Below are 105,704 nucleotides of genomic sequence, written 5' to 3'. Positions count from 1 at the left end.
CTAAATAGCCAGTTGTTGGGAAACAGCAGGAGGCGAGAGAGGGCTCTTGAGTTCGAATCCTGCTGGTGGGTTTTCCAGAACAAGCGTCTGGTTGGCCACTGTGAAAACAGGGGGGCACATTGGTCTGATCCAGCAGATTCTTCTTATGTTCTTATGCCCCCCCCCCGCCATGGTGAGGTCGGGTCTGGGCCCAGCGGTGCAAATTGGGACACCCCAACAGCCTCGGAGGCGATGATTGCCTTTCCTGCAGCTTCTGATATTTGCCTAAGAACTTGGCATGCTCGGCTCCGTCGCAAACAAATAAAAAGTTCCTTCCACAAACAAGAGATCAGGGCGATCCCACCCTGTCTGAACGAAGCGGAGGGCAGGTCAAGTTCCAGAACGGGGTGGGTGGGAGAAAAAATAAATGCCCCTTCTCTCCACTGCCTCTCTCCCTCTCTCTCACACACACACAGCCACCTGCAAAACTGCTTTCCTGAAAGCCAATTTGATTTAGACAGACACAAAACAGATCCCTGGAAAAAAACAAAACGCAATGCTCAGTGCAGGTCAAAAACAAACACGCATGCCAAGAACGGCCTCAAGAAGGCCGCACCAGAGTTAAAAGCATGTCCCCAACAAGAACCCTGGAGAAGGCAGTTTGTTAAGGGTGCTGGGAATTATAGTTCTGCGTGATGTAAATGTTACGAGAATTACAAGGTCTAAGATATAGAATAAATGTTCATAAATGTATCAGGCAAACACATACATAAATACAGAACCCATGTGTCTGAAACAGTACAGTGGTACCTCAGGTTACATACGCTTCAGGTTGCACACGCTTCAGGTTACAGACTCCGCTAACCCAGAAATTGTGCTTCAGGTTAAGAACTTTGCTTCAGGATGAGAACAGAAATTGTGCTCCTGCGGCGCGGAGGCAGCAGGAGGCCCCATTAGCTAAAGTGGTGCTTCAGGTTAAGAACAGTTTCAGGTTAAGTACGGACCTCCGGAAAGAATTAAGTACTTAACCCGAGGTACCACTGTACAGGAGAAAACAGTCCTAAAGCCATTTTGACTCTTTCAGTGACCTCAAATATTCCTCTGCAGTTTGGATGGAAATGGGAAAAGCCTCCCCATTGTCTCTGTGCTCACTAATCCTGTCTTAAGGGTGTATTTGTGTATGAATAGGGTGAGCCTGTGTCTTGGACTCAGGAATTACCGTATCTACCATCACAAAAGAATGCCCAGGTAATTCAATCAGTGACCATTATCAGGTATCCTGGCAGACAGGATTTCTGCTGTAGACCGCCTCCTTCTGTGATGTATGTATGATGTTTTGGGGGGTGGTCTTGGGCTACAGGGTGGGCAATTTCAAGAGTCTATACAAGGGATTGCACACCATTGTTCTGGGTTCCTCCCCTCCCTCCTGCATGTGGTGAGTGGGGACCCTGTTGCAACAGTTTAATAAAGATCATGCTTTGTAGCTGCTTTGCTTCTCAATATTCTCTGGTTGGCCTCTGTTATTTTCTCCTACCGATAGGGAACCTACATAAGGATACTATATACGGGCTCTTGGGTACCCCATAAGGGAAAAGGAGATTTTTTTCTTATAAGATAAACTACACTTCCCAAAGTTCTTTTTTGGAGGGGTGCTAGAAAAGGCTTGTTTCAGCTCAAAATGCCTTGGTTCCTCTCCTTTTGCTCCCCAACGCCAAGGCGGCCCCACACCCTGCTGCTGCGCGTAAATACCTCTGAGCATGTGTGAAGTGCATTCCCCCATACTACTACTACTACTAAAATTTTATTTATATCCCGCCCTCCCCAGCCGAAGCCGGGCTCAGAGCGGCTAACAGCAATAAAAGTAATACAGCATTCTAAATTCATTCTAAAATCAATTCAAAATCAAATGACAACCACTGGGCCAGAGTTCTACGAGGCTCACCAAAGAAGGAGGGGGTCAGACTGTGCCTTGGCTAAAGGCCTTGGTGGAACAGCTCCGTCTTGCAGGCCCTGCGGAAAGATGTCAAGTCCCGCAGGGCCCTAGTCTCTTCTTGTGACAGAGCGTTCCACCAGATCAGGGCCACAGCCGATAAAGCCCTGGCTCTGGTTGAGGCCAGCCTAACCTCCCTGTGGCCCGGGACCTCCAAGATGTTTTTGTTTGCAGACCGTAAGGTCCTCCATGGGACGTACCAGGAGAGGCGGTCCCATAGATACGAGGGTCTTAGGCCGTATAGGGCTTTAAAGGTTAAAACCAGCACCTTAAACCTGATCCTGTACTCCACCGGGAGCCAGTGCAGCTGGTATAGCACCGGGTGAATGTGATCCTGCAGCGAGGACCCCGTAAGGAGTCTCGCCGCGGCATTCTGCACCCTCTGGAGTTTCTGGGTCAGTCTCAATGGCAGCCCCATGTAGAGCGAGTTACAATAATCCAGTCTGGAGGTGACCGTCGTGTGGATCACAGTGGCTAGGTCAGGGCGAGAGAGGTAAGGAGCCAACTGCTTAGCTTGGCGGAGATGGAAAAATGCCGCCTTTGTTATAGCTGCAATCTGCGCCTCCATGGAAAGGGAGGTGACGAAGATTACACCCAAACTCTTAACGGACAGCGCTGGCACTAATTGCGCCCCCGCAAGAGATGGGAGTTGCCCCCCCAATCCCTTATCGTCCCGACCCAGCCAAAGGACCTCTGTCTTCGAAGGATTTAACTTCAACCTGCTCCCACGTAACCATCCACCCGCCTGCTTTCTTTGTACATCTAAAACAAAGAAGTTCTTCCTTGAAGGCCGGAGGGCAGGTGGTTCAATTGACCACTGGGCACTTCCTCTTGCAAGAAGTTAAAAACATAATCATCCACACACAGGAAGGCTAAAAGAACAGGTTGAGAAGGAAGTCACCTCTCACGGAGCTGCTCATCTGCAAACTGGATTGCTATCTTTACAGCCTCGGAATTCCTGGTTTCAAGGGGTGGGGAATACATTGAGACAGAAAGAAAAGGTGTTTCTGCAATGTCAGTATTCAAGCACATGCGCCAGAAATGTAGGCTAAACTGGATTAACAAAGTGCAGCAAAGCCACTTTAAAAAGAAACACACACCATTCTGGATTTTTTGCAGTTAGGAAAGTGACTAGGAAATGCATCAAAAAGCGTTGGATGAACGGATTGCTAATAGAAAGCCATCTGGTGGGAGGGCGTCCCACAGGGCAGGTGCCACCACCGAGAAGGCCCTCTGCCTGGTTCCCTGTAACTTTGCTTCTTGCAGTGCTGGAAGGGCCAGAAGGCCCTCGGAGCTGGACCTCAGTGTCCAGGCAGAACGATGGGGGGGGGAGACGCTCTTTGGGGTGTACTGGGCCTTTGAGGTCAGCACCAACACTTTGAATCGTACCCGGAAAAGTACTGGGAGCCAATGTATGTCTTTCCGGACCAGTGTTATATGGTCCCGGCTAAACATCAGGAAGAACGTTCCGGCAATAAGAGCTGTTCAACGGTGGAACAGACTCCCTTGGAAGGTTTTGGGCTCCCCTTCCTTGTTTGTTTTTAAAGAGATCTGTCCTGGATGCAGAGGGTTTGGCTGGATCAGGGCCAGATTTAGGTCTGATGAGGCCCTAAGCTACTGAAGGTAATGGGGCCCTTTCTATGTCCAGCTGTCCTTTGTCAACAACAAATTGTTGCTGTTTTTTGTGTTGAATATATGCTAGATGGTAACTGATGGACCTCATAGGTATCTCAAGCCATTTGCACATGTTGCCGTGCAACCAGTCCATGCAGAATGTTGGCAACCTATATATAGAAATGAGCAAAACAGGGATATTTTAGGGAGCAGGCTAGCAGGCGGGGCCCGTGACTTACATCCTAGGAGCCTACACAACACAAAACACGGTTGCTGGATGCAGGTTTTGTTTCATTTGTTTTTTATCTTATACAGTCATATCTCATGTTGCGTTTGCTTCGGGTGGAGCGTTTTCAGGTTGCGTCCTGCGACGACCTGGAAGTACCTGAAAGGGTTACTTTCAGGTTTCGCCGCTCGCGCATGCGCAGATACTCAAAATGACGTCATGCGCATGCGCAGAAGCAGCGAATCGCGACCCGCGCATGCGCAGATGCGGGTTGTGTTCTGCTCAGGTTATGAACGAGGCTCCAGAATTTGCAACCAGAGGTGCCACTGTATTTTGGAAATGTACATCCAGTTTGTTTTTTGGGGGCCCCCAAGAGAGTGGGGCCCTAAGCTAGAGCTTGTTTAGCTTATACGTAAATCCGACACTGGATTTACAGTTCTATGATTCAGCAAAGATGGAGGACGCCTGTGAAGGAGGCATCTCGCCTGAAGGAAACTGACACACCCCCCCCCTTGAGCAGTTGCCCATTTTTACTTTGCTTTAAAATCCTAAAGTGAATCGTCCGCTTGCCAGGGAAATGCACAAACAACAACAACAACAACAACACCCCCCCCAGTGAACATCCAGGCAGGCGGGCTGCTTGCTCTCGCCATTACCTGGGAATCAATATCGAGGCATCCTGAGCGCGGTAACCACAAATGCCCCATTTTCTCCTGGAATCAATCCCTTCTAATGCAGAGAGAGAGCACAGGGAAAACAAACTCAGTGGCAACTTGCTCTCAACATCTCTGGATCCCTAACCATGTCAGCAAACAAAAGGGAGATCGCCACGGCGACGGGACTCAGCCCAGCGGCCAAATGCATGTTTGGAAAGGGAGTCACCGAAGGTTTGTTCCGCAATGGCGTTGGGAAAGACTTCTGCCTGAAGCCTCGGGAAGCAGCTGCTAGCCAGTGTGGGCAACACTAAACAGCCTCAGTCCAGTATATGTGAAGGAGCATCTCCACCTCCATCGTTCTGCCCGGACACTGAGGTCCAGCTCTGAGGGCCTTCTGGTGGTTCCCTCCCTGCAAGAAGCCAAGTTACAGGGAACCAGGCAGAGGGCCTTCTCGGTGGTTGCCCCGCCCTGTGGAACACCCTCCCATCAGATGTCAAAGAGAACAACAACTACCAGAATTTTAGATAACATCTGAAGGCAGCCCTGTTCAGGGAAGCTTTTGATGTTTGATGCATTACTGTATTTTAATATTTGTTGGAAGCTGCCCAGAGTGGCTGGGGAAACCCAGCCAGACGGGCGGGGTATAAATTATTATTATTTATTATTATTATTATTATTATTATTATTATTATTATTATTAGGCTGGGCTAGGGAAAGGCAGCTTCCTAACAGCTCATACTGATCCAATGCTTGCTGTCAAGGTACCCAAAAAGAGAAGAAGAGCCTGATGGATCATTCAGTCCAGCACCCTGATCTCACAGTGATCAGATGCCCCTAAGAATCTAGGCATCTGGATAGACTGCTCTTGGGCCTGGAGGTTCCATTAGGAACGCCTGACTCCTGGATCGCGCCAAGGGCCCATCTTGTTCTCCCAGGGAACCAGGTGCCCCAATGAGAAACCTCCAAGCGGTACCCACAAGAGCGCTATCCCTTCTTGTGGTTTCCAGCAACTGGTACCCAGAAGCACAGCCGCCTTTGGCGGTGATGGCAGAGCAGCGCCATCATGGCCAGTTGCCATCAATAGATGGTGGGCACCACCACTTCCTGCTGGAGGGAGTTCCGTTGTTTAACTACGCAATGCTGGGGTGCAGAATGAATAGGGCCGTGCACCCGATCTGGATGAAGCCCGAATCCTCAACCGAAATCAGGGTGATTTGGGTGGATCCTGGCTTCGGCCGAATCTGGTTGAGAAGAAGAAGAAGAAGAAGAAGAAGAAGAAGAAGAAGAAGAAGAAGAGTTTGGATTTGATATCCCGCCTTTCACTCCCTTTAAGGAGTCTCAAAGCGGCTAACATTCTCCTTTCCCTTCCCCCCCCCCAACAAACACTCTGTGAGGTGAGTGGGGCTGAGAGACTTCAGAGAAGTGGGACTGGCCCAAGGCCACCCAGCAGCTACATGTGGAGGAGCGGAGACACGAACCCGGTTCCCCAGATTACTAGACTACCGCTCTTAACCACTACACCACACTGGCTCTCTGACAGCGCCATTGACCTGCCCAGAGCGATCCGGGGCTCTCAAAACAACACAACAAGACGGAAGAAGTAAAAAATTGAGATCACACATGGGTGAAGGGGAGTGGGGGGTATATGGGAATTTATAATATCATTTATAATATAAATTTTCTAATCATGCTGTATTTATATACAGCAAAGGGAAGTTTAAAGTAATTAGGTATATTTTAATTCAGGTAGCTTACGTAAGTAAGTTTAAGTTAGAATATGGATTCTGAATCTGATGTTTGTAACTCTCTTTGGTTTTGGAATAATAAAGAAATCTGGGGGGGGGGGGAGGTGGGAGAGGGAGTCGCAGGTCCCCTCTGCGAAGAGCAACTCAGGGCTCTTTGCAAAAGGGCTTTGAAACAGCCCCGCACTGAGCCTTGGCTGTGCACACACCTCTTTCCCAAGCAGGGGAACAAACCTGCAAAGCCAAAGTGAGCAGGATTGAACCCTCTGCTAACCAGGGTCCAATCCTGCTAGTTGCAGGGGTCTGCTCCAGCGCAATCCCCACAGGTTCATGAAATAGCAGAACTTTTTTCCTCCCTTTTTTTTTTTTTTTGGAGAACTTGGGTTGTACCTTATCATATCACAGAATTATAGGATTCTAGACCTGGGCGGGTGTCCTCCATTTAGCCCAACACCCTGAAAAGCAAGAATCGCAACTAACGATGAGAGATGGCCACCCAACCCCTGCTTAGAAACCTCCAGTGGAGTCCACCGCCTTCCGAGGAGACCGTCCCGCTGTCAATTGGCTCTTAATACATCAGCTGCACCTGTGGGATTCCTACGCATCACAAGGATCTTCAGTTCTGACCAGTTCAGTTCCAAATGAATCCGGACTTCAAAGTCTAAAATCCCTGGTAGAGGACAAGGATCCTGAGATCACGTTAAGGGTGGCCAAATTCTGTGCGATTGCCATAAAACTTGGGGAACAAGCTGTGCTATCATAATGATTAAGGCCTTAAATGATAAATTCAGGTTATATTTTCGTGACTACCGGAAGTATTAATTTATATGTTTTTAAACTGTTGCTATACAGTAACACCTCGGGTCACAGCCGCATCAGGTTGTGTTTTTTCGGGGTACGGACCGCCAAAACCCGGAAGTACCAGAACAGGTTACTTCCAGGTTTCGGCGATCACGCATGCGCAGAAGCACTAAATCATGCTTTGCACATGCGCAGAAGCGCTGAATCGCAACCAGTGCGTTCGCAGACGCAGGTTGCGAACACTGTATCTGTATTGTCCCTGTTATATCTATTGCAAATTCAAATGTATCTCCATTGTGTTTTACAACTTCCTTGATAGTGTATGTGAGCTAGTACTGTTCTGTGACCGAAATAATAAATTCGAAAGGAAACCCTCTGTGCCACACACACACACCCGCACCCACACCCGGCCCTTACCTGATGAAGACTATGACCCCGACCCTTGCAATGTCTTTGTGCAGGATTTTCCAGGACTCTCGGATCAGGGCCTTCTGAGACTCTGAAAGGGAGAGCTGCTCAGGGTTTTCCCCCCACTCAGTCTCCTTGCTCAAGTCCAGCCCGCCTTCCACAAACGATCCTCTCTTTTCCACGTCAAAAGTTGGCTCCGGTGTGACGCCTGGTCCAGATAAGGCACACCCCATCTTTCTCCGGGGGGACAGATTCTGGCACCCTGGGTCCTCCTTTCCCTCCACGCCAGCTAAAGCAAACAGAATTTTTTTATTTCAAAGATAGCTGGAGACGGAACAAACAGGCATTAATTGAATCAGCTCTCGGGGGAGAAGGGAGAAGCGCTGCCGATGGTTTCGCGGCACACGTTGTTCCCACTGAAAATTGTACACGAGCAGAAAATGGTCCGCCAGGCCCACTTTGTTTCACAGAATTGGAAGGGACCCCAAGGGTCATTTAGTCCAACCCCTGCAATGTAGGAATCTTTCCCACAACTCTGAGATTAAGAGCTTCATGCTCTGCCCACTGAGCAATCCCACCTAAGCTAGTTTCAGTTATATTCCTATCCAGGCTCTCCCTGAAGAGCGGGGGGCAGAGTCTCCCCACCCCACCCCAGATAACCTCATCACAACCTTGCAAGGTAGGCCAGCTTGACAGACGGCAGAGACCCAGAATATTCAAGGGCTGGACAGTGATTTGAACCCAGGGCTCGGGTTAAAAACACTCATGCACACACTCAACCGAATGAAAAGGGTAGATGTCCGTGTGGAGGCTGTGAAAAGGGCAGATTCCATGCTAGGGATCGTTATGAAAGGAAATGAATATAAAACTGCTTTTATCATAATAAGGCCATTATGCAAATCTATAGCGCATCTGGAACACTATGTAGCATTCTGGTCGCCTTGCCTCAAAATGGAGTTGGAAAAGGGAACCAGAACGACCCACTTCCCTGTGAGAAAAGGTTGTTGCGTTTGGAACTTAGAATAGGGTTACCAGACATCCCTGGTTCCCGGGGACAGTCCCTGGATTTGCAAATCTGTCCCTGGACAAATTCCGTCCCCGGAATGTCCCCGGATTTGCAAATCTGTCCCCGGGAAACGTGGCAGCGGCAGCCTCAGCAGCCCGGAGCCAGCCTGGTATCACAGTTGGCTCTGGCTGGCTTCAGGAGCTGTTTGCTGCCCGCTGCCATGGCACCCACCATTTTTCCTGCACCGCGGCAGCGAGCAGCTCCTGAAGCCAGCAAGAGCCAACTGCGCTACCAGGCTGGTCCCTCCTGGGCAACGGCCGCCTGCCCATGACTCCTGAGCCTCCCCAGATCCGTCAAAACAAAAGGGGAAGGGGGCAAGAGACCGGGGAAGGCTTGGGAGTCACAGGCGCGGGGCGCACCATTGCCCAGTCTCTGCGCATTTGTTTCACAGGCTGCAAAAGAAGGGCTTTGCACCTTTATACAATATGCATGTGTGCTTGGGCCCAGGATCTTTTGTCTCACCATCCCCACTACTGACTCCCTGCTGCTACTCAGATTAAAAAATAAAAAAGGAAAAAAATGTCCCCGGATTCGTTGAAAAAAAATATCTGGTAACCATAACTTAGAATCAGAGTTGAGACCCTGAGGGTCATCTAGACCAACCCGCTGCAATGCAGGAGTCTCAACTCAAGCATCCATGACAGATGGCCATCTGACTTCTGCTTCAAAACCTCCCAGGAAGGAGAGGCCACCAACTGCGGGAGGCAGTGGAAGACAGGAGGGCCTGGCGTGCTCTGGTCCAGGGGGTCACGAAGAGGCGGACACAGCTAAACAACAACAACAACAACAACAACAACAACATGTTTTTATACTGTATTTTATGCTGCTTTTATAATTAAGTGTTTTAAATTTGTTGTTAGCCACCCTGAGTTCGGTTTTTGAACTGGGAAAGGGCGGGGTATAAATAAAATTAATAATAATAATAATAATAATAATAATAATAATAATAATAATGTGCCTATTTTAAATTGGTTTCTCTTCTCATTCTAAGCAGCCCCCAGGTTGTACACAGAGTGGCGTGGGAATGCCTCAATTCAATAAACGGAGGGTGCATGTTGCAATTAAAAGTGTTCCTTGCACTTTGACAAAGAGCTTGAGGTTTTGCAGTGGGGGGGCGGGCAGTGGATGGGAAGCGGTTGGCGCCAGCGGGGGGGCACTTCTTGCCTCCCACCCACCGGCTCTGCTGGTACACATGGCCACTTGGGAGCCGCTGCCAGGCTGTGAACGGAAGCCTCTGAGCTGCTGGAGGAAATCCATGGAGAGGCGCCGGCAAACCAGAGTGTTGGGCTGAAGCGGTGCCAGTTCCCACTCGGAGAAGTACGAGGGTGGGTGGGAGAGACCGGGGAATCTCTGAGGACCCAAAGGGAGCATGGAGATGGAGATGGGGGAATGGGGGAAAGGAAACCCCAAAGCTAGCAGGAAGCATCTCAGGCCCCGGGTTTATGGGGCACAACCTTAGGGCAGACTCTGGCGATGTTACAAGGTGGGCCCTAGAGTTGTTGTTAATCATTTAGTCGTGTCCGACTCCTCGTGACCCCCTGGACCAGAGCACGCCAGGCACTCCTGTCTTCCACTGCCTCCCGCAGTGTGGTCAAACTCATGCTGGTAGCTTTGAGAACATTGTCCCACCATCTCGTCCTCTGTCGTCCCCTTCTCCTTGTGCCCTCCATCTTTCCCAACATCAGGGTCTTCTCCAGGGAGTCTTCTCTTCTCCTGAGGTGGCCAAAGTCTTCGAGCCTCAGCTGCAGGATCTGTCCTTCCAGTGAGCACTCAGGGCTGATTTCCTTCAGAATGGAGAGGTTTGATCTTCTTGCAGTCCATGGGACTCTCAAGTATCTCCTCCAAGCACCAGAATTCAAAAGCATCCATTCTTCGGTGATCAGCCTTCTTGATAGTCCAGCTCTCACTTCCATACATCACGACTGGGAAAACCAGAGCTTGAACTATACAGACCTTTGTCGGCAAGGGGATGTCTCTGCTGGGCCCTGGAGACGGAGGTTAATTGGGAGGGCAGACCGGCCTTGCTCAGAGCACCTTTGCTGTGATGTGCAGCCAACTTCTTAATATTTTTGTTGAAGTTATTGCTAAGGCTGCTCTTGTTCACCTGGAGATTCAAGCCCTTCCTCCCCCTGCCCACCTGGAGGGGGCCAGGGCAACCTGGAGACTTCAGATCAGGCCTGGAGATCTGGCAGCCCTAAACCACATCCTTTCTCCCCTGGTGTGCCCCTTCTCAGCCCTCGTCTCTCTGCGCCATTCTTGCGTGCTGTTACCTGCCTGGAAGGTGTGGCTGTGCCTCTTCCCAAACTGGACTGTGAGTTGTTGTTGTTGTTTGCAATTTTTAAATTTTTATTTTATTAAAATAATTCAACATTAATACATACATATTACAAATATACAGACAAACATATATTTCATACAATTCTTAAAATATCCATACGTACCCCCACTCAATCCCACAGATACTTCCTTTTCCCACCACCATCCCTCACCCCACCCTTCCAATCTACTCAACTGCAATTTCTTTCCACTTCTATTACTTTCTTTCACACACTTTTAAACCAACTTTCTACTTCTTTTTCTGTTACACATTGTTATCCATCTTATTTAGTATTTCAGTATTTATAACGGAACTTATTTATTCTAATAGGAGTTCTGGTTTTTCACTATGATTTTGCAAATATCCTTTAAACACCTTTCAGTCCTTGTCTATATTCTCTTCTGAGATCCTTCCAATTTCTCCCATTGTTTTGGATATATTGTAATACTCCAATAATTTGGCAAGCCACTTTTGTCGGTATTATACCTCTTCTCCAATTTGGGAAAATGGAAAAGTGGACTGTGTGTCTGTGTATATCTGTAAATGTAAAAGTGGAGTTGTGTGTCTGTGTATATCTGTAGAAATTTGTGTGTGGCCCGGAATTCAGCCAACAGGACAAAGGCAAGAGTCGTGCCACCAACTCCCATTAGAATGCAGCCGTCGAGGGGTTTGCACAAACAGGAATGTGTCCCCCGACCTTAATTTCTTGCCTTGCACTGTGACAAACCCGGGTTTGCAACTGAGCAGAAACTCAACACACACCAGGAGACTTCTGAACACCCGACTGACACCCCCGCATGCTAAATGCTTCAGGCTACACCAAAGAGACTTAATTTGCGAACAAGTTAGGTAGGAGATAGGGATGCGGGTGGTGCTGTGGTCTAAACCACAGAGCCTAGGGCTTGCCAATCAGAAGGTCGGTGGTTCAAATCCCTGTGATGGGGTGAGCTCCCGTTGCTCGGTCCCTGCTCCTGCCAACCTAGCAGTTCGAAAGCACGTCCAAGTGCAAGTAGATAAATAGGTACCAGTCCGGTGGGAAGGTAAATGGCGTTGCTGTGGTTCGCCAGAAGCGGCCTAGTCCTGCTGGCCACATGACCCGGAAGCTGCACGCCGGCTCCCTCAGCCAGTAAAGCGAGATGAGCGCCGCAACCCCAGAGTCCTCCGTGACTGGACTTAATGGTCAGGGGTCCCTTTACCTTTACCTTTAGGTAGGAGATAAAGGAGGAAATGTAGACACACAACCAGAGATCTCTAATATAATCACTTTTTTCAAATGGTCTGGGGGTTTTATTTTAACTAACAGATTAATCAACTCAGTTTTTTTGTTGATTAACAACCAGTCGAAGCCAGGAAGGCAGCAGTCTTTTGTTTCTGGTGTGTTAATGTAAGGAATAGTGAAAGAGAAATATTCTTAAAGAATGGATACCTTTTGTTGATGATTATTAACAGCCAGGACCGTTTTTTAAGCCGAGGGCTGGGGACTTCTGTCCAGTTCGTTTACATCCCGGCTCGGCGCTGCACTTAAGTAAGAGGCTCTCGGATCGCAGTCCAGGCGCCCTCCTGTGCCCTCTAAGCGCCCTGCGCCCCTTACCTGTCCCCGTCGGGGGAACTCCGCGCAACAGGAGTACCAGCAAGATCAGGTGGCTCGCCAGCTGTGCCATCCTCACTCGGCTCCGGGATCGCACTGGGCGCTTCCCTGATCCTCTGGCAGACTCCGCAGGGAGGCGGCAGGCAGCGAGGTGGCCTTGCGCCCGCCCCGATTGCGCCCTCCAGGTGCCCAGGCAGCCCCGGAGGGAGAGGACGCGAAGGGGCTTCCCTGAGCCGGACGCAGCGCGCTCCGATGGGCGGCTGAGAGGAGGGGAGCTGGGAAGGGTGCGCGCCCTGACTCTCCTTCCCAGACACTCAGCCTGTGGCGCTCTCCAAAATCTGGCGCCCCTGCGCCACTAATCTCTGTGGGTGAGACGTCCCTGTATCATAGCTGTCAACTTTTCCCTTTTCTTGCGAGAAATCCTATTCGGAATAAGGGAATTTCCCTTTTTAAAAAAGGGGAAGTTTGACAGCTATGCCCTGTATAGGAGCAACAACAATATTTAATCAAGCAAAGGAACCTATAGTGAGGCTTTTCAGGGTTATTAGAAAGTAACCGATTCATCAGTTAAGAAAGCCAAGGATCAAATTCCTAAATTGGCAAGGTTCTCAACCTGTGGGTCCCCCCCCCCAGATGTTGTTGAACTACAACTCTCATCACCCCTAGCTAGCAAGGCCAGAGGCTCAGGGATGATGGGAGTTGTAGTCCAACAACATCAGGGGACCCACAGGTTGACCAGGTCTGTGCAAAGCACGACACTGAGTGGGGCCAAATTTCCTGCATATCACTTAACAAATGTAAGAACTTGCTAGATTAGGCCAATGGCCCATCTAGTCATAGAATCATAGATCTATAGAGTTGGAAGGGACCTCCAGAGTCATCTAGTTCACACACACACACACACACACCATGTGGGAAGATGCACCTGTCCCATCTGGGGCTCGAACCTGCAATGTTGGTGTTCTCAGCGCCACTCCAGGATCCTGCTGCCACCCAGAAGGCTCTTCTGGGAAACCCACAAGCAGAATGCCAGCACAATTAGCAGCTCTCCCTTCCTGCGGTTTCCAGCAGTTGAGATTCAGAAGCCCGGCTGCCTCGACTGTGGAGGCAGAACACAGCCATCCTGGCTAGCAACCATCAATTGTTGTTGAGCCGTTTAGTTGTGTCCACCTCTTCGTGACCCCCTGGACCAGACCACGCCAGGCACTCCTGTCTTCCACTGCCTCCCGCAGTTTGGTCAAACTCATGCTGGTAGCTTCGAGAACACGGTCCCACCATCTCGTCCTCTGTCGTCCCCTTCTCCTTGTGCCCTCCATCTTTCCCAACATCAGGGTCTTTTCCAGGGAGTCTTCTCTTCTCATGAGGTGGCCAAAGTCTTGGAGCCTCAGCTTCAGGATCTGTCCTTCCAGTGAGCACTCAGGGCTGATTTCCTTCCGAATGGAGAGGTTTGATCTTCTTGCAGTCCATGGGACTCTCCAGAGTCTCCTCCAGCACCAGAATTCAAAAGCATCCATTCTCCGGCAATCAGCCTTCTTGATGGTCCAGCTCTCACTTCCATACATCACGACTGGGAAAACCAGAGCTTTAACTCTACGAACCTTTGTTGGCAAGGTGATGTCTCTGCAACCATCAAGAGCCTCCATGAACTGGTCCACTCTTCCTTCAAAGTCCCACAAGCTGTTGGATATCACTGTCTCCAGTGGGAGGGAGTTCCATAGGATAACTCTCTGCCCTAAATCTCCCAAGGTTGAGCATTTTTGGACGTCCACTTGCAAGCCACATCAGGGAGACAAGGGGGCAAGGATGGGGCTGACAGGTGGGTCTTGGGGACTGGGTGAACCCTGGAGCAGCCAACCTAGCAGTTTGATAGGTTGTATATTATATTATAATAATATAATAAATTTTCATTTATACCCCACCCTTCCTGGTTCAGAAAACCGGGCTCAGGGCGGCTAACAACAAATTTAAAACAATTGATGCAACAAAAAACAGCATAAAATACAGTATCAATAACAATAAATTCAGAATTCAAAAATCAATTTAAGGGGGAAATCCATCCAATAAACATTATATGAGCACCAGGGCTAGCTGGGTAAGTTAGTCCTATTTGGGCCAGCGAGGAGACCAGGGGAGAATTAGATGTGGGATCCCTGAGTGGGTAATCTTCATAAAAAGGGGAGGGGGAGGGAAGGAAGGGAAATAAATAAGAACTGGAGGAGAGGTCAGCCTCCGATCCACCCAGCGGCAAAGAAAACAAACTCAGACTGAGGTTGCAATCCTGTGCACACTTACCTGGGAGCAAGCCCCACCAAACTACCGTATTTTTCGCTCTATAAGACGCACCAGACCACAAGACGCACCTAGTTTTTGGAGGAGGAAAACAAGAATAAAAATACTCTGAATCTCAGAAGCCAGAACAGCAAGAGGGATCGCTGTGCAGTGAAAGCAGCAATCCCTCTTGCTGTTCTGGCTTCTGGGATAGCTGCGCAGCCTGCATTCACTCCATAAGACACACACACACACATTTCCCCTTACTTTTTAGGAGGGAAAAAGTGAGTCTTATAGAGCAAAAAATACGGTAAATGAATTTGTTTCTGGGTAGACGCACATAGGATTGTGCTGTGATGCAAGAAAGGTCAAGCTAGAATAAAATTCACAAGCAAAGGAAGATTCACTTTGCTTCCCACCCCTGTCAACACTCTGCTGGAGCACAGAGACTTTGGGGGCGTGTGTGTGTTTATCTCCAACTCCTCAAAAGATTCCATCAACCGCATCTCCAAAAATTTTCACACATCACTTGGGAAGACAGGCGAACTAATGCCAGTGGACTGGAAGAAGCAAAGATCACGAGTGTTGAAGCAATGATTCTTCAACATCAACTTCGTTGGACTGGTCATGTTGTGTGGAGGCCTGATGATCGTCTTCCAAAGCAACTACTCTAGTCCGAACTTTAAAATGGTAAGTGTAATGCTGGTGGTCAACAAAAGAGGTTTAAAGACTCTCTCAAGGCAAATCTAAAAAAATGTAGTATAAACACTGACAACTGGGAAACACTGGTCTGCGAGTGCTCCAGTTGGAGAACAGCCTTTACCAAAGGTGTCATGGGCTTTGAAGACACTCAAACTCAGGACGCAAGGGAGAAACATGCCAAGAAGAAGGCACGCTTGGCAAATCCACACCGGGATCAACTCCAGTCCGGAAACCAATGTCCCCACTGTGGAAGGATGTGTGGGTCCAGAATTGGCTCCACAGTCACTTACGGACTCACTGTTCAAACCGTGTTCATGGAAGACAATTCTACTCGGCTATTTGCCCAATAGACCACTATTTATCTTGGTGATGGCAGAGAAAGTGATACTATCTTAGAGCAGCAAGAAAGGCAGTGTGATGTAATGGTTAGAGTTTCCCACTCAGCCATGAAACTTGGGCCAGTCACTGCCTCGCAGCCTGACCTACCTCTCAGGGTTGTTGTGTGAGCATAAGATGGGGAGAAGAACAATTTATGCCCCCTTAACCTCCTTGGAGAAAAGGGTGCATTAATACAACAAAACCGCAACAAATATTGCAGGTTGCGGGCGCGGGGGGGGGATCTTATTCCCTAGCAATGCAACAGACCGAAAAACGCCCACTGTCCACATTTAGTTTGTAAGCTCTCTGGGGCAGAGACCTGTCCCCTGCTTTGTGGGGGGGGGCGCGCTATGTGGGCTTATTTTCCCGTGCCTATCTATGAAATTAATGCAATGTTAGAACTGCAGCCAGCGGGGCAGGGGGAGAGATCTCATTCTCTGGCAACGAAACAGACCCCAGAATGCCCCCTGTCCACAGTCAAGTTTGCAAGTTCTCTGGCGCAGATACTTATTTCTGCCTCGGTTTGGGGTTGCAGCCAGCACTGGGGAAGGAGAAGGGCAAAGACTCAGCCTTGATAAAAGACCAAAAAGTGCCCACTTACCCGCGCAAGTTCTTCTCCGCAAGGGCTGGAAGAAAAAAAACCCGGTTCAGCAACTCCAGGAGGAAATTCCAGAGTGGAGAAAAGCAAAAAACTGTCTTTGGAAGGAAAGTCCCTTCTGCGCTGCTGTGATTCTTGCTCACACTCTTTTCTCTCCTCTCCAGCAGGTGAATCCCATATGCAGTCTGCAGATCAAGCACCCAAGGACAGCCTCAGGATCTTAGAGCCTGCCTCGTTCAGACCCGCGCTCCCTTCTTCCTCTCCCGAGACAGCAGAACAACGCCATCACCATCACTTAACTCTCCTGCTGCTGCTCTATTTAAATACAAATGGATCATTCTCCCTTTCATCTCCACCTGAAGCAATGAAAGCAGAGGTTCAATTAAGGCGCAGAGGAGATGGAGGGGGGAATGTTTGCCGGCGCCCATCTGTGCACAACAAGCGCGTTGGAGAGGATTTCTCCCTCCCTCCTGGGGAATAAGGGCTGGCAGGCAGGAGGGCTGGGCGCCAGGAATTGGGAGAAAGGAAGGAAAAGGAGCGTTGCATTTTGGCACCCCGGTGGGCTGCATTTCCAGCACCCCACGCCCTGCGCTGAGCATTTGCCAGTGCCGGATTTATGTACAGTGGTACCTCGGGTTGCGACGTGGGTGGCGCTGTGGGTTAAACCACAGAGCCTAGGACTTGCCAATCAGAAGGTCAGCGGTTCGAATCCCCACAACGGGGTGATCTCCCGTTGCCCGGTCCCTGCTCCTGCCAACCTAGCAGTTCGAAAGCACCTCAAAGTGCAAGTAGATCAAGAGGTACCGCTCTGGCGGGAAGGCAAACAGAGTTTCCATGCGCTGCTCTGGTTCGCCAGAAGCGGCTTAGTCCTGCTGGCCACATGACCCGGAAGCTGCACGCCGGCTCCCTCAGCCAGTAAAGCGAGATGAGCGCCGCAACCCCAGAGTCGGCCACGACTGGACCTAATGGTCAGGGGTCCCTTTACCTTTACCTTTACCTCGGGTTACAGACGCTTCAAGGTTACAGACACTTCAGGTTACAGACTCCGCTAACCCAGAAATATTACCTTGGGTTAAGAACTTTGCTTCAGGATGAGAACAGAAATCGCACAGTGGCAGTGGGAGGCCCCATTACCTAAAGTGGTGCTTCAAGTTAAGAACAGTTTCAGGTTAAGAACGGACCTCCAGAACGAATTAAGTACTTAACCCGAGGTACCACTGTATAAGCTAAACAAGCTACAGCTTAGGGCCACACTCTCTTGCCCCCCCCCAATTAAACGAAAAAAAAATCTGTACATTTCCAAAATTTAAGATAAACAACTTCTTACTTGTATTTCAGTTCAACAATTACTTTTATAAAATGCATATTTTGTGATGTGCAGATGGCTTGAGATACCTATGAGGTCCATAAATTGCCATCTAGCATATATTCATCACAAAAAACAGTGGCAGTTTATTGTTGACAAAGGACAGCTGGACATATAAAGGGCCCCATTGCCTTCAGTACCTTAGGGCCTCATCTAACCTCAATCCAGCCCTGCCCACACCCGTGGCATTGTGGTCCTGATCCGGGTTCAAGAGAGTGTCCCCAGGTGCTGTGAGCTGCAACACTGTACTGTGGACTCCCCACTTGAGCGAACCTTGCTTAAAAGAAATTCCTACTTCTTGGGGAACGCTGGGAAGGAAAGGAGAGAGCGAGAGAGTGAGGGATCTCTCCTAAAGGCCCCGATTTCCCTTCCTGCAACTGGCAATGGGCAGCCCTTTTTCTTGAGTAGGTGTGTAAAGGATCCCTCAGCACGAGCGCTTGAGCCGGGAAACCCTCAATCAGTACTTCACCTCTGTCAGAACTGGCATTGCGACAGGTGCTACAGAACACATAACAGAAAGCGCTTCTTTTCACAGCGCAGAGTTAATCTGCGGAACTCCCTCCCACAGGAGTGGGATGCATGAACTCCATCTTTTAGTGTGGCAGCCCCTACACTTTGGATCTCCCTGCCGATTGACATTAGGCCTTCACCATACTATTTTGTTGCCTGCTAAAGTCCCCACAGGGATGTGGGTGGTGCTGTGGGTTAAACCACAGAGCCTAGGACTTGCCGATCAAAAGGTTGGCGGTTTGAATCCCCGTGACGGGGTGAGCTCCCGTTGCTCGGTCCCTGCTCCTGCCAACCTAGCAGTTCGAAAGCACATCAAAGTAGATAAATAGGTACCACTCTGGCGGGAAGGTAAATGGCGTTTCCGTGCGCTGCTTTGGTTCGCCAGAAGTGGCTTAGTCCTGCTGGCCACATGACGCAGAAGCTGTATGCCGGCTCCCTCGGCCAATAAAGCGAGATGAGCGCCGCAACCCCAGAGTCGGCCACGACTGGACCTAATGGTCAGGGGTCCCTTTATCTTTTTAAAGTCCCCACACCCCAGAAAGAAGGCATCCGTGTGTTATTGGTGGGGTGTATGACAATGTTCTTTTTCTTTGATATATCTATCTATCTATCTATCTATCTATCTATCTATCTATATATATATAGTGAAACCGCATGCCAATAAATTCATTGCCATCTGATTGACATTCTGAGGCTCCGGTCGGTTTTTCCATGAGCCTGACAGACCACGAAGGATTTCCAAGTGTTTTCCAGCTGCAAGCTGTCTTTTGGCCGCAACCAATAAAAGAGTTATAAGGTATTTGGGGTGCAAATCTTCCAGTTGGCCCACAGGTAGGGATGGAAGGATCTGTCAATTTCTCGTTTCTTCTGGTCTTAAATTCAGCTCCCCACATTTTGCAGCAAGTTGAGTTTTATTTATTTTGGTGTTATACACACACACACAAACACACCAAAATGCAGATACATTTTCACTGGGACAAGCACACCTTTTTTTATAAACAGCTTTGACTAATATTCTGGGAGCAATTATTCTCACCAATATAAATATTCATCTTTATCAGGGGTCAGCAAACTTTTTCAGCAGGGGGCCGGTCCGCTGTCCCTCAGACCTTGTGGGGGGCCAGACTATATTTTTTTTGGGGGGGGGAGAACGAATTCCTATGCCCCACAAATAACCCAGAGATGCATTTTAAATAAAAGGACACATTCTACTCATGTAAAAACACGCTGATTCCCGGACCATTTGCAGGCCGGATTGAGAAGGCGATTGGGCCGGATCCAGCCCCCGGGCCTTAGTTTACCTATCCATGATCTTTATGTACACTTTCCTTAACTGAACAATTTTTGGAAGCGTCGTTTGGCTGGCGAAGAGCAGTGCAAAATTCAGAGAAACACCAAATTCGGAGGAAAACTGCGTTTCAATCTCCACCTTGTTCCGGAAAGTTTGGGAAAGCTTGCATTTAAATGCAGACTGGCTCGAATTTGTCCCCCACCCCTACGTCCGCAGAGGTCCTTTCTGTCTGCACTTGCAAAAGGATTCCGGGTGCTTTTGGCTATTTTGTGTGTGTGTGTGGTGGATCAGGAAAGGAGGGGCTGCAATGGAGATCATGTTCCATGCTCAGCCAAGCACAATGTTCTGGCTTCTGTCGAATTATCAAAATGTTCTCCAAGTTTGCAGCGTCATTTAATACGGAGCGGGGGGAACCTCCACCCTCTTTGACCAGCACACGACTGCAAGCTCTCTCAAGCCTGATCTCGTCCCCCAACGGAGCAATTCATGGAGTCATGTTTCCCATCCGGCCAGCCGTTTTGCACAAATCTGAGCAGGAAACACTCAGAATGAGAAAGGGAATTTTGGCAGGATGGTCGTTTTTTAAACGCTGCCTTCTTACCCAGCCATGACACGCTGACCTTGAACCACCCTCCCAGGCCTGACTGAACCGCGGTTCAGAAGGGGGAGTGAAGTTCAGTTTTTAAATAGCCTTTTTTGGGGGTGGGGGAGGGGACACACGGGAGTGATTTCTGACGAATTCAAATTTCGCTTATGTTGGAGAGCGGTGTTTGTGCGCGAACACAGAGCACTTTGGGTTTTCTGTAACTTACCGTATTTTCCCGTGTATAACACGCCCCTCTGTATAAGACGCTCCCTCTTTTGGGGGGCTCCAAATTGAGAAAATGGGGGGATATTGTCCAGATTTGTTGAGCTTTTTTTGGGGGGGCGGTTGCTGAAAATCACTCACCTGCAGGACCGCAACAGCATGTGACGACACAGCCGCAAATCCAATGCACGATCGCCGATAGCAAGCACCAATCGCCCGCCAGCGCCATGGCCCCACCCCTATGGGCAGTTCACCCCACCCCTATGGGGGGGGGTCCGCACCAGGTGTTGGAGAGGCTTCCTCCGCCGCTTGCTGGACTAGATGAGGCCGCTGGCCTGATCTAGCAGGCTTTTTATTGTGCATGTGTCTTTATAAATTTAATTTAATTTCCCCATTTTACACTTTTTCCTATAAACATTACGTGGAACTCCCACCCCACGCCTCTTCCATGGTGCTCTATCCATGCTGTTGTTTAAATGCTGCATATATATTTTTAAATTCTTAATCTCTAAGTTTAATCATCCTAAGTATTCGTCTCAATATTTCGGAGCTGTTCATATTTCAAATCATGCTCACATTTTCATAATACTGTTCATAATACTGTTTAGCCGTTTAGTCATGTCTGCCTTTTCGTGACCCCCTGGACCAGAGCACGCCAGGCACTCCTGTCTTCCACTGCCTCCCGCAGTTTGGTCAAACTCATGCTGGTAGCTTCGAGAACACTGTCCCACCATCTCGTCCTCTGTCGTCCCCTTCTCCTTGTGCCCTCCATCTTTCCCAACATCAGGGTCTTTTCCAGGGAGTCTTCTCTTCTCAGGAGGTGGCCAAAGTCTTGGAGCCTCAGCTTCAGGATCTGTCCTTCCAGTGAGCACTCAGGGCTGATTTCCTTCAGAATGGAGAGGTTTGATCTTCTTGCAGTCCAGGGGACTCTCAAGAGTCTCCTCCAGCACCAGAATTCATAAAATATTCTACGAGATACTTCCATTTGGCTTTTTGTTCGTTACTTAGTTTGTTCTGGTTCTTAAGCAGAAAGTCCTCTGGGATTCGCTTGTAAAGGATGCCTGATGCTGTTGTCATGGCATTTTTGTGGGCACAAGGCCTCTGCCTTCTGGCTCAGCCTCCCTCTCTCTTCCTTATGCAACAGATGGACTACTGGCCCCTTCTCCCAGGTAGCACAGGAATGCAGGAACTGGTTCCCAGAGAGGCAGCTTCGCCTAAGGCAACAGAATCGCCCAGATCTTGTGTTCCAGGAAGCTACTGGGAGCTTTTGCTTGAGGATGGAAGTTTATAAATTGACACGTGGCAGGAAAAGGGCAGATACAGAAACGCCCCCCCCCCCTCCGCCCTTCTCAGAACACCAGAATTCGTGGACATCCAACGAAAATGAACGTTTGGAAGATTCAGGACAGAGAAAATAAAGTCCTTCTTCATGCAACACACAGTTAAACTGTGGGACTCCCTGTGGGTTGTAATGCACTGGGAGCAGTCAAATACAACATTCCTTGTTTTCCTAGAGTGGACATGAAAGGGGAAGTTTGGTCCAGCCAGTCAAAACTTCCTGTTCCTGCTGGCTGGAGCATCCTTCCTTGCATGGGACTAGTGGGTGTGGGTGAACTTACCTGTCTGTGATGGCCTGGGATTCGGACTTGGATGATGAATCTGAGGGATCCCAGCCTGCACAGGATTCCCCACCTCCAGAACCAGCTAGGGCATGAGCCTGAAGGGTCCTCACGTGTGCTGGATCCTCAGGAGCAGACACCAGCTGAGTCTGCTCTGGCTCCTGCGGTGATGGAGGACCCATTGCCTGCAGGTGCTCCACTCACAGCCCCGTCAGGGGAAGCTGAAGTTGCCTCTGGGTCCAGTAACCCTCCAGCCTTTCCTGAGCTGCAGAGGCTCAGGGCAGAGAGGCGGAGGGAACTAAGTTCCCACAGGAGGAGGGCTCGCCTCCAGGCCAGGAGAGGCAAATCACCAGAGGATCGGGGCTGCCCTATGCCTTGGGGCAGATAAAAGCTGGCCAGCCCCAGTCCCAGGTTGTGGGAGCAACATTGTTGGTTGCCAGTTCCTGCCCGAACCCTGTCCTGCTTTCCTGCCTGAGCTCCTGACCCGCCGTGGCTCCCTGCTTGCAAGCCTATTCCTGACTTCACCTGACTCACTGCCCTGCACCCAGCTTCAGCTACTACGGACTGCCTCCACGTTGCACCTTTGACCACGGACCGGACTTGGACCTCGCCTCTCAGGTAACCCATGGGACCAGCACACTGTCCAGGTAAAAGGACGAGTCACGCAGCACTCTCTCTCTTTTACTTCATTTGACCAGCTTCTAGCTAGGACTGCCCTGCTAGCTCCCAGCTAGCAGAAACATTGGGATTATCCCCCCATATGGAGTAGATCCACATGTACATATTGGTAACTAAGTCTGCCTCCAGGAATCCAACTGTGAACTGATGTGAGTAAACTTCTTTTATAGACTTTGAATAAGAGGGATTAGAGGGAACTTTGGGACGCGGGTGGCACTGTGGTCTAAACCACAGAGCCTAGGACTTGCCGATCAGAAGGTCGGCGGTTCGAATCCCCGCGACGGGGTGAGGTCCCGTTGCTCGGTCCCTGCTCCTGCCAACCTAGCAGTTCAAAAGCACGTCAAAGTGCAAGTAGATAAATAGGTATCACTCCAGTGGGAAGATAAACGGCGTTTCCGTGCGTTGCTCTGGTTCGCCAGAAGCGGCTTAGTCATGCTGGCCACATGACCCAGAAGCTGTCTGCGGACAAACACTGGCTCCCTTGGCCTATAGAGCGAGAGGAGCGCGCAACCCCAGAGTTGTCCGTGACTGGACTAACAGTCAGGGGTCCCTTTAGCTTTTAAAGGGAACTTACCAGGAACTTACAATTCACTCTGAGACAGACTTAACTGTACAATAATAAGAGGCTTACACGAGCCTGCAACCAGCTATCTGCTGTGCATGCAAGAAAGGGGAATATAACTCTGCTACATGAAGGAACTTGCTAGCGCAAGTTAGGAAGGATATTAATAAACAATATATCCTCTCCTGTCACCCTGCCACAGGAGGCAGGGATTGCAACCATCTTGGATGCCTTTGAAAGAGGATCCACAGAGTGTGGCTCATGCCTCAAAGTTCACCTGCAGACACCCAAACCACATCCCAGCACACTCCCCCCTTCTTTACTCTCACATTCTCTCTCACACACATTAAAAGCTTCCCTAAACAGGGCTGCCTTCAGATGTCTTCTAAATGTCAGGTAGTTGTTTATTTCCTTGACATCTGGTGGGAGGGCGTTCCACAGGGCGGGAGCTACCACCGAGAAGGCCCTCTGCCTGGTTCTCCATAACCTCACTTCTCGTAGTAAGGGAACTTCCAGAAGGCCCTCGGCACTGGAGCTCAGTGTCGGGCAGAACGATGGGGGAGGAGACACTCCTTCAGGTATACTGGGCCGAGGCTGTTTAGGGCTTTCAAGGTCAACACCAACCCTTTGAATTGTGCTCAGAAACATCCTGGGAGTCAATGTAGGTCTTTCAAGACCGGTGTTACGTGGTCCCGGCAGCCGATCCCAGTCCCCAGTCTAGCTGCCGCATTCTGGATTAGTTGTAGTTTCCGGGTCACCTTCAAAGGGAGCCCCACGTAATGTTCTTCTGTAGGAGATGGGTCATCGTGGAAGAGAAATCTCCCCCTTGGTTCCCTATGCACCTTCCCTGGGGAAAAGGCATCTGCAGCAGGAGTGTTGTGAGGGGGAACTGGGCAAATGCACAAAGGATAAAGGTACCAGTGGCTTTGACATATAAAATGTTACCTGGCTCAGGACCTCATTCCTCAAGGACTGCCTCTCCTCATACAAAGTGGCCCACACCCTGCGATTATCGCCTGAGACCACCTTCATGTGCCCCCCCCATGAGAGGTCCAGATGGTGGCAACTCAAGAACGGGGCCTTCTCTGTGTGGCTCCCCATTTATGGAACGCTCTCCTTAGGGAGGCTCACATGGCACCTTCGTTACACGTCCTTTTCTTTTTAAACCAGACCTTTGGTTTTTAAATATCTCTGGCGGTTTTGCACGGGTCCTAATGTAGCTTTGAGGGTGTTTACTTGCTGGTTTTAATATATGCCTGAGTTTGTTCTTTTGCTTAAAATACTCCAACTCTTTTTCAAGTTGCCGTAGCAAGAAAAAAGGAATGATAAATCTAATAAGCGATGGTGGTGCTGATGATTTCATTTCAGTGCCCAAGGTAAAATCACTGCAAGGGCAAGCAAAAGACTTGCCCAAATGGAAAATAAAAAAGGAAAATAACCTGAAGAATTTTTCAAAAACACAAAGAAAAAGACCGGCTCCGGCTTCGTGGATAAAAAGTTTCCTGTTTATTTGCTCTTTGTGACGCCACTCCTTTTCAAAAGAAACAGCTCCACGTCATATTATAAACTGATTTTATGTACACCCCACGAGGGGGACGACAATGGGGAGAAAGACTTCAATATATAAAAGGAGGAGGCCGGTGTTATCAATGTTTATTTACAAAGGTGGGGAGATTTTAAAAACCAGTACCCATTCTGAGGAGGTCGAAAGGAACATCCCCCCTGCTGTTAAATTAAACACACACACAACTGTGTCACTATAAATAGACATTTTTGTAAAACACGCGCACACACAAAATCGGTTAACCAATGGGGATTCCCTAGAAAAGGCAGCGTGCCCCTTGAATAAAAAAGTGCATACGTTCATTTTCTCGCAAGGTTTAAACTGAAGCAGCTCAGAAACTTCTGGGCGGAAGACAGCAAAAAAAAAGCAGAGAGGTTTCACATCTGAAACGTTCGAAGAGCAAAAAACTGATTCTGGAGTCCTGGTCGCTCAGCCAATCGCCCGGTTGCTCCTCTGATCCACAGGATCACAAGACTGTTCCATGCGTCTGGCAGAAAATCCAAACTAGACCCCCACTCCCTTCATACTCAGACATCCACCCACCCGGGTTCAAATGGGGGCAAAAGGCAGCCCCAACCCCATTTGTAAAGTAAGGCTTTTGCAGGAGGTCTTCCCACTAGACCAGTGGTTCCCAAAGTGGGTGGTGGGATTACCGGTGTGTTGGGGGGCCCCCTCTAGGTAAAGGTAAAGGGACCCCTGACCATTAGGTCCAGTCGTGGCCGACTTTGGGGTTGCGGCGCTCATCTCGCTTTACTGGCCGAGGGAGCCGGCATACAGCTTCCGGGTCATGTGGCCAGCATGACTGAGCCGCTTCTGGTGAACCAGAGCAGCGCACAGAAACGCTGTTTACCTTCCCGCCGGAGCGGTACCTATTTATCTACTTGCACTTTGACGTGCTTTCGAACTGCTAGGTTGGCAGGAGCAGGGACCGAGCAACGGGAGCTCATCCCGTCGCGGGGATTCGAACCGCCGACCTTCTGATTGGCAAGTCCTAGGCTCTGTGGTTTAACCCCCAGCGCCACCCACATTCTTGTGTGAAGGTATAAATGACTCTCTGGCATCACTGGATCAACTTCATCAACTGTGTCAAATTAGTTAAGTGAAAGCATTCAAACTGGATTTGAACAGGTGTGCCATTGATTGCTGATGTTTTGAATTTTATTGCACTATCTTCCTTAGTGCACTGTGTAAACCGCTACTCTGAATAATGCTTTTTTCAGGGTTGGGGAGTAAAGGAACCCAGCGGGGCGGTGGATGGAAAAAGTTTGGGAACCACTGGGCTAGATTGTGCCCCGTGAATCAGATCCAGATCACACTCATTTTGGGAACCCCATAATCCACAGGGTGCGGCTGCCATCATGCCTCACATGAACTCCACCCCGTTCTCCACCAAATTCTCTTTCTCACAAACATACCTGGCTTGAAACGCTTCCTGACCCCCATTGCCCGGACCCCCTGCTTGCTCCCTCCTTCTCATTGGTCAGATAAAGGCCCCTTTCTTTCCCGGTCTCCAATTCTCCCTTCCCCAAGGTAATGGGGGTCAGGAGCCGTTGTATATTTCCCTTGGCGATTTCTAGTTACTGTATTTTTCGCTCTATAAGATGCACTTTTTCCCTCCTGAAAAAGTAAGGGGAAATGTGTGCGCATCTTATGGAGCAAATGCAGGCTGCGCAGCTATCGCTGAAGCTAGGAGAGCAAGAGGGATCGGTGTGCAGCGATCCCTCTTGCTATTCTGGCTTCAGGGATAGCCACACAAAGCCTCTTGAGCGCAGCCGGAGCGCTCCTCCCTCTTCGCTCAAGAGGCTTTGCGTTGCTTTCTTGTTTCTTATTTTCCTCCTCTAAAAACTAGGTGCGTATTATGGTCGGGTGCGTCTTATAGAGTGAAAAATACGGTAGTTCATCGTTCTCCAACCTGGGCTCCTCCAGATGTCTCTGGGCATTGCTTCTTCGCCCAATGAACTATGGAACTCCCCGCTGCTTGGTGATGATTCACCAAGTTGGATGGCTCTAAAGGAAGACTGGGCAAAAGCATGGAGGGCACAGAGAATGCTCCTGATGGCTATGAGTCACCATGGCAATGCCCTGCCTCCAATGCTTCGGAAGGACCGTTCCTGGAAACCGCAGGAGGGCTGTTGTGCTTGAATCCTGCTTGTGGGTTTCCCAGTAAAGGCATCTGGTCAGCCCCTGTGAGAACAGGATGCTGGACTAGAAGAGCCATGGACCTGATCCAGCGGCCAGGCTCTTTCTTGAGTTCCTAATGGAGCCCAGTAGTGATGTATGGAAGTGAGAGCTGGACCATCAAGAAGGCTGATCGCCGAAGAATGGATGCTTTTGAATTCTGGTGCTGGAGGAGACTCTTGAGAGTCCCATGGACTGCAAGAAGATCAAAGTGATCCATTCTGAAGGAAATCAGCCCTGAGTGCTCACTGGAAGGACAGATCCTGAAGCTGAGGCTCCAAGACTTTGGCCACCTCATGAGAAGAGAAGACTCCCTGGAAAAGACCCTGATGTTGGGAAAGATGGAGGGCGCAAGGAGAAGGGGACGACAGAGGACAAGATGGTGGGACAGTGTTCTCGAAGGTACCAGCATGTGTTTGACCAAACTGCGGGAGGCAGTGGAATACAGGAGGGCCTGGCGTGCTCTGGTCCAGGGGGTCACGAAGAGTCGGACACGACTAAACGACTAAACAACAACAATGGAGTCCCCAGGTCCAGAGGCAGTCTATCCTGGGTTCCTAGGGGTGTTTGGCCACTGCGAGGACAGGATGATGGACTGGACGGGGCACTGGCCTGATCCACCAGGGGTCTTCTGGTGTTCTTACGTGGGGGGCATCTGAAGGGCATCAGGAGGTTTGGTCTACTTCCACCACAACTAGCTGGACTGGGGTCTGAGAAAGGTTGTTTTCTGCTGCTCCAGAGAAGCGGACACGGAGCAATGGATCCAAACTACAAGAAAGAAGATTCCACCTAAACATTAGGAAGAACTTCCTGGCAGTAAGAGCTGTTTGACAGTGGAATTTGCTGCCAAGGAGTGTGGTGGAGTCTCCTTCTTTGGAGGTCTTTAAGCAGAGGCTTGACAACCATATGTCAGGAGTGCTCTGACAGTGTTTCCTGCTTGGCAGGGGGTTGGACTCGATGGCCCTTGTGGTCTCTTCCAACTCTAGGATTCTATGATTCTATGAGTTGATGGAGGCCCTAGGCTACCTCTGGCACGAAGATACTTTTAGTCCTTGAAATTCCTCTGCTGGCGACTTCCACAATTGTGGGAGGAGAACACTGACACACCATTCAGTTCCTAGCAGAGGAAATCTTGGGATGTTTTCTTGGCCGTCCTGCACGACAGGGCCAGATGGTGGAAAGGAGAATAAAAAGGACCCTGAAAATATATGAAATTGGGCGTTACGCTGGCAAGGGGAGCCACTGGTGCTTGTTCTAAAGAGGAACCCGTCTGAAAATTTCTCAAAAACCAGGAGGACTTCTTGGAAGGGAGAGTCAAGGAGGTGGGATCCCCTCTTTGAAAGATTCTTGGAGGTTCTGTAAAACCACAACAGAAGCTCAGCTAGGCTGTGAGCCAGGAGAAATGAGGACATCTCAGAGGAGGCCAGCGTGGCTAACAAGCAGAGGCAAGGATGTTCTAAAAAGGTGTCGGGTCTTGGCCAAAGGAGAACAAAACTGAGAGGAAGCTCTGTCTGGCACAGCAGATGTAAGTTGATGATACGGTTTAGGGTGGGGGAAATAATTTGTGGAGCATCTTGCTAAAACTGTTAAGAAACATTTTTTGGAAATACACCAAAAGCAGGAAATTGTCCGGGGAAATGAAAGGACCATTGGATGACAACAGAGTGGAAGGTGTGCTAAAATAAAATAAAAAAGGAGAGAGAGATTGCAGAGATGAATTCATTGCCCGGGGTTGGAATAGATGACCTTTGGAGGTCCCTTGCAACTCTACTGTTTTGTTATTCTATGAACGAATGACCTGCCTTTCTTTTCACAGATACCCACACCTTTTCTTCTTCTTCTTCCAGGGGACGGGGTATGTCTGAAGAAATAAGTAGACAGAGAAGATCAGAGATGATATTCCAGGGCAAACTGAGAAATGACAAGTTCACAAGTCTGCACAGAATGGCAGTTCCTTGACTGAAAAGTGAACCTGCTGATCTCAACGAAAACGGACAGATTTGGCTGCTGAAATCATGTCAGTAAAAGTCAACGCTTTGCTGGAGGGTGGGAAAACAGGCAAGGTAATACCATTTTCTAATTTGTTTAAAAAAGGGTATTGGTGGGAGCAGGAGAGGGAGACAGATAATGATGAATCCATTAGCTTAACATTGGCCCTTAGAAAACTGGTGGAAAGCCTTATTAAAGAGAGCGTTGTTAAGGATATAGAAGGAAGGATGGAAAGATCAGCATGGCTTCCGCAAAGGAAACTCCTTTTTCACCAATTGTTTTGGAGTTCTTTGGCAGGGCCAACAAGTCTGTGGGGATGGAATGGACTGTTGTGGTAGGAACGCACCATATATTTGGGCTTCCCCAAAGCCCTGGGTAAACAAAAGTTCAGGGTCATGATCCCAACTAAATGTTAGGAAGACCGTTCTGACGGTGAGAGCTATTCTCCTTCGTCGGAGGTTTTTAAACAGGGGTTGGGTGGCCATCTGTCAGGGATTCCTCCATTATTGCAAAGAAAGAAAGGCAAACCCCGTTTTATCAGGAGTTGGGCTGCAAACGAAACTGGCGATGCTATATACTGCCAGTTTGCGGAAGTCCATGGCGCAGCCACATTTGAAACGCTGTTCCGCTCGCCTCGGAAAATAAAAATAAATAAACCATGGCTGGCAAATGGTCAGAAGGGGCCAACCGAGATATCAATTATGAAATTATGCAAGGCTGCAGAGGGAGAGAGGAAGATTGTTGTCTCACGACAACAGAATGGTAGATTACAGTTCCCAGGGAGAATCGTGGCCCCGGGAGGGAAATACGAGGGTCTCCTGTCAACGCTGGGCACCCATCCCAGACTAGGGCTCCCAGAATTCTGTGCGGGAGGGGGAAGCCATGACAGTTTAAAGGGGGCAGCACAGCGCTTTAAATGTACAAGGCGAATGCAGCTGTACAGTGGTTTAACAAATAATACATCTTTACTGGGAGACTCTGGATCTCTTCCAAAACAAAAACCCTCCAGAACCTGTCCTAAATCTGTGGGGAGAAAGGCAGGGCAGTGGGGAAGAGAAACATGAGAAAATGACCCACCTCAAACAAACACATGCACCTGAAACAGTGACCCCAATTGTTTCGGCACCCAACTCACCTTTCCTGCTGCTACCAATGAACTGAAATTGACTCCAACCCAGGCGAATTATTCATTCCCAACAGAGTGAGGTTCAAAGAGGGGGAAGGAGGAGAAATGACCTTTCCCTGTGGCATTTTCACATCCCCTTCCGATGGGGGGGGGGAGGTAGCTGCTTTGCCAAACTTTTGGACTGCACACCCACAATTCGTCTCCCTTAAACTCTCCCACCATCTGCTCCTTCTCACCCCCTCCCCGCCGCAGTGGTAGGGCTTGGTCCTAGCCCCCAGCAGGACCCGGAAAGTTCACGTTTTGGGCCCCCCCTCTAAGGCACTGCCATTGACCTTCCTGATGCTCGGCTGGTCCGGGGTGGGCAGCAGCGGGTGGGTCAGGCTGACCTGGGCGTTGCTGAAGGAGGCGATCCTACCGCTGCCACCAATCTGGATATTCACCGTCGTCGAGTAACTGGCCCTCTGCTGGCTCTTCTCGGACAGCTGCGCCAGGTCCGTGCTTAGGGGGGAGTCTGATTCGGGGGAGCCCTCCCCTTCGAGCGGCCTCCTCTGGGAGCTCGGCCGGCACTCCCTGCCCACGTACTTCAGACACAGGCCGGGGACGTTGGGCCACTTGATGCTGCCAATTTCGTGGGATCCGGGGGAGCCTCTGGGCAGCGGAGTGGGCAAGTGGTGGGGAGCCCCCTTGGCACACCTTAGCGGCGCCTGGTCCCCGTTTACGGCTGGGCTCTCGGCCAGCCCACCACTGGGGAGGCTGTTTCCCCGTGGCCTCAAAGGAGGCCCCGTGGCACAGTCCGGCACCAACGGCACCGGGGAGGCGATGTGGGCGGGCGGCTGCCCAGGAGGGTGGGCACACAAGGGGGCAAAGCCACAGGCCCGGGGCCCACTTGGAGGTGGGGAGCAGACTCTGGGCTTCACGGGGCAGGGCGACTGCACCCTGGAGTTGGGCTCGGAGGCGGAGGAGAAGGGGATGCCGTTCTCGAAGGCCTGGGCTGCTGCGGACAAGGCTCGGCGGCGGGGAGGAGAGAGGGGCCCGAAACAGCGGGCTGGAGGGGCATCTCTCGGAAACAAGGCCTCTGGCTTCCCCAGGGTGGCGTGGGCCTTGGGTGCCCCCTTGGGGAGTAGAGCCAAAGGGTTTGCCAGGGGTCTCGGGGGCGTTGGTCCAGAGGCGGGAGGCAGAAACGGCACCTGCATCTCCTCGTGAGGAGGCCCACCGTTTTTCCGTGCCAGGCTCTGGCTGATGCAGGAAGCGGCGATGTACCTGGAAATGGCCGCCGCACTAGAGGAGAGGCACCTGCGCACCGGAGATGCGGGGAGAAGCTTAGGGAGTGGTGCCGGTGCACGCTGCTGCTGCGCGGAGACCGGAAGCTCTGTTGCCGCCTGGAAATCGGGCCGGGTTGGGGAAGGGGATTCTTGGACGGGGCAATGCTCCTCGCTGCGGGGCATCGGTGGGGCCTCTGTGGGGCCGGAGGAAGCCAGAGGGAGGAGAGCAGTGGCCTTTGGGGTAGAATCCAGGGCCACAGTTCCGTGGACGCTGGGCAGTGTTTTGAAGGATTCATTGCTCGATGCTGCCAGCTCTGTACGGACTTTATTGTTCTCCTGGAAAGGTGCTGAACCTTTTCCTGTTAAACTGCCGGCTGCCAACAGCTGCAGAACAGAGCTTGTATGGGAGGGGGGTCCTTCCTGGTTCTGGGGGGAGACCTGCCCTGCTGGGGGGGCAGGTGGAGAACTGGGCAGACTGGGCTTTGGTTCCGCTACAGAGCCTGGGAAGACAGAAGAGTTTCCGGTTTCCAAGTCAGTGCATCTCTGGGAGTCGTGGGAATGGCTGGGCACCCCTTTTCCTATGTCACCCACCGGCTGCACCCCAGGCCCAGAAGATGACCGCTTTGCCTCTTCCATCTCCCCAGCCAGCTCTGACGCAGACGTGGTTTCCTCTGCGTCCGTGGCTCGAAGCGTGGTTCTCTCGGTTATGAATCTGGGGTGCAGAGGAGGCTCCCCCAATTTGCATGCCTCTTTGGCAAGGGGATCCACAGCAGGTCCGGGCAACGGGGAGTGTCTGGGGCTTCCTGGCCCTCCTCTGCTTTGCTTGTCTTCTAGGAGTGCCTCCCTACCGGCGGGTGCCGAGGCGTCAGACCCGACACACGAAGGTTGTGGTGCGGGGCACAGAAGTCCCTGCCGTAGTGGACCCAGGAGTTCTGGGGAAAGGAGCGGGCAGGGCTTCTCAGCACGCAGCTCCAGGGCCGTCCCCCGAGTGGCGGCTGCGAGCAACATGTTCTCCTGGACTCGGACCACGTGCTGCAGGGGCTCGTGGATGAGGACGTGGCCGTAGATTCGGGGCTCACCTGCAGAAGGGGAGAGAGGGAGAGGCAGGAGGCAGCGTGAAAAGCCCGACTCCTCATTCAGGGGGAGAGGAAATCAACTAGGGTCGAAAGCTTGCTTTGGCTTAATTCAGGGGTCAGCAAAGTTTTTCAGCAGGGGGCCGGTCCATTGTCCCTTAGACCTTGTGGGGGGCCGGACTATATTTTGAAAAAAAAAAAAGAACGAATTCCTGTGCCCCACAAATAACCCAGAGATGCATTTTAAATAAAAGCACACATTCTACTCATGTAAAAACACGCTGATTCCTGGACCAATCCATCCACGGGCCGGATTGAGAAGGCGATTGGGCCAGATCTGGCCCCCGGGCCTTAATTTGCCTACCCATGGCTTGATCCATAGATCAATCAACCCAAGCGAGGGTTGATTAATCTTTTTTTTTGGGGGGGGGTAGGTTTCTGATTGGAGATGGTGAGGGCTAAGGTCACCCTGGCCTGTTCACTGAGGCAACTGTGGTCATCTTTTGCAAATGGCCTTTCCTCCTAAAACATGCATACCCTCCAACATTTCTCTGATGGAGAACATATATAAAAGCATAATTAAACATTAAATGTTTTTTTTTAATCCCTATACAGGGCTGCCTTTAGCTATCTTCTAAAGGTTGTATAATTATTTATCTCCTTGGCTCCAACATCTCCTTACCTCCAACATTTCTCCAGTGAAAATAGGGACGTCTTAAGGAAAGCATGACATTCCGGGATCAAATCAGAAACCGGGATGGCTTCTGTAAATCCGGGACTGTCCCTGGAAAATACCTGGAGGGGTCTGAACATGGCAGCCTTTTTAAAAAGCAATTTTAGGTCCTGCATCCCTTCAAATTTTATAGGCGTCTGAAACCCCTGTTTAGTTGCTGCTCTGCGATGCTATTTTCCTAAGGCAACAGCCATCGCACCCTCTGGAAGCTTCGCTGAGCTTCTCTTTGCCCCGAGATGCAACAGGAAACGCTTGTGATTTAAGAAAAAAATCTAGCCCCCCCTCCCTTTGGATGCAGACAGCAAAATCTTGGAAGACGGACACAAAAGTCCAAGGGAGATAAGAGACTCCAGCTGGCCTTGTTTTGCAGACGTTTCTTGCCCAGTGGGAGTGGAGAGGTCAGCAAAGTGGGGGGGGGGAGCCAAGCTCCCCACTGGTCAGCAGCTGCCCCCCCACCTCCCAATTTCACAACATGACTCAGAATGGCCTCCTGAGAATCAGGAAGAACAAAAAAGATTGGGGGGGGGAGGCTTTAGGGCGGTATTATAGCAGGGGGGAAACCAAGGGCACTGTTTGCTTTTCAGATGGAAACCACACACCACAACACACAACACACACCACACACACACAGATCCCAAACCTCCCTTTGGATCCCAATTTCTGGGTCAGCTGATTCTGGCACAGCTTGCCGTCTGATCCTGGGGCATGTCGACCCAGCGTGTGGCAGCCCACGAAAAGACAAATTCCATGCTAGGAATCGTCAGGAAAGGGACTGAAACATGCGGACATTAAGGCTGGCCAGCTGGATCCTGCCAAGGGCCCGTCAAGTCCCGCCTGCTGTTCTCGCAGCGGCCAACCAGGTGCCCGCGGGCAGAATTCGCACCCAAGAGCGGCCCTCTCCCCTCCTGCGGTTTTTGGCAACGGGTATTCAGAAGCTCTCTTGCGTGAATTTCACAAATACCCTTTTAAACTGGTGGCCACCGCTGCCCCATGTGGCAGAGAGTTCCGCAGTTTCAACTCTGCCCTGAATTTTCCAACGGGTGCAAATTTGCCTTGATGGGTCCACAATTTGTATTGTTCTAAATTGTGGACCCATCAAGGCAGATTTGCACAAAATGCATACGCTAATCTAGAATTGATATGCCACAGAAGCCCTTCCAACTGATTTCCCATCCAAACCCTTCAGTTCATCTGCATGGCGTTCCAAATCGCCCCAAATCTGGGAGACAGTGTGGCATAGTGGTTAGAGCGTCAGACTTGGACCTTGGAGAGCGAGGTGCAAATCCCCACGCAGCCATGGAGCTCGCTCGGTGTGACCTTGGGGCCAGTCACTGCCTCACAGGGTTGCTGTGGGGGTTAAATGAGGGGGAGAAGCACGTACGTCACTTTGAGCCCCTGGGGAGAAAAAGGTGGGATTTAAATGCGATAAATAAATATTACTTCCTCTTCAGTGACCTCCAGTTTTCCAAGAGATTGCAATTAGAACCAGATTCATGTCTGGTTACCCCATCCATTTTAATAATAATATAATAAATAATACATTTTATTTATATCCCGCCCTCCCCAGCCGAAGCCGGGCTCAGGGCGGCTAACAACAATCAAATAATCAAACAGATCTAAACCAGAAACATTCAGACCTTATTTTACACACACACACACACACACACACACACACACACACGTTCATAAAGCCATCTCACATTAACCCTGCAGATAAATATGACCCAGATGACCCCCCAAAAATTCCCCCAAACTCACCATGGACCCAGAAACACTGCTGCCTCACCTCTAGCAAGGTCCCTTTCCCATGCCCCCCTCCCTACACCTTGCGGATGAAAACAAGGCAGGCAGGACAGCAGGGTCTTATTGGTGCTGGCCCCTCGCTTCGCTCAAAACCCCACCCAGAGGCACATAGAGCAGCCCGTGGACTTGTTCCAACACCCCGTACCCTGCAGATACACAGATATAACCCTGGTCCTGAGCAATGCTGGGAGAAAATGGTCCCCTTTTCCCAGAATCCTCTGAAGGGGGCAGGCTAGTTTTGGAAGCGCATGACACACAGGGTTCACTCACAGTGGGGGATGGCGGCTCCTTGTTTCCCCTCCTGCACCCCGGCCAGGCTCCTGCCGAGGGTCCTCCCGTGGTGGGGGGGCCGGGGCCTCTCCAGCCCCCTGCCCTGGGCTTTCAGGCGGCTGATTTTCTCGCTGTACATTTTGGCCAAGGCCTGCACCTTGCTGATGATGCGCTCTGAGTTTTCCAGCAGACACGGGTCCCCGTTGCTCTCGTAGAGGTCCAGGGAGGGCAGGTAGCCCCTAGATCCATCGCCCGCAAAAGCCGCCTGCCTCTCCTTCACCCCCGGACCGTGGGCTTCCTCCTCTGGGTCTCTGCTCGGCCCCGAGTGCGGTTCCTCCAAGTCCGAATCCTCCACGATGCACAAGGGTTCGGCGTAAACCGGCGTCTCGAGGGCGGAGGGCAACCCTCTACCTGCTTCCTTGCCCCCTTTCTTCAGGAGGTCCAGAGCGCTCCGCTCCTTCTCCTGCCAAGCCCTCCGGATCTCTGCACAGGATTTGAACTCGGGTCCTGTAGGCTCCTCCTCCTCCTCCAAGCCACACCCACTCCCAGAAACGTTATGGGTTCTCCCAGATAGACTCCGCAGCTTCTCGGAATCCTCACAGCAAGCCCGAGGCGATTGGGCCTCGCCGCCGGTGGAATCTTCAGAGCCGCCTGGCGATTGGCCGCCGTCGGAGCGGCTCCTCCCCCTCTTGGAACGTCCGGGGCTTGCGGGCAGGGGGCGGAGCCCCTCACCGGAATCCCATTGGCAGAAGGGCGGCTGGGCATTACACAATTGGCTCCTGCTCCTGGCGGGACTCCCGTGGCTGCCGGCGCCCGTTTGTGGGCGGAGCTTCCCCAGCTTGCCTCCGCCCGCTTCCGCGTCCCGGGCATAGTTCTGCCGCAGGATGCTGTTGAAGCGAAGGACGGACTCGCGCACCACGCCGGCGGGCACCGGAGGGGCGCCCTCCACCTTGCTCGAACCCGGCACCTTGTTCATAGCCTCCGTCCCTTCGTAGTAGCTCTTGATTTTCTCAATCAGCAGCCAGTCGTCCTTCGTCAAGGTGGAGTCACGCTTGGCTCCACCCTCTGCCTGTAATGAGATGTGGGCGCATGGCGCCGGCTGATTCGATTGGCCAGGATCCTCAGGGGGCGGGCTTCTCGCATCCGCCGCTGCCTGCCCCACGCAGGCAGCACCGCCCCCCTCTCCTGGCTTCCTGCAGGCGTCCTCCAAGTTCTCCAGAACGTGGAGAGGAGACGGACCGGCGGACTCCTCCCGCTGCTCCTCTTCCTCGGAGGAGTCGCAGGTGAAGGGATGACGAGGCATTGGAGGTGGCTGTTCCTGGACCGGGTCTCTCTGGGGGGCCTCTTCCCCCTCCGATCCGCGCTCTTCCACCGCTTCCTCTTCTGCCTTCTCCTCCAGCTCCTCCAATGTTTCACTTTTCAGAAGCGGATCCTGCAAGAGAACAACAAGGTGGATGGTGATTATGGCCCGGGGAACTCCCTGCCACTCCAAACACCCAAGGCAAACGAGGGTGAGACCACAATCCCCACAAGCTGTTATCATCCCAAACACATCCTTGAGACTGGAGGAAGTCTCCCTCCAGTAGAAGTACGGACTTAACAAAGAACTCTTAACTTCAGGCTCCGCCGAAACTCAAATCCCCCTGGTTTACCATCCCTAGTACTTCAAGAGTCCCATAAAAGCGCCTGGCTTAAAACCGTCTATCAAAAACTTCACTCTTGTGGCCGATCTCCACAACACCTACTCGCTATGGGCCCCACTAAAGCAAACAGTCTAATTGGTCAATGTCTAAACTCTATCGAGTGTCAGAACAGCCTGGCCACTATAAGGAAATTCTGCCCTTGGTACGTTCATTTTCCACTGCTCCATTTTGATTCTCTGGCCCCATAACTGCACAAACTTCTTATCCCAAAATACAGATGTGCTTTTACACTAGCAAGACTGGATGTCTGTTCTGCCCGGAAACTGAGTTCCAGCGCCAAGGGCCTTCTGGTGGCTCCCAGTAAAATATTAAAAACACAACACAGCATTAAACATTAAAAACTTCCCTAAGTAAGCATAATGGTATGTAATGAATGAAGCTTTGCAGGGTTAAAGAGAGAGAAAAAATGGTGTAAAAATTATAAAGATAGAGGTAATCTACATTAGACACAACAATTTAGAGTAAAAATTTTGAGGTCTTAGAACAAAAGAATTAAGTCAATATGTGTATATGTATTGGTAATGATTAGACTAGAACGATGATATGGTTTTATTTGTAGATGTGTGTTTTTGTTTTTTTGTCTTTTGTGTTCTTTTTTCTCTCGTGTTTTTTTTCTTGTTTCCACTGTTTTATTTTGGATTTGATCTTTGTAATTTTTGTTGTAATTTTGCATTGAAAATAATTTTTTTTCAAAAAAACTTCCCTAAATAGGGCTACCTCCAGATGCCTTAATAATCAATAATTATGCATCTCCCCCCCCCCCAGCTTTGCACAGAATCCCCAACTCCTATTGGATCCACAGAGCTGTAGAGTCAGAAGGTACCCCAAGGTCATCTAGCTCAACCCGCTTTCCCCCCTGAACCCCATGCCACTCACCTCCGCCCTCTCTTCTCCCAAAATTGGCCCGTCTTTTCCTGACTCGCCATCCAAGCCCCGTTGGCTGAGCAGTTCCAGGATTTCCTCCGTGATGGACAAATTTGCAGTGACCGGCTCTCCGGCCAGAGAGAACTCCGCCTCCCCTTCGTCCTGGTCCGACTCCTCGGCGTCCATCTCCGTCCCGACGGACGTCACAGGGCAGGGGGGGCCGGGCGGCCCGAGGGGCTCGGAGGCCGGAAAGAGCTCTCCGTCGCTGTCAGCGTGCTGCAGAACGAGAATGCGGCGTTATGGCTGAGCTGCGTCAACATAATGCAACACAGCCAAAAAAAAAAAGAGGTGTCTGCCCCAAGGAGGCTACACACTTTGGCAGAGGGGCAGCGGGAGGGAAGCAGGGGACAGCAGAGGCGAACATGCAGTTGGTCCGTGGTGAGCATTTAGGGAACACGTAAGGGACGCCGTGGCAATGTGGGTTAAACCACAGAGCCTAGGGCTTGCTGATCAGAATGTCAGCAGTTCAAATCCCCGCAATGACGGGGTGAGCTCCCGTTGCTCAGTCCCAGCTCCTGCCAACCTAGCAGTTTGAAAGCACATCAAAAGTGCAAGTAGATAAATAGGTACTGCTCCAGAGGGAAGGGAAACGGCATTTCCGTGCGCTGTTCTGGTTTGCCAGAAGCGGCTTAGTCATGCTGGCCACATGTCCCGGAAGCTGTACACCGGCTCCCTCGGCCAGTAAAGCGAGATGAGCGCCGCAACCCCAGAGTCAGTCACGACTGGACCTAACGGTCAGGGGTCCCTTTACCTTTACCTTTGCGGCCTAAGGAATGAGATCATCACCCCACTCTTACTTACCATCCCAGGCCGCCCATCTGAAGCCACATTATTCTTTCTTTTATCAGATCAAAATGATCAGACAACAGCAAAGGTTGCTAGGTTGATCGAGGGTGCTATGAGATTAAGGGCCACTATCTGAACGATAATCTTGGCCATTTGATTGCCCTTTTTAACCACTGATGTCTTTTTATTTGTATATATTTTATTTGTATATATTGCTTGTTCTATGTTGCTATGGCCGTTGGCTAATGCAAATAAAAGGTAAAGGTAAAGGGACCCCTGACCATTAGGTCCAGTCGTGGCTGACTCTGGGGTTGCGGCGCTCATCTCGCTTTACTGGCCGAGGGAGCCGGCGTGAAGCTTCCGGGTCATGTGGCCAGCATGACTAAGCCGCTTCTGGCGAACCAGAGCAGTGCACGGAAACGCCGTTTACCTTCCCGCCGGAGCGGTACCTATTTATCTACTTGCATTTTGATGTGGTTTTGAACTGCTAGGTTGGCAGGAGCAGGGACCGAGCAACGGGAGCTCACCCCGTCGTGGGGATTCGAACCGCCGACCTTCTGATTGGCAAGTCCTAGGCTCTGTGGTTTAGACCACAGCACCACCCGTGTCCCTTAATGTGGATAAAGTTTATCTTTAAATCTTTAAGGCCTAAGGAGAGGCCTGGCTGCTGAATCAAACAATTAAACCCCTGTCTTGCAAACAATTATCAGTGATATCCAAGGCAACACGATGACCAAGTACAATAATGTGATGTCAATATAAACTCTTTATATAATCTATACAGAACATTGAACAGTATGAAATATATGAAATATGCACTCTCTGCAAAACCAAATAAACAGAAATCTTAGAAATCTCTGAAAGTCACAAAATGTGCAATAATTCAAATTATTATAAACTAGAATGTCAATTCAATATGAAATGGAACCCAAAGTACATACCTCATCTATACGGTGAATGGAATTGTATAACAATATTGACATTCTAGTTCATGCGTATAGTTTATAATAATTTGAATTATTCTAAGTTAACATGCATATGCAGGTCATTGTTTCAATAATTCATTCGCAGTTTATGAAGCATTTCTGTATCCTTCTGCTGTGCTGAAGAAGAATTCCACGAAACAGTGGGTATATCTGGAATCACTGTTTGCCACGTCTGTTTGCGGACCACTTTGGCAGCGTCGGACATCATAAAGAAAAGCTTTGCGGCTTGTTTTCACCAGATTAGAATCTGACCCATTGCTTCTTTCAGAGATTTGCATAGTCTACAAAGATTTTCAGAGACTTGTAAGACTTGTATTTATTTGGTTCAATGTTTTCAAGAGAATCCACCCAGCTACTGAATCAGGCCACCTACACCAGCATCCTGTTCTGGAGGCTCCGTCAGGACATGAAAAGAGACCTGTAGCTGGACCAGGACAAAATGTCCAGCTGGTCACAGAATCGTAGAGTTGGAAGGGACCCAACGGTCATCTAGTCCAGCCCCCTGCAATGCAGGAATCCAGTGTCGTAGTGGACGAAGACCACTCAGAACGGGATGACCGCTGGGATAGCAGAGAAGCCTCTCCTGGTCTGCCCCACGGAGGACCTTAAGGTCCACAAACGACAACATTTTGGAGGTCCCAGGTCGCAAGGAGGTTAGATTGGTCTCAACTAGGGCCAGGGCCTTTTCAGTACTGGCCCCGACTTGGTGGAACGCTCTGTCACAAGAGACCAGGGCCCTGCGGGACTTGACATCTTTCCACAGGGCCTGCAAGACAGAGCTGTTCCGCCTGGCCTTTGGTTTGGACTCTGTCTGACCCTTATGTTTCCCTCCCCTTACGGTTTTGATCCATGGGCTATTTTTAAAATGAGGCTGCATTTTAAATTGCATTTTAACCTGTATTTTAAATTGGGTTTTTTCTTTCCTTATTATGTTTTTACTGAAATTTTATTGATGTTAGCCGCCCTGAGCCCGGCTCTGGCCGGGGAGGGCGGGATATAAATAAAAATTATTATTATTATTATTATTATTAAGCTGCAGAGTCACTGTACTGCAACGCGAGGCATAACGGCAGCAAAAACAGAGTGGTCCCTGCCCCAAAGAGGTTGCCCATTTTGACAAGACGGGCGGGAGGAAGAATGCAAGCACACGCAGTTAAGTCACATTTTGGGAATGTAAGGAGAGCGTCCTGGGTCAGGCCAAAGGCCCATCTAGTCCAGCGTCCGGTTCTCGCAGCAGCCAACTGGACACCTCTTTCGCGAAACCCGCAAGCGGGATTTGAGCGCGGCAGAGATGCAGAGCGAGGAGGCATGCAAGGCAGAGAACCACCTACCTTGATCTTGGCCACGTCTGAGAATGTCCGCAGCAGGGAACAGAGGAAAGGAAGAGGAGGAGGGAGGAGGAAGAAAAAAAGGAACCATCAGAGTCAGTGGCACAACAGCTGAATTTTGTTTAAAATGAAAAATGGGCAGGATCAATTCCAGAGGATCAGCCGTGCTAGTCTGTTCCAACCAAAAAAAGAGGGGGGAAACCCAAAGTTTCCTAGTTAACCTGCCTGGTGGTGGTGCTCCCAGTAGCTAGAGCCCAGACACACCAGTTAAAGATCAGTAAAAGAAACTTTCTTATAGAAACGGAAATCACAGTATCATAGGGCTGGAAGGGGACCTGATTTAAATCAAATCGATTTAAACCACGATTTAAACCACAATTTAAATCACTAATCAGTAAGACTTGATTTAAATCAATTTTTTATTTTTATTTTTACAGAAAGACTCATTCTTGCTGGTATAATCTTAGCATTTCCAACCAGAGGAAGGTTCCATTTTTGGAATCATAAATTTTATAGCCTATTTGTTAACTGATGTGGTTAAATGTTTGTTTGTTTGTTTGTTTTTAAAAAAAAACTTAGACGGAGTTTTAGCACATGTGAAAAACTTAAAACAAATCCTGATTTCCTGATGAACAGCCTTTGGACTATAACATAACTTAAATAGAAAGCTATCTTTAGAACGATTTTTCCTCAAAAGCATTTTATTTTAAAAATCTGATTTAAATTTTTAAAAATCTGATTTAAATAAAAAAAATCCAATTTAAATAAAAAAAATCCGATTGAAATAAAAAATCTGATTTAAATAATAAAAAAATCCAGTTTAAATAATAAAAAACCAATTTAAATATAAAAATCCAATTTAAATTTTTAAAAATCTGTTGTTGTTTTTTTTAAAATCATTGATTTTTATCCACCCTGTATGAGGGTCATCTAGTCCAACCCCCTGCCATGCAGGGATCGAAACACACGGTCCCCCATCCAATCTGAAACCAGACTGGACCCTGCTTAGCTTTATTTATTGTTTTGCGCTGTTTGTTAAGAGCACAGCTTTTCTGGCAGCGCACTGCCCCCTAGTGCCGCTCTGGAGAATGCAGGGCACCTTCTGCAAAACCTCCATCCCAGCTTGCACAGAAATGGGAAATTCTCCGGAAAGAGAGAGAGAGATCTGTGCACTTTTCCTCACCTGACTGCCTGCGGCCGCGGCGGTAAGAACCGCTCTTCTCCAGCTGCAAGATGGGGCAGCTCCGCCGCGCTCGTTCGGGGCTATACATGAACTCCGGTGGGTCTGGGGAAAAAGGAAATGAAAGTTTTGTCATGTCCAGAATTCACTCGCCTACTGAAGCTTGCCTGGTCTCCGTAGCAAAGGCACATGGCTCAGATGCTGCTCTTTAACTCTGTCTACTAAAATCAGTATTTGTCCATGGAGTTTTCTTGGCAGGGATACTGGAGTGGCTTGCCGGTTCCGGCTCCAGGTGGATCATGTTTGGTCAAAACTCTCCACTATGACCTGTCCGTCTTGGGTGGCCCTGCACGGCATAGCTCATAGCTTCCCTGAGTTATTCAAGGCCTTTTGCCACGGCAAGGCAATGATCACTGCAGATGGTGACAGCAGTCACAAAATTAAAAGACGCCTGCTTCTTGGGAGAAAAGCAATGACAAACCTAGACAGCATCCTAAAAAGCAGAGACATCACCTTGCCAACAAAGGTCCGTATAGTTAAAGCCATGGTTTTCCCAGTAGTGATGTATGGAGGTGAGAGCTGGACCATCAAGAAAGCTGATCACTGAAGAATGAATGTTTTTGAATTGTGGTGCTGGAGGAGACTCTTGAGAGTCCCATGGACTGCAAGAAGATCAAACCTCTCCATTCTGAAGGAAACCAGCCCTGAGTGCTCACTGGAAGGACAGATCCTGAAGCTGAGGCTCCAAGACTTTGGCCACCTCCTGAGAAGAGAAGACTCCCTGGAGAAGACCCTGATGTTGGGAAAGATGGAGAGCACAAGGACAAGAGGACGACAGAGGACGAGATGGTTGGACAGTGTTCTCGAAGCTACCAGCATGAGGGAGGCAGTGGAAGACAGGAGTGCCTGGCGTGCTCTGGTCCAGGGGGTCACGAAGAGGCGGACACGACTAAAGGACTAAACAACAACAACTAAATCAGTGGTTCCCTAATTTTTGGGAGGGGAGGCCATTACCCGTTAGGCCACATAAACTCATCCCCAGCGCCCTATAAAAAGCCTTTTTCAGACGCACCAAGAGACATTATGATGCAATAACATCCTTTTGGAGCGTCTAGAGGGGCTGGGAGCTGGGGGCACTGTCATACAGTGGTTCCGCTCCATCCTCCTGGGCTGTGTTCAGAAAGTGGTGTTGGGGGACGAGTGTTCAGACCCCTGGGCTCTGACCTGTGGGGTGCCTCCAGCTTCTGTCCTCGCCCCCCATGCTTTTCAATATCTATATGAAGCTGCTGGGAGAGATCATCATTTAAGTTCTCCCCTTAAATGTGAACTGCACCAAATCCCTTCTCATCCCTCCTTCATCTGCATCGAAGATGACCCCTGGGTATCTTCCGACTCGACAATTCTGTGATTTCATGACTTCCTCACCTGATTGCCGCCGGTTTCGGCTGCACGCCACGGACTCATCAACCCGCGTCGAAGGTAAGGTCTTCTTGGGAGCCCCTGGGCTGGAGAAGACCTCTGGGGAGCCTGCAGCAAATGAAAATAAAGAATGCAAATACCTTGGTTCTCAAATGCCGAAAACCCAGAAGTAAGTGTTCCGGTTTTTGAATGTTTTTCAGAAGCCAAACATCCATTGCGGTTGTCAGCTATTGTTTCCGGGGCGCCTGCAACAATCAGAAGCCATGCCTTGGTTTCCAAACATTTCAGAAGTCAAACGGACTTCTGGAATGGATTAGGTTTGGTGCTTTTGTTTTTGCTATTTATTTTGAGGTTTTGTCTTTGAGGCCTTTTCAGTTGGTTTGTTTTTGTGGCTGTGTGTAACCCAGTTCAGCTACTGATTGATTGATTGATTGATTGATTGTGTGACTGCGGAAATGATTAAGAAAAATATCCATCTAAACAATGACTATCATCAGTGCAGGTAAGAAAAAATAATTATTTTTATTATCTACAGTACTGTTTTCTTTATTTTATAGTACAGTACATTGATTATTGCTTTCATTTTATGGGTCACTGGTCTCGTTAGATAGTAAAATTCATGTTCAATGGCTGTTTTAGGGGTTGTTTTTAAAAGTCTGGAACAGATTAATCCGTTTTGCATTACTTTCTTTGGGAAAGCACACCTTGGTTTTGGAACGCTTTGGTTTTGGAACGGACTTGCGGAACGGATTAAGTTTGAGAACCAAGGTACCACTCTGTAAATATTGTTACACAACAAGGAGACAGGTGTCTTTGGTTTATGCAGAAGTCTCCAGAGCTAAAACCCTATGGAAATGAGAAACCTCAAGAGCAGGCATCCTCAAACTCAGCCCTCCAGATGTTTTGGGACTACAACTCCCATCATCCCTAGCTAATAGGACCCATGGTCGGGATGATGGGAATTGTAGTCCCCAAACAGCTGGAGTTTGGGGGTGCCTGCTGAAGAGTTTGGGGAGGAGGGGGAAAAGAGACTGAGGCACTTACCCAGGAAGCTGTTTTCTAACAGGACTTGCTTAGCCTGCAACAAAGAGCAAAAGGGAAGGAAGAATCAGATGCGGTCAAGTGCAAGAGACAGCATGGTGTAAAGGTCAGAAAGTCCGACGAGGACCCAGGAGACCAGGGTTCAAATCCCCGTACTCGGCCATGAAGCTCACTGGGTGACCTTGTGTCAGGAGTGCATGCAGGAGCCAGGCCCTGGGACCAGAAGGGCTTCGCAGGACTGGGGCCTTCCTAAGTTTGTTCTGGAGAGGCAAGGCGCCGCCGCACAGGTGAGGCCGCTTGGTAATTCACTGCACCTGGTGGCAAGAGCCGGGAAGGGATATAAGGTCAGCATTTCCCTTTGGCTTTTTTGCCAATGCAACACGTTTCCTGCCTTGCTGCGTTTGGCTTCTTGCTTCCTGATCCTCGGACCTCGGCTCCTTGACTCCCTGCTTCTCGCCCCTCAGACCCTCGACTTCGTGACTCCCTGCTTCTTGACCCTCGGACCCGTGACTTCGTGACTCCCTGCTTCCTGACCCTCAGACCCTTGACTTTGTGACTCCTTGCTTCTCGACCCGCAGACCCTTGACTTTGTGACTCCTTGCTTCTTGTCCCCGGACCCGTGACTTCGTGACTCCCTGCTTCTCGACCCTCGGACCCTTGACTTCGTGACTCCTTGCTTCTTGTCCCCGGACCCTTGACTTCGTGACTCCCTGCTTCTCGCCCCTCGGACCCTCGACTTCGTGACTCCCTGCTTCTCGCCCCTCGGACCCTCAACTTCGTGACTCCCTGCTTCTCGCCCCTCGGACCCTCGACTTTGTGACTCCCTGCTTCTCGACCCTCAGACCCTTGACTTCGTGACTCCCTGCTTCCTGACCCTTGGACCCTTGACTTCGTGACTCCCTGCTTCTCGACCTTTGGACCCTTGACTTCGTGACTCCCTGCTTCCTGACCCTCGGACCCTTGACTTCGTGACTCCCTGCTTCTTGCCCCTCGGACCCGTGACTTCATGACTCCCTGCTTCCTGACCCTTGGACCCTTGACTTCGTGACTCCCTGCTTCTCGCCCCTCGGACCCATGACTTCGTGACTCCTTGCTTCTCGACTCTCGGACCCGTGACTTCATGACTCCCTGCTTCTCGACCCTCAGACCCTTGACTTCATGACTCCTTGCTTCTCGACCCTCGGACCCGTGACTTCATGACTCCTTGCTTCTCGACCCTCGGACCCGTGACTTCATGACTCCCTGCTTCCTGACCCTCAGACCCCTGGCTTCCAGACCCCTGGCTTCTGGACTCTCGTTCCTGCTCCCACCCCGCCATCTTGCCCCCGGTCCCGACGTCCTCAGCCGGGACTTCCATTGCCCGTAGACCGGACCATGACACCTTTGGCCAGTCGCTGCCTCTCGGCCTCACCTACCTCGCTGGGTTGTTGTGGGAATAAAATGAGGAGGGGGAGAGCTGTGCACTCCACCTGAAGCTCCAGGGAGAAAAAGGTGGGATGGGAATGCAATCCACCCACAAACAACCCATTCCTGGGGCGACACAAAACAGAGGACATTGCCTTATTCTGAGCCATGCAGTTCGTCCAGCCGTCTACCATCTGGTACACAGGATGAGACCCTCCCTGCCCGCAGACTGTCTCTCCAGAGTGGTGCATGCTCTGGTTATCTCTCGCTTGGACTACTGCCATGCGCTCTATATGGGTCTTCCTTTGAAGGTGACCCGGAAACTACAATTAATCCAGAATGTGGCAGCTAGACTGGGAGTGATATATTTTGATGATACAGCGGCATGTAAATGTTTTATAAACATGTAAATATTGCGAATGCACAATGAAACAGATGGCTGGAGAGACCTCTAGCTTTTCTTTCTCTCTCCCTGAGCCATACAGGTACCTCCACAAGGTCTAACTCCCACCAGCAGGTAACACTACTCCTGGACGCCAGTTACCTTCTGAGGGATGGATGCTGGGTGATTCTCCACAATTAACCGCTTCAGATAATGGATCCACAGACGTTTTTCTTCCTGGTTCCTCACCTGCGGTAGCAAAGGCCAGCATTTGAGTGCATTTTCCTTTCCTTTCCATTCTTTTCTTTTCCTATCTATCTATCATCTATCATCTATATCATCTATCTATCTATCTATCTATCTATCTATCTATCTATCTATCTTCTATCTATCATCTATCTATCTATATCATCTATCTATCTATCATCTATCTCTATCTATCTATCTATCTATCTAATCATCTATCTATCTATTATCTATCTATCTATCTATCTATCTATCTATCTATCTATTGGTTTTCACATATTACATTACAATAGAAATGTACCAAAGCCAACACCATTTCCTCCCCATACATTTACATTTATATTTATATTTCCTCAATCCATCATATTATTTTCTCCCTCTGCCCCCACTCAATTTCCTCCACATTATACAATTTACACTAATCTTTGCATTCTACAGTCTTCTCGAGTCATCTAGATATCCTTATTCTCTTTCCTTACTAATTTTCCTTCCACCCAGTACTTCACATTTTAATCTAGGCATATTAGTGTTATCTTTTTCTGAGCAATATTTTGCCATATACTCATCAAAACATTTCCGCTCCTTTTTAAATTTTTTGATTCGGCTGATTTCTTATTTATAGCAGTTAACTTTGCCAGAATTAAATATTCCTTTAGTTTACAAATCCGTTCCTCCTTTGTGGGTATAGTTTGTGACTTCCACCTTGCGGCAATCACTATTCTATCAACTGTACTTGCATATAGAAAAATTCTTTTCCTCCCCCGTGGTATCTCTTCATCTATCAATCCAAGAAGATCTGTCTCTGGTTTCTTTGTTATTGATATTTTGGGTGCATCTTCCACAGCCGGGTATCTCAGGTGTATAAAAGGATGCTGAGAATGCACCTGGTGTGCGGCACTAACACACTTTTGAAATCCGCAAAGCCCTGCACAATGTTTGGGGGCGTTTTCTGTGCTTTCATTTTGCCTTCCAGCTCGGCTCGACTTTGAACACACCCCCCCCCCCCCGGGAGCGCACCTGTACCACGTGCTGCTGTTTGGGGATGGAGAGGTCGGAGATTTTGAAGCTCATGGGGTCCTTTGCGTTCTCCTGCAGGGCCAGGTTGCAGCACTGTAGAGGCGGGAAAAGAAGAAAAACGGAATGGAAACGGCGCCATCTCATCCAACCGTTTGGCATGAAGACAGCGACAACTTTTCAAGAGCAGCCAAGGACTCTCTCTTGGAAGCGCCCTCGCTGCCTTCAGAACAAATGTTCTTCCAGGACTGAGCTCTGAGATTAGAAATGAATCAACAGGCAGAGACTCTGCCTGAAGCATGGAGAGGAATAAACAGTGCCTGATTTACGTATAAGCTAATCAAGCTCTAGCTCAGGGCCCCACTCCCTTGGGGGCCCCCAAAAAATCAAAGGAAAAAAAACCCCTGGATGTACATTTCCAAAATATAAGACAAAAAACAAATAAAATAAAACCTACCTACAGCAACAGTGTTTTGTGTTGTGTAGGCTCCTGTGATGTAAGTCATGCACCCCGCCTGCTCCCTAAAATATCACCAATTTGCTCCTTTCTATATATAGGGTGCCCACATTCTGCATGGACTGGTTGCAGGGCAACATACGCAAATGTCCTGAGATACTGATTAGGTCCATCAATTACCATATAGCCTACAGTGGTACCTCTGGTTGCGCACGGGATCCGTTCCGGAGCCCCATTTGCAACACGAGCAGAATGCAATCCTCGTCTGCGCGGGTCACAATTCGCCGCTTCTGCATATGCATGTGACATCATTTTGAGCGTCTGCGTGAGCGGTGAAACCCAGAAGTAACCCTATCCGGTACTTCTGGGTCACCACAGGACGCAACCTGAAAAGATTTAATCTGAAGCATTTTTAACCTGAGGTATAACTGTATATTCAACACAAAAAACAGGGACATTGGACAACTGGACATCGAAAGGGCCTTCAGTAGCTTAAAGTGGTAAAGGGTAAAGGGACCCCTGACCATTAGGTCCAGTCGTGGCCGACTCTGGGGTTGCGGCGCTCATCTCACTTTATTGGCCGAGGGAGCTGGCGTACAGCTTCCGGGTCATGTGGCCAGCAGGACTAAGCCGCTTCTGGCGAACTAGAGCAGCGCACGGAAACGCCGTTTACCTTCCCGCCAGAGTAGTACCTATTTATCTACTTGCACTTTGATGTTCTTTTGAACTGCTAGGTTGGCAGGAGCAGGGACCGAGCAACGGGAGCTCACCCCGTCGCGGGATTCGAACCGCCGACCTTCCGATCGGCAAGCCCAAGAGGCTCTGTGGTTTAACCCTCAGCGCCACCCACGTCCCCCTTCTGTGACTCTACATGCCCCCAAAATCTGGGCCCCTCATTCTTCCTCCCCACACCCTCCGCCAGCCCCTCTTACAAAGATGTGGCTCTTGTAGACGAAGGCTTCTCCACGGCGCTTGGCGATCAGGATCACCTTGCTGAGGAGGAAGAAGACCCTCTCCTTGCGTGCCCGCGGCACCCGGAACTGCCCCTCCAGGACCAGCTCCCCAAAAGCTCCCAACTCTGGGCCTGTCCAGCCAACCAGCTGCCTCTGGATCTCCTAGGAAAAGGATAGAGGAATGGGGAGGGAGGGAAAACAAGGAGACAGCACTCAGCTCCCGAAGAGGAAAGATTTACTAGCCGCAACTTAATAATAATAACAATAATAATTTATCATTTATACCCCACCCATCTGGCTCGGCTTCCCTAGCCACTCTGGGCGGCTTCTAACAGAACACTAAAATACAATGACCTATTAAACATTAAAAAGCTTCCTGTTAAGTTGTGGGTGAACATATCAGACGACACAGCGATTCTTCAAACAGCTCTTGTTTATTCACAGGCCAGAACAGAACTGAACTGAAGGGTTCAGCCAGCCTGCTTATATAGAGCTCCACTACAACGCAACTGTAGCCGCTTTCTGTAACTATCCAATCACTGAACGTCACTTTCGATCCCGTATTTGCATATGTGGACCTGAGTGAAAACTATCTACAGTATCCCCCTGCTGGCCCAGGGTGAGAACTTCAGTACGTAACACTTCCCTAAACAGGGCTGCCTTCAGATGTCTTCTAAAAGTCTGGTAGTTGTTGTTCTCTTTGACATCTGATGGGAGGGTGTTCCACAGGGAGGGCGCCACTACCGAGAAGGCCCTCTGCCTGGTTCCCTGTAACTTGGCTTCTCGCATCGAGGGAACTGCCAGAAGGTCCTCAGAGCAGGACCTCTTAAGAGTATGACCTGTTTAGAAATCGAGGCGGTTTTGAGTTTGCCTACTGGTTGAATGCAGTACTGCGCGACATTGAATGCCCTTATTTTGCAGGAGGGTTTCAGGTGAATTCTGGGACTTTGGGCTTGCAAAATTAAAACGCTCTGGTGCCCCAGCACATATTCAAAAAGCAATGCCTTACGGTCTGCAAATAATAACACCCTGAAGATTCTGGGCCCCAGGAAGATTAGACTGGCCTCGACCAGAGCCAGGGCCTTTTCAGTCATGGCCCCGGGCTGGTGGAACGCTCTGTCACAAGAGACCAGGGCCCTGCGGGATTTGACATCCTTCCACAGGGCCTGCAAGACGGAGCTGTTCCACCAGGCCTTTGGTCGGGGTTCAGTCTGATTCTTTTATTTCTGTATAAGAACAAGCATTAAAGAGGCCAGCGTGGTGGAGTGGTTAAGAGCGGTAGTCTCGTAATCTGGGGAACCGGGTTCGATTCCCCGCTCCTCCACCTGCAGCTGCTGGGTGACCTTGGGCCAGTCACACTTCTCTGAAGTCTCTCAGCCCCACTTGTTGTGGGGGAGGAAGGGAAAGGAGAATGTTAGCCGCTTTGAGACTCCTGAAGGAGAGTGATAAAGCGGGATATCAAATCCAAACTACTCTTCTCTTCTTCTTCTAGCCTGCACACAGGTCCTTATAATATCAGTGGAAACAATTGGTCCTGGCAAATATTAACTGCTTTCAATTTTAACCTGAGGATTATCATTTGTTCAGTTTCAACTTTATTTTTAATTTATCTGAATTAATTTTGGGGCACATTTTAATCAACTGATTGCTTATTTTTATGCATATTGTATTATTTATATGATGTTAGCCGCTCTGAGCCCGGCTCTGGCCAGGGAGGGCGGCATACAAATAAAATTATTATTATTATTATTATTATTATTATTATTATTATTATTATTAATTGAAAAGGAATAGGGAAATGCGTTGCAAAGAAGGGTGTGCGTGTGTGTCAATGAATGCTCAATGGCAAGATGCGTCAAGAGCTCATAGGCAAATCAGGATGATTGCTCATTGTCTGCGCAAATGAATCAGACCAAATGATCAATTAAGGGAGGGACAAAGTCTAATCGTGGTGCAAAAGTTCCTGCAAACAAATACTGAATCGGTAGATAGTCTGGGGGTTTCATAAGCTCCAAGGGGAAGGGGACTGGTCTGATTTGATGATGATGATGATGATGATGATGATGATAATAATAATAATAATAATAATAATAATAATAATAATAATAATAATAATAAAATTTATTATTATTTATACCCAACTGGCTGGGTTTCCCCAGCCACTCTGGGTGGCTTACAGCATACTCTGGTACCTCCAGTTATGAACGGGATCCGTTCCAGAGGCCCGGCCGATCCCGAAAACTTTGTAACTGGAGTATACACTTCCGGGTTTGCCGTGTTCGCAACCCGAAGTTTACGTATCCAGAGGGATACGTAAGCAGAGGTACGACTGTATATCAAAACATAATAAAACATCAAACATTAAAAACATCCCTATAATGCGATGTGTCATATGCATTTTCAGCAATGTATAATGGATTATTTCCTCCGACATGTTCAGGTTGCTGTAACGGAGGCAAGTAGCTGCTGAAGGATCTTCTCTGCCGTAGCGCCCAAAGAAGCAAACATCTGGCCTTTAGTTCTCAAATACCGTATTTTTCGCCCCATACGATGCACCGGCCCATTGGACACACCAAGTTTTTTGGGGGGGAAATAAAGAAAAAAAAAATATTTCTCCCCCCCCCCCAGGCGCTTGTGGGGCTGGCAGCAGGGAGAAGCGCTCTTCTCCCTGCCGCCCGCCTGCAGATCGGGTCCGGGGACAGCGGGAGGACGCGCTGCGCCTCCCAACTGTCCCCGGAGCTTGCGGGGCTGGCGGCAGGGAGAAGCACGTGTCTCCCCACCGTCAGCCTCCAAACAACATCGGGGGACAGCGGTTCCGCCTCCCTGCTGTCCCCCGACCTTGTGGGGCTGGCGCTGCGGCTCTCCTGAAGCCTGCATTCGCCCCATAGGACGCACACACATTTCCCCTTCATTTTTGGAGGGGGAAAAGTGTGTCCTATAGGGCGAAAAATACGGTAATTCTGGTGTGCCCTCGGCACGATCAGCTCTTGAGTTTCCCCGTTTAATACCTGCAGCCGGGTGGCGTGTTCCTGCTTGCGCTTCATGTCGTTGATGTACCAAGCCACGGCCGTCATGGTGATGCTCGCCTCTTCCACGGCGTCGTAGCCGGGACTGCTCTTGTCGTAATGCTTTGCCAGTTCCTGGGAAGGGAAGGCAAAGTCTGCGTTCATAGAATCATAGAATCCTAGAGTTGGAAGAGACCCCAAGCGCCATGGAGTCCAACCCCCTGCCAAGCAGGAAACACCATCAGAGCACTCCTGACATATGGTTGTCAAGCCTCTGCTTAAAGACCTCCAAAGAAGGAGACTCCACCACACTCCTTGGCAGCAAATTCCACTGTTAAACAGCTCTTACTGTCAGGAAGTTCTTCCTAATGTTGAGGTGGAATCTTCTTTCTTGTAGTTTGGATCCATTGCTCCATGTCCGCTTCTCTGGAGCAGCAGAAAAAAACCTTTCTCCCTCCTCTATGTGACATGTGTGTTGCTTGATGGAGATGGTCAGGAGTGAGCGGGCAATAATAATAATTTATAATAATAATTTATTATTTACACCCCGCCCATCTGGCTGGGTTCCCCCAGCCACTCTGGGCGGCTTCCAACAAAATATTAAAATACAATAGTCTGCCAAACATTAAAAGCTTCCCTAAACAGGGCTGCCTTTAGATGTCTTCTAAAAGTTTGGTAATTGTTTATCACTTTGACATCTGCTGGAAGGGCGTTCCACAGGGCGGGCGTCACTACCGAGAAGGCCCTCTGCCTGGTTCCCTGTAACTTGGCTTCTCATAGCAAGGGAACCGCCAGAAGGCCCTTGGCACTGGACCTCAGTGTCCGGGCAGAACGATGGGGGTATACAGGTATTCAGCTATACAGGACCCGAGGCCGTTTAGGGCTTTCAAGGTCAGCAGCAACACTTTGAATTGTGCTTGGAAACGCACTGGGAGCCAGTGTAGGTCTTTCAAGACCGGTGTTATGTGGTGTCGGCGGCCGCTCCCAGTCCCCAGTCTAGCTGCCGCATTCATTACGACCGTCCAGAAGGATGTTATGGTCGATGGTGTCAAAAGCCACTGAGAGATCCAGCAGAACTAGGAAGCAGCTCTCACCTTTGTCCCTAGCCTGCCGGAGATTATCAACCAGCGCGACCAAGGCAGTTTCAGTCCCATGATGAGGCCTGAATCCCGACTGGAAGGGATCCAAATGGTCCGCTTCTTCCAATAAATCACACAAACCTCATTTCTTAGAAGAAACAAGGTCTGCACCGGATTGCCGGGCCTAATGACTCTTCTTGGTATGTCTTGTCCCAGTTGCGGAGACTGAAGGTCCCCACCTCACCACAGCCAGCTGTGTCCCTTCCTCTCCAGGGAGTTTCCCAAGCAATCTGAGACTACGCCGACGCTCCTCCTTTTGTTCTTCTCACTTCACACCTCTCCTGGTCCTGGGAGACCAGGGCGGAGGAGAGCTTTCTGCAGCAGGCTCCTTGACTGGCCTGACTCATTTCTGCCACTTTGAACAACCACAAGCAACACGTGGCTAATAACGATCTAGCAAAAAAATTATAACATTATATTGTTTCACACTTCATAAGCAGAAAGTATGTAACCCTTGCATAAAGTCACAAATGATAAGAGTCAAATCAATGTTCCATGAACAAAATTAGAAAGCGTGTCAGCATCAAAGAAAACTGAAATGAAGGCAAATTGTCTTTCAACAGTCAAAATGCTGCGAAAGTCTGGCGATAGGTGCTCCGAACGTAGAATCGTTTTTCCAGATAACGAACTGTTTCAATGGCAATTCTTCGCCAGCAAATAAGATGTCCCTACAGGTACTTCAAATAGAAATAGATCAGCAATCCCTTAACAGTGTAAAAAGCTGATCAACAACAAAAAAGCTGTGAAGCAATAGGATGTTACACATTTTTTGTTAGATCATGATTAACCGCATGTTGCTTGTGGTTGTTCAAAGTGCCGGAAATGAGTCAGGCCAGTGAAGGAGCCTGCCGCAAAAAGCTCCCCTCCATCCTGGTCTCCCAGGATCAGGAGAGGTGTGAAGTGGGAAGAACAAAAGGAGGAGCGCCGGCGTAGTCTCAGAGTTTTCTGTTTTTGCAACACAGGAGATTTCATTTCGGCCACTTGGCTTTTCTCTTTTCCTGCTTCTAGTTCTGCTCCTCTCTGACACAGACTCTCCCTGCTCACTAAGTCCTGTTGCCGCTTCAGCATCCGGCACTTTCTCTCCCCAGCCTTCTCCCTCTGACCACTCCACGTTGTCCCTGGGCTCTGAGCCTTCTTCCCTTGCAGAGTACAACCGGTCCACGACAGAGCGGCTTCCTCGCTAGGCAAAAGACTCTGAAACCAGCCACAATGGCTGTGATCGGCCTCCATGGTCGGAGACCGCAGTGCACCTAAACACCAGCTGCTGGAAGCCCCAGGAGGGGCCAGCGTTGCTCTTGTATTCGAATCCTGCTTGCAGGTTTCTCCGCAGGCATTTTGTTGGACACTGCAAGAAGACTGCCCTTTACACAGCAGACCCCGCCAACTGATGCCGAGCAAAATGTTGGACCTCCAGCCCACAACCTCCGAGAAGAAGCCAAATAAGGTTTCTCCTGGCAGATCGGGACAGAGATATTAAAGGTAAAGGGACCCCTGACCATTAGGTCCAGTCGTGGCCAACTCTGGGGTTGCGGGGCTCATCTCACTTCATTGGCCGTGGGAGCCGGCGTACAGCTTCCGGGTCATGTGGCCAGCAGGACTAAGCCGCTTCTGGCGAACCAGAGCAGCGCACGGAAACGCCGTTCACCTTCCCGACGGAGCGGTGCCTATTTACCTACTTGCACTTTGACGTGCTTTCAAACTGCTAGGTTGGCAGGAGCAGGGACCGAGCAACGGGAGCTCACCCCGTCGCGGGGATTCAAACCGCCGACCTTCGGATCAGCAAGTCCTATGCTCTGTGGTTTAACCCACAGCGCCACCCAGATCCCGACAAAGATATTACTGCTTCCTTTTTAACCACAATTTTACTCGAAAGGGTTCCCAACGAACTATCCTTTCGGAAAATAGACAGAATATCCAAATGCACACAGCCATAGTGTGAGTTTATAATCCTTGACAGCTTCACCCTTGCCTTTTTAATTATTCCAGTTTTATACTGCGATGCCAATGAAGGTATTTGATTAACACTGCGACAACAAGGTGCTGGACTAAACAGACCATTAGCCCGATATAGCAGGTTTCTTCTTATTGTCTTATGCAAAGCTGAGATCACAGAACAAGAGCCCAGGAGCTTTGATTCCCAGAGTTGATCCCTCTTCGCAGGAAACTCTGGGAAACGTAGCCCTGCCTGGGAGGGGAGCGGGGGGAATCTCTTAACAGCGCCCAGCGTCCTCAACAAACTGCAACTCCCATAATTCTTTGTGGGTCATCCATGGCACCCTAGTGCTTTAAATGTCTGGTGGGAACGTGGCTCTAAAGAGCCACTTCCAAACCTCTGCAGCCTTCCTCCTCCTCCTCCTCGCATTTTCCCAGTCTGCCCAGACCCTCGATAAGCCCGCCAGGGCCCAATCCTGACCTGCAGCAGCAAATGGTATTTCAGGATCCGTTGGACGGGCTTCAAGAGGTACGTCTCCAGGGGCAGCGAATGCGACAGGGTGGCTTGCCTCTCGCGGAAGAACTTGGCCAGGGAGTCATTCTCCATGCATTCCCGCAGCACCGAGACCGAGCTATGGGAGGGCGAGAGATGGGGCATGTGATTGTTTTCTTTTAATAATAATAATAATAATAAAAACAACTCTGAGGGGGTGGGAAGGAAGGGGACAAGTTGGCAGAAAGGGAAGAGGGCGTCAAAGGAAAGCTGTTTCCTTGGGCCGATCTAGGATTTTGCTGAGCGGAAGTCATCTTGACTTTCAGCAGCTTTCGCCAAACTTTCTAGTCCTCAGCAGGGAAGAAAAAACTGCTCCTCGACATTTCAAAGGTGCAGAGCTGCAGCCCATTGTGGCGTGCATTGAGCATGAGCAGGTTGGAAGGTGATATTTGTGAGAATAGGAGAAATTCGCCTGTCCCTGCCTATGCAGCTTATAATAATACAATAATAATAAAAATATATTTTTATTTATACCCCGCCCTTCCCGGTTCAAAAACCGGGCTCAGGGCAGCTAACAACAAATTTAAAACACTTAATTATAAAAGCAGCATAAAATACGGTATGAAAACATGAATAACAATAAAAATCAAAAACCAATCACATACTCCCCAGGGCTAGCTGGCTGAATTGGTCCTACTTGGGCCAGCGAGGAGACCAGGGGAGAATTAGCTGTGGGGTCTCAGAGCGGGTGATCTTCATAAAAGGGGAGGGGGAGGGAAGAGAAGGGAAGGGAAATAAAAGATCAGGCTGAATTCAAATTAAAGGCCAGGCGGAATAGCTCTGTCTCACAGACCTGGCAGAAGGAGGTTAAATCCTGCAGGGCCCTGGCCTCATGGGACGGAGCATTCCACCAGGTCGGAGCCACCACTGTGAAGGCCCTGGCCCTGGTGGAGGATAGTCTGACTTCCTTAGGGCCCGGGACATGTAAACTATGATTGTTCATGGACTTAATGTCCTCTGCGAGGCAGACCAGGACAGGCGGTCCTGTAGATATGGTCCATACTAATGAAAAAAGCTGGTCAATAAGGAATGGAAACTGGCAGGAGAATATAAGATGAATGAGAAGCAGCAAATTCAGCGGAGTCAGAGTGATCTGAGAAAGTGAGGCTTACTTACTTGGGGTAGTTCATGCAGTACAAGGTGTAGATATCAAACTCTTCACTCTGCAAGAGTTAATTGAACCACATTAGTGTGCACTGAGGTGCATAAGGCTTGTTACTTTTTTAACAGCCAGCAGGCGGCGCTATAACCTTACTGAACACTTGGGCTCTAGGGACTCTCTGCCTCTTTCCAATGCACTCTGCAACCTTTTCCTGAACAGAATCTGAGCTCTGGGAGAGAGCCAGCTTCAACAAGCCAGCTCCTATGCTCTTGAATTAAAGAGCGAAGAGCCAAACCAAAAAGCCATTTATAACGGTGTGAGACTACAGAGGATAGGAGATGCAATTTTATGACTGTCCTGGGTTGGAATGCTCAGCTCTCGGCTGGAAAACACTACTATTTATTTGCTTTAAAAGGTTTCCCCGCCACCTCCCCACTACAAAGCCCAGAAAATAGCTTACAAATCCAATTGCGACACTGTCAAAGGCCAGCCTAAGTCAAAACCAGCTGGACCATCAATACTAATAATTTTAAAAAATCAATAGGAAGAACAGTGCAATCAATATATTTCTATATATAAAGAAGCAGAGAAAGCAGATTGATCTCAGTCAAGTTACTTCATGGCTCGTAATCATTTATAGTCTTGACCTCCATGAATTTGTTGACTCCCCAGAAAGTTTTTTTTTACTTGACAGTCCTCACTTTGACTCCCCCGGTCTCCTCCATTTTGCCTAATCCCTGTCTGATGCTATTTAACATCACCTCCAGACTCTCGCTATTTCGTGAGAGGGGCTGAATCGCATGCTAGAAATTTAGGTCCGTGCAAATGATAATGATAATGATAATGATAATGATAATGATTTATTATTTATACCCTGCCCATCTGGCTGGGTTTCCACAGCCACTCTGGGCGGCTTCCAAAAGAATATTAAAATACTCTGATACATCAAACATTAAAAGCATCCCTAAACAGGGCTGCCTTCAGATGTCCTCTAAAAGTCTGGTAGTTTTTGTTCTCTTTGACATCTGGTGGGAGGGCGTTTCACAGGGCGGGTGTCAACACTGAGAAGGCCCTCTGTCTGGTTCCCTGTAACTTGGCTTCTTGCAGTGAGGGAACTGCCAGAAGGCCCTCGGAGCTGGACCTCAGTGTCTGGGCAGAATGATGGGGGTGGAGACGCTCCTTCAGGTATACTGGACCAAGGCCGTTTAGGGCTTGAAAGGTCAGCACCAACACTTTGAATTGTTCTCGGAAACGGACTGGGAGCCAGTGTAGGTCTTTCAAGAGCGGTGTTATGTGGTCTCAGCGGCCGCTCCCAGTCACCAGTCTAGCTGCCGCATTCTGGATTAATTGCAGTTTCCGGGTCACCTTCAAAGGTAGCCCCACGTAGAGCGCATTGCAGTAGTCCAAGCGAGAGATAACCAGAGCATGCACCACTCTGGCAAGGCAGTCCGCAATGGATTAAAGTTCTTGTGGGCATTAAATCCACTTCAAAAACAACAGCAGACTTTTTGCTGTTAGGAAAGTGACAGGGAATTGAACTAAAGGGTACAGAACAAGGATCGGCTGATGGGAAGACGTCCAGCCACTTGGGGAAAAAATGAGAAAAAATGCTCAGTAAAGAGTAGACATTGCCCCTCAGCATAAGCTCTGTGCAAGCAAATCAGGATCCGTGCTCCATAAGTCAATCATATGGAGCAGTCTTAAGTTAGCAGCCCTCGTCAGACGTTGGTCCTTCAGTTATCCTGGCTCTGGAGCATTTAATAATATTAATTAATAATTAGAATTTACCCTGTCCATTTGGCTGGGTTGCATTTAAGGGCCTTACGGGTTAAAACCAGCACTAGTCTGCAGGAACTAACTGGATCTTGAAATATTGGGGAACCATTACTCTCCATAAAAAGGTAAAGGGACCCCTGACCATTAGGTCCAGTCGTGGATGACTCTGGGGTTGCAGTGGTCATTTTGCTTTATTGGCCAAGGGAGCCGGTGTACAGCTTCCGGGTCATGTGGCCAGCAGGACTAAACCGCTTCTGGCGAACCAGAGCAGTGCACGGAAACGCCGTTTACCTTCCCCCCGGAGTGGTACCTATTTATCTACTTGCACCTTGACGTACTTTCGAACTGCTAGGTTGGCAGGAGCAGGGACCGAGCAACGGGAGCTCACCCCATCGCTGGGATTCGAACCACTAACCTTCTGATCGGCAAGTCCTAGGCTCTGTGGTTTAACCCACAGCGCCACCCGCGTCCCAATTACTCTCCATAGTTAGTCCCAATTAACCTGGCTAGGATTTACAACCTGGCTATAGTAATAATAATAATAATAATAATAATAATAATAATAATAATAATAATAATAATTTGTTTTTTATAGCCCGCCCATCTGGCTGAGTTTCCCCAGCCACTCTGGGCAGCTCCCAATCAAATGTTAAAAACAGTATAGCATTAAATATTAAAAACTTCCCTAAACAGGACTGCCTTCAGATGTCTTTTAAAGATACAGTGGTGCCTTGCAAGACGAAATTAATTCGTTCCGCAAGTCTTTTCGTCTTGCGAGTTTTTCGTCTTGCGAAGCACGGTTTCCAATAGGAATGCATTGAAAATCAATCAATGCGTTCCTATGGAAACCGCCTTCAGACCAGGTCCGGGGACAGTCTGTCCCCCGACCTCTTCTGAAGGCTGGGGGGGGGGGGGACAAGGGCTTTTTTCCCCACCGCCAGCCTTCAGAAGGCTGTTCTGAAGGCTGGCGGTGGGAAGAAAAGCCCTTCTCCCCACCTCCCGCCCCGCAAGCTCCGGGGACAGGAGGGCTTTGCTACCGACCGCCAACATTTTAAAAGCCCCCGGGACAGCGGAGAAACGGCAGAGAAGTCTCCGCTGTCCCGGGGTGATTTTAAAATGCTGGCGGGCGGCAGCGAAGCCTTCGCTGCTGTCCCCCAGCATTTTAAAAGCCCCCGGGACAGCGGAGACTTCTCTGCCGTTTCTCCGCTATCCCGACGGCTTTTGAAGGCAGGCGGGGGGGGAGCAAAGACTTTTGCCCCCCGCCGGCCTTCAGAAGAGGTCCAGGATCTCTTCTGAAGGCCGGCGGTGGGCGAAAGTCTTTACTCCCGACGGCCAGCATTTTAAAAGCGGTCCGGGATAGCGGGAAAGCGCAGCGCAATTCCCTGCTATCCCGGACCGCTTTTAAAATGCTGGCGGTGGGGAGCGAAGCCTTTCGGCCCCCGCCGGCCTTCCTGGACCTCTTCTGAAGGCCGGAGGGGAGCGAAAGGCTTTGCTCCCCACCGCCAGCATTTAAAAGAGGTCCCCGGAGATTTCCCTATGGGCTTTCCTCTTGCGAAGCAAGCCCATATGGAAATTCGTCTTGCGGAACGACTCAAAAACGGAAAACTCTTTCGTCTTGCGAGTTTTTCGTTTTCCGAGGCGTTCGTCTTGCGGGGCACCACTGTAGGATAGCTGCTTATTGCCTTGACATCTGAAGGGAGGGCGTTCCACAGGGCGGGTGCCACCACTGAGAAGGCCCTCTGCCTGGTTCCCTGTAGCCTCACTTCTCGCAATTAGGGAGAGTTGCAAGGGGGGCTGATCTAGATGATCTTTGGATGTCCTTCCTAGCGCCACAATTTAAAATTCTAAGACAGTCTGTGGGTTTTTTAATAAATGATTTTTATTGGTTTTACATTATGTAACATCACACCCTCTTATTTTATCTCTTTGATAACTGAGCCTAACAACTTCGCTCTCTCCCATCTGACAGCTTACAAAATTAAAGTTTACATCTTCATATTTCGCTTCGTTTCCTATCCTTGTTATACTATTACCTAAAATATTCTATGACTCAACCTGAATAGGTAGCAATTTCATCTTACAGATCTTCAAAGAGCCGTGCTAACGATGTCAAATTGCTTACAGTTGTCTTTCAAATATACGTTTGCTCCAGTCCTTTTGGAACACTTGGTCCTTTATGACATTCTCGACAGGTTGAAGCTTTTTGGACGCTTTTGCGAACACAGCTAAGGGTAGCCTGGACGCTGTTAAGAGGTCAGCTCATTCCAAAGAAATCACAGAGCGAAGAAGTTGTGAGCAGACCCTTACCCTTTGAACAAAGCACTCTGCGACAGCCTCAGCGCTGGTGTTTCGCTCCATGTCTTCCAGTAGTTCGCTGCTCAAAGACAGAGAAAACATAAATAAGCATAAATAAGGCTTCTCACGGCGCTTTCTCACCCGCCTGTGGCAATACAGTGGTACCTTGGATCTCAAACTCTCTTTTTTTCTTTTCAATTTTTTTTATTCATTTTATAACACAAATAAAGAGCACAAACAGAAAAACAAACAATACAAACAAATTCTTGTCATATCCTTATTTTTCTAAACATTGTTAAGTGGGTTTCCCCAAGTCCCACCTATCTGATTTTCATTTTACTTCACCTTTAGCCGTTTACATATATCATAGTTTCTAACCATCTTTTTTGTTTTATCACACTTAAAATAACTTCTCATTTTATCACTTACAAATAATAACAGGAGCTCACCCTGTTGTGGGGATTCGAACCACCGACCTTCTGATCAGCAAGCCCTAGGCTCTGTGGTTTAACCCACAGCGCCACCCGCGTCCCACAATACCAGTATATATGATGATAATTATATTAATCTTCTTATATTTTATAGTGTGGTGGCTTGTTTGATTTTTCTGTTATTTGTTTGTTTGATTGTATGTTTGTTTACTTGTATGTATGTCTGTTTTTCATAAATGTATTTATTTTAAATTAATAAAGATGTATATATATATATATATATATATGCAGGTTTTGGTGTCCTCGGGTGTCTTCCCGTGTAAAAGTTGGGGTGTCTAGGCGACGTTTCGACGAGGTCTCACTCGTCATCTTCAGGCTGGTGCTTTCGGCTTCTTGTTACTGGAACAGAGCGGGATCTCAATGTTTGAGTTCCTATAAATACTGTAGAGGGGGTGTGGTGTCTAGCCTCCAATGTTCTGGGCAGAGAGGAAGTTCCCAGGCTAGTGTGCCTTTTCTTCTTTTGTTCCTTAATTACTTGAGAGATACCTTGAGTGATTTCTTGAGTGATATCCTGAGTACCACTTAGGTGGGTCATTAGGTGTGGATTAGTTGCTAAAGTCTTTGTGTCTTGACCTCTTGAACTTTGTGAAGAGTTTTCCTGAGAAGATGGCTGTATTGCACTTAGTTGTGCTTTGGCTTGGCTTCGTGTATAGGGGCGAGCTGTGGTTTTGTGGCTTGTGTCAGCCAGATCTGTGTAGGGATTGCAGGGGGGTGCAGCATCCGGAGGTGCCACCATGGATTGGCTACTGGATGGTGTCAGTAATTCATCTGTGGAGAGGGTCTGGGTTTGGGTCTGGTGTGGTTGATTGGTGTTGGCGTTCTGTGTGCCTCTGGATCTGGTGTCAGTTTTTGTGGGGAGGGCTAATTTCCAGATGTCTGGCAAGCGGGATGTGTCGTCACGCTTGTTCATGTTGTGAGGGTGTTTCTCTATCTCGATGGCTTCCATGATTATTCTCTTGTGGTGATGTTCCGTGTTAAAGAGCAATTTGGAATCTGCAAAATTAATTTCGTGTCCTGTTTCTTTCATGTGTTGGAAAAGAGAGGAAGTTTTTTCTTCTTTTTTGACGGCATTCTTGTGTTCTGCGATACGTGCATTTATTCGTCTGTTTGTTTGTCCAATGTACGTGGCTGGGCAGACTTTGCAGGGTATTTCATAGATCCCTTGGTTTTCCAACTGGATTTTATCCTTGGGGTTTCTGAGGATATTGGCTATTTTTTGGTTGGTGCAAAAGGCTGTTTTGATATTGTGTTTATGGAGGATTTTGCTAATTTTATCTGTAGTGCCCTTGATATAAGGAAGGAGGGCCATGCCATTGTTTTCTTCTGTGTCTTGGTTTTTGGGGGGTGTTTCCTTTTGGATTAGCTTCGTAATCCTGTTTTGCTGGTATCCATTGGCAATTAACACATTTGATTATCCTGAGTACCTAAGTGGTACTCAGGATATCACTCAAGAAATCACTCAAGGTATCTCTCAAGTAATTAAGGAACAAAAGAAGAAAAGGCACACTAGCCTGGGAACTTCCTCTCTGCCCAGAACATTGGAGGCTAGACACCACACCCCCTCTACAGTATTTATAGGAACTCAAACATTGAGATCCCGCTCTGTTCCAGTAACAAGAAGCCGAAAGCACCAGCCTGAAGATGACGAGTGAGACCTCGTCGAAACGTCGCCTAGACGCCCCAACTTTTACACGGGAAGACACCCGAGGACACCAAAACCTGCATTCCTGTACCCGTGAAAATCTACGAAAGCATATATATATATATATATATATATATGAAGGGACGTGGGAGGCGCTGTGGCTTAAACCACTGAGCCTAGGACTTGCCAATCAGAAGGTCGGCGGTTCGAATCCCCACAACAGGGTGAGCTCCCGTTGCTCGGTCCCAGCTCCTGCCAACCTAGCAGTTCGAAAGCACGTCAAAGTGCAAGTAGATAAATAGATACCACTCCGGCGGGAAGGTAAACGGCGTTTCTGTGCACTGTTCTGGTTCGCCAGTTGCGGCTTAGTCCTGCTGGCCACATGACCTGGAAGCTGTACGACGGCTCCCTCAGCCAGTAAAGCGAGATGAGCGCCAGGACCCCAGAGTCGTCCACGACTGGACCTAACGGTCAGGGGTCCCTTTACCTATATATATATTTTGCATATATGCAGGTTTTGGTGTCCTCGGGTGTCTTCCCGTGTATATATATTTTGCATATATATATATATATATATATATATATATATATGGAGGTTTTGGTGTCCTCGGGTGTCTTCCCGTGTAAAAGTTGGGGTGTCTAGGCGACGTTTCGACGAGGTCTAGACACCCCAACTTTTACACGGGAAGACACCCGAGGACACCAAAACCTGCATTCCTGTACCCGTGAAAATCTACGAAAGCATATATATATATATATATATATGCAAAATAAATAGCAAAAATAAGACAGAGCTCAGCGTAACACTCAAATCGTAAGCGTGGCACTCAAATTGGAGCATGTTCGTCTTCCAAAAAAAGTTCGCAAACCGGAACACTCACTTCCGGGTTTGCGGTGTTTGGGAACCAAGGCGTTTGAGAGCCAAGGGACCACTATAGTGGACTACCTTGCAGGGCTGTCCTTTTGGACCACCGCTGCCCTCCCCTGGGCGAAGCATTTTGTCCGCATACAGGCGGGGGCTTCGTGAACGTGAAATTATCGATCCTTTTTTTCACGGCGGCGGCAAGGTCAAGGCACGGTCGCCCTTGGCACAACCGGCTGGGGTGGGGTGAAGACATTCCTTCCTCTAAAGGGTTAACTGGGGCCGCGTGATCCGAGCTTCCAACTTTCCCCACATCTTCCATCCGTACCCCCCACTGGGCTCCGCTCTTAAACAGAGCCAGATGGGAAAGCAGGTTGGTTGACGGAGAGGTTGGCAGGCGACCAGTTTTGGGAGAAGCCAAAAAAGCAGCAGGAGATGGAGCGAGAGAAGGGGAAAGAGGAAAGGAAATGGTGTGAGAAAGGGGGAAAAGCGGGGAAGAAAATGGCTGCTGGCCAGCAGCCCCTGTTAGGGAACAATGTTTCCATGTCTTCAACTTCCATCGTCGGCTGGGGTTTACAGAAACCTTCCTTTCCCAATGGGGAATATGTTTTTTTCCCCAATATGGGGGAATCAGGGCATTGCAAATGTCCTCCGGGAACAGAAGGAAGGCGACGCACCCATTTTTAGGCACAGGAAAACTGAGTCAGGGCTGGCTGCAAATTCAAGGTGGCGAGCAGACAATCTCCTAGGGAGAGCAGAAACTGCTCACAGGGGACCAAGGGGGAAGTTTTTGCAAGCTGGAAGAGCTTGTTCCTTTTATTCGCTCAGAGGGGTATGTAGACAGACAAGCCATCATTAATAATAATAATAATAATAATAATAATAATAATAATAATTGTATACCACCCTTCGTCCCAAGATCACAGGGCGGTTCGCAACATAAAATCATCAAATGAGAAGACAAAATACATAATAAAAACAAGATGAAGAACAGCAACAAAAGCAATAACCTCTCAACCACAAACATGTTTAAAAGGACATCAAATGTTAATCAGCCAAAGGACTGGTGAAAGGGAGACATAAAAGGAGTTATGGGTTTGCAGAACTGACAGAAGCTTCTGGACTAAACAGAGAAGTCTCAGATTCTAGCTTTTCCATCTTTACTCCCCTGGAAGGATAAAGCCTCTATATGTGTGGGAGCTGGTAGCAGTTACTTGGTCGTGAAAGAAACACACTTTGTGCATGCCCAGAGGCACTCTTTACTTGTTCCAAGTGTTAGCGCATGTGACAGGTTCTGGGACTGAACCAACGGATAGAGGTGGCTCAGTTGCAACGGAAACACGCTTTGTGCATGCCCAGAGACACACTTCACACGTCCCAGATCCTTTGCGCTCACAACAGGTTGTGGAGCTGACCTAAATTAAACCCTCTCTAAGAGCAAACAATGAGTAAACTGGGGCAGTTGGAGACAGACCAGAGAGGGCACACCACTAATTCACTGGAAAACTCTGGCCAGACAAAAATCAGAAGCTCAGTATTTAACTTCCCTGCTGCAACTAAAGTCTGGGATTTGGCAGAAAGGTGTCCACGGAGTAGAAGAACTTTGGGACGCCTCTTTTGAAAAGGGAAGATCGAGCGCCTGTATCCTTCCTTCGAGGACAACGCTTCTCCATAAACTCACACGCTCCCGTCTTTTTCTGACCTCCATCTTCCCCATTACCTTCCAAAACACACATTCCCCCCTCCTTCCAAACCCCTCTCCGGCACCCACAAGCCCGGCTCAAATTACCTTCTCAGCAAATTCCAAGACTAAAAGCATTTCCGCCTTGAGAAACCCTCCGATCGTAGTTCTGGACCATGTTAATTGCTGCAAACACACACACAGCGCGAGACACAGATCCTGGCTTGCTTAGATCTGGGGAAATGGGAACTGCACGGCTAAAGATCCACTAGAGAGATGCTACCGGCTTATAACACTGGCATGAGTTTATTGCTGTCATCTTATTGCCTTGTGTTCTATGAGATAATAATAATAATAATTTATTTCTAACCCGCACCTCCCAAATCTGGCTGGGTTTCCCCAGCCACTCTGGGCGGCTCCCAACAGAACATTAAAATCACGATAAAACATCAAACATCAAAAACTTTCCCTAAACAGGGCTGCCTTCAGATGTCTTCTAAAAGCTGTATAGTTCTTTATCTCTTTGACATCTGAAGGGAAGGCGTTCCACAGGGCGGGCACCACCACTGAGAAGGCCCTGTGCCTGGTTCCCTGTAACCTCGCTTCTCGCAGGGAGGGAACCGCCAGAAGGGCCTCGGAAGTGGACCCCGGTGTCCGGGGTGGACAATGGGGGTGGAGACGCTCCTTCAGGTATACTGGGCTGAGGCTGTTGAGGGCTTTCAAGGTCAGCACCAACACTTTGAATTGTGCTCGGAAATGTACTGGGAGTAGGTATTTCAAGACCAATGTTATGTGGTCTTGGCGGCCACTCCCAGTCACCAGTCTAGCTGCCGCATTCTGGATTAGTTGTGGTTTCCGGGTCACCTTCAAAGGTAGCCCCACGTAGAGCGCATTGCAGTAGTCCAAGCGGGAGATAACCAGAGCATGCACCACTCTGGCGAGACAGTCTGCGGGCAGGGAGGGTCTCATCCTGAGTACAGGTGGAGCTGATAAACAGCTGCCCTGGACACAGAATGGACCTGCGCCTCCATGGACAGCCGTGAGTCCAAAATTACTCCCAGGCTGCACATGTTTACTACTGGGCACTTTCAAATCTGGAATAGGTTAGAGGGCTCATCACACGCAAGCCAGATCCTGAAATGTGTGAGCTAATGGAGCACAATTCCAATTGTGAGCAGTACCAAGTTACACAAAAATGTTGGTGAGATGAAAATAAGGAGCGATGCAGTGTTTAGAGAGTCAAGGCTACGACCTGGGAGAGACAAGGGCTCATTTCCCAACTCAGCTGTGAAAACTCACTTGCGCCAGTCATTGTCTCTCAGCCTATCCTACTTTGCAGGGCGGTTGTGGGGGGGGTTAAAAAGGTAAAGGGACCCCTGACCATTAGGTCCAGTCGTGGCCGACTCTGGGGTTGCGGCGCTCATCTCGCTTTATTGGCCGAGGGAGCCGGCGTACAGCTTCCGGGTCATGTGGCCAGCATGACTGAGCTGCTTCTGGCGAACCAGAGCAGCGCATGGAAATGCCATTTATCTTCCCGCTGGAGTGGTACCTATTTATCTACTTGCACTTTGACGTGCTTTTGAACTGCTAAGTTGGCAGGAGCAGGGACCAAGCAACAGGAGCTCACCCCGTCGTGGGGATTCAAACCACCGACCTTCTGATCGGCAAGCCCTAGGCTCTGTGGTTTAACCCACAGCACCACCCACTTTACATAACAATAAATACAGATTTCTCTTTCAGCATCACACACAAGATCACATTCTTATATTCTGCTGGTCACGGAGATTGCTTAGGTCTGCAACGTTTGCTCAGTTAATTGGTAAGATTAGTCACATGTAAACGACAGCTCCTGGGGAGAAATGTGTGTCATAAATGCGATTATAAATCCATCAGCTAGTTATTGGTACCACCCAGGAAGCCCAATTTGTATTATTGCATATAGACAAAGGCCTTCACAATGAACAACAGAGGGCAAAAAGCAAGGCATTCCTCTAAAATCACACAACATTAAGTCTATAAACCTACAAACCTAAACAGCATCTTAAAAAGCAGAGACATCACCTTGCCGACAAAGGTCCGTATAGTTAAAGCTCTGGTTTTCCCAGTAGTGATGTATGGAAGTGAGAGCTGGACCATCAAGAAGGCTGATCACCAAAGAATGGATGCTTTTGAATTCTGGTGCTGGAGGAGACTCTTGAGAGTCCCATGGACTGCAAGAAGATCAAACCTCTCCATTCGGAAGGAAATCAGCCCTGAGTGCTCACTGGAAGGACAGATCCTGAAGCTGAGGCTCCAATACTTTGGCCACCTCATTAGAAGAGAAGACTCCCTGGAAAAGACCCTGATGTTGGGAAAGATGGAGGGCACAAGGAGAAGGGGACGACAGAGGAGGAGACGGTGGGACAGTGTTCTCGTAGGTACCAGTATGAGTTTGACCAAACTGCGGGAGGCAGTGGAAGACAGGGGTGCCTGGTGTGCTCTGGTCCAGGGGGTCACAAAGAGTTGGACACAACTAAATAACAACAACAAGTCTATAAAAGTCTACAGCATAAAAGTTTAAAATTGCAATGCATTAGCAGAACTGAGGCGAAGCCCCTTAGCTGCCAGAGCAAATCTGGCTACCAGATGTCCAATTTGTAGCTCTTAATTGGCCAAGAGTTTGAGAACCAAGGAACCACGGTATCTGGACTGCCTTGCAGGGCTATTGCTTACTGGGGGAATCGATCTGAGAACCAATAAAGAACAGGAGATACAGTGATACCTCGGGTTAAGTACTTAATTCGTCCCGGAGGTCCGTTCTTAACCTGAAACTGTTCTTAACCTGAAGCACCACTTTAGCTAATGGGACCTCCTGCTGCTGCCGCGCCGCCAGAGCACGATTTCTGTTCTCATCCTGAAGCAAACTTCTTAAGTATTTCTGGGTTAGCGGAGTCTGTAACCTGAAGCGTATGTAACCCGAGGTACCACTGTAATAATAAAAAATTCTCTGGGCACTGTCTATAAAAGGCAGATCAACAAACAAGGCATAATGTCTTCAACCTGATTATATAAATAAATTCATTTCCATACTCCTTAAATGCATATGAGCTTTTGCAAGAGCTATTTCCCCTCAAAACATGCCAAGGGCATCCGTTGAAACCCAAGTTCAACAATGGCCCCACATAATAGTATAAATCGGAAGGTCTATGGTAATAAGAATGGGTCACAGGAACATAGGAAGATGCAGATCTTCAAGTTGTGGGGCAGGTGGTGGTGGGGCAATTCCCTGCCATTTGGAAAGCTTATTCTGCTGACGCTGAACCCTCCCTTCCTTCTCCAGGTGCCAGGAAGCCCTGCTGACTCACCTGTTGAACTCATAGATGTCTTCAATGTTGCAAAACAAGGCGCTGACTTGTTCTGGTTTGAGCGGCAGCTGTCCACAGTCGATGATGCAGCCCAGGTAGTCCTGCAGGGAAGGGAGGATGGAGAAAAGAAGGAATCAGCGGCAGGGATCCCTCGTGACTATCGCAAACACCCCCCCCCCCCCAGGGCAGCATGGCTTAGCTTTTGCTAAGCAGGTGCTTGGAACTAGAACTCCCAAACGCCATCTCCAAAGGAAGCATTTAATGTTTAGGGAAGCTTTTAATGTTTAACAGACCACCGTATTTTAATATTGAAATATACTCGGAGTCGTGAGTGGATTTCATGCTCTTTATTCAGCTCATCGTGGTGAAGAGGAATGGAAGTTCCCCCAAAATGTCTGCTTTATATACATTATTTACACAATGGGCCCCACGTGATTGGCTAATTCCAGGATACTCCTGTAGGCCAATCAGGTTGCAGATTCACTTCCACCTGGACCTGGATTGGGTAGCTCCTGTGGACCAATCAGACTGCTGCATTATGGATCCTATTGTTCTAGGACCAATCAGACTGCTGCATTCTGGATCCTATTCAACTTAGTACATAACAAATATTTTGTTGGAAGCTGCCCAGAGTAGCTGGGGAAACCCAGGCAGATGGGCGGGGTATAAATAATAAATTGTTGTTGTTGTTGTTGTTGTTATATCAACAGCGTCTCCGAAAAATCTTACACATCACTTGGGAAGACAGGAGAACTAATACTAGTGTACTGGATGAAGCAAAGATCACCCGTGTTGAAGCAATGATTCTTCAACATCACCTTCGTTGGACTGGTCATGTTGTGCAGATGCCTGATGATCGTCTTCCAAAGCAACTACTCTATTCCCAACTTAAAAATGGAAAGCGTAATGCTGGTGGTCAACAAAAGAGGTTTAATGATGCTCTCAAAGCAAATTTTAAAAATGTAGTATAAACACCGACAACTGGGAAACAGTGGCCTGCGAGCGCTCCAGTTGGAGAACAGCCTTGACCAAAGGTGTCCTGGGCTTTGAAGACACTCGAACTCAGGACGCAAGGGAGAAAATGTGCTAAGAGGAAGACACGCTTGGCAAATCCACACCGGGATCAACTCCCGCCCGGAAACCTATGTCCCCACTGTGGAAGGATGTGTGGGTCCAGAATTGGCCTCCACAGTCACTTACGGACTCACTGTTAAAAGCATGTGTCAGGGGCTCAGGAGTAGAGGCACAGGGGAGAGAGGAAATGGAGAGCGAAGGGGAAGGATCGGAGGGCAGTGTAGGGGAGTATGACAGTGGCCCGAGAGATTCCATGAGCCTCTCCAGCGAATCAGAAGATTCCCAGAAGGGGGCGCCGATGGCCAGGGCAAGGGGGGTCCCAGGGGGGACGCACCAGAAGCAAGGGGCCAGCGGGGACTCCCAAAGCAGCAGCGAGAGATCAGGGCCAGCTCCCCCACCAGAGCGTAGTGGGTTGGAAGAGTCCCATGCATCAGGGCCAGCGTCTCCTCCAGCAGGGAGAGAAGATGAGTCAGGGCTGACCACGCCTCTGTTGGAGAGTGAGGGAACGGAGGGGGAGTCAGGCCCAGCTAGCCCCCCCGAAGGGGGAAGCAGTGGCAGGAGCAGTGTAACGGTCAGGAGGAAGGTTGCCGGCTGGGCGCGGGCGCCAAGTTCGAATGTACAGGCACGCGGGACAGCAGAAAACCCGGATTGGGAACCAGGTCCTAAAGCCCGCCGGAAGCAGGGGGAAGACTCAGGGGACTCAGCGTCAGAAGAGTCCAGAAAGGGCAAGACCCCAGCGGACAGGCGGACCCAGAGGAGGAAAGAGCAGAGGAAGAGGTGGAGCAGGGCTAGAGTCTTAAACTGGTGTCTTGGGGGAGGAGATTCAGACGGAGCTTCAACGGTCTAGAGTTCAAGACGTAGAGCTGCGCGCCGCGGCTTTGAAATCGAAACTGAACTTCAATAAAGACTTTTGTATATAACAAGAACTGGCGTTGGTCCTTTGTGAGCTGGGACCTCGGGCAGCTCTGACAGCATGTTTATGGAAGACAATCTTCCTCGGCTACGAGGGATCACAGAAGAAGAAGAAGAAGAAGAAGAAGAAGAAGAAGAAGAAGAAGAAGAAGAAGAAGAAGAAGAAGAAGAAGAAGAAGAAGAAGAAGAAATAATAATAATGTGTCCTCAGCACAAAGACTCTGTCCTTTCCCATAAGGGACCCTCACGTCGTCCCATCTCTGCAGGGACGGAAACAGTCAATGTTTAGACGCCGCAGCCGCTCTCTGTTTGTCCCCGGCTGCCAAGAGGCTTGGGAGAAGATGCTCTTGGACCAGCCGCCCAGTGGCGCATCTGTGCATGCGCGGGTTGCGATTCGCCGCTTTGGCACATGTGCGTGACGTCATTTTGTGATTCTGAGCAGGTGTGAGTGGCGAAACCTGGAAGCAACCTGTTCCGGTATTTCTGGGTTGCTGCGGGACGCAACCTGAAAAAATGTAACATGAAGCAAACGTACCATGAGGTATGATGTTGTGTGAAGCAGAGGCGGCCCCGAGCCGTTCAGGGGGCTTTCTGAGGAAGTGAGCAACACTGCAGGAGAGGTCCCAGGAGCATCGATGTCCCTCTCTTCCTCTGTGGATTTGCCCAATCCTCTTTTACAGCTATCCAAGTTGGAGGCCAACATGGCCTCTTGTGACAGTGAGTTTCATAGTTCAACTACAATGGTACCTTGGTTCTCAAACACCTTGGTTCTCAAAAGCTCTGGTCCTCAAACTTCCGTAAACCAGGAAGTAAGTGTTCCGGTTTTCAAATGTTTTTCGGAAGCTGAACATCTGATGCGGTTGTCGGCTGCACCAATCAGAAGCTGCGCCTTGGTTTTCCAACATTTCGAACAGACTTCTGGAATGGATTAAGTTTGGCGCTTCTGTTTTGGCTATTTATTTTGTGGTTTTGTTTTTGAGGCTTTTTCGGTTAATTTGTTTTTGTGACTGTGTAGAACCTAGTTCAGCTACTGATTGATTGATTGATTGATTGATTGATTGAATGTGTGACTGCGGAAATGGATAAAAGCCCCCCATCCAAACAATTTTTATCACCTACAATACTGTCTTATTTATTTTATAGTACAGTACGTTGATGATTGCTTTCATTTTATGGAGCCATGGTTTCGTTAGATAGGAAAATTAATGTTCAACTGCTGTTTTAGGGCGTTGTTTTTAAAAGTCTGGAACGGATTAATTCGTTTTGCATTACTTTCTATGGGCCTCAGTTTTCGAATGGACTTGCGGAGTGGATTAAGTTTGAGAACCAAGGCTGTATGTGTTTTGTGAAAAAGGACTTTCTTTCATCAGTCCCAAATCTTCCAGCCTTCACCTTCATCGGACACCCACGAGTTCTAGTGCTATGAGAGAGAAGGATAAAACCTTCCTCTGCTCGCTTTCTCCATGCTGCACATCGTTTTTATAAATATTACTCGTGCCACCAGTTACTCGCCTTTCCTCTAAACTAAGAGGTCCCGAACACGGCAACCTTCCCTCGTAAGAGGAGTAGCTCCGTGTCACTTGCAAACGGGCCAAAGAGCCATTGGGAATTCAGGGAGACGATGTGCGGACAATGAGAGAGGGACGGCCGGGCGAGTCTTAATTTAGAGGCACGCAAGAAACCGTCTCCGCAGCCAGACAGACCCCAGTCGGCTTCCCTCTCCTCTTTCAGTGGTCCCAGGAGAGGCCAGAGAATTCCAGAAATTCCAGCAGTAAAGCGAAGCAGAGGCTGGAGGAAGAAGCTCGGCAGGCGATGGCAAATGGGCTTGCCTCCAGAAGTTGCTTCCACCCTCGCAGGGCTGCGGAGTCAACGCCTGATGGCAAATCCAGGGCTCAAAGAAGACCCTCTGGAGGAATACAAGGACCCACATCCTAGTTCAGCATCCTCTTATCCCAGATGCCGGTGGGAAACCAGCAAACAGGGTTTGGGCTGGATGTCCATCAATATGCAGATGATACCCAGCTCTACCTCTCTTTTAAATCAGAACCAGTGAAGGCGGTGAAGGTCCTGTGTGAGTGTCTGGAGGCGGTTGGAGGATGGATGGCGGCTAACAGATTGAGGTTGAGTCCTGACAAGACAGAAGTACGGGAGGTGGGCAGGTGTGGAGGACTCCCTGGTCCTGAAAGGGGCAACTGTGCCCCTGAAGGACCAGGTACGCAGCCTGGGAGTCATTTTGGACTCACAGCTGACCATGGAAGCACAGGTCAGTTCTGTGTCCAGGGCAGCTGTCTCCCAGCTCCATCTGGTATGCAGGATGAGACCCTACGTGCCCGCAGGCTGTCTCGCCAGAGTGGTGCATGCTCCTGTTTGGACTACTGCAATGCGCTCTACGTGGGGCTCCCTTTGAAGGTGACCCGGAAACTGCAATTAATCCAGAATGCGGCAGCTAGACTGGTAACTGGGAGCGGCTGCCAGGACCATATAAGACCAGTCTTGAAAGACCTACACTGGCTCCCAGTACGTTTCCGAGCACAATTCAAAGTGTTGGTGGTGACCTTTAAAACCCTAAATGGCTTCAGCCCAGTATACCTGAAGGAGCTTCTCCACCTCCATCATTCTGCCTGGACACTGAGGTCCAGTGCCGAGGGCCTTCTGGCGGTTCCCTCATTGCGAGAAGTGAGGTTACAGGGAACTAGGCAGAGGGCCTTCTTAGTAGTGGCGCCCGCCCTGTAGAACGCCCTCCCTTCAGATGTGAAGGAAATAAGCAGCTATCTTCTTTTTAAAAGACATCTGAAGGCGGCCCTGTTCAGGGAAGTTTTTAATATTTAATGCTGTATCGTTTTTAACACTTGATTGGGAGCCCCTGGGACCTCCAGGAATTGGCATTCAGAAACAGTGCTTGGCTGCTGCGGCTGGCAGCCGTCGATAGGCTGCTCCCCCATGAATTTGCTCAATCCTCTTTTAAAGTCATCTATTTTGTTATAATAATAATAATAATTTATTATTTATTCCCCGCCCACCTGGCTGAGTTTCCCCAGCCACTCTGGGCGGCTCCCAATCAAGTGTTAAAAACAATACAGCATTAAATATTATTGTTGTTGTTTAGTCGTTTAGTCGTGTCCGCATCTTCGTGACCCCATGGACCAGAGTATGTCTTAATTCGTTCCGGAGGTCCGTTCTTAACCTGAAACTGTTCTTAACCTGAGGTACCACTTTAGCAAATGGGGCCTCTCACCGCCGCTGCGCGATTTCTGTTCTCATCCTGAAGCAAAGTTCTTAACCCCAGGTACTATTTCTGGGTTAGCAGAGTCTGTAACCTGAAGCGTCTGTAACCCAAGGTATCACTATATTATACAGTGGACTTTCACAACCCGCAGCTTTCGCAACCCGTGTCTGCGCATGCTCAAAGCGCGATCTAGCACTTCTGCACATGCGTGACTGCCGAAACCCGGAAGTAAACCGTTCCGGTACTTCTGGGTTTTAGCGATCTGTAACCCAAAAAAATGCAACCTGAAGCAGATGCAACATGAGGTATGACTCTATTATATTATATTATTACTTTTCCAGCATTCAGTGTTGCTCAGGGAAGGGGAGTTGTGCTCAGTGGGCAGAGCAACAGCTGAAAGCCAATCTCTATGCAGCAGGGAAGAATAGCGTACACAGCCCTGTCTTGGGTTTCAAAACGCTGGCCTGATTTTGCTGCGGGGTATGTCTGCCCGAACAAGAAACCTTTTTGTGCACAGGAAACTCTCACAGCCTGAAGACGAGGGTAGGACCTTTCCCTGTGACACACGGGCAGGAAGGAAAATTTAAATATGTGTTTCTTGACCGCAGTGGGCTGCAGAGTCCACACCCCCCAGCAGGCTGCACCCCTCTGTTTCAGAACTCCACCCACCCCCCACCCTGTGCCCCCAGGTTGAAAAGGTTCACACAAGAATCGTAAGAGTCGGAAGGGCCCCAAGGGTCATCCAAACCAACCCCGTGCAAAGTGCAAATCACAGCTTACTTCCACAACCAGGCCTTACTGCCTGTGGCTCAGGCCTCGGGGAGAGAATTGAAGAGCATCCCTATGAATACGAGGACATGAGAAAAGCCCGCAGGTTCAGGCCAGGGGCCCATCCAGTCCAGCATCCTATTCTCAGTGTGGCCAACCAGATGCGTCTCTGGGGAACCCTGCAAACAGGACCTGGTGCCAACAGACCTCCCCCTTTCAGCGGTTTCTAGCATTTAGAAGCATTTATGCCTCTGACCATGGAGGCAGACCACTGCCGTCATGAGGAGCAGCCGTTGATAGCCTTAAGTTCCTCCAGTATATGTCTCCAGTCCTGTTTTAGAACTATCTAGGTTGTTTCCTGAGGCAGGGAGTTCCAAAGTTTAACCATGTGCTGCACGAAGAAGTACAGTGGTACCTCGGGTTAAGAACTTAATTTGTTCCGGAGGTCCGTTCTTAACCTGAAACTGTTCTTAACATGAAACACCACTTTAGCTAATGGGGCCTCCCACTGCCACCGCCACGCAATTTCTGTTCTCATCCTGAAGCAACGTTCTTAACCCGAGGTACTATTTTTGGGTTAGCGGAGTCTGTAACCTGAAGCGTATGTAACCTGAAGTGTCTGTAACCTGAAGCGTATGTAACCCGAGGTACCACTGTATTTTATTTTGCCTGCCAATAATAATAATAATTTATTATTTATACCCCACCCATCTGGCTGGGTTTCCCCAGCCACTCTTGGCGGCTTCCAACAGAATATTAAAAATACATTTAAACATCAGTCACTAAAAACTTCCCTAAACAGGGCTGTCTTCAGATGTCTTCTAAAAGTCAGATAGTTCTTTATTTCCTTGACATCTGATGGGATGGCGTTCCACAGGACGGGTGCCACCACCAAGAAGGCCCTCTGCCTGGTTCCCTGTAACTTCACTTCTCTCATTGAGGGAACCGCTAGAAGGCTCTCACAGCTGGACCTCGGCATCTGGGCAGAATGATGGGGGTGGAGACGCTCCTTCAGGTATACTGGACCGAGGCCGTTTAGGGCTTGAAAGGTCAGCACCAACACTTTGAATTGTGCTCAGAAATGTCCTGGGAGCCAATACAGTGGTACCTCGCAAGACGAATGCCTCGTAAGACGAAAAACTCGCAAGACGAAAGAGTTTTTCATTTTCTGAGTTGCTTCGCAAGACGATTTTCCCTATGGGCTTGCTTCGCAAGACGAAAACGTCTTGTGAGTTTGTTTCCTTTTTCTTAAAACCGTTAATACCCAGGGAATCCGCGCTTCGCGCTTCGCACGACGAAAAAATCGCAAGACGAAACAACTCGCAGAACGAATTAATTTCGTCTTGCGAGGTACCACTGTATAGGTCTTTCAGGACCGGTGTTAAGGGGTCTCAGCGGCTGTCCCCAGTCTTGCTGCCGCATTCTGGATTAGTTGTAGTTTCTGGGTCACCATCAGAGGTAGCCCCACGTAGAGCACATTGCAGTAGTCCTTCAATCTTCTCAACTTTGTTGGACGTCCACCATTTCTAGCGTTTTATGGGAGAGGGAGAAACCCCCCCCCCCTCTCTTGCTTGCCTTTTCCCCCAAACGAAAAAGTCCCAAATGCTCTGGTGTGATCAGACTACAGTGGTACCTCGGGTTAAGTACTTAATTCGTTCCGGAGGTCCGTTCTTAACCTGAAACTGTTCTTAACCTGAGGTACCACTTTAACTAATGGGGCCTCCCGCTGCCGCCGCACCACTGGAGCATGATTTCTGTTCTCATCCTGAAGCAAAGTTATTAACCCGAGGTACTATTTCTGGGTTAGCGGAGTCTGTAACCTGAAGCGTATGTAACCCGAGGTACCATCATACAGCCAAATGCCTCTGAGAAGCCCACCTTGCAAGGTGCAGAGACAAGAGCTCTCTCTTGCTGTTTCCAGGAACAGGTAAGCAGAAGAACACAGTGGTTCAAAAACTCTGCAAAACTGGATCAGGAAACATCTGGCAGTTCGCTTTCTCACACATTACAGCGAAGAACCGCCCCGTTAATTTATGTCATTGAGGCTGGCCGCGAAGCAAACGCTGAATTTTAAACGCCGCCGTGGAGGTGTGCCAGGAAGGCACAAGTTAACTCCTGCTCTTCTGAAAAGCAGAATGCAAACAGGCCAGGGAAAGGGAGGAACGAACGGCTTCCTTAAGACGGTGGATCTTAAAAGACATCACCTGCCTGGGCTTCCCCAGATTACTGAATATGTGGACGGGCAACAAGAAAGCTTCTCGCTGCAAAGAGCGTGGGTGTTAGATGCAGCCAGGATTTCAACAGCCCAGCAACGAGAAACCGGAAAAAGTCTGCACTGGGGTGTGTGGCGTAAGAGTTTACGGTCTTTGGCCACTGCGGGGGAAATTACGCATCAACTAAATGTTTCTGGGGAGGATCCAGATGCTTATTATGTCATCTGGTGGAATTATATTTCCTATGCTTTGAATTTGTTGTTGTTTAGTCGTTTAGTTGTGTCCACCTCTTCGTGACCCCCTGGACCAGACCACGCCATGCACCCCTGTCTTCCACTGCCTCCCGCAGTTTGGTCAAACTCATGCTGGCAGCTTCGAGAACACTGTCCCACCATCTCGTCCTCTGTCGCCCCCTTCTCCTTGTGCCCTCCATCTTTCCCAACATCAGGGTCTTTTCCAGGGAGTCTTCTCTTCTCATGAGGTGGCCAAAGTCTTGCAGCCTCAGCTTCAGGATCTGTCCTTCCAGGGAGCACTCAGGACTGATTTCCTTCAGAATGGAGAGGTTTGATCTTCTTGCAGTCCATGGGACTCTCAAGAGTTTCCTCCAGCACCATAATTCAAAAGCATTCATTCTTCAGCGATCAGCCTTCTTTATGGTCCAGCTCTCACTTCCATACATCAGTACTGGGAAAACCAGAGCTTTACCTATAACAGACCTTTGTTGGCAAGGTGATGTCTCTGCTTTTTAAGATGCTGTCCAGGTTTGTCATTGCTTTTCTCCCCAGAAGCAGGCGTCTTTTAATTTTGTGGCTGGTGTCTCCATCTGCAGTGATCATGGAGCCCAAAAAAGTAAAATCTCTCACTGCCTCCATTTCTTTGGATTTAAGATGCGCCAAATCCACGATACACACCAGGAAAAAGGGAGGCTTGGCTTGACATTGGCACGTCACCGTGTCTTTCTCTTACGGTTTATAATAATAATATTATTTTGTTATTTATACCCTGCCCATCCGGCTGGGTTTCCCCAACCACTCTGGGTGGCTTGCAACACATATAAAAACATAATCCAGTGGGCGCTCGGGTTGAGAACGTGATCCGTGCGGGAAGCACGTTCACAACCCACAGCGCGGTCGTGATTCCGCGCTTCTGCGCATCCGCAAAGTGCGATTTAGCACTTCTGCGCATGCGCAAGTGCTGAAAGCCGGAAGTAACCAATTCCGGTACTTCGGGGTTCGGCGCAGTGTCCAACCCGAAATCACAAAACCCAAAGCGTCTGTAACCCGAGGTATGACTGTAAAACATTGAGCATTAAATGAAAACACTTCCCCATACAGGGCTGCCTTCAGATGTCTTCTAAAGGTTGTGTAGTTACTCATTTCCTTGGCTCGCAGAGTCACACAACTCCATACCCTCCAACATTTCTCCCATGAAAATAGGAACGCCTTACGTGGGACATTCCTGGATCAAATCAGAAACCGGGACGGATTCCGTAAATTTGGGACTGTCCCTGGAAAATAGGGGCGCTTGGAGGGTCTGGGGTTTGTGTGTTTTTTGTGCAATTTACATTTCCTTAGCTGCGCCTCACACTGAAGTCAGAACAAGAACACAGGAACTTCCCAGCACACGGGCTGCCTTCATATGTCTTCTGAAACTCATATAGTTCTTTATCTCTTTGACTTCTGAAGGGAGGGCATTCCACAGGGCGGGCGCCACCACCAAGAAGGCCCTGTGCCTGGCTGCCTGTAACTTCACTTCTCGCAGGGAGAGCGACAACAATTTTATTATTTACTATTGTTTGTTTGCTTTTTGCATGGTGGGACGCAATACTCTGTCCCCGCACTTTGGGGTTAAGAACATAGGAAGAGGTTTGCCGGATCAGGCCAAAGGGGGATCATCTCCGGGTATGCCCCACGGAGGACCTTAAGGTCCATAAATAGCAACACCCTAGTGGTCCCAGGCCCTAAGGAAGCTAGATTAGCCTCAACCAGAGCCAGGGCCTTTTCAGTGATGGCTCTGGCCTGGTGAAACGCTCTGTCTCATGAGACCAGGGCCCTGTGGGATCTGATTTCTTTCAGCCTGTAAGACAGAGTTGTTCCGCCTGGCCTTCGGCTTGGAATCAACTTGATCCCCTCTTTCCTTTCTCCTTCTGTGATGGAACTCGTATTTGGGGAGTTCCCTGTCTTTTTTCTGGCCCACGTAGGACCAGTCTGGATAGCTGGCCTTGGTGAAGATTTGACGTTTTCATCCCCAAAAAGTTTTTGATTTGAGTTTCTACTGAAATGAGGATGCATTTTAATGTTGTAATCTTGTTTTTAAGTTGTATTTTAATCAGTTGTTTTTATACTTGGTGTTAGCCGCCCTGAGCCCGGTCTTGGCTGGGGAGGGCGGGGTATAAATAAATTTTATTTTTATTATTATTATTAAGTCCAGCATTCTGTTCTCGCAGAGGCTGACTGGATGCCCGTTGTGGGAAACTTGCAAGCAGGATCTTGCCTGATCCAGCCAGTGATCACTCCCCCCTCCATAAATTCATCTATTCCCCTTTTAAAGCCATCCAGGTTGGCAACCATCACTGCCTCTTGTGGCAGGGAGTTCCATAGTTTAACTCTGCGCTGCGTGAAAAAGGATTTTTTATGGCCTGTCCTGAATCTTCCAGCATTCAGCTTCTAGTGTTATGAGAAAGGAGGGGAAACCCAAATCTCTCTGCATTTTCTTCCCGCTGTGCATCATTTCACATGCTTCTGTCATGCTGCCTCTTTTCTCTAAACTAAAAAGCCCCAACCTTTCCTCACTGGGGAGTCGCTCCATCCCCTCAATCAGTTTGGCGGAACCTTTTCCAACTCCTTTTTGAGCAAAGGCGACCAGAACCATACGGAATATTCCATCCACATGCTATGGAGCGTTCTACGTAGGCTGGGTTCAAATGTGCTCAGCATGAAGCCAAGCCTGACCACCTTTCAGCCTAAGCTACCTTATTTAACTTTGTTTACTAAATTGACACACCACCCTTCATCTGACGAACACAGCATAGAAACACAAAAATACATAACATAATAATAAACAAAACAATACCCCCCTAGTTTAAAAGAAACAACAACCATGGATTGTTTAACAGCCAAAGGCCTGGTTGAAGAGGAACATTTTCTGCCTGGCGCCTAAAGATAGATAATGAAGGTGTGTCAACTGAGCCTCCCTAGGGAGAGCATTCTGCAAATGGGGAGCCACCACCGAAAAGGCTCTGTTTTCACGTTGCCGCCCTACCTTACAGGGCTGTTGCCAACAAGCCCCTGGGACGGAAAGGCAGGATCAAAATGCAAGGGGAGGCCAGGCGCTCAGCCCTGTTTGCCCTTCCTTCCTTCCTTACCTCCACGATGCTCCTGAGGTCCCGGACGTAGGACTGCTCCGTCTCCACGATCTCCATCACCACCCGGTCGAGGTGAGACAGCTTCATCCGGCGCTCTCTGGCCCTGCCCGGGCTCGGCGACCAACCTGGGCACGTCTGAGCTTCCCCCGGCCTGTCCAGCAAGGCCACCGGTGTGAGGTCCAGGCTGATGTCGCTGCCGTTCTGGTGCTGGGGGTAAGTCGGGGGGCAGCCCCCCAGCCCCCCGCTGCTGCCGAAGGCACTCTGGCTGTCCGGAAGTGAGGCGGACGATGCCGAGGAGCTGAGGCTGACCGGGCGGTCGCTGTCCGAGCACACCGTGTTGACCGAGGTGCAGCTGCCCAAGATGGGGTCGGACGCCATGCTGGAGCCGAGACCGCTCAGCGAGGAGACGGACGAGGGCCGAGGTGCTGCTAGCCGGGGGGGGGGGGGCAGGAGGAAACGGAAAAGAGAGAACGCAGAAGGTTGGAAATAAATAAAAAGTTACACGCTCAGCCCCCTACCATAAAGGACGTCTGCCCTGACCCATCTCTGCCCCACGTGCAAAGGAGCTGTTCAACAGGAGGCCTGTCTTTTTTCCTAGCCCCCCACCTCACCACAAGTCTTCTGCATTCACCTTCTGCCTCCCCGGCTTTTCAAAAAATAGAAAACCTCCTCGCTCTCTTCAACATCCTTTTGTGGCTTTCTCTTCTCTCTCTCTCTCACCTTTTGAAGCTGTGGTTTGCCTCGCGAAGGATGCCGGGAGGAGAGGCAGTTGTGCAAAAGGCCGCACACTTATTCTCCTCCGCTTGCTTCCTCCCTCCCTCCCGCCCCCCCCCCAAGTACCACAATCTTGCATCTAAAGCTTTCGCCGCTTGCAAAAAGCGTGCGGCTAGGGAGAGAGAGATATGAACAGGCTCAAAAACCGACGAGCGGACTTTGGTTGGGATTTATTTTTCAAAAGCCTCAGGCTCTGGAAGGGGAACCCACGCCGGGCTTGTTCAGAGACACAGATCTCCAATAAGGCAGCTTTTGCCAATCGGGAAAAGTTTGGGACGGAAGCAGCTCCCCCTGGCCCAGCTGCCCCATAGGCAGGGTGCTTTGGGGCTGCACAATCTCTGCTGGCATGTGGGCTTGCATACGTACCTGCCTTGCCGCCTCTCTTGGTGCTGCCCCTGCGGGCTCCCTCGGGCATGGTGATGTGGTCTCCGGCGCCCGTCCTGCGAGGAAGGAAGGAAACTTTTAGAAAGGCTTCGGGGGAGCTCGCTGAATGTCCTGCGCCAGCAGTTTGATGCACCGCGACAGCCCGAGAGATCAGCTCGTTCAGCACCCAGTTCTTGCAATGGCGAAATACACGTGTGAAGCTGGGAATGATAGACTGCCTCTGGAACTGGAAGTTCCATTAGGACGTAAGAAGGGCCTGGGTGCTGAATTGGGCCAAAGGCCCACCGAGCCCAACATCCTGCTCTCGCAGTGACCAGATATACTTAAGAACATAGGGCTATAGATAACAACAACAATAACAGCAATTTACAGGACTGCCTCTCCTGGTCTGCCCCACGGAGGACCTTAAGGTCCACAAATAACAACACTTTGGAGGTCCCAGGTCGCAAGGAGGTTAGATTGGTCTCAACTAGGGCCAGGGCCTTTTCAGCACTGGCCCCGACATGGTGGAAAGCTCTGCCACAAGAGACCAGGGCCCTGCGGGACTTGACATCTTTCCGCAGGGCCTGTAAGATGGAGCTGTTCCGCCTGGCCTTTGGTTTGGACTCAGTCTGGCCCATATGTTTCCCTCCCTTTATGGTCTTGATTTATCAGCTACTTTAAAATGAGGCTGCATTTTAAATTGCATTTTAACCTGTATTTTAAATTGGTTTTTTCTTTTCTTCACCCCACCCTCTTTCCCCCCATTATGTTTTTACTGTGATTTTATTGGCCGGGGAGAGCAGGATATAAATAAAATTTATTATTATTATTATTATTATTATTATTATTGAAATATTGAAGGTCGTCCACGATAGCACCAGACTGAAACTCCGAGCCAATTTCAAATCAAAGTTTCGCAGAGGAACCCAAACGTAGAAACTGAGCCCCAACAACGTGATCCAGGAATGGCGCGTGGCTCCCAGGAAACTCCAAACGAAACCGGAGTCCTGGTGGATGCGGAGAGCATCCACGTTGAAGGGGAAATTGGATTCTGTTTTCTGAAACCGCCACCGCTGTCCTTCGTTCTTGGTCAAAACAAAATAAAAAAATTCCTTCCAGTAGCACCTTAAAGACCAACTAAGTTAGTTCTAGGTATGAGCTTTCGTGTGCATGCATGAAAGAAGTGTGTGTATCTGAAGAAGTGTGCATGCACACGAAAGCTCATACCTAGAACTAACTTAGTTGGTCTTTAAGGTGCTACTGGAAGGAATTTTTTGTTTTGACTATGGCAGACCAACACGGCTACCTATCTGTAACTTCGTTCTTGGTGTGGGTGGCAAAGAAGGAACCCAGAAGGATCACAGCAGCACCCGGGCGGCAACAGGACAGCAAAAATCTGCAGATGGCCTTAGGCAGCTGCTGTGCTAAGGGGTAGGGGCCCCATTGGTGCCAGAAGCCAGGAAGGAGAGTGCTGAGAGCCATGAATACAGACCCACCAACCATATAATGGTGCAGAATAGTGGTACAGTGGGGACATGGTTATCCGTGAGCAATAAAAAGCCAGAATACGAAGCTGTACATTCCGTCCGATAGTAAAAAGTAAATTATGGTAGATGGAAGAGGCAAGGCGAGGAAACCAGAATCTGTGGCCGCCATGTAGCTGTAAAGACTTCACAGGGAACTGCATGGAGTGGGAGTTTTTTTGTGTCGTTCTGATCTTACGTTTTTAGCCTGTGAACTTGCTTTCTCCTTCATCACAATTTTAAAAAGGGCTGGCTGCTTACCATCTCCCCTCCCCAGAATGCCATTCTCAGCCAACACATTTCCTCTACTGTATATTTCTAGGGACACCGCATGCTAGGGATGGGTGATAAGGTAAAGGTAAAGGGACCCCTGACCATTAGGTCCAGTCGTGGCCGACTCTGGGGTTGCAGCGCTCTTCTCGCTTTATTGGCCGAGGGAGCCGGCGTACAGCTTCCGGGTCATGTGGTCAGCATGACTGAGCCGCTTTTGGCGAACCAGAGCAGCACACGGAAATGCCGTTTACCTTCCCGCTGGAGTGGTACCTATTTATCTACTTGCACTTTGACGTGCTTTCAAACTGCTAGGTTGGCAGGAGCAGGGACTGAGCAACGGGAGCTCACCCCGTCATGGGGATTCGAACCGCCGACCTTCCGATCGGCAAGTCCTAGGCTCTGCGGTTCAACCCACAGTGCCACCCGCGTCCCAGGGCTGGGTGATATAATGTCCAAAATCGATTTGAAGCCAGTAACATGATAATGGTTTCATTATTTGTGACCTGGCAATATATCACAAAAAAAATGGTGTGTGTGTGTGCTGTGCAAAAAATCACAATGTGGGAAAAACCGTGAAGCCAGCCCATGGCTCTACAGAGCTCCATCCTTATTTCAGACATTGTGATTTATCCGTATAGCACGATGTTTATTTCAAACATTGTGATCTATATGTATAGAACAATGTTTAGCTGCTGAGGGATGCAGGTGGCACTGTGGTCTAAACCTAGGACTTGCTGATCACAAGGTTGGCAGTTCGAATCCCCGCAACGGGGTGAGCTCCTGTTGCTCGGTCCCTGCTCCTGCCAACCTAGCAGTTCAAAAGCACGCCTGTGCAAGTAGATAAATAGGTACCACTCCGGCGGGAAGGTAAACGGTTTTTCCATTTGCTCTGGCACTCATCACAGTCCTCCATGCACCAGAAGTGGTTTAGTCCTGCTGGCCACATGACCCAGAAAGCTGTCTGCGGACAAATGCCAGCTCCCTCGGCCTGAAAGTGAGATGAGCGCTGCTACCCCATAGTCGCCTTTGACTGGACTTAACTGTCTGGGTGTCCTTTACCTTTACCTTAGCTGCTGATATATCACGAAATTGAAAAACAGATTATCACCCAGCCCTACTGCGCACCCTGAACCTTTTCAGAACCGAATACCTTCTTTAGTCTCAACCTGCAATGGGGAAGGACTGTATAGGTCAGGGGCCAAGAATCCGGCTTGCATGCAGAAGGTTCGAATCTCTGAGGGCATCTTCAGAGTGGGCTGCAAAAGACCACAACCTGGAGATGGTATTTAACACGTCAGAATAAATCAAATACACAAGAGATATTCGGTGTTATGTTGGAGGGGACAGCCAGGAAACAGGGAATTTTGTTCACATGTGGTGGGGGTGTAAATATGTACATTTTTTTTGGTAATGGGTGTTTAAGGAGATAACAGAAATCACAGGGTTAAACCTGACCCAAAGTCCAGAGGTAGCACTATTATCAATTTACGATGGGGTGGAAGGTTCGCAGGCTATAAAGGACTTGCTCACAAATTTATTGACAGCAACCACTGCTATGCTATAAGCTCCACTATCCTGTAATACTACATATGAGCCTGTTCTACTGATGAAGGCTAGGATGGCGAAACAAGGCTAATATTCCAGAAATCCTTGTCTTAGACTCTGCGAAAGGATTCTGTGGAACTGTAACAACCTTTCGTGTGGATTGTTGGACTCTATGAACAGACAGATGGAATAGACACTTATACATGTACGGACCTTATGCATGAACTGACTAGAGCAGCGGTTCTCAACCTGTAGGTCCCCAGATGTTGTTAGACTACAACTCCCATCATCCCTGAGCTCTGGCCTTGCTAGCTAGGGGTGATGGGAGTTGTAGTTCAACAACATCTGGGGACCCACAGGTTGAGAAAGGCTGAGCTAGAGAATGAACTGATCCACTGGATCTTCTGCTTCGTCCGTTGAACTTTATGAGACGTCCGTTGAAATCTATAATTTGATATAATGGACATTATACCTTATTTATTCAAAAGTACAGCCGGTTACGTCTTGTGTGTTTATTGAGTACGTTTCACGTAACCAGAGGTTTGTCATCGTTTTGCTAAGGAAGTGGGGGCTAGCAGAATATAAAATGGAAGAATGGTACAAAGAGGTTTGGGCTATAGCTATCAATACGATAAAATACGATAATCTTTATTGTCATTGTCCCATACAGAACAACGAAATTGAAAAAAATCTACATCAGACATTCAAAACTCAACAAGTCTGCTATCCCAACTATCCCAACCTGGTTAGCCCCCTAAAAACTCCGATACCCCATTTTTAAATACAATATACTCCCATACAGACTCCTTAAAAAGGTAAAGGGACCCCTGACCATTAGGTCCAGTTGTGGCCGACTCTGGGGTTAGGCGCTCATCTTGCTTTACTGGCCGAGGGAGCTGGCGTACAGCTTCCGGCTCATGTGGCCAGCAGGACTAAACCGCTTCTGGCGAACCAGAGCAGCGCATGGAATCACGGTTTACCTTCCCGCCAGAGCGGTACCTATTTATCTACTTGCACTTTGACGTGCTTTCGAACTGCTAGGTTGGCAGGAGCTGGGACCGAGCAACGGGAGCTCACCCCGTCGCAGGGATTCGAACCGCCGACCTTCCGATCGGCAAGCCCTAGGCTCAGTGGTTTAACCCACAGCGCCACCCGCGTCCCTACAGACTCCTTACAATGCATTTAAAACCAAAATCACATTTGGGTAGAAACTGTTTCTCAGGCGGCCAGTCTGAGAAATTTAATTTAATGATAAATTAAAATGTGCCATTTAGGTAAGACGGGGAATATGTAGGAGAAATGATTTTGAAGAGATAGGGAGGGCGTTTGCAGAATTTGTATTGTTAAAACGGAAAGGGGTTAAACCAGCGCGAGAAGCGTCGCAATTTTGGGTCTGGCTGTATAATGCAGTTTCCTATTTTCCTAAGTTCCTATGAGGTCTGTGGGTGGTGGAGGCAGAAAAATCTCTCTCTGTGTGACTGGTGGTTCTTGGCTAAACCGGCAGCTCTCCTTGGACGTCTCGCTCGCCCTCCCCACACAACAGCCTTTGTTCCAGCCTTGTCCCCTGGAAGTCTTGTAAAAACCCGTAGAGGGTTGGGTAAACTGAAATGGGATGCGTCACTCCATCCTGGAGAGAGCAAAAGGTCCCTCCGTCTGGGAAACAATGAATTCATTCAAGAGAGGCGGCAGGTCAGAGAGGAAAAAGCAGAGGCCTCTACCGACATCACCCTCCTCCCCACTCCTCGCCCTCCCTGTCCCCAGGACCATATGAGAACTTTTCACCACGCTGTGTGGGGAAGGGCAAGGGGGCAAAACATGGAGCCTGGGAGCAGAGATGGAAAGGAGAGGACCGGATGGAGGAGGAGAAGGATGCAAGGACGCCACGCACATCACATCGCAAGCATCCGCCAAGATTTCGGAAGCTCAGGACAGCCTCCTGGATGAGGCCAAAGGCTCATTGAGTCCAGCATCCTCTGTCTCACGGCGGCCAAACAGAGGCTTGTGGGAAACTCTCTGTTTCCAGCAACCTAGGATTCAAAAGCATCTCTGCCTCTGACCATAGCCATATAATAATAATTTATTATTTATACCCCACCCATCTAGCTGAGTTTCCCCAGGCACTCTGGGCGGCTCCCAATCAAGTGTTAAAAACAATACAGCATTAAATATTGAAAACTTCCCTGAACAGGGCTGCCTTCAGATGTCTTTTAAAGAGAAGACAGCTGCTTATTTCCTTCACATCTGAAGGGAGGGCGTTCCACAGGGCGGGCGCCACTACCAAGAAGGCCCTCTGCCTGGTTCCATGTAACCTCACTTCTTGCAATGAAGGAACCGCCAGAAGGCCCTCGGAGCTGGACCTCAGCGTCCGGGCTGAACGATGGGGGGGGGGAGATGCTCCTTCAGGGATACTGGGCCTTTGAGGCCGTTTAGGGCTTTCAAGGTCAGCACCAACACTTTGAATTGTGATTGGAAACATCCTGGGAGCCAATGCAGATCTCTCAGGACCGGCGTTATGTGGCCTCGGCGGCTGCTCCCAGTCACCAGTCTAGCTGCCGCATTCTGGATTAATTGCAGTTTCCGGGTCACCTTCAAAGGTTGCCCCACGTAGAGCGCATGGCAGTAGTCCAAGCGGGAGATACTTCTCCGGTTTTACCCAGAGCTGGAAAGACAACATGATACATACTAGGTGCGACTGGCAGATGAAATTACTGGATTACACAGAAATGGCATGATTACCCGGGAAAATCAGAAACCAGGAGGATCAAAACTTCAACAAAGAACGGGAAAAATATATACAGTGGTATCTCGGGACGCGGGTGGCGCTGTGGCTTAAACCACAGAGCCTAGGGCTTGCCGATCAGAAGGTCGGCAGTTCGAATCCCCGTGACGGGGTGAGCTCCCGTTGCTCTGTCCCTGCTCCTGCCAACCTAACGCTGCAATCTTTCCTCGTTGGGGAGTTGCTCCATCCTCTTGGCTGTTTTGGGATCACACGGCAGGACATTGTTCCAAAATAAGATGTGCTCTCCCAAGACGACGTTCCCAGCCTGTGCGCACTCCTGTCTCAGCGACGTCTACGCTGGCTTGCTCATGTCTAAAGGACAGAAGATGTCAGGATGCCCAAGGACGTGCTCTGTGGGGAGCTGGCTTCAGACACCACTGGCAGAATTCTTTTCTTGAAGTTTGTTTTTTTAATTAAAGATTTTCTTGTTTTACAGAAATATGTGTAATGTCTCTCGTATTTTCCCCGAGTAACATTTTTACAAATCAGTTCCATTTGTTGAGACATTGGGGGGGAAAGAGGTGGAGGGGGGGAGAGATGAGTGGGGATGGGGTCTGGTGGCGATGTTTATATTTTACTTACTATATGTAGGGTTTGGTGTCAGCGTTGCTTGTGCAGATTCTCTGCTGTTCGCTTGTGTTCCTTTGGTGGTGAGAGAGGTTGGGGTTGGCCCAGCGTGTGGTTGTTCGTTTGTGGTTGGCTGTGGTGGTCTTCGTTTTCGTGTGTGAGTGGGGTGGGTGGGTGTTTTGGATCAGGTTAGCCATATTGATTTTTATGCCGTTGGTGGATTATTGTCATTCTCTTGTTGGGCTGTGTATGTGATAAAGGGGAGCCACACCGGGGTAAAGGCGTCTTCTTCTATTTGTCCCCGTGTCAGTTTCAGTTTATTGGTTAATTTTTCTAGTAGGGCTGTTTCCCATACGATTTGGTCCATGCTTACTCCTGACAGGTCTCTCCAGTGTCTGGTTATGGTGTTTCTGGCTGCTGAAAGTAGGTGGGTTATGAGTTCTTTGTGGTGTAAATGGGCATTGTTGTCTTGGAACATGCTTAGTAGGGCCAATTCTGGGGGTGATGTCTAATAACTGCTTAGTTATTCTACATATTTCTCATATGGCTGTTGTCCAGAATACTTGGATTTTGGGGCATTCCCACCAGAACTCTGTGCTACAGAAATGTCTGCAAACGTCACATGAAGGCTGGCGATATCAATCCCGCCGTGTGGGAATCCCTTGCAGACAAACACAGTGTTTAGAGACGGACAGGCAGGTTGTGCATCTGTAGCAGTGACCAGAGGAGAAATGACCGCTGGGAGGAGGCCAGAGAGAAGAAAAGCCGTGGTGCATCTGCAGCAGAACTGGACGCCTTCATCTGCCTGCAACAAAACATTTCTCTCCCATATCAATCTCTTCAGCCACAGCAGGAGCTGCAACCGTCCCAACAGCTTGACCTCACTCTGAAAGTTGCGCTGCTACGTTATCTCCTGACACAGACGGATGCCAACAAGAAGAAGCAACATCTCAGCCACAGGGACACGGGTGGCGCTGTGGTCTAAACCACTGAGCCTCTTGGGCTTGCTGATCGGAAGGTCGGCGGTTCGAATCCCCGCGATGGAGTGAGCTCCTGTTGCTCGTTTCCAGCTCCTGCCAAACTAGCAGTTCGAAAGCACACCAGTGCAAGTAGATAAATAGGTACTACTCCGGCAGGAAGGTAAACGCCGTTTGCGTGTGCTCTGCCTTCCGTCACGGTGTTCTGTGCACCAGAAGCAGTTTAGTAATACTGGCCACATGGCCCAGAAAGCTGTCTGTGGACAAACGCCGGCTCCCTCGGTCTGAAAGCGAGATGAGCGCCACAACCCCAGAGTCACCTTTGACTGGACTTAACCGTCCAGGGGCCCTTTACCTTTACCTTGCCTTACAGCCCAGCCACACTCTTTGTGTGTGTGTGTGTGTGTGTGTGTGTGTGTGTGTGTTTTAACTTATCATTTCCAACAATAATTAAAACAAAAAAAATTCCTTCCAGTAGCACCTTAAAGACCAACTAAGTCAGTTCTTGGTATGAGCTTTCGTGTGCATGCACACTTCTTCAGATACGAAGAACTGACTTAGTTGGTCTTTAAGGTGCTACTGGAAGGAATTTTTTTTGTTTTGACTATGGCAGACCAACACGGCTACCTATCTGTAACAATAATTAAACATACTTTTATATCTTGTACAATTTTTTGACTTCCATCAATCACATCTGAAAATTTTCCAATCTATTCATATAATATACATTTCCTACTTTCACTATTACATTTAAATCTCATAACTAATATCTCTATTCTTTCTCTACTTTGCAATGCTTCGTATATTTCTCCTTACAAAACTTCTTGTAGTCCTCCTAGCATAATTTGCTGGATTACAGTTGCTCTTCAAATAGTTCATATATTTCTTCCAATCTTCTGTGAATCTCTGGTCCCACAGGTTTTGAATCCTCCCTGTCATTTTATCTAATTCTGTGTAGTCCATTAATTTCGCCTGCCATTCTTCTTTCGTCGGAATTTCTTCTTGCTTCCATTTCTAGGCTAACAATACTCTTGCCTTACATCCCAGCCACACTCAAGCCAAAGGTTTCTGCAAAAACACTCTCACGCATCTCTCTATCCAGAAGGCATTGCCATCGTTCAAGAAGAGCGTGGAAGATGGTCCATGTGGGTTTTGCCTAGGATAATTCTGCTGCCTAGGAGGAGTCCGGGGTCCACACAGAGACACTCGGGGGCCAGGCTGCCATGTTCAGTAGGTAGCAATGAGGTAGCAATGAGGCTGTCAGCCTAGGTGTGGGCTTGGTAAGAGAAATTTGACAACCACCTTCTCTCTTCCACTGCCTCCGGGCGAGACGGGCCTGGAGGAACTTGGCAAGGAAGTCTGGCGGGGCTGCCAGCTGGTGACAGGAGCCAGGCCGGAGAGAAAGAAGGGAGTCCTTTGATCCACAAATGGGTTTTCATTTCCCCCCATTCATCTCCACCGGAGGAGCGCAGATCAACACCCAAAGTTGTAGGCTCCCTCTACACCCCCCCCCCCACTTCCTTATTAGGGGCTACTTCATCCCAAGCTAAAGGGTGAGAAGCAGGAGAATCATTAGGAAAGAAACTGAAAATAAAACTGCCGGGATCATTATGCCATTACACAAATCTGCAGCACAGCCACCTTGGAAGCACAGTGGTACCTCGGTTCTCAAACTGAATCCGTTCCAGAAGTCTGTTCCAAAACCAAAGCGTTCCAAAGCCAAGGCGCGCTTTCCCATAGGAAGTAATGCAAAGCGGATTAATGCATTCCAGACTTTTAAAAACAACCCCTAAAACAGCCACTGAACATGAATTCTACTATCTAACGAGACCATTGATCCATAAAATGAAAGCAATAATCAATGTAAAGGTAAAGGTATCCTGACCATTAAGTCCAATCCTGGCTGACTCTAGGGTTGCATCGCTCATCTAGTAGGGGCATGGGCCTGATCCAGCGGTCAGGCTCTTTCTTGAGTTCCTAATGGAGCCCAGTAGTGATGTACGGAAGTGAGAGCTGGACCATAAATAATAATAATAATAATAATAATAATAATAATAATAATAATAATAATAAAATTATTTATATCCCACCCTCCCCAGCCGAAGCCGGGCTCAGGGCGGCTAACAACAATAAACAGTACAAAAGTACAGCACAAACAACACTCTAAAATCATTCATTATAAAATTGATTCAAATCAAGCCACTGGCAACCATTGTGCCAGAGCTCCACGAAGATTGCCGAGGGAGGGAGTCAGGCTGTGCCCTAGCCAAAGGCCTGGCGGAACAGCTCCGTCTTGCAGGCCCTGCGGAAAGATGTCAAGTCCCGCAGGGCCCTAGTCTCTTGGGACAGAGCGTTCCACCAGATTGGAGCCACAGCCGAAAAAGCCCTGGCTCTAGTTGAGGCCAGCCTAACTTCTCTGTGGCCCGGGACCTTCAAGATGTTTTTATTTGAAGACCGTAAATTTCTCTGTGGGGCATACCAGGAGAGGCGGTCCCGTAGGTACGAGGGTCCTAGGCCGTATAGGGCTTTGAAGGTTAAAACCAGCACCTTAAACCTGATCCTGTACCCCACCGGGAGCCAGTGCAGCTGGTATCGCACCGGGTGAATGTGATCCCACGGCGAGGACCCCGTAAGGAGTCTCGCCGCGGCATTCTGCACCCGCTGGAGTTTCTGGGTCAGTCTCAATGGCAGCCCAACGTAGAGCGAGTTACAATAATCCAGTCTGGAGGTGACCGTCGCATGATCACAGTGGCTAGGTCAGGGCGAGAGAGGCAAGGAGCCAACTGCTTAGCTTGGCGGAGATGAAAAAATGCTGCCTTTGTTATAGCTGCAATCTGCGCCTCCATGGAAAGGGAGGTGTCGAAGATTACACCCAAACTCTTAACGGATGGTGCTGGCACTAATTGCACCCCCGCAAGAGATGGGAGTTGCCCCCCCGATCCCATATCGTCCCGTCCCAGCCACAGGACCTCTCTCTTCGAAGGATTTAGCTTCAACCGGCTCCCACATAACCATCCAGCCACAGCTTCCAAACATCTGGTCAGTGTGTCTGGGGCCGAGTCAGGATGGCCATCCATCAACAGATAGAGTTGGGTGTCATCAGCATACCGATGGCAGCCCAGCCCAAAACTCCGGACAAGCTGGGCGAGGGGGCGCATAAAGATGTTGAAAAGCATCGGGGAGAGTATCGCACCCTGAGGTACTCCACACACCAAGGAGTGGCGCAATGACAATTCCCCCCCAAGTGCCACCCTCTGTCCCCGACCAGAGAGAAAAGAGCGCAGCCATTGAAGGATTGTGCCCTGGATCCCCACGTCGGCAAGGCGGTGGTCCAGAAGTTCGTGATCGACCATGTCGAAGGCTGCTGACAGGTCTAGAAGAATCAGCAGCCCCGACCCGCCTCGATCCAGCTGTCTACGAAGATCATCTGTTAGGGCAACCAGAGCCGTCTCGGTCCCATGACCCGCGCGGAAGCCAGACTGGAATGGATCCAGAGCCGATGTTTCATCCAGAAACCTACCAAGCTGTTCGGCAACCGCTCTCTCAATCACCTTACCCAGGAACGGAAGATTCGAAACCGGGCGGTAATTGGATAGATCTAAAGGATCTAATGATGTTTTCTTTAAGAGCGGGCGCACCACTGCCTCCTTCAGTTCCACAGGGAATGTCCCCGTGCCAAGGGACAAATTGATGATATCCCCCAGGAGGGCCCGCACCTCGTCTGGACACGCTCTAATCAGCCAAGACGGGCACGGGTCGAGAGGACAGGTGGTGGGGTTTCCAGCTCGGAGGAGTCTGTCCACATCGGCTGGGGATATCCGGTCGAAGTGGTCCAATACTGGACCCGAGGACAGTCGAGGGGCCTCCAGTTCCTTTATTGTATCCAAATTGGCAGGGAGGTCATGGCGGAGCAACAAGACCTTCTCCGCAAAAAAGCTCGCAAATGCCTCACAGCTATGTGCCAAATTGTTATTTAAATTTGGCTGTCCCTCAAGGGACGTTAAAGACCTGATTATACTAAATAATTGTGCCGGGCGAGAGCTAGCGGATGCAATGGAGGCCGAGAAGTAAGACTTCTTAGCAGCCTTCACCGCCATCTCATAGGTTTTCATAAAAGCCCTATAAGATGTTCTTGAGGCTCCGTCACGGGCACCCCGCCATACTCGCTCTAGCCGTCTGAGGTCCCGCTTCATTTTCCGGAGCTCTTCGGTAAACCAGGGAGCCCGGTTTCTGCGGGGTCGCAGGGGGCGCTTAGGTGCGATCTCATCGATGGCTGCCAGGAACTGGATATTCCAGCCCTCAACAAGCTCAGTCAATGAGTTGCCAGGGGGAGCAAAGTCCCACAAGGCGTGGCGGAATCTATCAGGGTCCATCAGCCTCTGCGGGCGAGCCCAAATTGGCTCGCCACCTAAGCCACCTAAAGCCACCTAAGAGAGAAGCCACCAAAAGAATGAATGCTTTTGAATTGTGGAGCTGGAGGAGACTCTTGAGAGTCCCATGGACTGCAAGAAGATCAAACCTCTCCATTCTGAAGGAAATCAGCCCTGAGTGCTCACTGGAAGGACAGATCCTGAAGCTCATGCTCCAAGACTTTGGCCACCTCATGAGAAGAGAAGACTCCCTGGAAAAGACCCTGATGTTGGGAAAGATGGAGGGCCCAAGGAGAAGGGGACAACGGAGGATGAGATGGTGGGACAGTGTTCTTGAAGCTACAAACATGAGTTTGACCAAACTGCGGGAGGCAGTGGAAGACAGGGGTGCCTGGCGTGCTCTGGTCCAGGGGGTCACGAAGAGGCGGACACGACTAAAGGACTAAACAACAACATTCAAATACTGCTGATCATCTCCACAAATATTAAGTATCCAGGAGGTTCTCCATATGTTCTTATGCGTATCAATGACACTGTTCCCAATGAGGTCCTTTTTTCTGACAGGCGGATCCCATAAGTCCGTTTACACAGCTCCTTGGCTTGGCATGACGTTCGTTCCCCTGACAATGGAATCTGATGAGATGCAATTACAAAATGCTAGGCCTCTTTTCTCCCAGGCAGCTGGGAGAAGGAGGAGGAGGAGGAGGAAGAAGAAGATGGGGAAGGACACGGAGTGAAATGTCTAAAGAGCTGACGGGTTTTCTTTTCAAAACCCAATCTGGCGAACGCCGGCCAAATGCCGCATTCCGGAACGAAGGCGGCAGCGAGGCAGCTGGTCCCCTCCGATAAGCTTTGCCAAATCAACATTTCAGAAAGAAGGAGCTTGATGGAGCTGCTGTCTTGGGATTCGAAGGAGCAAAGCGTTAAAATTCCCCCAGGGACTGGAAAGCACCAGAAAAAGGCATTTATGGAAAACTGAAGCGGCTGATTCTTGCATCCCTACTGCCTCTCTCCCAAACAAGAGGTGGTGGTGTACACACAGGTCAAGAGTTGTTGGTCCTCCAGGGATGACCTGAAGTCTCCAAGTTGGCCCTTCTAGGTCCAGATTTAGGTCTGGCGAGCTACTGAAGGCAATGGGGCCCTTTATATGTCCAGCTGTCCTTTGCCAACAACAAATTGTCGCTGTTTTTTGTGTTGAACATATGCTATATGGGGGACGAGGGTGGTGCTGTGGTCTAAACCCCTGAGCCTAGGACTTGCCGATCAGAAGGTCAGTGATTCGAATCCCCACAACGGGGTGAGCTCCCGTTGCTCAGTCCCTGCTCCTGCCAACCTAGCAGTTCGAAAGCACGTCAAAGTGCAAGTAGATAAATAGGTACCACTCCGGCGGGAAGGTAAACGATGTTTCCGTGCGCTGCTCTGGTTCGCCAGAAGCGGCTTAGTCCTGCTGGCCACATGACCCGGAAGCTGCACGCCGGCTCCCTTGGCCAATAAAGCGAGATGAGCGCAACAACCCCAGAGTAGGCCACGACTGGACCTAATGGTCAGAGGTCCCTTTATCTTTACCTATATGGTAACTGATGGACCTAATAGGGATCTCAAGCCATTTGCACAACTAATCTGCAACTAAAATATTATATTCCTTTTTTTCACATGGTCTACTCCTTCCCCTGCCCACCCCCTAACATTCTTAAGAGGGTGTCTTCTCCATCCTTCAGAAAGTAGCTGGAAGTGGGGAGACAGAAAATAAAGCCCCCCTTTTCTTCCACTCTGTAGTTTTAACCTGAAATATTAGGCGCAGTTCTGCGCCCAGAGCTCAGAAACTGCTCGCGCTAATGAAATTCCCTGCCGCAAAATGCGCCTGAAACAATGGGAGTTTCGAACTCTGCTCCCAATGGAGTCCATTTCACTGTCGAAGAGCTCTTACTGTCAGAAAGTTTTCCCGTATGTTTAGACGGAATCTCCTTTCTTTCTTTCTTTTTAAAAATATATCTTTATTAATTTAAAATAAATACATTTACAAAAAACAGATGTACATACAAGTTAACAAACATACAATCAAACAAACAAATAACAGAAAAATCAAACCAACCACCACACCATAAGATATAAGGAGATTAATAAAATTATCATACTCCTGGTATTGAACACAAGTATAAAATTTATAGAAAAGAAATTTAAAACTGACTTCCAGTTAATCTCACTGTGCTTTGTCTACCCATTACTTTATACCACACAGTTACATATTTCTCTCTTTTTTTGGTGACTGTGTGGAACCCGGTTCAGCTACTGCTTGATTGATCGATCGATCGATCGATCGATTGTGTGACTCCAGTACATTGTTTATAGCTTTAATTTATGGATCCATGGTCCTGTTAGATAGCAAAATCCATGTTACATTGCTGTTTTGGGGGTTGTTTTCAAAAGTCTGGAATGGGTTAATCCATTTTGCATTGCTTTCTATGGGAAAGCCCACCTTGGTTTTAGAATGCTTTGGTTTTAGAATGGACTTCCGGTACGGATTGAGTTTGAGAGCCAAGATGGTGGACGTGCCCCAAGGTAAAAGACTTCTGGGAAAGGATTTATAATGAATTGGAAAAAAGTGTTGTAAAGCACTTTATTAAGAAACCAGAAGCCTTTTTACTTGGAATAGTGGGGGGTGAAATCCCCAAAAAGGATGTTACTTTTTTTCTGTATGCCACAACAGCTGCGAGAATATTGCTAGCGAAGAATTGGAAGAAACAAGATTTACCAGCTATCGAAGAATGGCAGATGAAGATGATGGACTATATGGAACTTGCCGAACTGACCGGGAAATGGGTAGTGTACTTTACACCGCACAGTTACATGTTTCTTATATAATTTCTTTTTACCTCCCTACAAACTTATACAACACAGGGATTAGTCTAATTCCACCAAGATGTTTCCTTTTATTCCATCGTTTTCTAAATATTCTTTAAAGACAGAATCTCCCTGTAACTTTGCAAACCACCACCTACGGAGACGGCATCACAACCTTTGTATTTCCCAAGGTTTAGGGAAGCTTTTAAGGTTTGATGTATTACGGTATTTTAATGATTTGTTGGAAGCCGCCCAAAGTAGCTTATTATTATTATTATTATTATTATTTTCCAGACCGGAGAAACCGACAGCTCCTGTGCCGTAGGAAGTGTTCTGGTGGACGAGGCTGGACAAAGGGGGCAGGGCTTGGGTGAGTGGCTCCCCCTTTGACTCGGCCCCCATAAAACTTTTCCACCACTTCAGATCTTCCCTCTTCCATTTCTCTGTTTGGCCTCCCGGCAAGGGAGCATCACAGCAGCGAACATTTCTGTGGCTTAGGTTCTCTAAACAGGAGCGCTGGGGAGGGCGAAGGCTCCTTCGGCAGACAGGAGGGGTGACGTCAAGTCTCATTTCCACCCCCCCAGGGTGCCAAGGGCCCCTGACCAAACAGATAGAGCATTCCTGGAGGGGGGGGGGAAATGGTTGACTCCCATCGTCTGGAGACACCTTTGATTCTGCAATGCCCTTGGGCTGGCTGTTCCCATTACAGTGGTACCTCGGGTTAAGTACTTAATTCGTTCTGGAGGTCCCTTCTTAACCTGAAACTGCTCTTCACCTGAAGCACCACTTTAGCTAATGGGGCCACGCGATTTCTGCTCTCATCCTGAAGCAAAGTTCTGAACCCGAGGTACTATTTCTGGGTTAGCGGAGTCTGTAACCTGAAGCGTCTGTAACCCGAGGTACCACTGTATTCTGCCTTTTCCCTGCTCTCTCCCTTCACCGGCATTGGGGTCCCAAACTATAAAGGGAGTTGGAAAGACACTCCAAGGAGGGGGGTGAAATCGCACTGTATTGAAGGTCCAAGACACATACATCCGGCAGGGCCAGATTTAGGTTTGATGAGACCCTAAGCTACTGAAGGCTGGTGGCCGAAGAATGGATGCTTTTGAATTCTGGTGCTGGAGGAGACTCTGGAGAGTCCCATGGACTGCAAGAAGATCCAACCTCTCCATTCGGAAGGAAATCAGCCCTGAGTGCTCACTGGAAGGACAGATCCTGAAGCTGAGGCTCCAATACTTTGGCCACCTCAGGAGAAGAGAAGACTCCCTGGAAAAGACCCTGATGTTGGGAAAGATGGAGGGCACAAGGAGAAGGGGACGACAGAGGACGAGATGGTGGGACAGTGTTCTCGAAGCTACCAGCTTGAGTTTGACCAAACTGTGGGAGGCAGTGGAAGACAGGAGGGCCTGGCGTGTTCTGGCCTAGGGGGTCACGAAGAGGCGGACACGACTAAACGACTAAACAACAAGCTACTGAAGGTAATGGGGCCCTTTATATGTCCAGTTATCCTTTGCCAACAACAAATGGTCACTGTTTTTTGTGTTGAATAGTTGCTACATGGTAATTTATGGACCTAATAGGTATCTAAAACCATTTGCCCTGCAACCAGTCCATGCAGAATGTAGGCACCCTATATATAGGTAAAGGTAAAGGGACCCCTGACTAAAGGTAAAGAGCTCCTGTTGCTCGGTCCCAGCTCCTGCCAACCTAGCACTTCGAAAGCACGTCAAAGTGCAAGCAGATAAATAGGTACCACTCCAGCGGGAAGGTAAACAGCATTTCCGTGCGCTGCTCTGGTTCGCCAGAAGCGGCTTAGTCATGCTGGCCACATGACCCAGAAGCTGTACGCTGGCTCCCTCAGCCAATAAAGCGAGATGAGCGCCGCAACCCCAGAGTCGGCCACGACTGGACCTAATGGTCAGGGGTCCCTTTACCTTTACCTTTAAGCCGCCCAGAGGGATGCAGGTGGTGCTGTGGGTTAAACCTCAGAGCCTAGGACTTGCCGATCAGAAGGTTGGCGGTTCGAATCCCCACGACGGGGTGAGCTCCCGTTGCTCGGTCCCTGCTCCTTCCAACCTAGCAGTTCGAAAGCATGTCAAAGTGCAAGTAGATAAGTAGGTATCGCTCTGGTGGGAAGGTAAACGGCGTTTCCGTGCGCTGCTCTGGTTTGCCAGAAGTGGCTTAGTCCTGCTGGCCACATGACCCGGAAGCTGTACGCCGGCTCCCTCGGCCAGTAAAGCGAGATGAGCGCTGCAACCCCAGAGTCGTTCGCGACTGGACCTAACTGTCAGGGGTCCTTTACCTTTTTTTTTAGACGCTGCAAAAGATTTCCATGCCTAAGGGTTTTCAATCTGACTGTGAGCACCTACCTGGAGCCCTGCTCAGATGCCAGCTCTGGGTCCCATCCTGGCTGCTGAATCCTTATGCTTAGGAACGTATGACTCTGCCTGAGCTAGACCCATTCGGTGCTGCCAATACCCAAAATCAGAAACATTACTAAAGAAGCTATTGCTTGTTTCCCAAAATTAATGTGGTTGAATTTTATTTTATTTTTAAGACACCGATGTGGTAATCTCGACAAAAGAATCGGATCTTGGCAGCATGCATAAGAACTCAATGGAAAACAGCCACAGATCTTACACTGAACACTTAGGTACCACTCACTTATAATGGAGAAAAGTATGTATAATTTGTGATTTCGACAGGGACTATTTGGCATTCCTTCATGACATCGTTTTCAAGACATGGCTAGCAAATCTGGAAAGATCCTTGATAATCTGGCAACGCTGATAGTCTTAACTTGGTCTTAGCTGTTTTAACCCACTCATTCTGCGTGCCTTCTCATCACCTTTTAATTTTTGTTTGCCGCGGACCGGCGGCTGTTCCCAAACCACCTTCTCCCCCTCATCCAATCTCCAAAATAACAGCGGTGGCTGTGCCCCACTGCCATCTCCTCTGCCAGCCCTCTCCGCGGCTGCGCTAATTTTTTTGGGGAAGCAGGGAGCAGAGAGTGACGTATATAGTTCATGCCATCATTGCTGAAACGAAAGGAAAGGCTTTGCGGAGAAACCCAAGAAATTCCATTTCCTTCCAAGTGCAGTCATAGCGGAGGCAGATTGACCCGAGATGAACCTGTCCCTTTTTGGAACACACAGAAAACCCTCAGGGCAAGGCAGGCTTCAAGGAGCCAAGTCTTGTCTTAGGCCAGCCGCATCCATACAGAGAGGCAGTGTGGTGTAGTAGTTAGAGTATCAGACTAGGACCTGGGATAGGTCAGGGTTCAAATCCTGCCCGCCCAGCTATGAAGTTCGCTTGGTATGACCTTGGCTGGAGGCTGCCCCTTAGCCTAACCCGCCTTACAAGGTTGTTGTGGCGTTGATATGAGGACTGGGACCTGGGTTCGAATCTCCAGTTGCTGCCTCTCAACCCCACCAACCTACCTACCTCACACGGTTGTTTTGGGAATAAAATGAGGAGGGGGAGAGCCACAGTCCTTGGGAGGAAAAGGTGGGATACACATGCAAATGATAATACAGTGGTACCTCGGGTTACATACGCTTCAGGTTACAGACTCTGCTAACCCAGAAATAGTGCTTCAGGTTAAGAACTTTGCTTCAGGATGAGAACAGAAATTGCGCGACGGCGGCAGCAGGAGGCCCCATTAGCTAAAGTGGTGCTTCAGGTTAAGAACAGTTTCAGGTTAAGTACAGACCTCCGGAACGAATTAAGTACTTAACACGAGGTACCACTGTATTGTCAAGAAAGTCCAGAGCAGAAGCTAAACCAGGCCACAATCGCAGAGTCCGTTTTGTGCACGTGCAGAGTGCGTTTTATCCCGCACGTGCACAAAACGCGAAGTAACTGCAGTTGGATGAGTGGGGGAATTTGAATTCCAAGCCCAGCGCTCTAGCTGTTACAACACACTGGCTCTTGATCCTTTCAGCTCCTTGCTATGCCTTCCCAGCACCTAAGGTAAAAATAAAGGGACCCCTGACCATTAGGTCCAGTCGTGGCCGACTCTGGGGTTGCGGCGCTCATCTCGCTTTATTGGCTGAGGGAGCCGGCGTACAGCTTCCGCTTCATGTGGCCAGCATGACTAAGCCGCTCCTGGCGAACCAGAGCAGCGCACGGAAATGCCGTTTACTTTCCCGCCGGAGTGGTACCTATTTATCTACTTGCACTTTGATGTGCTTTCGAGCTGCTAGGTTGGCAGGAGCAGGGACCGAGCAACAGGAGCTCACCCCGTAACGGGGATTCAAACCACCGACCTTCTGATCGGCAAGTCCTAGGCTCTGTGGTTTAACCCACAGCGCCACCCACATCCCATTCCCAGCACCTAAAGCTCCCCCCCACGAAAAAAACCTCCAGAGGCTTTGCACACCTTTTACAACCCATTTTCTTTCTGCTCTCTGCACACCTCCTTCCTTAGTTCCGGAAATGTCTTCCTCTCCTCTTTCACGTCCAAATCTGCCCCTCCAAACCCAATCCTAGAATATACATTCTCTTTTCCAACGCAGGACCCCTACCCCGTTCCGCCAGAAAGTGCGCCTGACTGCTGGCCAGCCCCTTGTTCGCAATTTGCTCCTCCATATCCCACACACCCGCTACACAAAAACCGACACATGACTCCCTTTCTCCCTCCATTGAAAAACCGAGCATTGCATTCCACGCCCAGCTCCTGGAACAGATATTCCCCCCTTTCTTTTCCCCACTCCCGCAACTGTTCCAAGCTGAAGACGTCCCTGCTCTCTGCATTTGGCTGCAGAACGGACCCCAGACATGCTTTTTAGGGTGCTAGATCTCGCAACCCCAACACTCGCTTGCCCACACTGTTAAAAACACAACAAGGGCCCAGCAAGCCTCACAGATCCACAGGGACTTTCCTAGGAAGGATTTCTGGAGGGTGAGCTGAGCCAAGCCTCCCACCTCCTGTAGGAAGCCCAAGAACAACACCAACCCCTCAAAAAAAACAAATTGCGCAATGCACACCTAAACTCTGCCCATGCACAAAGTTCAAAATGTGAGACGGGTTGCTGATGCGGCGCTTGGTGGTTTGGCACGCCGGGCTTTGCCAAGCCGGCAGGCACCCTGCAAATATTTTGGACTACAACTCCCATCAGCCACAATCAGGGCTGATGGGAGTTGTAGTCCCAAACATCTGGAAGAGGCCTGGTTGGCGAAGCCTGGTTGACGTGTGTGTGTGAGAGAGAGAGATCGAGAGAGAGAGATCACACTTGTTCCTTTTGGTTTGGTCTTTCTTTAACCCTGATTCTCATAGGATTGCAGAATTATAAGGGACCCCCAAAGGTCATCCATTCCAACCCCGTGGCAATGCAGGAATCACAGCTGAAGAATCCCCCAGGGATGGCCATCTAGGCTCTGTTTAAAGACCTCCAAGGAAGGAGAGTCCACCAGAGAAGGTGGGGCGTGTGAAGGGCATCACTTTGCACTAACCCTCCCCCCCCCTTGAAGTAAACAGCGGTTTGCTCCAAAGTAACTGCCCTATGGGAAACGGAGAGCCGTGTGACCCAGCAAAATCCGCAGCTGGTGAAGGGTGGTAGCTTGATGGTAGAGCTGGCACCTTCCATGAAGAAGGTCCTGAGTTCAAATCCTGGAAAAACTCCTGCTGTAAACCCTAGAGAGCTGCTGCCAGTCTGTGAAGGTAATGCACAGCTGGATGGGCCAAGGGCCTGACTCGGTACAAAGCAGCTTCCAGAAAGGGCCGGAGCTCCGTGGAAGAGTGTCTGCTTTGCATGCAGACGGTCCCAGGTTCTATTCTCAACAGCTGTGACTCCTGCATTGCAGGGGGTTGGACTAGATGACCCCTAGGAGTCCCATAAAATCCCACAATCTCCAAAGAGAGGCTGGGAGAGACTACCTGCCTAAAAGCCTGGAGAACCGTGGCTGCCAGTCAGTGCTGCCTGTATGGCGCTAGAATGGACCAACGAATGGTCCAACTCATTCTGACACAGGTTCTTCTGTTCCCAGTGGCGTAGCATGGGGGGTGCAGGGGGGGCCGGCCGCACCGGGCGCAACATCTGGGGGTTAGGGTTAGGGGGCGCAAATCCACGGGTTAGGGGGTGCAAATCCACGGGTAAGGGGGCACAAATTACTTGCCTTGCCCCGGGTGCTGACAACCCATGCTACGCCACTGTCTGTTCCCAACTGGTACCCAAGACAAAATGGCGCTCTTTTACTCTGGATTAATGCTCCCAGGGTGTGGAGTGTGAAAGATGGGTGCTTTGGTTCCGTAGGTAAAGGTGAAGGAACCCCTGAGCATTAGGTCCAGTCGTGGCCGACTCTGGGGTTGCGGCGCTCATTTCACTTTATTGGCCAAGGGAGCCGGCGTACAGCTTCCGGGTCATGTGGCCAGCATGACTGGGTAAGCAGCTTCTGGCGAACCAGAGCAGCCCACAGAAACGCCGTTTACCTTCCCACCGGAGTGGTACCTATTTATCTACTTGCACTTTGACGTGCTTTCAAACTCCTAGATAGGCAGGAGCAGAGACCAAGCAACAGGAGCTTACCCCATCGCGGGGATTCGAACCACCGACCTTCTGATCGGCAAGTCCTAGGCTCTGTGGTTTAACCCACAGCGCCACCCGCATCCCTTTGGTTCTGTAGAGACAAGCATAAAACATGCATCAGAGAACCGCCCTGCAACTGGGCATTTTGAACACAAAAATAAGCCTTTTTCCACCGCTGTTGATGGAGACATCAGCTGGACAGTTCTACTGCCCAGCCCTTACTTGAAACTAACGAGCTTCAATTAGTTCAACTGAGTTTCCTTGTGGGAAAGATGCTCAGTGTTTCAGCATCGGGGTGGAGCACGGGAGTCATTGAAGCAGAAGGCGACCCAACCCAAAGAGTGGTGACAGCAGCAGCGGTTCTTGCAAAAGAACAGCAACTGGAATCAGGTGAGAAACACAGAACTGTAAGGTTGGGAGGGACCCTCCAGCGGTCATCTAGTCCAACCCGCTGCAAGGCAGGAATCTCAGCTAAAGAATCCCTGACGACCATAAAAACCTCTGTTTAAAAACCACCAGAGAAAAAGATTCCACCACCTTCCGAGGACGTACATCTGAGTGCCAGCGGCTCCTGCCCTCAAAAAGTCGTTCCTAAAGTTTAACCGGAATCTCGAAATTTGAACCCACAGCCTCAGGCCCTCCCTTCCGGAGCAGCAAAAAAAAAAGAAAAAAAGGGAAGCCTGCCCTCCAAAACCTCTTCCTTGGGGGCCTTAACCCCACAACTTGCTTTTCGGTACCAAAGCTCTGCTCTGGGGAAATGGCAAGGGTGCCTCTGAACATGCGCAGAGCGCCCTACTCCTCTTAACGCCAGCGGCGGGCTGATGAGAGCCAGGCCGCCAGAAATGCGTGACCAAAGTTTATGAGAGGAGAGGGGAGCGTGACTTCGGGGCACAGCGAAGGGGAGGATTCCTGGCACCAGAACTTTAAAAGGCCATGCTGGGGATTAAAGAGGCCTGCCCCACAGAAGTTTGTGTGCCGGGGAGGAGGCGCCGTTCCTGCGAGGCAGTGTCCCTCAGTTCAAAGGCAGGCCAGTTATTCATCACATTTACGCCCAGCGTGTTTTACAATCCTGCCTTGCATTCTTCCCGGGACGCCTGTGCCCCACCGCACCCCATGGCCGCAGATGGAGGAAACCAGGCCCAAGACCACGTGACGGCTAACCAGCTGCGTGCCTCATAGAGCATGTGCAGAGAGCCCTGGTTTATTTATTGAGTCGCTGCATTTATACCCTTCCAAGGAGCTCAAGGCGGCGGCGTTATCCCCACCCTCGGCAAAACCCCACAACAATCCTGCGAGGTTGGATGAGAGGCAGGGAGTTCCAGGGCCAAGCGAGGGATTTGAACCCTGGTCTCCTAGGTCCTGCTCTAACCACTGCACCACCCTGCCTCTCTCAACCACACCTGAAAGCAAGCCTCTGTTTAACCTTATGAAACCGCAAAAACTCCCAGCACAAAAGAGCTAGCTTTTTGTGTTGGAAATTTTTGAGGTTTTTTTTTTTAACAAAAAGAAATTTTGGGGGACGGGGTGGGGGAGAGATCAGGAGGTCCAGCTTAAATCTACCTGGAAGGTACACAATCTTTGGCCTAGAAGTGTTTTTTAATCCACACTAAGCCCCGCTGGCTATTACTAAGTGCGCCTGTGAGCAAAAAGCACTCTGGACATGCTCTTGAAAACCCCCTTTGTATTCCAACATTCGCCGCTCTGCCAGGATCAAAAAACCCAAACCTTCCAGCAGAGCCAATGGGAGCAAGCTCCCCAGAAAACTCAAGGGGGCTTACTTCCGAGTAAGACATCCATGCATGCATTATAGATCCCCCACACACACAAACACACCCCGAACATTTTGGGGGATCCGCTGTTTCCAAAGCGCATCGACGCGCGACTCACCCTGCCAGATTGTGCCGGAGCCGGAGTCTTCGCGTCTCCCGGTTCTCAGTTCCCAGTCCAAACCATCACCGCTGCCGCTGCCATGCTGGGGATACTGGCCGAGCCCCGCCGGGCGTGGGAAGGAAGGGAAACGCTCCTGGGTCTCAGATCCAGCTTGCAGAAAGAATAATAATAAAAAAAAACGCCTTCCTTTGACTGCACACACTCGGAGAGGTCTTTCTCGCTTTCTCTCCTCTCTTTCTTTCTCCCCCGCCCCTAGAGCTTGTGGGGAGAGGGGGGTGGGGGGGCTAAGCCAGACCACCCCCCAAGCCTCCTCTTCCAGGATCCCCACCCCTCCTTTTCTTGCAGATTTCTTGGGGTTTGGGAGATTTCTGGAGAGAGACAAATATAGCCAGCTCTCCTCTTTTTTTTTGGAGACCAGGCGCGCAACAGATCCCAGCTGGAGAAACTGGGAGATGGGAGAGGAAGGGGGGGCGGGAGAAAGGAAGGGGGAGGGGAGAGGGGGTGGAGGGAAGGAGGTGGGGGGAGAGGAGAACAAGCAAATGAAGGGAGAAGGGGGGAATGTTGCACGGAGGGGGGGGTGGCGAGGGGAGAGGAGGAGGGAAGAAAAAGCCGAGCAAGAAATTCTCTCACACTCACTTCTGCTGGAGAGTTTCCTGTGCGCAGACAGATGCGGGAGGGCGGGCTTTTAACTCCTCGCTCTCCAGACTGGCAAAGCTGCTACGTTTTCCTGGTCAAAGACAAAGACCCAAAAAAGAGGTCCCTGGTCGAGTTTTTTTGTTCTAACACGTGGAAGCTGAACCTTGAACATCCAAACGCGCGATGCATCCCCCCGGCGCGTAATTCCTCACCAAAATAATACTAGCAATGTTTGCTGGTGGTGTGGTGCTGTAAGTTTGGCTAGAATC

At 49.5% G+C, this 105,704-nt stretch overlaps 2 protein-coding genes across 5 annotated transcripts in view; both read right to left on the bottom strand.

Moving 5' to 3' along the window:
* The window catches only part of LOC310851638 (neuroglobin-like), a 38,850-nt gene extending 22,094 nt beyond the window's left edge, over window positions 1-16,756 (bottom strand). Inside the window, exons 1-2 of one of the 3 annotated variants that reach the window (XM_083754242.1) lie at window positions 16,337-16,756; window positions 7,426-7,705 (exon numbers count right to left, since the gene is read on the bottom strand). In XM_083754242.1, the coding sequence (XP_083610368.1) occupies window positions 7,426-7,649 (224 nt within the window). In that variant the 5' untranslated portion in view covers window positions 7,650-7,705; window positions 16,337-16,756. Of the gene's footprint in view, window positions 1-7,425; window positions 7,706-12,390; window positions 12,673-13,334; window positions 13,425-16,336 lie in introns of those variants that run through there. The other 2 variants (XM_083754243.1, XM_083754241.1) reach the window with 2 other exon arrangements.
* An 11,972-nt stretch (window positions 16,757-28,728) lies between these two features.
* Window positions 28,729-105,250, bottom strand: PLEKHG2 (pleckstrin homology and RhoGEF domain containing G2). 2 transcript variants are annotated; one of them, XM_083753587.1, is made up of 18 exons: window positions 104,797-105,250; window positions 81,508-81,581; window positions 80,368-80,795; window positions 68,811-68,911; window positions 60,803-60,869; window positions 56,734-56,780; window positions 55,546-55,696; window positions 51,997-52,128; window positions 48,968-49,150; window positions 47,582-47,674; window positions 46,481-46,567; window positions 44,536-44,569; window positions 43,498-43,599; window positions 42,076-42,177; window positions 40,896-40,912; window positions 37,745-38,008; window positions 35,166-36,597; window positions 28,729-32,365 (listed from the first exon to the last, which is right to left on the bottom strand). In XM_083753587.1, exons 2-18 carry the CDS (start codon window positions 81,554-81,556, stop codon window positions 30,318-30,320), a joined length of 5,337 nt encoding a protein of 1,778 aa, XP_083609713.1. In that variant the 5' UTR covers window positions 81,557-81,581; window positions 104,797-105,250; the 3' UTR covers window positions 28,729-30,317. The 2 variants fall into 2 exon arrangements, with proteins under 2 accessions (XP_083609713.1, XP_083609714.1); XM_083753588.1 differs by having other exon boundaries at window positions 80,368-80,792.
* Window positions 105,251-105,704: the final 454 nt, after the last annotated feature.

This window comes from Podarcis gaigeae (assembly GCF_964106915.1).
Source record: "Podarcis gaigeae genome assembly, chromosome: 8".
Taxonomy (NCBI): Eukaryota; Metazoa; Chordata; class Lepidosauria; order Squamata; family Lacertidae; genus Podarcis; species Podarcis gaigeae.
Note: the sequence above shows the minus strand (reverse complement) of the source record. Positions and strands in the feature narration are given on the sequence as shown.

Coding starts and splice junctions, on each gene's coding strand:
- PLEKHG2 (XM_083753587.1), bottom strand. CDS start 81,556: ATGCCCGAGGGAGCCCGCAGGGGCAGCACCAAGAGAGGCGGCAAGGCA. Junction 49,151..51,996: donor AACACGCCACCCGGCTGCAG/GTATTAAACGGG, acceptor TCCTTTTCCTAG/GAGATCCAGAGGCAGCTGGT. Junction 46,568..47,581: donor AACAGCAGCACGTGGTACAG/GTGCGCTCCCGG, acceptor TTGCTACCGCAG/GTGAGGAACCAGGAAGAAAA.